The sequence below is a fragment of the Hemiscyllium ocellatum genome, chromosome 37, assembly GCF_020745735.1.
Source record: "Hemiscyllium ocellatum isolate sHemOce1 chromosome 37, sHemOce1.pat.X.cur, whole genome shotgun sequence".
Classification (NCBI taxonomy): Eukaryota; Metazoa; Chordata; class Chondrichthyes; order Orectolobiformes; family Hemiscylliidae; genus Hemiscyllium; species Hemiscyllium ocellatum.
In genome coordinates this window covers 33,938,613-34,082,791 of record NC_083437.1, presented here as the reverse complement: position 1 = coordinate 34,082,791, position 144,179 = coordinate 33,938,613, and the positions used below count along the sequence as shown (strand labels likewise).

General features: G+C 40.8%; 1 protein-coding gene across 1 annotated transcript; it reads right to left on the bottom strand.

Moving 5' to 3' along the window:
• Window positions 1-35,709: 35,709 nt before the first annotated feature.
• ttc34 (tetratricopeptide repeat domain 34) lies at window positions 35,710-115,228 on the bottom strand. The gene is made up of 8 exons (XM_060851954.1): window positions 115,089-115,228; window positions 99,408-101,036; window positions 84,799-85,024; window positions 76,575-76,767; window positions 59,596-59,762; window positions 48,455-48,725; window positions 46,188-46,402; window positions 35,710-36,231 (listed from the first exon to the last, which is right to left on the bottom strand). Exons 1-8 carry the CDS (start codon window positions 115,226-115,228, stop codon window positions 35,710-35,712), a joined length of 3,363 nt encoding a protein of 1,120 aa, XP_060707937.1.
• Between the last annotated feature and the right edge of the window lie 28,951 nt (window positions 115,229-144,179).

Genomic DNA, 144,179 nt, shown 5'->3' with positions numbered 1-144,179 from the left:
GGGAGCTGTTCCTTCCCAGAGTGTGGGCAGTGATGGGAGCTATTCCCTCCCGGAGTGTGGGCAGCGATGGGAGCTGTTCCTTCCCAGAGTTTTGGCACGATGGGAGCTGTTCCTTCCCAGAGTGTCGGCTGTGATGGGAGCTGTTCCTTCCTGAGGTGTTGGCAATGGAGAGAGCTGTTCTGTCCCAAAGCGTGGGCAGCGATGGGAGCAGTTCCTTCCTGGAATGTTGGCAGCGATGGGAGCTTTTCCTTCCCGGAGTATTGGCAGTAGAGGGAGTTTTTCCATCCCGGAGTGTCAGCAACGATTGGAGCTGTTCCTTCCCGGAGTGTCCGCGGTGGAGTGAGCTGTTCCTTCCCACAGTGTTGGCAGCGGTGGGAGGTGTTCGTTCCTGGATTGTTGGCTAGTTCCTGTGCTGGAATGGCCGTTTCGGGAGGAGGCAGTGGCAGTAGCAGCAGCAGCAACGTAAATCAGAACAAGGCATTGGCTGCTTCAGTGTGATGGGCCCGGCTTTGAGTCTGAGGCCAGTTCGGGTCCTGGCAGCTCCAGCAGCAGCTGCATTGCTGAGATCAGCCTGACGCGGACTCATGGCAGTGACAAGATCGGTGATGACGGAATGGCGCTGAAGAATGATGACACACTTCCAGCGATGGTGGCATGTCTTCAGGTTATGGCTGGGCCCAGAGTGCCTGATGGTAGAGATGCTGGCGTTCCTGCTGCAGTAGTGTGTGGGAACGCGGTGCACCTCAGTGCTCACAGACTGAGGGATGGACTTTATGGCTTTGTTTTTCTGGCGGCGAGGACTCATGCTGGAGGCAAGGGTGTGATCGAACATGTACTTTCCTTTTGGCTGTCTCTTTTATTTCTGCTTCGGTTTTTAATCCTGTCTCTAGTGAAATAAGATGGCACTGAGAATGGTGACTTTGTACACTTTTCCTTGTTCCCCTGTACTCGAGTACACCTGACAGTAAAATCTAAATCTCAAGTGAATAATTCACCTTGACCTCCTGAAACCTCAGCATCACAGATGTCAGTCTTCAGTCAATTCAATTCACTTCACCTGATATCAAGAAATGGATGAAGGCATTGGATACTGCAAAAGGCATTGGATACTATGGGCCCTGACAACATTCCTGCAACAGGCCTGAAGACCTAGTCTCCAGAACCTGCTATGACACTGCTCAGGCGGTTCCCATACAACTACTGTACTGGCATCTACCCAAAAATGTGGAAAATTACCTATGTACATCCTGTGAAAAAGTAGAACCAACCCAAAGTTGCCCATCTCTACCATTATCAGTCAACCCCTCCATCATCAGTGAAGTGTCGGAAGGGCACATCAATTGTGCTGGTAAGTAGCTTTTAGCAATGGAATAACCTGCTCATTAAAGCTCAGTTTGGGTTCTGCCAGGGCCACTCAGCTCCTGACCTCAACACAGACTTGGCCCAAACGTGGACAAAAGAGATGAACTCCAGTGAGGAGGTGAATGTGACTGTCCTTGACATCAAGGCCACATTGGATCAATTAGAGCATCAAAGAGCCCTGGCAAACTGGAGTCAATGGAAATCAGGGAGAAAACTCTGCTCTGGTTGGAGTCATACTGAGTACACCATCCAAGTCAAAGCAGCCCTCTTGATTGACAGTCCACCTACCACCTTCAATGTTCACTCCCATCACCGGTGGTGCACAATGGGAGCAGGGTATACCATGTACAAAATGTGCTGAAATTATTCACCAAGATATCTCACAGAGCACCTTCCAAACCCACTACCTCTATCATCAAGAAGGACAAGGGCAGTAGATGCATGTAAGCACTGTGACCTGCAAGCTCCCCTCCAAGGTATACGCCATCCTGGTTTGGAAACATCTCACCATTCCTTCATTGTCACAGGGCCAAATTGTGAAATTCCCTTTCTAACTGCTCTATGGATGTATTTATACCCCGAGGACGGTGGAGGTGCAACAAGGTAGTTCACTGCCACTTTCTCAAGACAATTAGGGATTCGCAATAAATTGCAGTGTACCATTGATGACAAGAGCCTGTGAACAAAATTTTAAAAAGGAATGTTCCTGGTGAAATCCAAATTCAGTGTCAGTATGAAGGTTGTTGCTGTGTATGTGCCTCTTGATATCAGTGTTGATACCTCCCTAACTTTGCTGATATTGAAACTGGACTGTTGGAGGACTTAATTGTTGGTTTGAATTTGTCTTGCTTTTTGTGCATGGGACACAGCTTGGTAATTTTCCAGGTTACCAAGTATATGCCAGTGTTGCAGTTGTGTTAAAACTAAGGGCTACAGCCAGGATGTTGTCCTGCTGTATTCAGTATCTTCAGATATATTTTTAAAGATTGCTTAGAGTGGTTTGAATTGACTAGGAATCAGTGATGCTGGAGATCTCAGGAGGAAGCTGAGACAGATCATTCAACCGGCCTGTCTCAAAAAGTGTTCTCTTGTGGGATGTGGGCATCGTTAGCTGACTGGCCAGTATTTATTGCCTATGCTAGTTGCCCTTGAGAAGGTGGTGGATAAAATAACTCCACGGAGGCCAATATCCCATCACCAAGTCCCCCTTTATTTACACATGGAGAGTCCTTGACGCTGATCCAGCTCCCTCAGAGCTGGCTCTTAGAGTGAACAGGATGTCAGACCCTCCTATTTAGGCTTCAGCCAGGGCTCCCTGTTTGGACCAGATTAACAGCCTCAAACGGGGTACTCATATGCTATGAGGTTGACCTGGTTAACCTTGTTACAATCAGTACAGAGGTGACCTGCCTGCTTGAGCTGCTGCTGCAGTCTATATTCCATGGCTAGACCCATAATGTTGGCACTGGCTGAGGATCCTTTAGCTCAGCTTTATTTCTGGCACCAAGATGTTGGACTCTACACCACCCTTCGGGATGTTTTTAGTATTTTCTCCTCTGCTTAGCTGTTCGATTGTCCACTACTATTCACAATTGATTGTGGCAGTAATGCAATACATCCATCTATGGTTATCTTAAAATGCGTAAATAAAACAAACATTGGGAAACTGGTTTGATTAAAGTGGGTTTATAAATGAACGGGAAATATTTCCATTGTGTAAGAAGCTTCTTAGGTCTAAAACAATTGCTTCGATTTTAAAGTTATATTAATTTTGATTTCAGGTACAAACACAATTAGTTCATATTGGGTTCATATGAGAAATCTGAACATTTTGTCTGTGTCATGTAATGACCCAGGGCCTGAGGAGTGCAGACACAGTTCAAAATAGTGTCATTGTTAAAGTATGGTTGCTGAGAGATGTTTGTGTTTTGAATTAGGTTGCCTCCATTAATGCTCCATATTCACAAAACTTAGAAGCAAATCTGGGATTGTGGAAATTGACCAGCGTCATCTGAACCAGCTGATCAGAATTTGTGGTTTGCTTTTCATCTAGTCTTAAAGGTAAGCACTTTGTAGCTGAACTAAATGGTCCTGGCTAGATACTTTCTGAGTAACCTGCTCAGCCTGTGTTATTACGCATCTCTGGAACAGATAGGACACAAAGCCAGGTCTATTGGTTCAGAAACACAAGCTCTACCACTGCACCACAAGAACACCTAAAATCCTTCCACTTCACCAAGGTCAAAATCGATCCAGCTGGGATTCCATTCCCTGATTACGATTCCGTGAGTTCTGCAGAAAAAGCAGATTTGTGAGTATTTTTGCTGAGAACACAACTGGACAGATTACAATGCCCCTTGCAGTTCAATAACCTGCCAATAGCCTGAGAAACAGCCAATGGATGAACAACTGGAACTGTGTCAGCAGCTGTGGAGCACTAATAAAAAGGCAGTACCTTTAGCAGAAGAGAAATGAAATTGGTTAAAAGGATGGTTTTAAAGTACAAATTGAACCAATTTTCTTTTAAAAGGCATTTTATTGTAACAAATAACTCTCAATCTCCTAGACTTTAGAGATCAAGTGGTCCAGAAAACTCCTCCAAAGTTCTTACAAAGCTTACTCGCCAAGCTTATTAAAGAGATGTACAGAACATAAATTGGTTTTCAAGGTACCATGATCTTGTCCTGTGAAAGACATCATGCTGTAATTTAGAAAAGTCATTAATGGAAATCAACTGTAGTGAGATGAAAATTTACTGCAGTTTCAGACTTTATTTTGTAAATTAACTCGAAAGCTTTCAAAGATTTTAACCAGTTAGGAGTCTTCATAAATGTGTTTTTAGCAGAACGGAAAATAATGAGCCTGTTTGTGCGATAAGGCTGGGCCTGAAGTGAAGTTGAAATGTTATGAGGGTCTCCTGCAGTGCAGTGAGAGTGTCCCTACCTCTGAACCAGGAGATCTGCCTTTGAGTGTGTCATAATATTTGAACTCACGACTCGCTGAGTAAAGTCGTGAGTTCATGGAATGCCATGCCAGTAGCAGTGGTGGACTCTTCCTCTTTATGGGCATTTAAATGGACAATGGATAGGCATATGGAGGATAGTGGGCTAGTGTAGGTTAGGTGGGCTTGGATCAGCGCAACATCAAGGGCCAAAGGGCCTGTACTGCACTGTACTTTTCTATGTTCTATAACATTTCTGAACAGGTTGATTTAAATGACACAGAAGTAATGCATTTTGTCAATAGATGGCCAACACAGTTGCAGTTTCATCACTGATAGAATAACTGAATCGTCAGGTTTAGTTGACGTGTTTTTTATTCTTGGCATTTCTGAGTAGAGCTTTGTCTTTCTTGAGGTGCTTTCACACGTTAGAAGACAAACTGGATGGATTCATAGCTGCCACCCTTCATTTACCTTTGTGCATCTCTTTTGTATATGTGTCAGTTGCACACCTCTGGGTAGCATACACACTTCAGAGAAAGAAGTTTTTTTTTCACTCTAGACATTTGAGCGTATGAGCAAGGCTGAGAATCTGGTGAGGAGTGAAGGTGTTTCATTGCCAGAGGTACAGTCTTTCACATGAAATGTTAACCAGAGGCCTGTCTGCCCTCTCAATTGGATGTAAGTGATTTAAAGGTTCCAGTGAAGGAAAAAATCTGTACAATTCTTCTCAATGGCCTGGCCCTATCCCTCAACCAGTGTTGGTAAAACAGATGATTTGGTTCATTTGTAGGATCTTGTTGTGACAATTTGTTTCTTGTCCTTTCTACACTGCAGCAGCGACTTCACTTCAGATGTGTTTAATTGACTCTGAAACCCTTTGGGACACCCTGAAGTTGTGAAAGGTGCTTTATGAATGTGAGATACTAGATAATGCTTCTCTGTTATTTTTAATACTGTTTCAGGAATTGATGTGTGGTGCTATTTGAATGTGCTGTTTGGGTAAGTTCACTAGTTTCTGTAGATAATTTCCTAATCAACCTGTTCATATGTTATAACACATCTCTGGAACAAGTGGGACTTGAACAAAGGCTCAGAGTAGGGACCCTAACACTGCTCCATAAGAGACCTCCCACCAGTTTTTTTAGATTAGATTCCTTACAGTGTGGAAACAGGCCCTTCAGCCCAACCAGTCCACACCGACCCTCTAAAGAGTAACCCACCCAGACCCATTTCCCTCTGACTAATGAACATAACACTATAGGAAATTAAGCATTGCCAATTCACCTGACCAGCACATCTTTGGACTGTGGGAGGAAACCAGAGCACCCGGAGAAAATCCACGCAGACACAGGGAGAATGTGCAAACTCCACACAGACAGTCGCAGGAGGCTAGATTCGAACCTGGGACCCTGGTGCAGTGAGACAGCAGTGCTAACCACTGAGCCACCGTGCCACAAACAAGGGGAATCAGTTCCATATGTTTGTACCTAAGATAAACCTAACCATATCACAGATAAACCTAACATACAAGCTGCATTTTGCACAGAAGAGGAAAATGGGTAGTCCATTTACGAAACTACTGCCGCAGACCCTGTGAAATAAAAGCATCAACAAATCTGTAAATAATCAATATTACATAATTGATTCTCAAAATACTTTGTCCATTCATTGTACTCTTCTTTTTTTTTATTGATAGGAGCAGTCACAAAAACATTGGAGTGGGAGGGTAGAAAATGAGAACAGTGGACTTCTGTCATTAAACATATTGTCTTTTGTTTAGCTGCTGAGGATTTGTTTCTTAATCCCAAAGGCTGCTCAGTCTAATGAGAATGGTTTTACAGGATCTGCCCCTGTGACAGTGCTGGAGGTACTGACAGCATGTGGGGTTGCAGTTTATGGTTGATTGCTTATTTTGTTCTGGCTCATGAGCAGTTTAGTGGTTTTGTACTTGCAACTTCATGGGAGTCTTGACCTGCCTCTGGGCAGGGCATGACAGTGAGTTCCTTCATGCACTGCATTCTTAAAACAACTAAGCATAATTGTGTTTGTTCTTTATCCATCTTTTCTTTTGTATGGCTGCAGTAGGATCGAACACAAAATAGCAAGAGGCCGTGGTACGGATGACACAGCTCCCCGACAAACTTGACCAATTGAGTGCTGCCTCTTGAAGGCTTAAAATATAGCAGCGTGCCAGCTCCCGTGGTCCCTGCATTGCTCCCAAAAAATGCTTTCAGGCCCTTGGACAAAAGAAAACTATTTCAAAGAAGAGTTTACGTGGAGGCTCTGACACATAAAGGCTTTATGCCAAAGACTGATCAAAAATTAATTAAAGCACAGGGTAATGTTGGGAGGCTCTTGACTTTCTGCCGCAAATGTTCCAATCCTGCAGTCTAAGGTCACCCCTGACCACGTAACAGGAGAGCGTTACTTCCATTTCAGCTGTCAAGCTTCTGGCTGGATTGGACGCTGTAGGATGTCCTGTGAAAGGGAACTTCTTGATTTATTCGTCATTACCAGGGCAAAAAATGAGGTCTGCAGATGCTGGAGATCACAGCTGCAAATGTGTTGCTGGTCAAAGCACAGCAGGCCAGGCAGCATCTCAGGAATAGAGAATTCAGTAGAGCATTCAAAACCCTTCTTAGAGTTCAGTGAATATGGAATGTTTAGCTTTGCTGCCCCAAGTTTAATAATTAGGAATCCTAGCATTTATTTAGGTTCCTTCCTAAAGCCAACCCAGTAAGTGTGCAATGTTGTTTATTTCTTGGCAGTCCATGTAACATCATAATTTGGAATATTACTTGCCATTTTGATCACAACTCTTTTACGAAACTTATAATTCAGGAAATTTTAGTCTGCTTCTTACGGAGTTTAAGCAATGAATATCACAGAGTTTTCATTCGGGATCTTTTCTAGAGTCTGGTAATGGAGAATTTCATTAGTTCTTTGGTCATTTTTAGATGGAGCCGACAAAGAACGTTGCCTCAAGAAGGACAACATTTAATCACATATTCATGCTTAATAACCCCTCATTATTACAAGTGGAGTTCATTAAGAGCACAGCCTCTTCCATGATGAGCTCCTTAATCGACTAGAAAGCTTGCAGTGGGAGGCCGCTGTAATTCAATTTTATTATTGTGCATTAAGATGAGAAGTAAATAATTGCATTTATATAGTGACTTCCAAGACCTCAGAATGCCCCAAAACACTTCACAGTAAATGAAGTACAACTGAATTGTAGTCACAGCTGTATGTAGGAAACACAGAAATCAATTATACAAACTGCAACTGAGGAACAGCAATTTGTTAATGACCAGACAACTTTGCTAGATTACAAGATTAGCAAGAACACCCAGGAAAATTTCTCTTCTCTTGTTTCAAGATATGGGATTTTTTCCATTTACCTGAGAGTGCACACAGACCTTGGGCGAACATCTAACCTGAAACATGACACCTCTTACAGTGATGTAGCCCCTCTGTTTTACACTGGAGTCAGCCTAGGGTTTTTGTGCTGTCTGGATGAATACTCTGATTGATGGCTTTTATCACATCCGCATCACTATCTGGAATTGCGGGAAGAGGTAGAAATCTGCATAACATTTAAGAAGTATACCGATGTGCATTTGCAGTGCCAAACCATGCAAGGCTATGGAACACGTGCTGGAATATGGCATTAGAATAGTTAGGAGGTTGTTTTTAACCAGTACAGACTCAGTGGGCCAAAGTGTCTTCAGGTGCTGTAGACGTTGATGACTCTATGTCCCTTGATATCCTGATTTAACATAAAATATGTTCAATGAAACAGAGCATGCTGCAACACAACACATTATGGCAGCATCAATAAAGAAAAACAGGCCGAGCTGCTAGGCTGTGTCTGCAGCAAGTGGTCAGGAAACTAACAAGAAGGAAAGAATTCTCAAGAGAAAATAAATAAGCTCTTCAGTTCTGAAGAAGGGTCACTCAAAGTATTAACTGTTTTCTTGCTGATGTTGCTCGACCTCTGAGTTTCTCCACCAATTTCTGTTGTTGTTTCAGATTTTCAGCATCCGCAGGTCTTTGTTTTATTGAAGTATTTGCATCCAACTTCAGGCAGGAGTGTCAAGTACTTGATCCATCTTGGCCTCCTCTTGAGGTTTTCCTCATACGGATGCCAATCTTGAACCATTCTGCCATGATAACAAGAGATGGGCAGCGATACCAGATTCTGAAAAGGTTAAAGGCCCTGACACATTTTCTCTGGTTGTGTGCTCCAGAACGAGCCAAGCTGTTCCAGGATTTTTTTTTTATTCATTCATGGGATGTTGCTATCATAGGCCTGCCATCCCTAACTACCCATAGAGCAGTCATGAGTCAATCATGTTGCGGTGGTTCTGAAGTCCTATATAGACCAGACCAGGTATGGATGGCAGTTTTAATTCCCTTAAGAGCTTTAGTGAACCAGATTGTTTTTAATAACAATCAGCAATGGTTATGTGGTTACCATTGCTTAGCTTTCTTTTAAATTCCAGAATTTAATCGAATTCAAATTTCATTGACTGCCACAATGGAATTATAACCATGTTCTCAGAACACAACCCCAACACCAAGGAGAGGTAAGCCCATAACACACTAAGAAATGATAAGAACATAATCACACTACCAGCAGACAAAGGCAGAATGACGGTCATCCTGGACAAAGCAGAGTACATCCAGAAAGCGCAACAACTACTTGCAGATACCAACACCTACCAAATGAGGGAGTTTGACCCCACCACACAGCTCACCAATAGGATAAACAACACACTGAGGAACCTGCAAAAAAAACGGACAGATAACCCCAGGTTTGACCTACAAAGAATGAAACCTGAAAGCAACACCACCCGCAGATCTTATGGGCTACCTAAAGTGCACAAACCAGACATCCCACTCAGACCCATCGAATTGCTACCAGGGACACAAACTGGCTAAAAAACAACAGAAATTGAAACACCTGGTCAGTGGATCCAGACACTCTATACAGCCAAGTAAAAAGTGAGGTCTGCAGATGCTGGAGATCAGAGCTGAAAATGTGTTGCTGGTTAAAGCACAGCAGGTTAGGCAGCATCCAAGGAACAGGAAATTCGACGTTTTGGGCCAGAGCCCTTCATCAGGAATGATTCCTGATGAAGGGCTCTGGCCCGAAACGTCGAATTTCCTGTTCCTTGGATGCTGCCTAACCTGCTGTGCTTTAACCAGCAACACATTTTCAACTCTATACAGCCAACACAGGAATTCTTGGACATCAGAAATATACATATAGACAACGAAGAAACTACGGTCTCATTCGATGTAACGGCAGTGTTCACCTCTACCGACAAAACCCTAGCCAGAGAAATAATAGCCAACCTGCTGGACATACAGAACAGACAACAGGACTTTGAATCTATCAATAAAGACGGCATACTGAAACTACTGGACCTGTGCCTCACAACACACTTCACATTCAACAACCACATTCAACGAACAAATCAATGGCACACCCATGGGCTCACCCATCTCTGGACTCATATCAGAAGCAGTAGTGCAAAGATTAGAACAAATAGTCTTACCGCAAATTCAACCCAAACTCTGGGTCAGATATGTGGATGACACCTTTGTAATCATTAAAAACACAAATAGAAAACACACAACGGATCATCAATGCCAGACTCACAGGAATCCGATTCACTAGAGAGGAAGAAAAGGACAACCAACTCCCACAAAGATATACAGGAAAGCCACACACACAGACCTAGTCTTGAACTACGAAAGCAACCACCCCAACACACACAAAATAAGTTGCATCAAGACACTGTTCAAAAGGGCCACAACACACTGCAGTACACCAGAACTGCAAAAAAGAGGAAGAAGAACACCTATACAATGTATTCACCAAAAACGGATACCCCCACAATTTCTTCAACAGATGCCCAAGGGAAAGACAACCGAATGAGGACATGCCACAACCCAAAGGACTAGCCACATTACCATACATCAAGAACATTTCTGAACTGACAGCCAGACTACTACAACCACTAGGACTCATAACAGCACACAAACCAACAGCCACTCTCAGACAACAACTCACCAGGACAAGGGATCCAACACCCAGCATGAGCAAAACCAATGTCGCGTACAAAATCCCATGCAAGGATTGCACAAAGCACTACATTGGACAAACAGGAAGACAGCTAATGATCCGTATCCATGAACACCAACCAGCCACGAAACAACACGACCAGCTATCCTTAGTAGCCACACACGCGGATGACAAGCAATATGATTTTGACTGGGACAACACTACTATTATAGGACAAGCCAAACAGAGAACAGCCAAGGAATTCCTAGAGGCATGGCACTCATCCACAGATTCCATCCACAAACACATCGACCTGGACCCAATATACCGGCCACTGCAGCGGACAGCTGGAACTGACAACCGGAAGCGGCAGAGACAAACCACTATAAATGCAAGAGGATACATCACAGAAGTGCTTCACAGGAGGCTCCCAAACACTGAGGATGTCCCCTAGACAGAGGATGGAACGTCTGCAACACAAATTCCCAGCTCAGTGAACAGAACCACAACAATGAGCACCCGAGCTACAAATCTTCTCACAAACTTTGAACATTAGCCTTAGTTTCTGGTTTACTAGCCCAGTAACATTACCACTACATCAACACCCATCCCTGCAATATCTACAATACTGACACCTACCTGACAATGTGGAAAATTGACTGGGTATGCCCTATGGCCAGAAAGCAGGATTAATTACCACCCCATTAGTCTACTCTCCATTATCAGCAACATGAAGGAAATGGTCATCAATAGAGCTATCAAGTGACATCTGTCAAAAGAATAAACTGCTCACTGAAACATTAACAGCTATTCACCCTCCAGCCAGATTTAAAAATCAGGTTATAGTCCAACAGGTTTAATTGGAAGCAGGGTGGCACAGTGGCACAGTGGTTAGCACTGCTGCTTCACAGCGCCTGAGACCCGGATTCAATTCCCGATTCAGGCGATTGACTGTGTGGAGTTTGCACGTTCTCCCCGTATCTGCGTGGGTTTCCTTTGGGTGCTCCGGTTTCCTCCCACAGTCCAAAGATGTGCGGGTCAGGTGAATTGGCCGTGCTAAATTGCCCGTAGTGTTAGGTAAGGGGTAAATGTAGGGGTATGGGTGGGTTGTGCGTCCGTGTGGACTTGTTGGGTCGAAGGGCCTGTTTCCACACTGTAAGTAATCTAATCACACTAGCTTTCGGAGAGTCGCTCCTTCATCAGGTGATGGTGGAGGGCTCAATTCTAACACACAGAATTTATAGCAAAAATTTACAGTGAGATGTAACTGAAATTATGCATTGATAATTGATTGTCTGTTAAGTCTTTCATCTGTTTGAATGCCATGATTGTTTCACTTCTTTCATGTGTAAATCACAAAACCTTTTTAAGAAGTTGCTTTCTCAGGTTAGCTGTTAACAATGGGTGATAGCTAGACAATATGTTGAAGGTAAAAACAATGACTGCAGATGCTGGAAACCAGATTCTGGATTAGTGGTTTCATCCAAGGAGCAGCAAAATCGACGTTTCGGGCAAAAGCCCTTCACTAGGAATAAAGGCAGTGAGCCTGAAGCGTGGAGAGATAAGCTAGAGGAGGGTGGAGGTGGGGAGAAAGTAGCATAGAATACAATAGGTGAGTGGGGGAGGGGATGAAGATGATAGGTCAGGGAGGAGTGGATAGGTGGAAAAGGAGCTAGGCAGGTCGGACAATTCCGGGCAAGTCATGGGGACAGTGCTGAGCTGGAAGTTTGGAACTAGGGTGAGGTGGGGGAAGAGGAAATGAGGAAACTGTTGAAGTCCACATTGATGCCCTGGGGTTGTAGTGTTCCAAGGTGGAAGATGAGGCGTTCTTCCTCCAGGTGTCTGGTGGTGAGGGAGCGGCGGTGAAGGAGGCCCAGGACCTCCATGTCCTCGGCAGAGTGAGAGGGGGAGTTGAAATGTTGGGCAATGGGGGGGTGTGGTTGATTGGTGCGGGTGTCCCGGAGATGTTCCCTAAAACGCTCTGCAAGGAGGCACCCAGTCTCCCCAATGTGGAGGAGACCGCATCGGGAGCAACAGATACAATAAATGACATTAGTGGAGGTGCAGGTAAAACTTTGATGGATGTGGAAGGCTCCTTTAGGGCCTTGGATAGAGGTGAGGGAGGAGGTGTGGGCGCAGGTTTTACAGTTCCTGCGGTGGCAGGGGAAAGTGCCAGGATGGGAGGGTGGGTGTAGGGCGGTGTGGACCTGACCAGGTAGTCACGGAGGGAACGGTCTTTGCAGAAGGTTGAAAGGGGTGGGGAGGGAAATATATCCCTGGTGGTGGGTCTTTTTGGAGGTGGCGGAAATGTCGGCAGATGATTTGGTTTATGCAAAGGTTTGTAGGGTGGAAGGTGAGCACCAGGGGTGTTCTGTCCTTGTTACGGTCGGAGGGGTGGGGTCTGAGGGCGGAGGTGTGGGACGTGGACGAGATGAGTTGGAGGGCATCTTTAACCACGTGGGAAGGGAAATTGCAGTCTCTAAAGAAGGAGGCCATCTGGTGTGTTCTGTGGTAGAACTGGTTCTCCTGGGAGCAGATTCGATGGAGACGGAGGAATTGGGAATCTGGGATGGCATTTTTGCATGAGGTAGGGTGGGAAGAGGTGTAATCCAGGTAGCTGTGGGAGTTGGTGGGTTTGTAAAAAGTGTCAGTGTCAAGTCAGTCATCATTAATGGAGATAGAGAGGTCCAGGAAGGGGAGGGAGGTGTCAGAGGTGGTCCAGGTAAATTTAAGGTCAGGGTGGAATGTGTTGGTGAAATTGATGAATTATACAACTTACTCGCGGGAGCATGAGGTGGCGCCAATGCAGTCATCAATGTAGCGGAGGAGGAGGTGGGGAGTGGTGCCGGTGTAATTACGGAAGATCAACTGTTCTATGTAGCCAACAAAGAGACAGGCATAGCTGGGGCACATACGTGTGCCCATGGCTACCTCTTTGGTCTGGAGGAAGTGGGAGGATTCAAAGGAGAAACTGTTAAGGGTGAGGATCAGTTCGGCCAAACGAATGAGAGTGTCGGTGGAGTGGTACAGTTGGGGACGTCAGGAGAGGGAAAAACGGAGGGCTTGGAGGCCCTGGTCATGGAGGATGGAGGTGTAGAGGGATTGGATATCCATGGTGAAGATGAGGCATTGGGGGCCAGGGAAACGGAAGTCTTGGAGGATGTAGAGGGCATGGGTGGTGTCTCGAACGTATGTGGGGAGTTCCTGGACTAGGGGGGATAGGACAGTGTCGAAGTAGGTAGAGATGAGTTCAGTGGGGCAGGAGCATGCTGAGACAATGGGTCGGCCAAGGTGGTCAGGCTTGTGGATCTTGGGAAGGAGGTAGAACCGGGCAGTGCGGGGTTCCCGGACTCTGAGGTTGGAAACTGTGGGTGGAAGATCTCCTGACATGATGAGGTTCTGTATGGTCTAGGAGATGATAGTTTGGCGATGGGGTTGGGGTCATTAGCCCCCTGTGTTCTCTGTCTATGTTATGTTGTTCAGATTGATCTAAATATCATAGCACAGACAGAGAACACAGGGGGCTAACACCTTCAACATATTGTCTAGCTATCACCCATTGTTAACAGCTAACCTGAGAATGCAACTTTTTAAAAAAGGTTGTGATTTACATATGAAAGAAGTGAAACAATCATGGTATTCAAACAGATGAAAGACTTAACAGGCAATCAATTTTTCAATGTATAATTTCAGTTATATCACACTGTAAATGTTTGCTATAAATTCTGTGCGTTAGGATTGAGCCCTCCACTGTCACCTGATGAAGGAGTGACACCCCAAAAGCTAGTGTCCTTCCAATTAAACCTGTTGGACTATAACCTGGTGTTGTGTGATTTTTAACTTTGTACACCCCAATCCAACATCGGTATCTCCAAATCCAGCCAGATCGGTATCGACTCCGTTGTCTGTCCAACTCTTCTTCTCTTTCTTTGGACTCTATCATGAAATATGGTTTACTCCTTATGCCCTCCCCCACCCAATCTTCTGCTTACAAATCAGCATTTTCCCAGCTATTGTCAGTTCTGAGGAAGGGTCACCGGATCCACAACATTAACTTTGCTTTCTCTTCACAGAGAAATTTCTGTTTTTATCACTGAAGCTTAGTTTGGATTCTACCAGGGCCTTTTGGCTTTGGACAAAAGAACTGAACTGCAGACATGTGGTGAGAGCAACTGCCCTTGACACTAGGGTAGCATTTCACTTGAGTATAGTAATAAGGGGCCCTAGCAAGACAAGTCAATGGGAATCAAGGAAAGGTGTATCCACTGGTTGGAGTCATTCTTGGCAAAATGGATGATGGTTGTGGTTGTTGAAGGTTAATGATCTCAGGTCTAGAACATCTCTGCAGGAGTTCCTCAGTGTAGTGTCTTAGGTCCAACCATGTTCACTTGCTTCATCAATAACCTTCTTTCCATTATGTGGAGGTGCTGGTGTTGGTCTGGGGTGGACAAAGTTAAAAATCACACAACACCAGGTTTATTTTGAAGTATAAGCATTCAGAGCACTGCTCCTTCATCAGGAAGCTAGTATCAAGATACAGAATTTATAGTAGAAGATCAAAGTGTCATACAACTGATGCAATGTATTGAACAAACCTAGATTGCTGTTAACTCTTTAATCGTTTAGAATGGGGATGTAGGTTTCAATGTATTAATATGTAAATCCCAGAACTTCTTTCAAGTCGCATTCCCAAGATAAGTTAAGGTTTTATAAAAAAAAATGACATCTCAGCTCAGACAATGCTTGTACTTGGAAATAAACCTGTTGGACTATAATCAGGTGTTATATGATTTTTAACCTGTCCCTTCATCATAAGGGCAGAAGTGGGGATCTTCACTAGTTATTGCACAATGTTCAGTGCCATTCATGACTCCTCGGATACTGAATCAGTCTATGTTCATATGCAGCCAGACCTGGACAGAATTCAGAATTGGGCTCATAAGTAGCTGCAGTGGTTCAAGGAAGCAACTCACCATCACCTTCTCCACCAAAATAAATGCTGACTTAACCAGTGACACCTATCGTCCATGAAAAACTTCCAATAAAAGGCAGGGAGTTGATTCTCACAGGCACTACCCGCCCTTCCTAACATACGATCCTTTAATTGTGTACTGAGTGCCATTAAAAAGGGTCCCAGAGATAAGAAAGATTTCAATGTGCCACTCACTGTGGCTGGCATTCATTGAAACTCTTAGGTGGTCATTAAAGGGGCACTGAAGGGGCTTGATTGGTGCTGGGATGGCAAGATGTCCGTGGCAGAGATGGCAAAGCAGTGGGTTTCAAGTATGACACCATCCCACCTAATCACATGCCCTTCCTGCCTCCAGATTTACCACCAGTGGAAGCAGAAGATTATACCCTTTGTTTCAGGTTGATGACCTTTCGTCATATGTAGGAAACGTAAACAATACAACAGGTTTGAGAAAGGGATGATTGGGATGAGGACAAATCTGTAAAATAAAAATAAGTATATTGATCTCAGGCTTAAGATATTAGCCCAAATTCCTGACTGTTCAGGTGGATGACAACTTTGGTGGATAGAGAAATTTCCTGCCCGATGCATTTACTGAACTAATATCACTAAAAACAAATGAATTGGTCATCTCCTTCAGTTCTGCTGGTGGAATATGCCTTGTTGATAAATGGCCACCACATTGTTTTTTTTCTACCCATATTGTGTGTGTGCAGGCGACCACATTGTTTTATTCTTTAAAATTTTTTAAAAAATTTTTAAATTTTTTTTTGTCTGACACTCCTGTTCTTTTTTTATTATTAACCCCCACACTACAGCCTAACTGCGGTAGTGCTTATTTTTCCCCAGCACCCATGGTATGTGTGTGCAGGTGTGAGACATAGTGAGAGACACAAAGTGCACAAATATTTATTCAATTTCCACCACCAGGAAGATAGGAAACACCCGGGTGGCCAGTGACAAGCAGTGCCCTTCACATCAAAGGGTAATGTTGTGTGATCATTCAGGGGATGAGACATTATTGGCTAAGCCATAATGTATTGTCCATCCATCGTTACCCTTGAGAAGGTGGTGGTGAACTCCCTTCTTGTGGTGTGCATACGCCTACAATGCTGTTAGAGGTAGGTGGTCGTTCCAGGGTTTTGACCCAGCAATGTTGAAAGAACAGCAAGACGTTTCCAAGTTAGGTTGGCACATAACTTGGAGAGGGGATTACAAGCGTTGGTGTTACAATGCATCTACTGTCCTTGTCCTTCTAGTAGGTTTGGAATGTGTCGTATAAGAAACCTTGGTAAGTCACTGTGGTGCATGTTTTAGATGGGAAGGTGCATTAGCTTGAAGGGAGTAAATATTTAAGGCATTAGATGGGGTGCCAATCAAGTGAGCTGCTTTATCTTGGATGATGTTAGATATTTTGAGTGTTGTTAGAGCTACACTCATCCAGGCAAGTGGAGAGGTTTTCATCACACACCTGCCTTGCAGATTAATGGATGGGCTTTAAGGAGTCAGGAGACAAGTTACTCGCTACAGAATTCCCAACTTCATACCTGCTCTTTTGACTACAGTATTTATATGGTGGGTTCAGCTCTATTTCAGGTCAATGGTAACCACATTGTCGCTAATAGTGGGGTACTCAGTGAGGGCAATGCCATTGAATGTTGATGGTTGGATACTTTCTTGTTGATGATGGTCATTGACAGGCATTTGTGTGATGTAAATATTACTTGCCACCTATTAGCCCAAACCTAAATGTTGTCCAGGTTTTGCTGCATTTGGATGTGGACTGCTTCAATGTTTGAGCAGTCATGAATGGGGCTGGACATTGGGTGATCTTAAGTGGACATTGCTACCTTCGACTTTATGGTGGAGAGAAGATCATTGAAGAAGTAGCTGTCTGAGATGATCCAAGGCTGCACATGGTTAGAGAAAGGCTATCACACTATGTCCTAAAGTTGCTAAATTCCAATAACTGCTACTTATATTTTGCAGCGGAGGTCTGTGGATTTTAACTCATAAGATGCCTGTTTGGTAATTGCTATCTCCATAGGCAAGAATCATTGAGGCCAATTGTACTATTCCATGTGCTGTCACAGAAAACTCAACCGAGACTAGGAATTGAAGGTAGTACCTTTAGTTAGTTGTGGCTCAGTATCAAACTGAATTTTGTATCCTGCATTTTGTCTGTACAACAGAACTAAAAATAATGACATCAGTTGCACAGAAATCTAACCACTGACTCTTAATGTGTGAAAGTATTGGGTTCTTTATTAATTTTGCAAAGTATAGATTTGGCCATTAGGAGCATTACAGCAAGTTTATGTATTCCCCAAATATCTCTTCCTCGCCCTCCTCCTTTGCAGCTTTCACAAAAGCTATTTCCTTGGCCCAGGTTTTGGTTGCAGAAAATATTACTTTCTGTGTCTTGTGAGAGGCACTATGTAAAGGAGAATTGTTGTTACTTTCAGTAACCATTTTAATTTTTCTCTTTCGTGTTTGAACGCATATTCCCATTAAGACAAAACTAATTAGGCAGAATGGTGGCTCAGTGGTTAGCACTGTTGCCTTATATTGCCAGGGATCTGGGTTCAATTCCAGCCTCTGGTGACTGTGTAGGTTTCATGTCACAGTCCAAAGATATGCTGATTAGGTGGATTGTCCATAGACTCCTGGGATGTGTAAAATAGATGGATCAGCCATGGGAAATATAGGGTTACAGGGTAAAGGGGTGAGTCTGGATGGAATGATCTTTGGAGAGTTAGTGTGGACATGTTGGGTTGAATGGCCTTTTTCCACACTGTAAGGATTCCATGATTATATTTTCTAAATGGGGAGAAAAATTCAGAAGTCTGAAGTGCAAAGACTCTTGGAAATTCTAGTCCAAGATTCTCTGAAGGTAAACTTGCAAGTTGAGTCAGCAGTTACAAAGGCAATTGCAATGATGGCATTTATTTTAAGAGGACTTGAATATAAAAGTAGGGATGTACTTCTAAGGCTCTAAAAGGCTCTGATCAGACCACATTTGGAGTATTGTGTGCAGTTTTGAGCCACATATCTCAGGAAGGATGTACTGGCCCTGGAGTGTGTTCAGAGGAGGTTCATGAGAATGGTCGCAGGAATGAAAAGCTTAACAAATGAGGAACATTTGAGGACTGAGTTTATATTCCATGGAATTTAGAAGGATGAGGGGAGATCTACTTGAAACTCTCAGAATACTGAATGGCCTGGACAAAGTGGATGTTGGGAAGATGTTTCCTTGATAGGATAGACTAGGACCGAGGGCACAGCCTAAGAGTAAAGGGACAACCTTTTAGAATGGAGATAAGAAGAAACGTCTTCAGCCAGAGAGTGGTGAATCTATGGAACTCATTGCTACAGAAGGCTGTGGAAGTCAGGTCATTGAGTATATTTAAGACTGAGATAGATAAGTTCTTGATTATCAAGGGGATCAAGGGATATGGGGAGAAAGTGGGAGTTGGGAGTTGAGAATTTTATCAGCCATGATTGAATGGTAGAGCAGACTCAATGGGCTGAATGGCCTAATTTCTGCTGCTATGTCTTATGGTCTCATGGTCTAAATTGCAAAGCGTTCAAGTCTGTAATATCTCAGAAAAGCCCTACTTAATTGTGAATCGATGTGAGCCAGTATCTAAGCTGCCTTGCACTTTTCTTGAGAATTCTCTTATCCATTAGTCAGTGTACTTCACCTTTTAATCTGTAAAATCCCTTGCTATGCTCCCATAGACAATTCAGTAAAGCCACTGTCCTGATGGCACTGAGTTCTACTGATCAATTCCTTGACTAGTACTAAGTCAGCTGATCTCAGATCAGGATAATCAGTATTAGAGGGGTAACTTGATGAACTCAACAGGGAGCATTTGTCTGGGAAAGTATCCTGGATACGGAATTAAAAATCACACAACACCGTTATAGTCCAACAGGTTTAATTGGAAGCACTAGCTTTCAGAGCACCGCTCCTTCATCAGGTAGTTGTGTGATTTTTAACTTTATACACCCCAGTCCAACACCAGCATCTCCAAGTCAAATCCTGGATACAGACAGACGGAGTGCCAGTAGTTTTCCAAGATTAGATTAGATTACTTACAGTGTGGAAACAGGCCCTTCGGCCCAACAAGTCCACACCGACCCGCCGAAGCGCAACCCACCCATACCCCTACATTTACCCCTTATCTAACACTACGGGCAATTTAGCATGGCCAATTCACCTGACCTGCACATCTTTGGACTGTGGGAGGAAACCGGAGCACCCAGAGGAAACCCATGCTCTACTCCCTCTTTCGTTCTTGTTCATTTTCAGGAGTACTGACTGAAATAAAGAAGCAAATCTGAAAAAGAAAGTGTGCCCTTTGCGAGCACCTTCCACAACCTCAGATATCCCAGCTGATAGTACTACTGGACTAGTAAGATCCCAGAATGAAACCTGGATTGATTGATCAGATGTTTAACTATTCCAATTATTTAAAATGGTGATTAGTCACTGAAACAAATAGACAAAAAGCAGCAGTTCTTTCACAACAGAACATAAAACTTTATTACACAAAAGAGCAAGTGATGCAGATATAGGAGAACATTCAGAAAGATCTGAGCACAAGCAGCAGAATTTCAACCTATTACCCAACAGTAACCATTACAGAGGCTCAAGTCCAGTGAAATTATACCCCTATGTGAAATCGTTAAGCTTCCACTAACTGACTCTTTCCAGTTTCTTTTCTGTGGACGACAAAAACAAGTTTATGATTCTTTTCGGAGTCTGTGATTATGAACCTTTCACAAATCTGATGACCTAAACTTTCTCAGTTCAAACAGCTTGAAGACTTCAATACAAGTGCTGCACTCTTGGAAACCCTACAGACTGGAAACTCTTCTATTGAGGGTGACTGGTTCCCCTGAATTGGACGGTATATTTCCTTCTCCTGAACAAAACTGAAAATGTTAATTTTTCTTCTCTCGGGGTCAAAACAATACTAACGGCTTTGTTTTAATGACACTATTAAAAAAAACCCTACACATTAACACAACAAAATTTATCCCCAGATATTTGTTGGAACTATAAGCTTTCTTTAGCAATAATGTATTCAGGTCACTGTTCAAGAATGGTTTTCTGATCTTGTGAAAAAAAAATTCACAGAACTGACCAATTTCCTTGGCCATTAACTTAGAATCCAAATTTCCAAAATATTACTTATGTAATTAGCACATTTTTTCACATATGTTGTGGAGGAAATGCATCAGCCAACTGTGCACAGCATGATTCCATAAATAGCAATGTTATAGTAAACAAATAATTTGCTTAAAATGAAGTTGGTTGAGTGATAAATACTGACTAGAGAAAGCTCTGTATCTTTTCTTCATATAATACAGTAAGATCTAATACAGTCATTAGGAAGGGCAAAAGTGGCCTCATCCAACATCTCATTTGAAAGAGGGCTCCTCTGACAGGTTGGATTTTGTACTGAAGTCTCTGTAGAGAGAGCTGACAATCTCTGACTTGTAGAGCAGAGTACTATGAGATGAGACCACCAGGACGAAAGAATTACTTTTTAAAAGCTGCTACATTCATCTTCAATGTCTGTGGGCTGGGATAGAGTGAAATTAGTCAAGGTTTCCTGGTGTGTTTTGGTCTCAGTGGTTCCCGCAGTAATTGTAATTGTGTAGACCGAGTGCAGTAAATGAAAAATAAATCAATGCCTGAGAAAATGTCCCTGCTCTGTTGAACCCTGTATCCATGGAGCACTTTAATTCCTCTGCGCTGACTTAAAATTACAGCCTTTTTTGCAGCCATTTGCAGTTGTGACAGATAAGAAATTGCATAACATGACAGACTACCTTATAATATTTGTGTTAAGTTATACTTTTGTTGACCATAAAATATTGTAGCTTTATTCCTGTAACTATCAGAGTAACAGTACTGCAAAACGATGGGTGCTATCATCAGCCAGATTTCTGCTATTGCTCCTGTCTAATGCATTTTTGCTTCTTTTTATTGATAACATTTTCTATATTTAAAGATCTCTCAAGGACATCTATACAATGGCGCCAATTTCTCTGCACAGCTTCTAGGATTTACTAATCCATCTTTCAAGTTCATTCCACACAGAGAGTTAGCTTATACATTCTTCATCTGAGAAAAAACTACACAAGAATGTACATATTTGCTATTCAATGCAATCTGGGAAACAAGGCACAGACAGTTCACATTTATAGCAAAACCTGGGGAAAAGGAAGCAGTGGGTAACAGGGAAAAAGTGGATAGTCGAAAAGGGAGGAAAACTTATCTTTTGTACTCACACAGGTTGCCTTTGTGTTACCTGTAGGAATCGTCTGCAGGTGAGGAGAGTGGCTTGTCTTCCAGCACAACGTTATCTGAGTGTTTGGTACAACAGCCCAGTTTCTCTTTGATGCTGCACTCAGCCAATGATGAATTAGGCACAAGTCTTGTAAATCCCCTAACAACCTTGCCTGAGCAAGTGGCACTGTTGGGGTGGGGCAAGAAGAGAGGGAAATTACCAGCTCCAGTCAGGTGGATCAGAATGCCAAGTGACTACCCTGGGCTCAGCTGATGGGCTGAAGTGGTATGCACACATGGTAATAAGTACTGGTAATAACCACACATGGTTTACACAGTCTGTCAGACTTGCCCGTACATACTGAGAGCTTTATTACTAAACTTTCAAATGCATCTAGCCCTTTTGTATTAAAATACACAAATAAACATATTTTATAGCGTATTGTTCAGAGACTTTCTTTTCGCTTTTTACACCTTCTATCCATGTTTACCTCATGAAACTGGGATTTAGCTGAGCTGGAGTGAGCAATCCCTGCCAAACTAGCCATTCTTCATGCACAAATCCAGACAATGACTGTATGTTTATGCAACATGGAGTAAGGTTTGAATCATACCTGACTCTGCCCTCACCTAACGTCCACATATGTACTCTTTCCAACAGGAGTTGTAGGGTGATGATGAACAGTGGAAATCCAGGTTAATATTTTGCATAGTCCCCTGGCCTGGAGACATTGAGAATCTTAACATGGCCACAGCTCAATTGTGTAATTAAACAAACACGTGAGGGATTGAATATGAGAGAGTTCCTTGGTCTGTCACAGTATTAAACAGTTAACAGATTGATACACAAATTATTTCAATGTGTTACATATTTTAATAAAAGAAAATAAAATAATTAAATATTAAGTAGAAATGGTATCTTTATCTCTGCTAGCATTTCTTAAAAAACAATTTTAATTGATCAAAACAGTTATGCTGTATGACAGTGTTTAAAAGACTTATACTGCAGATGATTGTGAGGTCAATACTTGTTTAGAGAATGAACACTGATTTACTCAAGTTATACTTGTTGTACTAACTCTGAATAACAGATCAGACCTGCTAACATAAAAAAACAAACAAAAAACTGTGGATGTGGGGAATCTGAAATAAAAACAGAAATTTAAAATCGGTGTGGCAGCATCTATGGAGAGAAAGCAGGAATCACAGAATCCCTACCAATCAGAAAGAGGCAGTTCAGCCCATCATGTCTGCACTGGACAGCATCCCAGTCTATCCCCATACTTACCACGTTTACCCACCTAGCCTGCACATCTTTGAACACTATGAGCAATTTAGCATGGCTAATCCACCTAACCTGCACATCTGCGTGTGGGAGGGAACCAGAGACATGGGGAGAATGTGCAAACTCCACACACACAGTCGCCCGAGGCTGGGATTGAACCTGGATCGCTGACGTTGCGAAGCAGCAGTGCTGATCATTAAACCACCAAAGCTAACATTTTGGATCCAGTGACCCTTCTTCAGAGAGTTTGTTTTTGCTTTTGGTTCAGGTATGCTCACACATATGTTTACATCAGCAAATAGCCAATTAGAAAATTAACTCCCTGCTTTCATTGAAATGGTTAAAGATGGGATGTAAAAGTAGACTCCTCAGAATCTTTTTTATACTTTTTCACATAGATGGGAGCTTATACTGTTTAAAAAAAAGCAATGTAACTTTATCTCCCTTGTAGATGTCAGACCAGGAACGCTTGGGCTTTGTATTGGTGCTCTGTAATGAATAAGTAATCAATCGGCACGCGTTGACCCATACCTAGAGAACAGCTGATGTACCAGACTGATGCTGATGCAGTACCAAAAACCCTGGAGAAGAAATGAAAAATATACAGTATTTCCAATGATCTGTTTATAATTTTATTCTGGCTCTTGCTCAGCCTTGTTCATGATCAGCCAGATGATAGTTAATAACAGTAAGTATTTATTTATTTTGTAAATGAAATTGTTTTAAAGTTAATCTGTCCCTTTAAGACCTCTAAGCCTTATTGTAGTAAATATATGCCAGCACCAATTTGATGTTAATTGCTGTTGACGAGGGAAAATTGGCAGCTCAGCAGAGGCTCATCAATTCCTGGCCCTAAATAAGAAGACGCCAACATAAATGACTGATTTTCTCTTTTTCTCTTGCTCTTGACACTTTGAAATATGAGTAACACAAGCTGGGTTGAAATGTTTTACACCACACAATTGATAAACATTCTCCCATGCTGCTCTACCCTCTGATATCAGTGGCTGAAGGACACAAAATATTATTGGCAAACATGTAATTGTTAACTATACGAGCAGCTGTCCATGGCTGCTTGAATATCTGGCTTTGGATAAAATCAGTGGCACGTTTAAACTGATAAAATAGAATGTGATTATCAAATTAACCCCTCAAGTGCAGGACTGAAATACTTCAAATCTGCTTTCATTGACTCCATTAAGAATCAACGCATAATCCCTCTTTCCTTATAAACCATTGATCTAACTTTGACCTCACTTTCCACTTCAACGTTCTTGAAGAGTGCTGTTGGCTTCCCAAATTCCTGGAAGCCCTTGTGTGAATCCTTCTGATTAGGTTTCCATCTCTGCCACAATACTGAAATAAGCTTTAAGTCACAAATGTCCATTGTAAACCATCCCTTCATTCTCTTCTTCACAGGCCCGCAGTCTTTGACATGACGCACGCTATCCTTTATCAACATCTTTTCTCCATTATCCAGTAAGGTAGGACTTGCCTGATTAAATTCTTACTAATCCTGTCATAGCCAGAGATTCAGCTGCAAAAGCGTTTCTCCCTGCTCCTGTGCCTCTCTTGACAAGTCGAGGGGTATAATTCTGGCTCCTTTCTCAGCTTCATGCTGTTCTTTGGTGGTATCACCCACCTTTCTTGACCTGTCCCTCTACCTCTAAGTTGCCAGACTGACTGACTGACTGACTGACTGACAGTATTGCACAGATAGAAATTCATTTCATTTAAATGGAGGTTGATAAGGTCAGTGCTGGGGGCAGCTCAAATGAACCTGGTTCTATGCAAGAGGATAAATAATCTCAGGTATGGACTATTGTCTGCTCAATATTTCATGGTTCTAGTGCTGCAAGTAAGAATTCTAAGGTTGCCAATGCACAATGCATTGGATCTCCATCTTATCACACTTGTGTAACAATGCCTGCCACTTCATTGCAGCTTCCATTGTATTACTGGGTCTCTTACAATTATCAAGGTTCACACTTGTGGTAACTCAGGAAGCCTGACAAGAAAGGAACCTCATTTATTGTTGAACACCAAAATAGAACCACTACTCATGGCATACATAGATTAGTTAGAGCCTGGGACAGACAGTCCAGCACTCCCATCCAGAGGCCAGTTTCACATTTTCTAATCAACTTGTTCAAACACCTCTGGAGCAGGTAAAACTTGAACCTGGATCTCCTGCCTCAGAAGTAGGACATTAGTGCTGTGCTGGAAAAGCATAACAAGTCAGGCAGCATCTGAGGAGCAGGAAAATCGACATTTCGAGCAAAAGCCCTTCATCAAGAATTACTGCGATGCGACAAGGCCCATATCCCAGATCTGCTGTAATGATTTTTTTTTCCCCTCATCAACCAGCTCAGAGATGTTTATACACACCTCTTGGAGCAGGTGGGTTTTGAACCCAGGTCTCCTGGTTCAGAGATAGGTACCCTCCACTGTGCCACAAGAGGCCTCCTCGTTCTGTTGTAGTGTCATCTTATCAAGATGTTCTGAAATATTATAACACACCTATGAAGCAGGTAGGACTTAAACCTTGGTATCTTGTTCCAGAGGTAGGGACACTACCATTGTGCTACAAGACCATTCTCTGGGTCTGTTTTTTTTAATATCCTGAGATGTTACCACACACAACATAAGATCTTTCCCAGTATCAAATCAATGTGACTCTTCTTTCATTTATTTAATGATTAACTACCACCACCAGTAATCACCCGTGTCACCAATTGTAAAGGCACCGTAGTCCTACTAGACCATAGGACTGTTCTCTCATAAGAGAGGGACTAATGGTGGCAGTTTAACCTGAGGGCTATTACACTTCAGGTGAGGGGAGAGACTTTCAGTGCGAGGATTGAACCAATGCTGTCAGCATCATTCTGCATTACAAATCAGCCATCCAGCCAACTGAGCAGAGAAGTCTGCCTAGGTTCTGTCTGATGCTATGCTTCAGCATGCAAGTGAATGGCTCCATCCACTGATTAGATGGTAACCACTGTGGAAAGTCATGTTCAGCTAGAGTCAATGTCTGCTAGAAGTATGCAAGATCCCTGACTGGATGAGAGGAGCATTTGAAGATCATGATTTTACTTTGGGTACTCATCCTTCATGAGATGAATGGGTGCCATTTCAAACCAACAGGGTGGAGGGGTAATAGCAAAGCACCAAGGGATTATCGTCTCTGGTCATGCCAGAGGTTCCCTGTTGCACCATGTCCCCTCTACCGGAGACCCAAATGCCTCAACAGATCTGGCAGCCCCGTGGAGCGAGAAACAAAGTTAATGTTTCGAGTCAGTATGACTTCTTCAGAACTGAAAAGAGTTGGAAAAAAATTGCTGTGGGAAGAGAGGAATGAGGAGCAAGTGGAACAGGTGGTGAGGATGCCCAGAGCAAAAGAGAAAAGGGGTGATAATGATGTTAAAGGAGAGATAGAGATGGAAAACTTCTGCAAATTACATTGTGAAAAGGAGAAAATGAGTAAGCTCTGCTGGGGGCAAAGTCAACAAGACACAACCGGAGAAGCATGGAGATTTAAGGAAAACGGAGGACAGCTGTCATAGTCTGACAATGAATCTTGAATCAGAGAGAATATAAAATGCCTAAGCGGGAAATGAAAAGTTGCTCCTTGTACTTACAATGAGCTTTCTTGGAACACTGTAGTTGGTGATTCTTTGGTGCCCATCTTGTTAAATGTGAAGATGATGATGTTTGGAGCTGCAAGAGTTTAATTTAGATTTATTCTGCAGGGAGTGTTTCCCTTCAGTGCAAAGCTCTTAGCCGAGTGCTCAAACAATAGTATTGTTCAGTTTCTGTTTTGATTTCCTCAGTTGGGTGTTTCTGTGCTGGGCAGGAACATAAGCAAACTGATCTGGGTCCTCTCCAATTTGCACAGTGGGTTCTCTGACAGTCCTTATTTTGAAAACCAATTTAGAGAAAAATTGTGTTTGAAATGTTTCCTGTGACTTTTTCAACCTCTATCCTTCTCCTCCAGGATTTTCACCCATAACTGTAGATACCCTGTTCCTTTTCTCCTGTGTCTGGTCTGACCTTTTCTAATTCCTCTTCCTCTGACTATTAACACTTTAACCACTTGTCATGGTTGTAGGCACGTCCGCTGAGCTGGAAGGTGATTTGTAAATGTTTTGTCCCCTGTCTAGGTGACATCTTCAGTGCTTTGGAGCAAGAGGTTGTAAAAGATCATTACCAGGGTGCAATGGGTCTTTGATGATATCGACAGCCTTTCAGTGGCAGCAAGCCACGCAAATGGGAGTCAACAGATGGAAAGCTGGTTTCCGTGAGGGACTGGGCTGTGCACACCATGTTCTGAAGTTTCTTACTGTCCTCGGCAGAGAATTTGCCCTACCAGTCTGTTATGCACCCAGACAGTATGGTGCATCTGTAGAAGTTGAAGTAGGTAAGGGTCTCAATGGACATGCCAAATTTCCTGAGCCACCCGAGGAAGAACAGGCATAGCTGTGCTTTCTTAAGTGTTGCACTTACATGGGAAGTCCAGGACAGGGTGTCAATTATCATCACTCCGAGGAACTTAACGTTCTTCACCCTCTCAACCTCAGTTCCACTGAAGTAGATGGGGAAGGATGTTTTCCTCCTTTCTTTTTGAAGTCAATGAGCAGTTCTTTAATTTTGCCGACATTGAAAGACAGGTCATTCTCATCGCACCACATCACCAAGCCCTCTACCTCCCCTCTGCATTTTGATTTGTCGTTGTAGATAAGATATCTAACAATGGTACATTATTGCTGTTGCTTATTGAATCATCAATTTGTTTCCCTTGATAGGTGAAGAACTTATTGAACTGTTCAAAATAGAAGACATAACTTAATACATGATTAGTGGCCCCTTAGTGGGCAGGTTTGTGTCCACGTGATTTGAAAAAAACATTTCAACCACTCACTGGAGTTTTACTCCACTTGGGATCATGCTGAACTGGTGCAAGATGGTGTTTCTGAGGGTACTACTACCTTGCATAGCATCAGTAAATCCTACAGCAATCAGAACAGAACCTTGGACTCACCTGAAAATGCTCCATCTTCAAACTGGCAGTAAGATTGCACTTTTTGCAAATTCATTTTAGGCAAACATGTCTCTTTCTCGGTCAGTTTTACAAACAATGACATTACAGAACATCAGCACACATACGGTCTGTGGTATGACTGATTTGTCCTTTTTCCTGCATGTGGTGAGACTGTAAAACTCATTAGCCCCATTTACTACACACTGTAATTAAATTGCAATACTAAGGCTCCACATCTGCCTGCAAGATGCTGAGAAGGTCAATTAAAGATCAGTACTTGGTAAAAATGACTAATACTGCTTTAAATAATAAACACATATAAATATGCATAAAGTATGCACAAACAAACATACACATGCATATAGTAGGCGGTGTATCTACACCACAGATGCAGGCCATTCAGCCCAGCTGATTGATGCCAGTACTTATGCTCCTTACAAACCTTCTTCTAACTCTGTTCACCCAACCCTATCAAAATGCATTTCTTTTCTGACTTGTGTTTTTGATATTTTTCATAGCTACTTCTTATTGAATTATTCTTGACTACTCTTGGGTAAGACGATTTTTCCTGAATTCCTTCTTGAACTTATGATCGCATATCTTTGGCCATTAGTTTTGTTATTTCCCACAAATGAAAACAACTTCAATATTTCTACATTATCAAGACCCTTTATGATTTTAAAGATCTTTAGTTGGCTATCCTTCTATTTTTGGAGAGGATATAACCAGCCTGCTTTGTATTTCCTAGTAGGTATTGCCTCTCAGCATTGGTAAAGGGGGCATAGTAGCATAATGATATTTTCTCTGACAGTAATCCAGAGACCCAAGCTAATGGTCATGAGAATATGGGTTTAGATTCCACTATGGCAAGTGAAATTTGAATTAAAAAGCTGGCCTGATGTTAATCTTAATACCACTGTCAACTGCTGTAAAAGACCATCTGGTTCACTGAACAAATGCAAGTTATTTTGCTCTACCCACTACACTTCTCTCAACTAACAAATGCCATATAAGAAGTTGCTGCCTGTACATTCTGTTTCTAGAAGTTTGCTGTGTTTACCTCAGCTGCCATATTTGACTGCTAAACCCCTGAGCTGTGATTCATACATAATTCATTAAATGTGACATGTTTTTGGACATCATGAGACACAGCTACAGACTTGAGTAATTTAGCAATTCCTCATATTCCCATGGCTCTTCTAATGTCTTGACTGGTAAAGAATTGTGAAAATAGCCAGAAAGGTCACAGTTTCAATTCCCTATTATACCATAAATAATTTCAGCCTATCTGGAATCTTATACTTGGCCTCAAAAAACATCGGCTAAACAAAGGAAACATTAGACTTACAGTGTGGAAACAGGCCCTTCGGCCCAACAAGTCCACACCGACCCGCCGAAGCGAAACCCACCCATACCCCTACATTACCCCTTACCTAACACTACAGGCAATTTAGCATGGCCAATTCACCTAACCCGCACATCTTTGGACTGTGGGAGGAAACCGGAGCACCCGGAGGAAACCCACGCAGACACGGGGAGAACGTGCAAACTCCACACAGTCAGTCGCCTGAGTCAGGAATTGAACCCGGGTCTTCAGGCGCTGTTAATCGAGGTTTTTTTCCTGATCAGTATTTAGTGACTCCTATTGTTTTTCTGTGAATGCAGTATCACCTCTGTTATGGTAACTCATGACAGAATCAGAACTTAGGACCTTCTCTTTCTCTAAAACAAAACTTAGCAATAAATAGGAAAACCATCCTGAATCCAACTCTCTTTGAAACTTGGAGCCACCATCTTAAATTGTTGCATCTGTCTATTTCAGCACCAGCAGCTCTTGAATTTTACCATGGGTTTGGGTATGTTGTCAGAGAAGGCTTCAACAGTTATTGCAGTGCACCCTGTAGGTAGTACATGCTCTTTTCCACCAAACACCAATGATAGATGGTTGGTTTGCAACTCAGAAAGGAAAGAAATAAATGGATGTTGCTAGGTTTCAAACTCTAGCAAAGAATTGTGCAATATTTTTGTTGGAGCAGTAATCCAAGGTGGAGATACTGATGGTGTTGTACAATAAATCTTTAAAAGAAGCCATGAATTGAGGGAGAGAGACATTTTGACATTCTTCCGGGTTCTTCTTGCCAATGATTTAGAAATCCCAGTGCTGAGAACTAGGAACTGCCATGTTAGTGATAATGACCTAATAATCAATTGCTTGTGAGGAACTGATTCACTATGTAAAGGAGCAAAACAGATAATAACGTTACAAAGCAGATATTACAGAAGACCAGTTTGGGGGTGGAGGCTGGGGGGTGAGTGGTGTCTGTGTATTTGTGAGGAGTTTGCAAACCCAGTGGACTAATTGCCAGACAGAGTCCTAATATTGTATACACACAGCACATGGAGTCCTTAAAAGATGAACTCTCAAAAGGAAAGGAACTTAGACAATTATATATCTAGCTCCTGTTGGAAAGGAGCCACACTGTTGAGGGAATAGATTGGGGATTTGTTCAAAAGAATTCAGTAAGAGCTAAGTGGAAAACCCTTCAAAAGACACAATGCTGAAAAAGCACAATGTATAAGTAAAATAAGCTTGCACATTGCAACCCTGAAAAGCAAAGAAAACCAATCAAACTCTGCAGGGAAAGAGAAGCAGGTGATTGGTCAAATACAGGTAACATGGTTAGAAAAGATGGTAGTGGCAGCAAAGTTAAACTCGAAATTGTCAAATGTCAAGATTATTTGACAGGAATGACTTTGATTTCAGCATTCTTTGAATAAAGATTTGAGGAAAACTTTCAGAAAACCCTTAAATTATTTCAATACTTTAGAAATTGTGAAAAGGTTAGAGAAACTGGGATTATTCTCCTCAGAATAGAAATAGTTAACAGATTTGATAGAACAAGGAACTGCAGCTGAAGATCTGAAACAAAAACAGAAATTGCTGCAGAAACTCAGCATGTCTGGCAAAAGAGAAAACAGAGTTAACGTTTTGAATCCAGTGGCTCTTTTTCAGAGCTGAATTCAGACCTGCTGAGTTTCTGCAGCAATTTCTATTTGTGAATCAGATTTAATACCAAATTCTTCAAAAGGGAATTGCATATATACCTGAAAAGCAGAAATTTGTAATGTTAACAGCAAGTGCAGAGGAATAGCCCTAACTAAATAGTTCTCTCAAAGAGAACAAAAAATAATATAGAACAGGAACAGGCCCTTTGGCCCTCCAATCCTGTACCAACACACTAGCCATAGGCAAGTGCTATATGGCCACTTTCTAAATATAATTCTATACAATCAAAATTCCTGTTATCTTTGCTACATTTAAAAAAAAACAAAAATTAGTTTACAGAATGCAGTTGTGTATTATTGTGAAGCCAAGCACTAACAAAAAAACAACATTGCCAATCTTGTTTTTGATTGTGTTTTAAGACTACATCAACTAAAATTAGATGCTATTTCTCTAAAGTAATTTCCATCAAATAGGCTGTAATGAAGAGCCTGGATGAATTTGATCTTATTCTCAAATGATTATTTATTGTAATAAATATATGTTGTACCACTGACAACATAATTGCTTAAGCATTTTACATAATATACAATTACAATCTTTGTTAGTTTACTGTCTAGTCAAAACAGTCTACTATGCATAGTATTAACAACACAAAGGAAAAGGCATCTCACAATGTAGTGAGAGAGATTTGCAGCATAGAAACAGACCCTTCATTCCAACTTGTTTATGCTGACCAGTTATCTTAAATTAATCTAGTCCCATTTGCCAGCATTTGGCCCATTTCCCTCTAAGCCCTTCCTTTTCATATACCTGTCCAGACACCTTTTTAAAAGTTGAAATTGTGCCAGCTTCCACCACTTCCTCTGGCAGCTTGTTCCATACACACACCATCATTGGCATGAAATTGTTGTCCCTCAGGTTCTTTTTATCTTCCCCTCTCACTTTAAGCCTATGCTCTTTAGTTTTGAACTCCCCTACCCTGGGGGAAAAAACCTTGGCTGTTCACCCTATCCATGCCCTGATGACTTTATAAGCTCTACAAGATTAACCCTCAGCCTCTAATGCTTCAGGGAAAATAGCTCCAGTCTATTCATCCTCTCCCTATTCTTCAAATCCTCCAACCCTGGCAACATCCTTGTAAATCTTTTCTGAACCCTTTCATGTTTCACAACATCCACCCTATAACTGGGAGACCAGAATTGACCACAAAATTCAAAAAAATGGCCTAACCGACAGGCTGTACAGCCGCAACATGTCCTCCCAACTGCTGTACTCAAGACAACAAAGCAATTGAGAATTCAAGAGAAAGCAGCAGACTCAGCAACAGAGAACTCTGGCAAGTTGACTAAATTAAAAACCATAAATTTAGATTCTGAGAAGGTTATTAAATTTTAAGTGTGAAATACCTTTTGGGGAGAGTTCAACATTGAAACTGAGAAAACTAAGGAATGTGATGAGGGTGAAAAGTACAGAAGGGGTTCTGATCAGGTTGCCCTTGTAGGCACTATGTCAGGGATCTATCTTCTCTAGATGGTAGATGGACCAGAAGAGGAAGACAACCCAGGGAAGAGTACCCTAATATTTCACAGCCTGTGCCAACAGCCTGTCTTCCATCTGGTATCTGTAAACTATTCTCAACTGCTGTAGTTCTATACTTTCCTGTATAATCAACTAGTGTATCATATGTAAATTGCTGCTTCTTAAAACTCAAACCATTCGAAAATTGTCTACAACTGGTTAGCGGCTTATATTAGGCAACTCCAAATCACCAGGCAAGATTGAGTAGCAGTTGAAAATGTGTTGCTGGTTAAAGCACAGCAGGTCAGGCAGCATCCAAGGAATAGGAAATTCGACGTTTCGGGCATAAGCCCTTCATCAGGAATGAGGAGAGGGTGCCAGGCAGGCTAAGATAAAAGGTAGGGAGGAGGGACTTGGGGGAGGGGCGATGGAGATGTGATAGGTGGAAGGAGGTCAAGGTGAGGGTGATAGGCGGAGTGGGATGGGGGCGGAGAGGTCAGGAAGAAGATTGCAGGTTAGGAGGGCGGTGCTGAGTTGAGGGGACCGACTGAACCAACCCAACCACCCCGTGGCTCAACACTTTAACTCTCCCTCCCACTCCACCGAGGACATGCAGGTCCTTGGACTCCTCCACCGGCAAAACATAACAACACGACGGTTGGAGGAAGAGTGCCTTATCTTCCGCCTGGGAACCCTCCACCACAAGGGATGAACTCAGATTTCTCCAGTTTCCTCATTTCCCCTCCCCCCATCTTGTCTCAGTCGGTTCCCTCAACTCAGCACCGCCTTCCTAACCTGCAATCTTCTTCCTGACCTCTCCGCCCCCACCCCACTCCGGCCTATCACCCTCACCTTGACCTCCTTCCACCTATCACATCTCCATCGCCCCTCCCCCAAGTCCCTCCTCCCTACCTTTTATCTTAGCCTGCCTGGCACCCTCTCCTCATTCCTGATGAAGGGCTTATGCCCAAAATGTCGAATTTCCTATTCCTTGGATGCTGCCTGACCTGCTGTGCTTTAACCAGCAACACATTTTCAACTGTGATCTCCAGCATCTGCAGACCTCATTTTTTACCCGAAGATTGAGTAGCAGGCAAGTTAGAAGTTTATATAGGGAGGTATTTGAAAGGCTGATAAGAAGGATGCTGAAGAAGCTGGGTTTAAAGTAGAGTGATAACAATAGGCTGTATATATTTAAATTCTAGGCTGACAGTAAGGAAACAAGAGTAAATCTATCATGCCACAAAGCAAGTTATTGACATTTACATTGCTAACAGCCAAAGGAATTTCCAAAGTTTCCCACTACCAGTGGGATTTAGGAAAGTAATCAACCCAACTAGCCTTGTTCCAGAGCAACAGACACCCACTTTTCCTTGGGTTTTGAAGTTACGGAGTAAACTTCTGGCCAGCATCTAGTGAACGGCTCGGTGGAAAAGTAAATCAGCAGTTTTGGATAAAAGCTGTACTCCCAAAACCCTTTGTGAAACTCGCTGGAAATAGTTGTAGGAAATGCCAATCTAAATGAAGATCTTTACTTCTGCTCACCATTTACTGCACACATTCTCAACATGGATTCAATCGTATTTATTTGGATCTCAAGATCTGGAAACAAATTGGAGATAAATATTTCAAGTTAAGGTACTGAGAAATTCTCCATGCTGCAGATAGTCAGTTGGATAACTAACAGATTGCCGATGACCCCTCTGGAAAGTACATGGAGGTGTAAATCTTGGTGGACTTGGTCAGGAAGAAAGTCCTGCTGATGCCAGAACTTTTGCATGCACGAGAAGAGTGACCACGTGCAGTGCTTCATTCAGTGTAGTTGGTACTGTGGCGTTCACCCTCAGAGTTCTGAGCACTGAAGGGAGCAAGGAGGGAAACTAAAGGAAGGATAATGCAAAATAACTTGGGAGCTTCTGATAACTCAATTTTCATATTTAAACATTCAACACATAATTAAAGTCCATCCTCAATTTTATCTCAAATCACTAACTTCCTGTAGCTTGATTGTCAGACATTAAATTAATACTTGTCAAATTACATGTGTTAGTTTCAGTGAATGTCAGAATCCAATTATGAATTCTATACACATTATAATTTAATACAAAATAAATACCAATATTAAATACATAATTTAAGATAAAATGAACTTTCATTTACACAATAGTAATACGCACAATCTTATTTTCCTCCTGAAAAAATAGGCTGGTCAGGGCTATGTTGGACTTCCATTAAGTCTTCCACATTACAAAATGGTAGTTATCACTTAGGAAGAAAACACTTACGAGATCCATTCAAATGAAGTATTACTCATTAACTTATAGTCATGGTGTAATCCCAAGTATTCACTGTAAAGACTACATATCCATTCTCTGATTTCAATCATACCAATAAAATCCTGGCATTGAACACAGAAATAATTAAAAATGACAAAACCTAATAAAACTTTCAAAAGAACCTTCCATCTACTCTATAAAGGCTCGAGTAACTCGGTGTGTTTATGGCATTCTTTTGCTTTGCAGAATAAAGGAGACAAAGGAGAATAGCTATGGATCTCAATTTGTCAGGTATCTAACAAAGGCTGCGAACAGCAGCCTAAAAGGCATACGACACAATAGGACCACGAAGAGACATCAAAATGTCCTTGGGCTATTCAGAGCACAAACAGAATTATTGACTTCAAAATAAACCACTTGATTGTTGACCAAGATAGAAAACATTTTGAAGCTGAACTGTTTGCACTTTGTCATTGTTGTAACATTTTAAATTTTTATCATGGACCTCCATTGCCATAATTAGCAGAAATTCAATTCAGACATAGCAGCAGTATTGCAATAGTGCAATAGTTTAAAGGAGAATCTAGGTAGTTACCAAATAATTTGTTAGACAATTTATAAAATACGCTAATCTGAAAGCAAAACACTGTAGCTGTTGTTTTGAACAATGATCAACACCTGAAACATTAACTCTTTCTCCCACCACTGATGCTGATAGACTTGCTGAGTGCTTTCAGTATTTGAGACTCTTATTTCAGAGGCACTGTCCCTTTAAGTAGTTGCTCTTTTCCTCAGTCCACATTACTGTTCAAGTCACTCTACTCCTGGCAGCCCTAGATCACTTAGACTATTTTTCTGAACCTCACTCTTCACAGGTAGATTTTCCACATCATTACTTTGGCAAATTCTTAACAGTGACATAGAGTACTAATGAATAACACACCCTGATGTCTCTCGTTTGATCCTAGCTCTCAGTTTCTTTAATTCAGTATTGCTTTCATCAATTATTAATCCATATTCTGTTAAATTCCATGCTTCTTCATAATGTTGCTGCTTGAAATAATCACGAGCATTTTGGTGGAAGTGTTGAGCCAAGTTGAGTCGTCCTGGTCTACTGGAGATATTGGTTAATGCCACAGACTGATCTAACTGTAGGGCTTTTATATAATTTTTGCATGCCTCCTCTTCCTTTCGGATAAGGAGTTGGACATGCCCAGCAGAACAGTAATCTTGTACTAGATCTGGGGAATTGCTGGAGGTACTTCTCTTAATGATCCCCTGTAGGTCCTTTAGTGCCCTCTCGTATTGCTTTGATTGGGTCAGACACCTTGCACGTTGGCGAATGTACTTAGGTTTATTTTTACTTGAAAGGACAGCCAGTGTGTAGTAACTCATTGCCTTCTCCAGCTGATTCCCTTTTGTCAAAATATCAGCTTCCTGCGAGGCCACCTGTAAAAGAGAACAGCCAAAAAGGTGCCATTAGAGTTCCATGAATTATAAATATTGTCAAGTGGGAGGTGAAAAAAGGATGGTACGTGTTATCTGTATCTCAAGGTTCCATGTCTAATTATCCCAAACAAACAGATGAAGCTTGCCCACCAATTGGAGGCTAAGACTTCCAAAATAGGCACTATTTTACTGCTAGTCTCACTACATTTTTGGTTAAAAATCATACAACACCAGGTTATAGTCCAACAGGTTTAATTGGAAGCACACTAGCTTTCGGAGCAACGCTCCTTCACCAGGTGATGAAGGAGCATTGCTCCGAAAGCTAGTGTGCTTCCAATTAAACCTGTTGGACTATAACCTGGTGTTGTGTGATTTTTAACTTTGTATACCCCAGTCCAACACCGGCATCTCCAAATCATGACTACTTTTTTGGTATGGATGTTCCTGGCAGTTTTTGCTCATTACAGTGCAGTATCATAAAGGCCTTGTCCATGATTAAGTTTGGTTAGAAAGTAAGTTGAAATAAAATTGGTGATCTAGATTGCAATTTCCTTCAATTTGAATCCCATGTAAAAAGCTGGTATTCTTTGTCAGATTTCTAAAGCAACTGGGATATCAGAATAGTTCTGCTCTACTCTGGAAGCTAGCAAATTCTGATTGGAAGCAGTGATTAATCAAGCAGTGGATCTTCATAGATGTTTACTGCTCTACTGTAGAACATGCAAGAAAGATATTAGACAAAACCAAGAATCTGTCAACTCTACCTTGTTGACAGATGGAAAATGGCTACATGTGTGACATATACAAATGCAGCTATCAGTACCAAATTATGAATATGCCTTATATCGTAATCAACAAATTTATAAATATTTCAAAAATCACAGATGGTGCTCTACTTCAATATTTATAAAAAAAAAGTCACAGTGGCCCACAGTCCATTACTGCATCACAAATTGAACAACATTAATTACTGCTTAGGGAGCAATTAATCCAATAGACTTACATATTCCTGACCAAAGATTCCATTCTGTTTAAAAATTAAAGAAAATAAGCATGACATTTCTCCAAAAAAGGGGAAAGCTTCATAACTCCTCCAGTGCAGCTTACTTTCTTTATAGCTCTGAGAAATAACCTACCCTTTTGTCTCTTTTAACTACGTGTAAATGAATGGTGTCTCTGCATTTGTTTTAAGAGGAGCATGAATAAAAATGAAATGGCAATAAGACGGTAATGAGAAGTTAGGATAACAAAACGCCATTTTAAAAAAATGTCAAGGGATAACATTCCTGAGTCAAAAGTTATCCAATTAGTCTCTCTGCTTTTTTCCTATAATTCTGTATTTATTTTTCCCAATGAATTTTAAACCAATTTTTAAAAGTTCCTATGAAATCTCGATCCATCACCCTCTTCAGTAGTGCATTTCAACCACACCTTCTCCCGTCTCTGTAAAAGAGAGATTTGTCAGCCTATGAGTGTGAAGGCATAGCTTCAGCTCCACTGAATTAAAAAGAATAATAAAAGTCTTCACTCAAAGTCAAAGTCAATTATAGAAATGCAACAAGGAGAAAGAGCCAGCTTAGCCTGTAGCCACTGATCAACAAATTGCATATGTAGGTGTTCAGTATAAAACACGGGAATTCAGGTGATCTACACTGCATATTTTAATAGCCAGCTCACTATCACAGCTTCCTGCACACAAAGAATAGTAATTTGACATAACTGCTGAGTATCCATGAAACCTAGCCTTAGGAAGGAATGACATCTGAAAGGGAAGTAAATGTGGAGGAAACACAAATGCATGCATGCAAAAGTTTACTACAAAATAACCTGTCTGGCAAACACTTTAACATGAAATAGGAGATTAAAGGTATTCATGAAAATTATCTGCGGTTTGTGTTTCTCTATGAAAAGGCTTATTCATCGCATCAAATAAGATAGAAAAATTTGCTCCTATAATTTTCTGAAGTGTGTTTATTGTTTGGAATGTGACTGAAATGAGGATGATGTAATACTGGTAGCAGACTAAAACCACTATATCACAATTTCAAATGTAGTTTGAGTGTAATTTAGTAAAATGTTTCTGTGGTCACCCAATCAATTGAATGTCTGCTATAAAAGAATAGATGGTGAAAGTGGGGCAGGGTGGGGCAAATGGGAAATGCCAGTCTGCCAGATGTGTTTATAATATATCAGGTCGCATTAAGGAGGCGGGGAGGTTGCAGAAGGATTTGGACAGGTTAGAAGAGGAAGTGGCAGATGGAGTACAATGCAGGAAAGTGTGAGGTCATGCATCTTGGTAAAAAGAATGGAGGTCAGGAGTACTTTCTCAACGGGGAGAAAATTCAGAAGTCTGAAGTGCAAAGAAACTTGGGAGTTCTAACCTAGGATTCTCTGAAGGTAAACTTGCAGTTTGAGTCAGCAGTTAGGAAGACAAATGCAATGATTGCATTTATTTTGATAGGACTAGAATATAAAAGCAGGGATTTACTTCTGAGGCTCTAAAAGGCTCTGGTCAGACCCCATTTGGTGTATTGCGTGCAATTTTCGCCCCCATATCTCAGGGAAGATGTACTGGCCCTTGAGCGTGTTCAGAGGAGACTCATGAGAATGGTCCCAGAAATGAAAAGCTTAACAAATGAGGAATGTTTGAAGACTGATGGAGTTTAGAAGGATGAGGGAAGATCTAAATGAAACTTACAGAATACTGAATGTCCTTGACACAGTAGATGTTGGGAAGATGTTTCCATTGGTAGGAGTGACTAATACTCAAGGGCATAGCCTTAGAGCAAAGGAAAGACCTTTTCAAAAGAAGGTAAGGAGAAACTTCTTCAGCCAGAGTTCATTGCCACCGAGACTATGGAGGCCAGGTCATTGAGTATATTTAAGACTGAGACAAGACAAGTTCTTCAGTATCAAGGGGATCAAGTGTTATGATGAGAAAATGGGGTCGAGAAACTAATCAGCCATGACTGAATGGCAAAGCAGACTCGATGGGCTGAATGGCCCAATTTCTGCTTCTGTCTTATGATCTAATACCAAGTTCTCTCTTCCAAATGCCCTGAACACATCATGCAAATGGGGACGGATTCACCTGTTCTTGTTTGAGGCAGGTTGAACTGTCCTTAGACTCTTCAAAAGTAACAGTGATGCAGGCTGGTTTACTGGTTGCAAGAGGCTGGGGCAAGAAACTTGGGTAAATCCAAAAATAACTGATACAGTCTAGGACAATTGCCATTGCTGGAATTCAACTATTCATTGCACTGATTATTTACCAGAAGGTTTGGTGAAAAACACCCTCCACAAGAAGTCAACACCATGTCTTTTATGTTTTGTTATTTGTATCAATCTTACTGGGACTAAAAAAAGTAAACATTACATTAAATGTTAAAGTCCTGGAACAAATGAAAAGCTCACATGATTTGGGCAGATTATCACAGATGATTAGAGATGCAAATGTAAGATTGGGGAGAATTCGACAGCAGCTTTGACAGAATGAAGTTGGAGTTTAATATCAAAGAAAATGAATTATAATCTTAGGAAATGAATGCTGATGTGTTGCATGTTGTCATTTATGTTATGTGCCTCAGAGGTATGGATTATAAATAAATTTGATTGATAACCTGAATGTATTTCAGAAATGGGCCTCGAGAACCATGTTCCACAAATCTTACATAGACACAAAACTTAAAAGTTCCAGAAATAACTGGAGAGAATAAAAAATTAATGCATAAGCTCAAAGAGAGAAAAATAGAATATTTTGATCACATTAGAGTAAATGGTAGAGTTAATGAAAGGAAAGATTGATGAAAAATGTGAAAAGGAGAGAGAAAGAAGAGAAAATGAATACAGATGGAATTGGCCTGTGAAATATGTAAGGGTTGCAGAGGACAGATAGAGAGAAACGATGGTCAACCTTCCGGGAAGAAGAGCTTTAGGACCTTTAAACCAAGGAATACGGTTATTGCCATAAAACAGAGGCATGATTTCAGTGTTCATCCACTCTGTTGCTACCTGGAAGGATTGTGTGACTAGATCACTTCCGCTTGGAAGGTGCCTATCTCAGATGTTCATCTAGAAAGCTCCTCTAACGATAAGTAGGCAACCTAGATCAAAGAGATTGGCGATAATATCTCATCCGTTTTCATAACTTAGCACTGAGAAACCAATCTTAATTGAAATGTAGTAAGATACATTGTTGGCTGCAATCAGAAGCTTAGGTGGCAATTCCAATGCACAACCATCCAGCACTTAAACACAAGACATTTCTAAATGACAATGGTAAGGGTTAGGTGACATAGGGATCTATTTAAAAAATTTACTACTTATGCTTCCAAATTATTCATTTCAGTTAAATAAATAGCATTAAACTCCACTAGTCAAATATGAAACATGTTAACTTGCACATGACTCATGCAATTCTTGAGGTATAAGAGTTTACAAATATACATCTTTCTTTTGATTAACTGCATAGTCATTTGACCTCACAGTTACTGCTATGTCAACAAAGTACAAAAGGTTATGAGATGCGTTTTTGGAAGCAGATCAGTTCAATAAAACTAACATAACTCAGTTAATTTCAACCAGTAGTGGCTGAATTGCTGTCATCTGATTATGGAATACAGCTCTTAAAGAGTTACTGCAGTTATGGAAATCAAATCTGCGCCAGCTTTTCTATTAATGTGCTTAGCCACTGTGCAAGATAATGCACTTTTCATTATTTCTGTTTATTGCAAGCTGTTGACGAAAGTCCCTGAGATGAGAGAGAATACAAAAGCATAATGGTTGAAGGCTAACATATACGAGTTTGAAACATACACAAAACAAGATATGCATTCTGCAGTATAGTGAAACTTTTTTTGTAGATTACTGACTTAAAAGATCATACACTACATAAAGCTCCTATCCAAACAATTCAACACAAAGGCCTGATAAACAGAAGGAAATGTTTACCAGAAGAAAAGAATTGCTGGGATACATTTACAAAAGGCAACGTAGCAACATCTTCATTATAAAATCTCGTTTAGAACTGACTAAGCCATTTCCATTTAACAAAGAAGAAATCGAAACTGAAAACAACGGTGTATCTTTTGGAATGGCAATCAGATGTACTGGATTGGCCTGTAATTAAATACAATGAGTCTCAATTTTCCTTACATCTGCAATGTATGCAGAGAGTAGCAAGAAAGCACCCTTGCTAGCTAAGAAATTGTTAGCAGCTGAATACCTAGTTCAAAAGGGTGCAAGATGTGTAGAAATCCGATTAAAAAGATTTGTATAATGGAACAGGGCAATCACTAGTTCATTCACTTCACTGGCATAATACGTTACTAAAGAAGGAATACAACATTTGAAGCCCTTATATGTTGGCCCTAACCATATGAGTAGCACATTGTATTGTAGATGTTTGGCTATCCCAAGTGCTTGGGTCAAAACTTGGAGTATGTGGGGAACTGATTCACAAAACAAACTCCATTGCACCAAATAAAAATTAAAGTCATTATTAGAAATAAGAGCTCTGTATGATCAAAACCTGGAGCTCAATTTCCAGTGTACTCTTATTAGATTGTGACAATGGATTCACCATTGTTTGGGCAAGCCTTCTCAGGATTTCTGGCATACCTGCCTGACACACCAGTGTTTCTTTCTGCAGATTGTGGCTGGGTACAGATGCACATCATCTACATTGGTCTGTTCTTCAGCAGTCCTCCAAGTGCCAGGAAGTTAGCAGTTTCTTTCTCCACAGAGGACAGACAAGTTTGTAGCGATGTCACTGGACTATGTCTTAGTGTCCTCTTGTTTAGGTACCCACTAAGGTCTCTGCACTGGTGAGAGTGAAGGGGAGTGTCTTGCCTTACCAATGCACCTTTGAAGGATTCACAGATCTTCCTCATCAGGGGCAGTGCTGGTGCAGAAGGGCGCAGACAGTGGCTACTTTTGTTGTGCAGGATCATGTGTTGTACTAGCGTGTACAGAAGAATGAACTAATTTGGAATGAAGAACAAGTTATGCAGAATAAGGTGTTTACCTTCCTGCAAATCTAAGAAGATCAGAACACAATGCTATGCTCCTATGACTGGGAGGTAGTAAAAAGGTGGTGGCGCCATTTACTTTTGCAGAATATAGGAGATCATTGACGTTTATTACTGTGCACCTTTTCAGTACTCTGCAATGATCTTGTTCCAGGCTGGACAACTCTAATGAGATGGAATCCTGGCACAGTCACCTGGAAAGAGTCACCTCTGACAGTGACTCTGTCCAGCAGTGTCATGTGGGCTTCACTGACAAACCTGAGAGCTCACCTGAACTTCTGAGAATTGAAGGGTGACCACTACAGACCAAGGGGTGATCTTGGCTTGCAGCAAGTGAAGTGGTGTGCAGCTGGTCTGTAAGTAAGTCACCAGAAACTTTAACCCGGAAGATCCCATCAGTGGCCTGCCATCTCAATATTGGATCCTTTGAATAATGCTCACAACATTTCACTTGCACAGATAATAAGCTGAAAAACTTATGAGATATTTTAAACAGGTATTAGTTGATATGATACTAACTAACATGCTCAATGCCATACTTTAACTTCAAAATCCCAGCTTTGATTTCTGCACATCTTGCACCCATTCTTCCATTCTCTGTATCTATGCTTTTTCACTTTTTATCTTGTTTTCCTTGTAAGCTTTTCTCTTGGGAATTCCAATTTGTTATAGGGTCTGATATAGAGGTGCTCATCAAATACAGTACCATGGCCAAAGACCAATACCCAGATATAAAATTTTACAAAGACTATTGGATGAGTGGTGCACAAGGGCACAGGGGCTACTAAAACATCATCTTTAAGGCTGTCCTAATTCACACTGTTTCCAGCAGGAGCAGCCAATATAATGATTTGGAATCTTGCTGATGTCTTTTGTTACGAAGATGTGGGTATACCTTTAAGAGAATTAAAAGCAGCAGAACTACTGGACCCAGCACCAAGTGTCCTCAAAAGTGGTAACAATGTAACATTGGGTCAAAACACTCAATTAGTTCATTGCTTGGAGACAAAAACAAATTCAAGTTCAGCCAATCATTTTAAATTATACCAGAAAATAACATACTCCAATCAAGTTTTAACTGAGTATATTGACAACCTTAAAAGCCAATGAAACAATTAGATGCTCTGCAGTATAAGACTGGGGAAAATTGAACAGTTGAGGGGAGAACTGCCATGACCCAGCATGTAAACAGACTGCTTGAAAATAGCTCTCTCTTAAAAGTACTGTTTCGATCAATAACCTGTGACGCAGAAATTCCTAACAAGGAGAAAAGACGACACAGTAAGATCCAAAGACAAGAATCCACAGCTGCCTGGTTTTGAGATAAGAAGTGTTGTTTTGTAAATTTCAATTGGGAGTTTTATCGGACTAGTATATACAGAAAGAAAGGTAAATTATAGAGAATGAAATTGAAAACAGTGGTTAGTTAATTATGCTTTATTATTCTTTAAGAAATAAAGTTAATTTTTACTTTACATAGTTCTTGGCCACTCAAATTTTTCCCTATTACAGCAATGTCATAACACTTTCTCCTAATCCACCAATATCCTACTGTTATGCACTGCAGTTCTGACTGAGATCATCCAGCTCAGTATAGATTGGAGATTAACTGATTTTAATAACTTTAAAAATTTAAATTTGTCCATACTAAAACTTTTTATTCTATAGCCTGCTGCGGAATTTTTACCATATTTTTGCAGAGTATAATTTTTAACTCACTTTCATTCGTGAGGCCCAGTGAGTTATCTTGTGTTATTCTTCAAGCTTGGCTCATTAACTCCCTATCATGCCCCATTGACTTTGCATCCAATGCTACCACATATTCTCCCACTGATGTTAGCTGATGTATTTGCCTCTCCTGGGATATTTTGGGATCCTGAGCACCAGTGTCACCTTTTTAAAAAAAATGTACCGTCAAGCATGGTCAGCCCAGAGCTGCCTTACATGGTTCATAATTTTTGCCATAACCTTGGCAGATAAGGGGGAAATTGGAGCCTCATTTAGGGACTATGATCTGGAAGTCCTACTGGACAGGGTGGTGGAGAGGAGGAAAGCATTCTTTCCAAAGCACCTGCAGCGAGGGTCAGAACACCAAACAATGCCAACTTAGTCTGAGGTTGCTACAAGTGTTACTGATTAGGAGAAAGGGAGGACTGCAGATGCTGGAGAGTCAGAATCAAAAAGTGTGGCCCTGGAAAAGCACAGCAGGTCAGGCAGCATCTGAGGAGCAGGAAAGCAGACATTTCAGGCATAAACCTTTCATCAGGAATTCCTTTTTTTCTGTCTTTCCAGCCTTAGGTAAACCTAACCATCAAACAATAATCGATCAATTCAGAGGGAAAACCAAATCATAGGTGGGTAACATTCCAAACAGTGGGCTTCTGGCCCCATTTCAGCCTGAAGTTTTGTTTTCAGGAGAGGGTTCATGATGGTCATAGGAAAATCCTATCCTTCAACTTAATGTATTTTTCAATTCAGTAGCAAGGATATACTCATTGTTTAGGTGTCACCTTTCTGTTAAGGCATCAAAATGTAGGCAAAAACTCCTACAACTTTTGCTCAGTGTTTTTATCTAAAATTCTTCAACCATCTCTTACTAAAATGAGCCTAATTATTTGCCTGATCACTGTATAAAAATTGATGGCTGCACAGACTATATAATAAGTGTAGCAACAATTCCATTCTAATGGATCAAAAATATCAAAAAAAAAATTCTCAAACCTGCTCCAACAAGATCATACCAACCATTTTTAATCAACTCCACTTTCCCACTTCATTTCCATATGCCTCAACTCCCTTCAAATGTCCAAAAATCAAATACATTAAATCTTAAATATACTTAATGAGTGAGCACCAATGCTCTCTGGGAGTACAGAATTTCAAGGATTCACTATTGTCAGTGAAGGAATTACTCATGGCAGTGGAGAAATGGCCAACCCTCTGTCCTGTTATTATAAACCCTAGTTCAACACTCTTCAAACTAGGGAAACAGCCTCTCACCACCTATCCCATTAAGCCCCTCAAAAAGGAGAAAAAACATTTATACATTTCACCTAAACAAAGACCATAAGACATAGGACCAGAAATTAGGCCATTCAACCCATCGAATCTGCTCCACCATTCAATCATGGCTGATAAGTTTCTCAACCACGTCTCCCTGTAACCCATGACCCCCTTGACAATGAATAACCAATTTATCTCAGTGTTAAATATACTCAATGACCTTCGCAGCCTTCTTTGGCAATGAATTTCATAGATTCACCACGGTCTGGCTGATGAAATTTCTCCTTAACTCTGTTCTATTGGGTCTTCCCTACACTCCAAGGATGTGGTCTCGAAGCCTAGTCTCCACTGGTTAGAGAGACATCTTCCATTCTGTTCGGGCCATTCAGTATGCTGTAAGGTTCAATTAGATCCCTCCTCCATCATCCTTCTAAACACCAAGTATAGACCAGAGTCCTCAAATATTCTTCATTCTTCTGACCTCCAGAAAACTTAGGTCCTTTCTAAATCTTTGCTCACAAGACTGCCCTGCCATCCTAATAACCAATTTCGTGCAATCTTTGTTGCACTTAAGGCAAATACATTATTCCTTAGGTAATGAGCCCAAAAGACTGCAGATGTTTTACATTCCCTCAACTTTTTTTCTGTTGCTCCGTAAATCTCCAATGTCTGTGCACTATAATGGCCCCTGGAATTGAAAATCAATGCATTTTCACACATGTTAGCATGCTCCAATTCTAAGCAGTGTGGGCAGCTTAGAGGTAACATTGCACAGATCTCTGCAGAACCCTTAATAGCAAGATATCCTTGTTTTCACAGTGCAATTTTTTTTTATACAATTCATTGCATGACCAGTATTCAATGCGCTTCCCCACATGCTCCAGAGCAGGTGATGGTCTGGTGTCTTGAATCATAAAATATTACCTGAGCCATATGGTAACGTGATTTGTTATCCAGGAACAGCAAGAGAAACTGCAAGTCTTTGTTGTCCTTTTCAGCAAGAATGCTCAGATTCTGCACAGCATGCTGGACATTCTCTCTCTTCATTTGAATGAGCCCGTACCTGGCCAAGGCAGCAGCATCATTAGGAACGGGTCCAAAATTCTCCTGCAGATGTTTTAAGGCATCATCATACATTTCTGCAGAAAGAATACATTTATGAGACGTTGTTTCTGAAATCTGGGATTACAGCTCATGTCAAAATGAGGGCATTTTAAATGCAACATCTTGGACAGGTTTCATGGCTACAAATTTGCTTGTTCTGAAACCCAATTTCAGAAATATTATAAAAGGTCCAAGGAACATATGTGGTACATTAGATTTAGTCTAAATTTGTATATCATTGTATTAGTGCTATGATTAAAGCAAACATTCTCAACAAAGGAAAATTTATGCTCATCAGATAAGAGAATTCTTTCAAGAATATGGAGGAAAAAACATCCAAGATATTCTCTATCCTTTTGATCTCCTGTCCGTTTATATTCTCTTTAGATAAACCACAGAATCATAGAAAAGTTATAACATAGAAAGAGGTCACATAAGCATATCGTGCCTGCGCTGGCTGAATAAAGGAGTCACATAGTCACATAGTCAAATCCCATTCTTCCTGTTTGGGAAAGTAGGCCTTTACTGTTGACTCTATCCAAGTCACTCAATTAATTCACCCCTCAGCCAATTCTATTCCAAGAAAAACAAGCCTGGCCTATTGAATTTTTTCTTACCTGTAATATTTAAGCTTTGGCAACTTTATTGTAAATGTTCTCTGTACTCTCTCTGCAGCAAATCAGAGAATTGTGGAATTGGTACAACGTAGGAAGGCGCCATTCAGTGCACCTGCTCTGAACATGTTGACTTGGAAAAAATATGAGTTTGTCACCAGCACATGTTTCTATTTAACTAATCATCCAATGTCCCCTTGAATGCTTTGACTGAACCTGCTTCCAATACACTTCTAGGCAGTACATTCGAAGCCCAGACATCCCATTTAGCAAAAAAAAGTGTTTCTCACCTCGCACTTGCATCTCCTCTAATGTGGTGACCACACCTGAAAACAAACCTCCATCTGTGATCTAATCAGTGTCTGAAATAGTTCTCAAATTACATCTGTTTCCGAATACCTCACCTAATGAAGGAAAGGATTCCAAAAGCTGCATGTACTTTCTTATTTAATTGTTATGTAACTTTATGGATCTGTGGACATGTGCTGCAAGGTCTCTCAATTTTTCTACCTTTTATCATTTCCTCCCAGTTAGCTTGCATTTCGTTGCCCTCCCCAAATGCATAAAACCGCACCTTCCCAGACTGAATGTCTGGAAAAGTGGCAAATGGAATTCAATCATACCATTGATATAATCCTGCAGTCAGGGGAAAGTGAGGATTGCAGGTGCTGGAGATTACAATCAAGATCAGAGTGGTGCTGGAAAAGCACAGCAGGTCAGGCAGAATCCGAGGAGCAGGAAAATGGACATTTTGGGCAGGAGCTCCTGCCCATAATCATGGGGTCAGCAACCATCCTTTTCATTGTTGACTACTTGCCTCATTTTTGTGCCGTCTGCAAATTCCCTAATCATATGCCCTACATGTGTATCTAAATTATTACTACATACCACAAACAGCAGATGACTCAACACATAGCTTTGCACTCAAAGACATTTGTCAACCATTATTCTTTGTTTCCTGATCCTGAGCCATTTCTAATGCTCCACATCCTCGGTCTTCCATGGGTTTTAACTTTTTCTGACCAGTCTATATGGGGCATTGTTAAAAGCCTTACTAAAATCCATCTCACTAAATTACCCTCATCGATCCTGCTTGTAATTACTCAAAAAAAATCAATTTAATTAGCAACACAAACGTCCATGCCTTTCCAAGTAAAGGCCACTTCTATCTCTGAATATTGATTCCAGTAATTTATAGAGTCATCTTGGTCATTATGGAGGTCAACATAACTAGCCCAAAATTATTTGGCCTATCCCGCACATCCTTTTTGAATAATGATACATTCACCTTCATGGAGGTCATTCCCTGCAGTGATGTCCTTCTCAGGATGCTTGCTTAATCTAATATTTCACATTCCTCCCCTTTAACTACAATATATGCACTTTTTTTTTGGTTTGTGAAGATGTAGGACTGTAAAAAGAACAAAAACAAAACAAGTATCATCTTAAGCGTAATAAGCTTGTGAGCTTTACCTTCTGCAATCAATATATCAATATACAGGATGTGCCTGGTTGAATTTCTCCCATTTATCTGGAGTAGAGATTGGCCAATTGCAGGAAGATTAACAAGTTCTTCACTGGAGACTTTTGCCTTTGCTTGTGCCATTCTGGTTAGAATGCTAATACAGTGATCATGCAGCCAGCAGCTAATTAGATTTTGAGCTTCAAGCTTCAGAGATGAGATTTCTTCAATTGCCAACTTCTGATCCATCTGCAGAGCTAACACAATGTCCTGTACTGCTTCCTGTTCAGAAAAACAGTGGAAACAGAGTGAAAGGTCTAACAATTTCAGAAACTTTGAAATGTAAACTGTAAAGTTAGATGTAGAATTCTTAAAATTAGTCACTCTGTTACTGTTGAAAAGTGTGGCGCTGGTACAGCACAACAGGTCAGGCAGCATCCCAGGAGCATGAGGGTCAATGTTTCACGCGTAAGCCCTTCATCAGGAATAATTAATTTTGTGCAATCTTATTGTACTCAAGGCAAATACATTATTCCTTAGGCAATGAGTCCAAAAGACTGCATATGTTCTACATTCACTCGACTTTTTGTGGATCTCCAATGTTTGTGTGCTGTAATGACCTCTGGAATTGAAAGTCCATGCATTTTCACACATATCAGCATGCTTCAATACTGAGCATTGTGGGCAGATTAGAGGTAACATTGCACAAGTCTTGACAGAACTATAAGTAGCAAACTATCCTTGTGTGCGGTTAGTGTTACTAACACTACAATAAACTGTATTTGCACATTTAATGCAGTACAGTATCCCAAGGGATTTCACAAGAACATTAAATAATTTGACACAAAGCTATGTAAGAAGATAATGGTGTAGATGACCAAAACCCATAACAGGTCTTAATGAGCATCTTATGAGCCAGGGATTTAAGGAGCAAATTCCAAAGCTCATGGCTGGGGCAGACTGCAGGAAGTTATAAAGAGAGACAATATAAAGTTATAAAGAGGCTGTGGTGTGATTTGAAGTCAAGGATGATTCGAGGCTTGGCCAGACTGGGAGCTAATATTGATGAATATAAGTTAGGAAATGGACATCAGACATTATAGATGTGCTGAAGTTTATGTGAGCAAGAGCAGGAGATTATTGAAATGGTCAAGTCTAGGTGAAACAACAGGCAGGTTTTAGCATCAGCAGAGTTAGATAATATTGGGGAGCTCGAAGTAGGATGACTGCACAAAAGCTCAACTACCATATCCATTTAGCCTTGTCTTAAGACTCCTGGATGAGAGAAAAAAAAATGGAATAAAAGGGTTTTTACTAATGCATTTCATTCATGTATCTACCCTAGTCATTCAATTTGATCCACGGTATTATTGTTCAGGCACAATATATTAGCCACTAAACACTGAATATATTTGTCAAGTTACTTACCCAATTCGAAAACTGATTGTAGACTGGTTACATTTTGCAAAAACAACAGATAAATGAATTTTATATGAACTGACCCAAAAAAAAGCCAAAAAGAAAATAAACAACAATATGCATGTGGCACAACCAAAGCTTTAGAACTATTTTCAGTCCTGGTAAAAATATTCAGAAACAGCATGGTGTTTTCCCACAGACTAGACATTTTCTAATTAACCTGTTCAGTGATGATATCATGCATCCATCCTTCTTCAGAGGTAAGGACACTATCACAAGAGCCTTTTTTCCACAGTCTATGCTTAAGCAGTTTTCAATGTCTAAATTCAGCTTGCCGAACTGTCTTACAATCAGTGTGTGGTGGAAATGTACTGATCATCATCAGTAATGAGCAGAAATTAATGAAACTTGGCAGTTTAGCATCAATGGCATCAGTATTTAAATTACGGGTTGAATTTGTATTGCGGCTATTAGATCGGTGACCTGGCGCTTAAGTTTAAATATCAGCCAATCAATCAGAGATATGTTTAAACTTAAACTTGTGTGTTTCTGTCCTGAAAGAGAGGATCTGATCAGTTAAATACTTACATTGCAGAAAAGGCACAATGTCTGTTTTATAAACATGACAATTGTGGACAGATACATTTAAAAAATTGCCAGGAGTATTAATAAACTTGCCTGGAGTATTCTGTAAATCTCTTTTTATACAAAACACTAATTTCTACTCCACATAATGTTAATGGGGTTGGTAGTTTAAGTTTTGTTCTGGTGTTTGGTAGAGTGCCAACTCCAGATTTATTCAGCTAATCTATAATGTCTGGTATGAAGTTAATTTTGAATCAGTTCAAAGCAATATTTGTAATAGAAATCCATTAGGATTTATCCATTTGGGAGAGTGGTCCAGGAAATGGCTGATGGAATTCAATGTGAGCAAATGCGAGGTCTTGCACTTTGGGAAAAAAAGAGTACAAGCATGGATTACTTTCTAAAAGGTGAGAAAATTCGTAAAGCCAAAGTACAAAGGGATCTGGGAGTGTTAGTTGAAGATTCTCTAAAGGTAAACATGCAGGTTGAGTCTGTGATTAAGAAAATGAATGCAATGTTGTCATTTATCTCAAGAGAGTTGGAATATAAAAGCACCGTTGTGCTACTGAGACTTTATAAAGCTCTGGTTAGGCCCCATTTGGAGTACTGTGTCCAGTTTTGGTCCCCACATCTCAGGAAGGACATACTGGCACTGGAGCGTGTCCAGCGGAGATTCACATGGATAATCCCTGGAATGGTAGGTCTAACATACGAGGAACGGCTGAGGATCCTGGGATTGTATTCATTGGAGTTTAGAAGATTTAGGGGAGACTTAATAGAAACTTACAAGATAATACATGGCTTGGAAAGGGTGGACACTAGGAAATTGTTTCCATTAGGCAAGGAGACTAGGACCCGTGGACACAGCCTTAGAATTAGAGAGGGTAAATTCAGAACAGAAATGCGGAGACATTTCTTCAGCCAGAGAGTGGTGGGTCTGTGGAATTCATTGCCGCAGAGTGCAGTGGAGGCCGGGACGCTAAATGTCTTCAAGGCAGAGATTGATAAAGTCTTGATGTCTCAAGAAAGTAAGGGCTACGAGGAGAATGCTGGTAAGTGGAGTTGAAATGCTCATCAGCCATGTTTGAATGGCAGAGTGGACTCGATGGGCCGAATGGCCTTACTTCCACTCCTGTGTGTTATGGTCTTATGGTCTTAGTGTAAACACTGCATCATGTATGACTTGCACCTGAACCTGGAATACTATCATATCATTTATATTAAAAACAAAATGGAATGCCTATTCAAAAAGAAAATACACTGAGTTAACCAAAATCAGACTGATTAGATTAGATGAGATTACTTAGTTTGGAAACAGGCTCTTCGACCCTCCGAAGAGCACCCATTCCCCTACATTTACCCCTTCATCTAACACTATGGGCAATTTAGCATGGCCAATTCACCTAACCTGCATATTTTAGGACTGTGGGAGGAAACGGGAGCACCCGGAGGAAACCCACGCAGACACGGGGAGAACGTGCAAACTCCACACAGTCAGTCGCCTGAGGCGGGAATTGAACCCGGGTCTCTGGCGCTGTGAGGCAGCAGTGCTAACCTGTCAATCTCAAAAGAAAATGACTGCTCAAGACTAAATTTACTGGTGGATTTGCAAGCATTCATAGATAAAAAATGTACAGAGAAAGTCAAACAAACATTGCCAAATTTCAAATAGTTAACAATTTGAACAGGCAGCAACTTTACAAAACCCCGATCACTGACATAACTCCATCAATATACTTTTACAAAGCAGTTATATAATAGTACATGATATGCAAATCTAATTGCCAATTCTTTGCAAAGTATTTTGGGTAGGAAAAGGCTATCAATGAAATGGTTGGGTATCTCAAGTCGAGCCAGCCAATTTAAATGTTAGCTGAGCAGGATTTTCTCATTCATGTTCTCACATTGACATTCAGTAAGTTTAACATAAATTGTTATTTCCAAAACACACTTTATTTAATTTATAATTTCCTCTATTAGGATACCACTTTTGAAAATTAAAAAATGCATGAAATAGATCTCAAAATATCAATCCCAATTTATTACATTGCACTTGAGTCAATGTGCTCAATTAGGTATCCACCAGCTTATTTATCTGTAACCCAGCAATTTTATGGCAATACTTATGCAATTATTAACCAACATATGTCAACACTTTGAAACAGAAATAATTTGTTAAAATTCCTCATGTTTTTTAGCCTAAGTTGCAATGTCTAGCTGTTAAGATCAACTGATTCATTTGAATCAGCTGAATTAAAGCATCCAACCAGACAGTGTTTCTTTGATTTGGACACAAGATGGTACTCAAAGTCATCACTTAAAAGATCCTTAACAACTCAAGTTCTCCTCTTCTACAGTAATTTAGTGTGTTATTTGCTTTCATTTCAAATCTCTGTAACTTACTTTCAGCAATACAGGCTCTAAAAAGCAAGAAGCACACAATTAGATCCCAGAGAAAGTGAAGTGAGGACAAGAAAGTGTTAAGTGACATGACTTATGAAGTTGGACATTTTCTTGCTGTTTAAAAATAGCAAATGTTGCCTCAAGTACACATTTTACTTTTAAGTCTGAAAATTAATATGCAAACATTATACTGACAGAATGCTTACTAATGTTTTCTTTGATTTAGGATATGGTTGTTTTCTGATAACTCAAATGTTGAGTGACCTTTGGTGGTGTAGTTCTGAGCTGTATAATGTATACAGGTCCATGTTTGAAACCTAGTGTGCTGAATTAGCTGACTGCTCCTATCAGATGTTATAACTGACTTCATTTGGAACTGTGTTAGAGGAATAAGTCTCTGAGCCAGTATGTCAATTTGTTAAAGCATCTTAAATCAAATATTTTTAAAAGTAATATTGGCATGTGATGATGAATTTATTACATTTGAGATGGCTTCATATTTGTATCCTGATTGTAGGTATGAACACTATATTGAGGCAGCCATCTAATCTAAAGTTATTGAGGATATTTCAGGCTTTGTGGGAAACTATTGGACGAAGTTACCTGGAGACTTGACACACATTCATTTACAATCATCCACGTGCCTATTCAACGGGGGTGGCACGGTGGCACCATGGTTAGTACTGCTGTCTCACAGCACCAGAGACCCGGGTTCAATTCCTGCCTCAGGCAGCTGTTTGTGTGGAGTTTGCACATTCTCCCCGTGTCTACGTGGGTTTCCTCCGGGTACTTCGGTTTTCTCTCACAGTCCAAAGATGTGCAGGTTAGGTGAATTGGCCACATTAAATTGCCCGTAGTGTTAGGTGAAGGGGTAAATATAGGGGAATGCATCTGGGTGGGTTGCTCTTCGGAGGGGCGGTGTGGACTTGTTGGGCCGAAGGGCCTGTTTCCACACTGTAGGGAATCTAATCTAAAACTGTCGCTTAAATCTCCTTAATGTATCTGACTCTACTACCACTGCTGGCAGTGCATTCCATGCACCCATCACGCTGTGTAGAGAACCTACCTCTGACATCTCCCCTAAACTTTCCTCCAATCACCTTAAAATTATATCCCCTTGTGATAGCCATTCCCATCCTGGGAAAAAGTCTCTGGCTATCCACTCTATCTTTGCCTGTCATCATCTTGTACACCTCTATCAAGTCACCTCTCATCCTTCTTTACTCAACTGAGAAAAGCCCTAGCTCCCTCAACCTTTCTTCATAAGACCTACCCTCCAGTCCAGGCAGCATCCTGGTAAATTTCCTCAGTACCTTTTCTAGAGCTTCCACATCCTTTCTATATTGAGGCGACCAGAATGGAACACAATATTCCGAGTGTAGTCCAACAAGGGCATTATAGGGCTGTGGCATAACCTCGCGGCTTTTAAACTCAATCCCCCGCTAATGAAAGCCAACACACTATACGCCTTCTCAACAACCCTATCAGGTTGGGTGGAAAGGTTCAAATTCACATCTTAGTTGCTTAACCTACAATAATCTCCTTCTTACAGCTGGGTGGGTAAATAGGGGACAAAGATAATTTCTGTGCCTTTGGGGTCAAAATATCTCTAATGCTTCAATGATGTAAAGTTAGAACAAAAACGTCACATTTATCGCATATGCTGCAACCTAACATGAACTGGGCAGTGCATGGTACTAGGTAGTAATGTTTCAGATATTTTTAATTAACATGGATGAAATGGACTTGAACCCAGCTGGGTCCTATGCCTCAAGTTAAAGACACTACCACTATGCCACAAGAGCTCTTAAATTATTATTAAATATTGTTGAATCATTAATGGGTCATTAGGGGAGATCCAAGATAGCGGCGACTCAGCAAGTCAGAGTCTATAGTGCTCCTCCCAAGACCTAGGCGAAGTGGGCCACCCTCCTCCACCACACTCACCAAATCAATTAATAATAGTTTTTACTTAATGTAATTAGTGGTTCAGTACTAAATTTAAACAGTTCAGTCTCCTGTAAAAATGACTAGGGGGAAAGGAGCCCGCAGTTCTCAGCAGGCAGGAGCCCCTCCCCCACCCTCCCCAGCTGCAGCAGAGGCGTTCACAGCTCCCTGGGGGACTTACCTACGGTGGCAAGTCTCGCGGAACTAATCTCCAAACTCGATGCGAAGATTGATGCTTTCATTGAAGAGTCCTGAAGTCGATGGAATTCACTCTCGGCTGCGCTACAAAAGCACGGCCGAGACATCGAAGAAATTGAATGCCGAGTCGGAGGGGCGGAGCTAAAGGCCATTGCAGAATCGGCTGTGGATCGGGTCCGGACTCTCGAGCAGCAAGTCCGGACCTTAGACAATCACATTGATGACCTTGAGAATCGAGATCGTCGAAAAAATATTCGTTTGCTGGGCCTTCCCAAACGGGAAGAAGGCGGCCAGCTTACAAAGTTCCTTGAACAGTGGCTTCTGCAGTTATTGAATCTGAAGACTGGATCAGGCCAGGTAAGGGTAGATGGGCCTACTGGGTTGCATTACGCGAGCCCGGCTCGAACCAGTGCCCCCGCCCGGTCCTGTTCCGGCTGCAGAGCTATAAGAGGAGACAAATGCTCTTGGACGCCTCCAGAAATCTTGGGAAAGATCCCCAAGCCATGACTTATAAAGGATCCAAGATTAATGTATTTCAGGACTTTTCCCCAGCTTTGGTCTGAAAGCGGAAGGTGATTGATGAAGCAAAGAAGCGTTTAAGGGATTTAAACATTCAATACCCCTTGCGCTACCCAGCTATATGATGCTTCAGCCATGAAGGGTCCGTGTATAACTTCGGATCACCGGAGAAGGCCAAGGAACCTTTGGACTTTCTTAGACAAATGGAAGTTAATTGATGTTGTTTTGCCCTACCCCTACCCCAGTTTACCCCCTTTTTTTTCCCTTTCATTACCTTACTGTTTAATATTATCTCTGGGGGGTGGGGAGAAGGGTTTATTTATTCATCCTTTAGATAGCGATTTTCTTCACCCCTTTTATATATAGGCCATGGGATCTAGTTAAATGAAGATGGGGGGGGGGGGGGCGGGGAAGGTGGCTACCTTATCTTATTTTATCTTTGTCCTTGGGAGCAGAGTTGTTTTCCCCTGTTATTTTGTATTAATAAATTTAATTATTATTTGCTGACACTGTAATTTTATAGTCATATATAGTATTAACATTAGCAAATATACCCAGGCGTTGGTGGTGGTGGGGGGGGGGGGGGGGGGGGGGGGGAGAGGTGGGTAGGGAAGATAGGGTACTCACTGTTAGTTCTAGTTCAGCAGTATACTTGAATTTTCTTTATCCTATCGTGGGCTGCCTGGGTCAAGGGTGGGGCACTGGTTGGGAGAGGTTATGATGGGTTTTTTGGAAAGGAAACGATGTCCCCTGGGAATAAGGGGGAAGATCGCCATTTAAATATATTTTATACTTTTTTTTACTATTTAGAAATAGTTTTTTTAATTATATTGATCTGAATGTACTAAAGAGCTTTTATTTTTGTGAATTTTATATGCTCTATACTCAGGATGTTTTGGATAAATACGGGTTTTGTTGTGATCTGACGTTAACACATTCCGAGCATGTATATCACTGCTCAATTTATGTGTTATCTGTTGGGTTTTGTTTTTCTCTTGAATAATGTAAGAATTTTAATGATACACTCTGGTTAGTTGTAAGTTAGACGGGTAGTTAGTTGAGTTTTGTCTTTTTTTTCTCTTGGTATTTCTGTTTTCTTGTTTGACAGATTTTGGTTATCATTTATTTAAGATTTAACTGTAGATTAATGTTTATACTTGTTTTGTTTAGTTTTCTTTTGTAAACTTGTAAAAATGTTAAATTTTCAATAAAAATATCTATTTAAAAAAATAAAATGCGTCATCAGGACTAAATACTTCTCATTCTGTTTCAGCTAATTCTTTGAACCAATGTCCTAACAAATTGGCTAGTATCAACTCGACAAGTAATGACAATGTTCTCCTTTGCTGATAAACTGCATGATTTTAGTTGGTTGAACACTATAAATTTCAATACACTATGTATTTATACTTGTTCGTTAGTAAGCCATGAGTATTTGTAATTTGTGCCTAAATTCTCTGGGCTAAGTGTACTTCTGAGGATGGAGTGGGGCTTTGGGCAATGAAATCTTCAATATCAGTCAAACCAAAACTTGAATTAGATATCTCAAATTACTCTGTTTGGGAATTCTTCAGGACTGTTAAAAGTGTCAGTACACTTCAGACACCCAGCTGACCAACGTATATCAAAGAAAAGCAAAGCATTAGTATCATCTATCTGTAAAACTGCACCCCACACGCAAGGAAGTTATAGATGGGGAAAGGATGGCATGAAGGTCAAAATAAAGCATTTATTTTCATCAACAGGGAACAAATTGTGCAGGTCTTCATGCCCTTCTCAGTTCTTTACCAATGAAATGAAAATTAAGAAGAACTTGGTTTATAAATGTGGATTAAATGAGCCATCAAGGTGTCAGTTCTATTATTTTGCCTGAATGGTTAATCAATGCCTTTAGCAATAGGGTCATTTCTTTCTTTTTTGTTCCAGCTGTTGGCTGTATTTTGAAACATTTATCAAGGCAACTATAGATATCTGTATCTCAAAGGTTTGAAGCATTGAAGAATAAATTAGTAACTGAAGCAGATATCAGTTGAGAATGGATGTGCCCAAACTTAAATTATACTGAAATTTGAAGTCTGAAGAAAAAGCCTGATGACATGTTATACTGTCGAAGGTTCTGTCAAAATATGCAGGCTTACAATAGTATAAATCTTTCCTATTCATCCTAATTGTATGTGTCAAAATCACATTTGTGGTCATTTGATTTTTGTTACAAAACAAATCAATAAATGCTGGTCTCATCAGCCACACCTACATCCCATGAGCAATTTTTAAAAGTTATACAAATATGCAAGGTACCCACGATGCGTTTTGTCTGTGGGACTTGTGTACTAAATGTTATTTCGCTCACCAGAATGGGAGTAGTGTATGTGGAAGAGTGCAGGGACATGATTTTCAAATGTCACATTCAAAACAAATCTCTGATGTGTACACGCATTTAGTACACAAGTCCCACAGACAAAACGCATCATGGGTACCTTGCATATTTGTATAACTAGTCCAGTGACACTACATTATATGCTGTCACACAATAATAGTCATTGTTAAGTCAATCCACTGTGATGAAAGCCTCTATTTGTATCCTTTTATGTACTGAGCAAGTCAGCAATTTATTATTGATAATATGATAGGACGGGCAGAGTGGCTAGCACTGCTGCCTTATGGCGCCAGGAACCCACGTTCAATTCCACCCTAAGGCTGGTGTGGAGTTTGCACATTCTCCCCACGTCAGTATGGTTTCCTCCCACTGTCCAAAGATGTGCAAGTGAGGTGGATTGGCCATGGTAAATTGTTCACCTGTGTCCAGTGATGTGCAGGCTATATGGGTTAGCCATGGGAAATGCAGGGTACGTCACAAGGATAGGGTTGGGGTTAGGATTGGATGCTCCTCGGAAGATCGGTGTGGATTCAACTGGCTGAATGGCCTGCTTCCCTACTGAATGGGATTCTATGATTTATAGACAGCACCATTCCAAGAGATTCTGATTGGTAATATTCAATTCTGCTCAGTAATAGGGGAGGAGCCAGTTGCAAAATGTTCATTAGATTACTTGTGAGAATTCCGGGGATACCGAAGAGGAGTTCTAAGGGAACAGAGTGAGTCTCAGTCGATTGAAATCTCGTAACTGTTGTCTTCTCCATGTTAGGGAATGCTGTTAACTGATAACTTTTGGGCCAGGCTGCTAGGGTCTAGTGTCAACATCTCCTCTACCAGACCTTCAGGAATTTTGTCTTAAAGTGAAATAAGATCCATCAAGCAGGTTTCTTTACAGTCTAAGATAGAGAAAAATACCATTGGTCGTATTGGTATTTGGTAAAGGAACTAATTTTTTTTTGTGATTCATAGCGTAATGGAATTAGATAAAGACAGTGTACCGCTCACATCTCAGTGAGAACACAGATCAAAAGGTGAGAAAACTAAGAGTTCAAAACACCTCTTTTTTCCTTTCATAAAAAGAAAGCTTAAGTAGTTGTATTGAAATTAGATGCATAGAAGGATTACAAATGTAGTATTTAGAATTCAATCACTGTCCTTGATGTTATGTGTACACTGTTAGAGCACAGGCCAGAACAAATCTCTAAAGAGGCTCATTCTGAAGCGTGGTATGCAGTTTTGCTCACCCTGAGCCAAAAAGGATGCAAATGCAGCAGACAGGGCCGGAGAAGGAAAAAAATAATTATAAGTTTTGGAAACCGGTTAAGAAGAAAAATTCAAGCAACTAAACCTATTTTCAAAGAAAATAGACTGACAAAATGATCCAGATTTTTAATATTAAAAATATATTAATGAAGTAAAAAGAAGTCAATTTACCTGAACAATTCGGCTAGTATTGAAACAAAGAACATAATTTATATTATTTAAAAACCTGTAGTTAAAATAAATCACCCTGTTCTAAAAAAAATGGAAAAACTTGGGTGTAAGTGGTTGCTTGGAGCAGATAAGGCTAGTTAACTCTATACCTCAATTCAAGATTTCAGTTTCATATTGGATGTTACCAACTGTGGCAATAATAAAAAAAATGAATTATTTCAATTGGGTGAAATTATTCTCAAAGTTTGTGATAACATCGGCAGCAATTACCTCTTTTTTATTAAGGATCACATACATGAAGGCTCGTCCACATCGTGCTTGTACATGGTTTGGGTTTGCCTTTAGAATTGTGCCAAAATCAAAGATCGCAGTTTTCTTCTGGTTAAGATGTGCATAACATCGTGCCCTGGTGAGGAGTGAAGCTTCATCAGTGCCTCCTAGAACAAAAATAAATATGCAATAAAATACTTAAAACAGCTTTACAACATGAATTAAATATTAAACTGTTATAGGGTCATAGAGATGTACAGCATGGAAACAGATCCTTCGGTCCAACCCATCCTTGCCAGCCAGATATCCCAACCCAAACTAGTCCCACTTGCCAGCACCCGGCCCATATCCCTCCAAACCCTTCCTATTCATATACCCATCCAAATGCCTTTTAAATGTTGCAATTGTACCAGCCTCCACCACAGCCTTTGGCAGCTCACTCCATACACGTACCACCCTCTGCTTCAAACTACTCATAAGTCATGATTTCTTTGAAATGTTACATCAATCCCTGAATAATTTTCCCCAATTCCCCAGATGTGAAATCACAAATCATTAAGCTCCTGGGGCAGGGGCACTTTTCCCCCAGACCACATTAATCTATGTTTAAAAAGGAGCCAATTTAACCAGACTTCCTTGAATCAACAAGTACAAGTTTATTAGTCACTAAAGACATGAGAACACATGACAATGCAATGAACATACACACAGATAAAATCAAAAGTGAATACAAAAATGTTTACAAATTACAGACGAGCCTTTGATTTCTTTGAAGATTAGACAGTCATAGAGATGTATAGCATAGAAACAGACCCTTCGGTCGGACTCGTCTACGCTGACCAAATATCCTCAATTAATCTAGTCCCATTTGCCAGCATTTGGCCCATATCCCTCTAAGCCCTTCCTATTCATCAACCCATCCAGATGTCTTTTAAAAGGTTGTACTTGTTCCAGCTTCCACCACTTCCTCTGGCAGCTCATAATAGAATGCTGCACTCATTACAGTGTATATTGCCAGTGGTGCTGACATTGGTAGGAGAATAGTTGATTGAGAAACACTTAGGTGTGCAGGTCAATTGAAATTCTTTTGGCTTGGTTCCTTTTCAGAATGGCTGGCTAACACCACTCAGTGACGGCATGGTTTTTCCCTTTTTAAGTCTGTCTCTGAAGTACATTAGTATACACTCCAGGACAGAAGGCCACATACAGCCTAGAGCTGAAGCTGGTTTCTAACCCGGATTTTGTATATCCTTGGAAAGATTAAAACACAGATGTGTCTGCAGGAGATGGATCACTGCTGATAGAAGATTGGGCAGTCAGCCTTTTCTCTCGTTGCTTTCATTTTTGTCTTTCCAATTGAAGTTCCCTTGATGCTACACATGTGAGGCATACTATGGGTCCATTCTACCAGATAATCACTGAACTTATGTATGCAGTCAGTCCTCGTTTAAAAATGTCATATTTGACTTTAAAGTGGAAAATGTCCGTTGATGATCCCATGTAAAGAAAGTACAATACACACATAGTGGGAGTCTTTTAGAACGCATATGTTGAAAATGAAAAAGTGATACTGGCAGAGTTGAACTTTGTTCATAAGAAATGTAATTTTTTCAAATTTTTAATTGGCAATGTGAAGATTTAAACAAAAGAAAAACTTACTACATCAAAACCAGTATAAGTGAATTCAGAATTCCATTAAACCTCTTCATAGATTTCCATGGTAGTTCTATACAACACGATCAATTCAAGAGACCCACACTGGATTCAGCAAAACATATTACAATGCAGCAAGTGTTCAGATAATCTAGGTTTTATGTCATATCCTGCAGAACACATTAATGGCATCATATGGAACCTGTGATTCCTTGTATTATTTTGGTTCATGGCTAAAACAAAACCAACATTCTACTGAAACTTTCCATCTTGTACTCATCAGGATAATAATTCGCAAGAAATATCAATGTAAAGTGAAACCAGTATTTCACTGTGTAAGAGACAAAAAAGTACTGATTGGTTGGCAAGTGGGCTCTCACTGGGAGAAGAATTGCTCAGAAATCACAGAATTGGTAAGATATGGAAGTTTTTTTGGACCATTATGTCTATATCAACTTTTCAAATGACCACAGCTCCGTACTATTTTCTTGTACGCTCCCTATAATCATGCATATTATTTCTATCTTGAAAAAAAATCAATTAGTGCCCTCTTGAATGTCTCTACCGTATGCAAAACTGTTGTGCACAGGTGGTGCTTTCTCACATTCATTTTCATCTTTTGCAAATTATTTTAGATGTACTCTTTCATTCTTGACCCTTTCACAAACAGGAACAGTTCCTCTGTTTACTCTGTACAGACCCCTCACAATTTGGAAGACCTCATTCCTGATGAAGGGCTTGTGCCCGAAACATCGATTCTCCTGCTCCCCAGATGCTGCCTGACCTGCTGTGCTTTTCCAGCAGCACACTCTCAACTCTGACTCTCCAGTGTCTGCAGTCCTCACTTTCTCCTTGGAAAACCTCATTCAAATCTCCTTTCAGTCTTTTCTTCTCAGAGGGCGGCAATAATTACAAGCACTGGCAGTTAAGAATGTAATTTGCTTTCCATAATGTCACTTCTGTTGTATTCTAATCATTTCTTTTGTTTTAAGTTCAACCAGCAAATTATAGCCCAGCCACTATGCACTGGGTGACTTATTGCTCTAGCACAGAACTGATTATTGCATTGAGTTGCTTATTTGACTACTAGTGATTGTTTGACTAGCCTCCCATTTCCAACCCTACATAAACTGGAGTTCACCACAAATTATGCTCCCACAACTTGCAACAAGTTCATTTCAGTAAACAACATTGTTTGCCGAATAGCACTCATTCTCTTTCCACTAGTGCTTCAATTTTTAAACAGTTATCTTGTTGTTCAGAACCTTCCATTGCCTCACACCCCACCTGCACTGTACTTAACCTCCTCTTAACCCCTAAAATTTCTGAGATGCATATCTTCAGAACCCAATTTTTAAAAAATATTCTTTTCAGGAATATGCACATGTCTGACAAAGTCAGCACTTACTATCTGGCTCTAACTATCCTCAAGAAAGTCAATATGAGCTGCCTTTTTGAACTGCTGTAATCTATCTAGAGTAGTTAATCTCATAGTATTGTTAGTGAGTAAAGACTTATTACCTGACAACAGAAAAGAAACAATGATATGGTTCCAAGTCAGGATGATGTTTTAGGAGGAGGCTTGGCAGATTTCTGCAGTGCATTTGGTATGTTGTACACACTTCTGTCACTGTCTCTCATTTGTGGATACAGTAAATGCAAGATCATGATTGGGGTGACAATCACACAGTTTGGTTTGTCCTGGATGGGTTTGCACTTGGTTCTCTCTTGTTGGAGATGGTCCTTATTTGGCAAGAACGATTCATGTCACAATGACCCCAAGCACGAATGTTGCCCACGTATTGCGCTATTTGGACACATCATCAGTAAACAAGAAATCCTCAACAATAAATCTTATGAAATCAGCACATATCCCAATTATTGTAGAGGCAAGGTCACTGATGAAGCAGTGTTGGGCCTGGGATGCTATCTCAAGGAGCCCTGCACTGCATTATCCTGTGATTGAGTGATTGACCTCCAACAACTGCAACAGTCTTTCCTTGTACTCTGTATAAATCAAACCAGCAGAGAGTTTCTCACCTGAATTTCACTAGCTCCAACTTTACTATGGCTGCTTGATACTACACTCAGTCAAAGGCATCCATCTTATCCTTCCCGTGAATTTAGCCCTTTTGTCCATGTTTAGATCAAGGCTGTAATGAGGCCAGGAACTGAGAGGGGCCTGGTGGAACCCAAACTGTATGTCATTGAGCAGGTTGACTCAATGCCACGTGATGGTACATCACTAATAAGGTCCATCACTTCTGATGATTGAGAGTGGAATGATGCCTCTAATTGGCTGGATTGGATATGTCCGATTTTTTTTTTAGTGAAGGGGAGGGCAGGGTGGAGTGAACTTTATTTTTTTTTTCTTTTTTTTATTAACCCCCACACTACCGCCTAACTGCGGTAGTGCTTATTTTTTCCCCTGCACCCATGGTGTGTGTGTGTGCAGGTGTGAGACGCAGTGAGAGACAAAAGTGCATAAATCTTTATTCAATTTCCACCACCAGCAAAATAGTAAAACACCCGAGTGGCCAGTGACAAGCAGTGCCCTTCACATCAAAGAGGGCAATGCTGTGTGATCAAACAGTGAAGGGGAGGGCAGGGACTAAATCAAAATAGAGTTGGAGGGGGAAATGATGCACTCCACTCCCTGCACAACTCCAGGGTGTTGGTGGACACTGCATTCTCCTTCTCCAAGGACACCCGGGCCCTAATATAACCGCAGAAGAGGGGCAGGCAGTCGGCCCTAACAACCCCCTCCACGGCCCGCTGCCTGGACCTATTTATGACCAGTTTGGCCAGGCCCAGGAGCAGACCCACGAGGAGGTCTTCAGACCTGCCCTCCCTCCTCCGTACCGGGTGCCCGAAGATCAGGAGCGTGGGACTGAAGTGCAACGAAAAGCAGAGAAGGTTTTTGAGGAAATCAAAAAGGGAGTGCAAATGCCCACACCCAATATACACATCGTCCACGGACTCCACAGCACCACAGAACAAGCAGTTGGGCTGGGATTGCAGTGAACCACCACAATCTGCGGTTGCAGGGGACTGCTGCATGCAGCACCCTCCACCCCAGATCCCCGAGAGAAAGGGGGAGGACTCCCGCGTAGAGGGCCCTTCACTGGGGACCGTCCACCTCTTCTCCCTCATCCACCGCCCGGTGGCAAATGGGCATGCCAGGGCATGTCCGGGCGGTGGATGAGGGAGAAGAGGTGGACGGTGTGCAGCAGCAGTCTATGTCCAAGTTTTTAAATGAACAGGACACATTTAGGCAATTTTCCAAATTGTTAACTAGATGCCAGTATTGTAATTGTACTGGAACACTTGATTAGAGGCACAGCTGATAATTGTTCCAAGTCTTTGATCTGCTTTAGTAACATAGCATTTATGCAGCTGATTCAATTGCAGTCATCTAGGCTCCACAAAGAAAAATCTATTGTCTGATTTCCTTTCCCTCCCTTTCTACTGCAAATGGTCAGAAGTGAAGCAAGCAAAAGCCTCGTCCACCCAGTACTAGGCTCGTTTAAAGCCCTACACAGATTTAGAATTGTGCCCAATTCTCAGCATATAACTTGCAAACAGAAGGAACAGAGAGAAATGTTAGCCCCATTGGATGGGAGTTGTTATATATTGCTGTGTTGTCTGAAAAGAGTTAGGAATTAGATAGGAACCAAAATGTAGGGAAAGTGTGCCAGTGGAGCTACATGCACAATTACACTCGAATGTCAAGTTTGTGTGTGTAATATGGCACTAGCTTGTAGGCATGTTTTCAACCAAGGCAACTGGAAAATTAGAATTAATCAAAGAGCTCTCATCTTTCCAAGATCTGAGAACCAGAAGATTAAAAAAAACACTCACAACACGGACATACAAAAACAATGTGGTTGAAAGACAAACAGACCGATCAATGTACACACATATTTATGGCACTGAGCAAGATTAATGCAGAAATGAGAGTATCTTTATGGAAGGTTTACCTTTTGCAAAACAGAATTTCCGACAACTTGCCTTTGTTGGAATAGAACACTAGCAGCAACACTACCAGCAGTGGTAAAAATACCTTCAGTGCAAACTGTATAAAGTAGGCAGCTCGGGAACCATTTAATCAAGCTTCACATAATTAGGTAACTTAGAACTCATTATTTTCTCTTTGATATCCTTTCCAATTTCTAATTTTAAAACATTGGCTTGATTTATGTAGCCCAATTTTAAAGAGAAAACATATAAACCTGCATTCTTGCTCCTGACAAGAATTTAAACTTAATGAGTAAATGTGGAATCTCATCAATTTAGCACAATCAATTCCTGTTAAACATGGGGACTTGTTTAACAAAAAAGTAAAAGCTATTCTTTTGACACAAAAAAAAACTAATATGGTTGATGATTTTGCTGTCGTAACAACATTTGGGAAACGTAATGAGAATTGGCAAATCACTGAGGTTATGAATGGATAATTCCTTTGAAACTTCAGATATTTTAAGTTCCTAACAGGGTAGATGTGGAGATGTTGTTTCCCCTTGTAGTAGAGTCAAGGGCCAGACAGCATTATTTACATCCTCTGCAAGACTGCACAAAAAAATGTGGATTAGTATTTTAAGCAGAGGAAAATCAGGGCAATAGAATAGCTATCATCCTTCATAAAACTGCTGGTATAGATGATTCTGGGTAAAAATACCTAATATAGCCCTTCAAACCTGCATCTATATGTCAATTCAGCTCAGTTCTCATCCTTTAATTGCTAGAAACCTATACTTCTAAACTAACTGTCTAGTTCTCTTTCAAACACCTCAACTGATTGAGATCGTACTTGGAGGGAATGTGTTCAACATTCTTGAGCTTTGGTGTAAAATACAGCTAACAACAAAAAAAGGACTCTAATCAATATCTTTGCAATCTCTTACCTAGCCTTGTATGGTTATGTAAATAAAGATAGATAAAAGGATATTTTTCCTTTAATAACATCATTTCAAATCCTTAGATGCTTTCACTGTGCTGCCTACCTCCAACATTGAGGACGCCAGTTTTCATCTTCACTGATCCATTTAGAGTTCATTTATTGCCTTTATATTTATAAGCATATCGACTAGAAGGGCATTAAATTAGACTGACAATCTTTCGCATCAAACAGGTCAACCAGAACAACACAGCTATTTTGCAAAGATATGATTGGGTAAACAGTATAAATCAGCAATAACTTTCAACTAGCTGGGAGCTTGCACAAATCAGTATTAACAGTTGTGGAAATCACAACTAAGAAACATTCACAGTTAAGTAAATTCAACTTGGTAAATTCACCACAATACAACCATCTTAAGGAGGTTTGAGATTTGCCTTTGGGTAATTTCTTAACAGAAGGTAGGGCATAATGTTAAAAGCTCAATTAGTGTCAGGCCCATAGAATGGGGTTAAAAAAAATCTGCTGGCAGTTGCCATCTAGGCTCACGCATCAACCTAGTGATGTCTCAGTTAGTTCCTCATACTATGGAATAGCACGTTGAAAAGAGGGATAATACACTGGAGAGACAGAAAAACAGTATACAACAACAATGCAAAATTTCAAATTGGAGTTAAGAGTGCAAGAGCCTACTTTCAGGCTAATTAATCAACTTGTTATGAAACATGAGGTCAGGTTGACAAATACCAATATGAATTCCTGTAAAAAGAAAAATTCAGTGCCAGAGCAACTCATGGCTTGAGACAGATGGGGAATTTATTATATGTGCAATGTTTATAATTTAAACATAGAATTTAATGACATTCAGTTCTGTGAAGATTAGTGGCAGATTGGAACTTTTCAGAATCCAGCAAAGAGTGACGTTTATGAATAAAAGATAATGCCAAAAGAATTGCCCAAGAAATTGAAGGTTCTGCTGGGTAACTCCCAGAACACAAAACTCTCAAAATTTCCATTTAAAATCAGAAAATATGAAGGGTTCTACTAAGTTAATGGTTTTCTTTCATATTCTAGTTCCTGGATAGTGATTAAAAGTGACCCTCAAGCTTATACTACACACGACTCAACATCTCCCACCCACCCCAACTTACCTTAAAAACACTCAATCATCTACCTGGCACCCTTACCACCTTGGATGCTACTCATTTGGCAGCCGACGCACACAATTAGCTTATGTAAGCTCCCTTTGCACTACAGCTATCAAAACAGCTGTGATGCTGGTCTTTTATGTTTCAGAAAATGGAAACTGACTGCTGTGCCAAAGGGGTATGATTCGCATTCCCCCCAACTGTTCTATGCTATGTGGGACTTGTCAGAATGGAAGTACGGTTCTGCATTTCAAAAGTGACTCTGATTGGAATCTCTGATCAGAAATGCAGAGCTTCTCTTTATAAAAAGGAGTGTACTCGCAATCTGTGAGAGATTGCCGTTCCCTGGAAAATCTGGATCAGAGTTTCTACAAGCATATGAAAAGGAAGAGTAGCTGAAATAAGTGGTAACTCCTATAGGGATGGTACTGGGGAACTAGTAATGGGAAACAAGTCAGTGTTGAACAGATATTTTGAATGATTCGTTACTGTAGAAGGCACAAAAGGTATCCCAGAAATATATTTAAAAAACCAAGAGGGAAAAGGCAGAGAGGAAATTTAAAACAAATCACTGTCACAAGGCAAAAAAAAAATATGACAAACTACTGGGCTAAAGATTAACAAGTTTCTTGTATCCTTGTATCCATGGGTCTTCTTAGAAATAATTGCAGAGATACCATTAACATTGGTTATCTTCCAAAATTCTTTAGTTTCTGGAAAGTTGAGTAGATTGGAAAGCAACAAATATAAACACCAATTAAGGAAGGAGGCGGGGGATCCCAGATGGCGGCGCCCTGTTAGGATCACATTTGCTGGGCCCCGCGCTGCAACACCAACCCAACAGAGCCAGAACCCATCCCAAACACATAGGGAGTAAAGACACAGTAAAGGGGCTAGAAACCTAAAAAAAAAATGACTTACCTTTGCCTTACAGCTAGGGAACGCTGAAAATAAAAAGAGGAAGCTCGCCTGGCTCAGCGTTCTGAAGCAGAGGGCTTGCTTACTCACCAGACCCTGGTTGAGGAGCTGGCCAAATCTCATGAGGTCCTGGGGACGCAGATCCAGGGAGGAAAAAAGAATAAAAATAAAACTGAGGAGAAGCTGGCTCCTGTATCTGCTACGCTGCAAAACTTGGGAACAAGGACCGGATGAGCTTGAGCACCAGGCTGCAGGGGTAGAGGCAGAGCCTGACTCCTCCAAGAGCTGGATTGAAGCCCTGGAAACACAGATCTATGGTCTGTTAGGTCTGGAGGACAATCTCAAAAACAGGAGCAGAAGAAAGAATTTGCGCGTTGTTGGCATACCAGAGGGGACAGAAGGTGAGCAGCCATTGCAGTTCTTTGTGACGTGGTTCCTGGAATTCCTTGGTTTGGAGGTTGAGAAGGGAAGGATAACAATTGAAAGAGCTCACCAGATCGTGGCACGAAAGCCAGGTGCAGATCAGCGTCTGTGCACTATCCTGGTAAGCTTCTATCGTTACAAAGACAAGCAGAAGGTCATGGAAGCCTCTACAGCCCAGGAGAGGGATTCAAGAACATTGGTATATGGCGGCTCAAGGGTCATGTGTTTTCAAGACTTCTCGGTGGTGGTAGTGGTTCAGAAAAGGAAGTCCTACAATGGCAACAAGGGGAGATTGAGCGTGCTTGGGATCCAGTATTCTTTAAGGTATCCAGCAGTGCTTCAGATCAATCATAATGCATCCATACATTTGTTCGACTTGCCAGAGAAAGCGAAGAACTTTCCTGACACATTGACTTAAGTTGAACAGCCGAAGAGGCATAGAGGACAGAGCCGTTTGGGTTTGTTTTTCTTTAAAAAGGATTTGGTGGAGTCTTCTTTCTGGCAATAGGTTGTGTGAAATGATGCCTGAGATGGATAGAGTATTTATCTTTAAATCTCTAAGTTATGTTAAAAGGGATGGGTTACATAGATCAGGTTCTTCCTCTCTGGAGTCTAAATGGTCCTATAGAAGGTTGTGGCTCAGGATGTGTTTAAGTGGTGCACCTGGAATATTACATTAGATTAGATTAGATTACTTAGTGTGGAAACAGATCCTTCGGCCCAACAAGTTCACACTGACCTGCTGAAGCGCAACCCACCCAGACCCATTCCCCTACATTTACCCCTATACCTAACACTACGGGCAATTTAGTATGGCCAATTCACCTAACCTGCACATTTTTGGACTGTGGGAGGAAACCCACACAGACACAGGGAGAATGTGCGTGGAGTAATTCTCTTGTCAAGAGGAAGATGGCACTTTCCAGGCTTAAAAAGGATAGGGTGGATGTTGCCTTATTACAAGAAACACACTTGGATATTGTAGACCATTGAGGCTGCAACAGAATGGGTATGACTGGGTTTATTTTTCATCTTTCAATACGAGGAGTAGAGGGGGTGGCAATTTTAGTTAGAAAGAATTTCCCATTTAAGTTATTAGAGTGCATTAAAAACACACAGAAGTCTTGTAATCCTTTAAGCTTTGATATACGGGGAAGAATACAGGATCTTAAGAGTTTACTGTCCCCCGGCCCACCCCCTTAAATTTTTGACAGAAGCATTTACTAGAATGGTTAACCTTGCATCTCAACATATTATCATAGGAGGGGATTTTGATTGCCTCAAAAATCTCACAGTAGACAGATTGCCCAAAGGCCCGCCAATATCTTCCTTGCAATCTAAACAATTAAGGGATTTGTGTGTTGAATTGGGGTTGGCAGATGTTTGGAGGCACCCTCACCCTACTGGCAGGGTCATCACATTCTTTTTGAATCCACATAAATGCCATACAAGGATTGATCTTTTTCTGCAGCACATCTGGGCTTAGTGGCATCATGTACAATTGGCAATATTTATTTCTGATCACACCCCACTGTATTTAATGGTTAAGTGTAAGGATACCATGGTAGGCTCATGGCACTGGCAACTGGACCCCTTCATCCTCAAGGATAGCAAGTTTATTGCATTCTTTTCTACTGAGTTCAGGGCTTTTTTAGATATTAATTTAGGCTCGACCCGTAGCCCATCCATTTTTTGGGAAACAGCTAAAGTCTATGCTAGGTGGTTGGTTATTTCTTAATCTATCACTTCTTACTGGCTGAAGAGCGAGCAGCAACATTAGCTTGAAACGCATCTGAAAGTAGATGAAAAGGCATACTTTGACAGGCCCTTGCTTGTTAAATTGCAGAGGATCACGGTGCTTTGGTCTGCACTGAACTCCATGCTCATACGGACAGCCAACAGAGAGCTTACATTTGTTTGAGTATGGGGATAAGCCGGGCAAGTACCTAGCGTACTTTGCTAGGAAAAGGAGTGCTCCCCAAGCCATTACTTCGATCAGAGAGGACACTGGAAATTTGACCTACAATTCTAAAAGATTAATGCAGCACTCCAGACATTTTACACTGAATTACACCAATCTGAAAGCTGTGAGAATGGGCGGGTTAGGATGGAATCTTAAGAATTTGGACCTTCTGGGAGTGACCCCTGAACAAGAGTCTCTCCTCAATGCCCCATTGTCATAGCAAGAGCTGAAGGGGACTGTGAGGCAGCTCCAGAGTGGCAAGGTGCCAGGTCCTGACAGGCTCCCCAGTGAGTTCTACAGGAATTTATAAGTATATTGTCAGGGCCGATGCTTAGATTGTTTAATGACTCTCGGAGATGGTGGGAGGAGGCCACGACTAAGAGAGGCAAACATCTCTCATTCTTAAAAAAGGGAAGGCTCCGGAAGGCTGTGCTACCTATAGACTCATTTCACTCCTGGAGTTGACTTCAAAATCCTAACACTCTGGCATTAAGGCTCGAAGCTGTACTGCCCTCAACCATTGAGGAGGATCAGACAGGGTTCATAAAAGGTTGCAGATCAACAGACAATGTCAAGAAATTACTTAATATGATCCAAGTATGTCAACAGTGATCGGTACAGAGATTAGTGATCTTAAATGTAGAAAAGGCACTTGACAGGAGCGAGTGGGCATATCTTTTTCATACTTTGAAGTGATTTGCCCTGGGAGAGACCTTCATCAGGCAGGTGGAGGTTTTGTATAGTGAACCTCTTGCCATGGTCCCCACTAATGGTGTACAGTCAAGCAATTTTAATTTTGTTGACAAAATGAGCATTTTGCCCCACCTGTTGTGTCCCATGTGAATGCTTCCTCTGCTTTTTGCTAGTTCGGCTGGTTCAGTTCTTTTATCTTGTATTGCAAGCGGCCCTGAATTAAATTGACGAAATTGCACTTATCTTACAGACTGGGAGGAGTGAGCCTCCCAAATATCAAAACTACCAGGTAAGCTCGTTGCTATCTTACATGAATGGTTGGGCCCAGGGTGGGGGTCGGGTGGAGGGGGGCCCTCACTCACTTTGGTTAGACATCAAAACACCTCAGGCAAGATGCCCCCTTATTAGCCTGTTGTTCTTAGACAAAATGAGAATAATTAAGAAATATTGCCGTAGCCCAATAATTTGCAAAATTGTCAAGGCGTGGAGGGCAATGCATCAGGGTGAAGGTAATATTGCCAAAACATCATTTTTGGCACCCATAGTTGGAATGCCGGGCTTTCAGCCAGGGATGAGGGACTCTGGGTTTAAACTGTGGGCAGCGTGTCTTGCCTGGGTGATTTATTCAAAGGGGACACATTGATGTCCTTTGACCAGGTGGCTCAAAATACTGAATGCCCAGTAGGGACCGCATTCATTTATTTTATGTTATAAATTTCATACAAAAAAAAGAGACCACACTTCTAATGGATCCTTCTAGGTCTGACATGGAGAAGAGCCTGTTGAATGCTGAGGGTACATTATCTGTAAGCAACACTTATCATCTACTGGGGGAGGCTCCCTCGGATGAAACCGAATGGCTCTGTAAAGGTTTGGAGAGGGAGTTGGATGTTGAGATCTCTTCTGAAATATGGGAAGTTATCTGGGAAAATGCAAGAAGGATCTTGATTTGCAACAGGACCCACACCTTGCAATTGTAGATTCTCCACAGGGTTCATGAAGGATCTCCAACGTGTCCTAAAAGTAAAGTCAGTCTTTGCTCCTGCCACAGACTGTGGGCATACTGGAGCGCTGTGATAGGTGAAATCGAGAAGGCTTTGAGGACGGAGGCAGAGGGGGACCCTGTATCTCTTCTTCTTTGCTTTGTTAAAGCACTTTCATTAGATACACACACACACACACACACAAAAAAAGGCTTTTCAGTATCCTCACTTTTTGTGCAAGAAAGAACGTTCTATTAGGGTGAGTGTTGGAAAATCTCCCTGGTTGCTGGCGGGCTGACATAAGCTAGTCATGGAGCACATCCCCTTGGACTTTCCTACAAGTATGGTACACCATAAAACTGAGAATTTCTATAAGACGTGGTGGCCTTTTTTGGATTAGCTGGGTACAGATTTGTCCACCATACTAATAAGAGCCTTTATACAGCCATGGCAATTCTATGTAATGAATCTGGTATCCAGAGGGGAGGAACTACGAGCATACGAATATATACAAACTAATGTGCTCGATGATCGAGGGCTATTGCTTTGTTTTGCTAAGCTATGTTATGGTTATTATCATTATTATTATTGTTAAGATTTTCCTTTTGTTAACTTAGTTATTAGTTGTTATTTATGTAATTAGTGGATTTGTTTTTTAATATTGGTTTGAATTGTACGGTTTTGCATTTGTTGTAATATTCCAAAGAAAAAATTATTTTCTAAAAATAAAAATATACTTAAAAAAAGTAAAGGAGGCAGATAGAAATCAGGAAACATTATGCTAGTTCGTCCAACCTAACATGGGAAAAATCCTAGGATCAATTATTCAGGAAGTAAAAGCAGGACATTTAACAAAAGTATATGACTAGGCAGAAACAACATGATTCTGTAAAAAGGAAACTGGTCAATTAATTGGGAAAATAACAAGCAGGACAGATAATGGGGAACAAGTGAGTTGTGCATTTACTGAAGATGTAAGGCATCACCTTACATCTTGGAAGACTGCTGCCGTTCTTCTAGCTCTTCAGCATCCATCATATTCCCTCTTTGATTGCTCCTGTTGTGCAGGGCACAGCATGAAAGGATTATGCAGTACACTACATTCAGATGTTACTACAAGGCATCCCGAGACCAATACAAGCACTGGAACCTCATCTTCAGAAGGACTATCATCTGCTCCATGATAGTTTTCATTAAAGATCGGGCAGCACAGTATCTATCCTCTGCCTCAGTCAGGAGATCGTACAAAGGAGTCAAATCATGGTTTCAGACGTTAGCCCTTGCACCCCAGTAACCATCCTTGTAAGGCATTTGACGTTTCAAAATTAAACAGCATGACATTTCTCCAGGATACGAGCATCATGGCAGCTTCCAAGGTACCCATTGCAAACTCAGATGTCTACTGAAGATCACACTTAACTTGTGCACTGATAAATCCTTTTTCTTTTGAAAAAGTTATTTGCATTACAATATGGTGTTTTCAACACAATGTACAGTTTACAGCACCCTGTATCTGGGTAAGTCAGCTATGTTGGCAAAGCCTACTGCCTAGGCTATCATGACCTCGTTATGGGGAAACAAGATAAAACCCTGTGATATAACAATCTTGATACATTTGAGGATCAAGAGATTCTTCACAGATACCCAGCGCATCCTTAGAAGCATCCAGCTACTCAAAAAAATGAGTACAACTGCCACCTTGACAACCACTGGGATAGGATGACCATCCACCCTTCAGGTCTCAAATCCTGCTTTAGACGGATAGTTCTGTGAAGTGTCCAGAGACATTCCAGTCTGCAACTACAATGTAACCTCTTCCATCTGGAGAAAATGGCAGTGAGGGCAATAGGCTCTGGATTTCTGTAATTTCCTTCACATCCTGAAGGGACCTTCAGCTACAACTTCCTCATGTGGAGACTGTTCATCAGTCTCTGGAGATTATTGCTGGTCCTGGGCTGGCTAGAATTTGTTCCTCATCAACTTCTCCATGTCTAGTTTCACAGAGATGATAACTTGTGCTGTGGCTAGATCTAATGAACCTCTGTGAGGAATTTCAGAAATAAAATATATTCTTCATATTCTGAGCAATCACATTCACCTCACACACTGATGACAATTCCCAGCATAGTCCTCCATACGATGAGGCATGGAGGACTTGGACAAGGAGGGCCATGGAATGCCTCTCCATGGACATTGTTCCAACACGCACAGCACATGCCAAGTTGGGAAAATACTGCAGGAGATTGTAATTGCGGCAGGACTACTGAAACACAAACTCTGTCATTTAAATTCCAGATTTGTCCTATCTTCTGTTTACTCTCCTCAATCTTTGTAAGACGTGATCCTAAATGACCTCAGCTCTTCACCTCCGTTTCTTCAAAAACAAAAATTCTGTCAGCTTAAGTTTACACATACTCACACTCGCAGAACGTGAGAGGGCGAGAGGTCATGTACTTTGGTAGAAAGAATAGAGGCATGGACTATTTTCAAAATGGAGAGAAAATTCAGAAGTCTGAAGTGCAAAGAAACTTGGGAATCTAGTCGAGGATTATCTCAAGGTAAACTTGCAGGTTGAGTCAGTAGTTAGGAAGACAAATGCAATGATGGCATTTATTTTGTGAGGACTTGAATATAAAAGCAAGGATGTACTTCGGAGGCTCTGGCCACACACCATTTGCAGTATTGTGTGCAGTTTTGAGCCACATATCTCAGAAAGGTAGTACTGGCCCTGGAGAGTGTTCAGAGGAATGGTCCCAGGAATGAGAAGCTTAACAAACGAGGAATGTTTGAGGACTCTGTTTATAACCAATGAAGTTTAGAAGGATGAGGAGAGATCTAAGTGAAACTTACAGAATATTGAATGGCCTGGACAGAGTAGATGTTGGGAAGATGTTTCCATTGGTAGGAGTACCAGGATCAGAGGGCATAGCCTTAGAGTAAAAAGGGTAGACCTTTAGAATGGAGATAAGGAGCAACGTCTTCAGCTAGAGAGTGGTGAATCTATGGAATTCATTGCTACAGATGGCTTGGAGGCCAGGTCAGAGTATATTTAAGATCGAGACAGACATGTTCTTGATTATCAAGGAATCAAGGGTTAGGGGTAAAAGTGGGAGAATGGGGCTTGAGAAACTTATCACCATTCAAACATGGCGGAGCACACTCAAATGGACTGAATAGCCTAATTTCTGCTCCTATGTCTTATGGTGTTATTGAGATTCAGGCAGTGTAGTTGGAAACAACTATTACCACTCCTATAAGGGGCTAGAACCAGGGGACACTTTAAAAAAGGTGATTGGTAAAAGAACCAGACACGTGAAGAAAAACATTCATATGCAACGTGCAATTACAATTTGGGAGATACTGCCTAAAAGGTTGGTGGAGGCAGACTCAATTCTGGCTTCTGAACAGGAATTAGACAAGCAGAAATACTACAAGGAAACAAAAGGGAGTGAAAATAGCCGAATTTCGCTTGCACATTTTGGGACAAATGGCCTTATTTGGGATCGTAACCATTGTATGATTACAAAACAAAGGGATTATTTTTACATCCTCGCGCAAAATATAGATAGAATTGACTGTTTCTGCTCAGGATGCAGCTTTGAAATAGATTTGAAAATGAGCACAAGCTAATGAGGGATGTGGAAGCTCCAGTGGAAGTAGAGAAGAATGGGAATACTGAACAAGCCGCATCATATACAGCAGAGGTCATTTTGAGTCAAGCGTTTCTGTAGGGTGGAACTTGGATTTAGAATGAAAGCAGGCTGGACGTCACGAAGACATTCATGAAAAAATTCCTTCGCAAAGGGTTAAGGATAACAATGCTTCACTGATGAAAGATGACGAATTGGTGGACTGGAAATCAAAAGCTGTTCTACCCCAACCTCAAAGGCAGTAAATACTAGGATAATTGGAACCTTCTAAAAGGAAAGTGAAAGTTATATTGGCTGACAGTGTCAGACAAATTGAGTGGAGGTTCAAATCAGCCACACTCCAAGCCAATGCCAATTCAAGCTCAAATGGCGAATGATCTCTGACTATTTCTTGTTCTTAATCAACTTAGTGCTCAAAATCTAATGATAAGAATAAAATTCTGTATGATAATAAATGTGGATAAGTTTGTCACAGCAGCCTCAGTGTTTATGAATTGTGTGCAAGCCCTGAGATTTCCAGTCTTCCTGATTCACTGAGTGTTTAAGTGTCATCATTCCCCCCCATGTCATTCTTAGGATATTAATATAATCCTGATCCAAGTTTCATCCCACTGATCGCATCTAGTCTAACGAACAACTTCCGCCACTAACCTGATAAAATTATAGCCAGAGAGAGATAGGCCACTGCTTCCTTTACATAGGTGTCACCTTCCTTATTGTGTAGGATTGACATCGCACTGGAATGGCAATGTTTCTGCATTAGGTCTCGATCTTCTGACTTGAAAATGTCCATTATGGGCAGGAGGCAGGAAGTATCACCGATCTCAATGACTTTCTTTATTAGCTTTAAAAAAGAAGACATGTTTGGTGAGACCTCAAAAATTGGAGGCCCTTTAAATTACTGACCCTTCCTCAGCAATTAATTACTGGAAAATACGGTATCTGGAAAGACAAGACTCTTTAGTCAGCCCCAGTAACAATTTTAATCACAAAGTCCCTTATAAGCTTCTCTGAAATCTTTCTTTTGCAAACTTGTCTCATTTTGGTGAGTTTGCTGTGCCCAGAGTTGGTATTTGATTGTAATGTCCTTTCCACAATATATCCACATCTGAAAGTCATAATACACAGCTGGCTAAATAGTGTAAAGTGGTGATTTACAGTATAACTTACAAACCTAAGATCATGAATTCAAATCCTGCCCCATTGAGTTACAGAATAAAATTTGCAACAGTGAAAATTAAACCAATTCACTCAATGTTCAAAAGGAATGAAAGGAAATCTGCCACACTTGCCTACATGCAACTCAGAGTCCACACATAACGTGAGACCAAAGTGCCTGCCAAGATATATAAATTGTTGTGACTGTAATGAAGTCAGCCCGTTGGACTCAGAGAATGAGTTCCCCGATTGGGGCTGTTAAACTGGTCCAGTCAGGGAACCCTGGCTGACAGATATAAACAGGAGTGTCAGAAATTTTGTTCATTCTAACAGCTGTCTCAGAGGAAGTCTGACCAATGCCAAGCACTATGCACAGGTAAATAAAGGGCAAGTTGGATGATGAGATACTGGCCTCTGTAGTTGCTTTAGTGGAGACAAGAGAAAACAATATATACTCCTGAAGAAATTAACTTGTGAACAGTCATCTTTGAGTTGGGGGTGAATATTTCTGGCATGTAGTTGGGAAACTTAACTTGTTTCATCCTACCGAAGTCTGGGCTCATGTATGAAATAATGCATTTTCCACTTCCCCTTACAAAAGACATTGAGGCAGATGAAAAACAGAGTAATTCTCCTGACAGCTTGTGGACCTGCAGCTTTTTCAGTTATTAAGCACCGGAGAATAAAACATTTCAAGAGTTGAAGGATATAGTTAAGGAATATTATGACCCTAAGCCTTTTCTAACTAATGAGATTACTCAGCTGTTTGAGAATTAGGGGAATCAGTGTTGTGAGTTTTGACGAGGTTAAGGCATGTGACTTTGGTTTAACCCTTACTGAGAGGCTGGGACACCATTTGGTATGTGGGATTAATGATATAATCATGCTAAAGTACCTACTAACTGAAGCCCAAGTGGACTTCAAACAAGCATTGCAGCCGGGTTTAATTATTAAAAAATACTGCAAAATGAATTAGAAGATATGCTGATGATAGTGGACACCCTTGCCAGGCTAACTGAGCTTGGGAAACACCATCACAAGAGAAGACAATTGCATAGCCTCACTCAGGACATATCCTTTAATGGAGGGTCTCTCGGCCAGCGATCAGTAAAACCCCAAAACAAAACCCATGCCTCAGCCAAATGAAGATGGAAGCAGGCTGGAGGTCACAAAGGCATTCATGAGAAAGTTCCTTGGGGTGTGGCTGAAACAAAAAGGGTCATCACAACTAGAACAGAAACCTTTCTGGACACAATGAGACCAGATCACCATAGTGGACAGCTTTTTATTAAGGGGAGCAAGAGTGTTTGTCCCGATAAAGCTCACTGTCAGATACTGGCTGAACTCCACTAGGATCATCCAATAGTGTCCAGAATGAAGAAGTTGGCAAGACGTTGTATGGTGGCCCGGACTGGATGCAGATATAACCATGTTGGTGGGGCTGTGCCCAGATTGCCAACAAGGACAAAAATTAATGACAGCAACTCTCCCATCTTCGTGGAAATAGTTGGGGAAACCCTGGACTCAGTTACTTGTCGACTATGCCAACCCTTTCATTGTTCAATGTTCTTAATCTTTGTAGACGCTCACTCAAATTGATCGGACATGCAGAGTTACTTCATCAAACACTGGGACAACAACAGAGAAGCCGCAAACATCTTTTGCAATATACGGATTCCCAGAGGTGTTGGTCACAGACTATCAATTACCAGCAAGGAATTTGAGTATTTCCTGAAGTTGAATGGCATTCAGGACAGCTCCATACAATCTACTGTCCAATGTCTCGTGGAAAGAACAGCCTAAACTTTAAAGGCAACCTTAAAAAAAAAAGCCTACAGCTTCACGTGATACCAAACTGTCATGGTTCCTATTTGATCATTGGACCATCCCTCATATAATCACGGGGATTGCTCCAGCAGAATTGTGAATGGGGAGAAGATTCTGCATCAGGATAAATCTTATCTTTTTAGATCTGGGGGCCAGGGGTGTGGTGGTAGTGAGACGAGATTCTGCTACTCGAGTGAAAGAGTTTACTTCAGGGGACAAATATGGTGCCAAAATGACTGAATCTTCCCTGTACGGGTACAGGCATGGTCGATGAGGGGTCAGGTCCCATGATGTACAAAGTTCGGGTAGATGAAGTGAACCTGAACTCGTGTGTAGGTCAAAAAAGCTGCAAACAGGGCAGGAGCAATATGTACCCAGTTCCTCAGAACAGCTAGAAAGGCTGTTGGTTCTCCCCCTTTGTCATCTTCGAAGAAATTTCACAGTCTGGGATTAACATGGCAGGCATTGCCACTTCAAAGCATTTATTCCTTGAAGTGGAGAATGAATTTCTTCTATGATGCTCTGGGTATAAAATGTAGCTGCTGAGCAGTACACACCGCCCGTATCTGAGGCAGAGTCCGCAGGATCCAGATCTGGTGCAAAAACACCCCAGGAATGGCTACAAGAAAAAGAGCAGCCGACGTGCCCAGACTTGGTGGGGTGGGGGCTGTGTGCGCAGATGCAATTACTGTAGCAAGATCAGCCAGGTGGACCTCATAGAATGAGTTCCCTGATTGGACCAGGTTAACAGCCCCAATCAGGGAGCCCTGGCTGACATTTATAAACAGGATTGAAGTTCTGTTCACTCAGTGGCCGAGGAAGCTGGGCCCGTGACAAGTACTGTGCATGTGTAAATAAAGGCCGACTTGGTGACAGGACACGGACGTCTGTGGAGTTATTTCGTACATATTAAATCTTTGCGTTGAGAGTTTAGATAAGGTTGTAATGACTCTCCTAATGAATTTCCTGACTGCCGATTAAACCAAACTTGTTAACACAATATTTATACACTTTTGTACAGTACAATAGGCAAAATAAAACCATAGTCATCTGTTTATTACAAATCCAATCTTTTTTGTTTTTGATGTAAATTCCCCAAAAAGGGTGAATGACCACAAGCCAAATTACTCCCCCTTCAAAAATCTGGATTTTTTTCCTCATTTCCAAAAGACATAAAACTATCAATTTAATACCATGTCGTTGTGTTTGAAAGGTGACCTTCCCATGGTCCTAGCAGGACTGGAGCCAGTAAGCCTCTATGTTCATTCCTATTGTCATATAAAGCCCATAATTTAGGTTTATTAGATTAGATTCCCTACAGTGTGAGAACAGACCCTTCGGCCCAACAAGTCCACACCGACCTTCGAAGAGCAACCCACCCAGACCTATTCCCCTACCCTACATATTTTTCTAACCTCTGATTAATGCATTATGGGCAATTTAGCATGGCCAGTTCACCTAACCTGCACATCTTTGGATTGTGGGAGGAAACCGGAGCACCTGGAGGAATCCCACGCAGACATTGGAGAGAACGTGTAAACTCGACACAGACATTGCCCGAGGCGGGAATTGAACCAGGTCCCTGGTGCTGTGAGGCAGCAGTGCTAGCCACTGAGCCACGTTGTTTCAGATGAGGCACTAAGTTATGACCTAATATCCCGTTCACTAGATAAACCAGTTATTTATATCATTGCCTTGCATAAATGAGATTATTAAGGTCCAAACTGATTGCAAATAAAAACACATTAGGAAAGCCCAAAGGTTGAAAGACTGAAGACAAACAACTTTTCTTCGGAGGTTTCAATCTCTAGAAGAGACCTATTTAGTTTGCCCTTCCTTTGATGAATGCAAAATGTACTTTCAGTTCATTCCAAAAGTTAGTTAATGCTCCTTTTTCAAAAGGAATCAGTCATTTACTGAAGAAAATGTGCTGCTTTGTAAAAAGAGCAGCACAGGGTGAGGAATCTACCACAATAATTCCAATTTAATTTTTAAAAAATGGGGAAAGAATCAATTGGTTGAAGAGTTAAAGAAATTTCAAAAGAAGAGCAAAAGTACATTAAAATGGGAGGAAGGAAAATTTTAAGTAATGGCTATCTACGACTAAATGCCCACATCCTTGTACAATATCTACAATTCTAGTGCAAGGATAAAAAAAAATAAAATAAAAGTGTTTCAAATAGGAAAGAGAAGACAGAACAGCTGATGACTGGGGTTGTTACAAAGCATGCAATGAGGTGGTATTAAAATGGGAGTAGCAGTACTGGTAACAATAATGCAGACTCAGTATGGGTTTTGCATTTCAATGGCGATGATCCTTCGGATTAGATACAGTTGAGCTGTTGACAACTTACCGTCAGTTGTTTTTAGAGAGAGAAAAAAATCAATGATTTGGCACAAAAGTGAACTAATGGAGTATTTGTACTTCATGCATACGAGGAATCAACATGGTGTGAAGGAAGGAGAGAGAGTAAGAATCTGTAGATGAGATCATCATTAACGGGGGAAGAAAGTTAAAAGGCAGATAAACAAAGTAACAGAGCTGGTGGAAGATGAAGAAGATGTGGGGTAGGAAGAATGCATTAACATCAAGGAGAATAGAGAACTTGTACATCATTTGGTACACAGTCTGAGCAGTCAATTGGACAGCTTAATGTTTCTGATCCAGTGATGTAGAAAATTTGGTGCTACAGTCTGACCAAAATGGAAAGTCTGGAGTTGGTGGCCTGAGCTGCACACTCCTACATTCTTGGGCTGGAAGTTCAGCAGAAAAGCACTATTAGCACTCTAGTGCCAGAAGACCGGAGGTTGGCTAACATAATGCCACGATTTAAGAAAGGTGGTAAGGACAAGCCAGGGAACTATAGACCGGTGAGCCTGACCTCGGTGGTGGGCACATTGTTGGAGGGAATCCTGAGGGACAGGATGCACATGTATTTGGAAAGGCAAGGACTGATTAGGGATAGTCAACATGCTTTATGTGTGGGAAATCATGTCTTGCAAACTTGCCTGGGTTTTCTATAGATGTAACAAAGAGGATTGATGAGGGCAGAGCTATAGATGTGATCTATATGGACTTCAGTAAGGCGTTCGACAAGGTTCCCCATGGGAGATTGGTGAGCAAGATTAGATCTCATGGAATACAGGAAGAACTAGCCATTTGGATACAGAACTGCCTCAAAAGGTTGAAGGTGGTGGTGGAGGGTTGTTTTTCAGACTGGAGACCTGTGACCATTGGAGTGCTACAAGGATTGCTGCTGGGTCCACTACTTTTCATCATTTATATAAATGATTTGGATGTGAGCGTAAGAGGTATAGTTAGAAAGTTTGCATATGACACCAAGACTGGTGGTGTAGTGGACAGTGAAGGTTACCACAGGTTACAATGGGATCTTGATCAGATGGGCCAATGGCAGATAGAGTTTAATTAAGATAAATGCGAGGTGCTGTATTTTGGGAAAGTAAATCTTAGCAGGACTGATACACTTAATGGTAAAGGTCCTAGGGACTGTTGCTGAACAAAGAGACCTTGGAGCGTAGATAGGATAGTGAAGGCGGCATTTGGTATGCTTTAGTTTATTGGTCAGAGCATTGAGTACAGGAGTTGGGAGGTTAAGTTGTGGCAGTACAGGACATTGGTTAGGCTACTTTTGGAATATTGCATGCAATTCTGGTCTCCTTCCTATTGGAAGGATGTTAGGAAACTTGAAAGGGTTCAGAAAAGATTTATAAGGATGTTGCCAGGGTTGGAGGATTTGAGCTATAGGGAGAGGCTGAACCGGCTGGCGCTGTTTTCCCTGGAGCATCGGAAGCTGAGAAGTGACCTATAGAGGTTTATAAAATCATGGAGGGGCATGGATAGGATAAATAGACAAAGTCTTGTCCCTGGGGAGCGGGAGCCCAGAACGAGGGCATAGGTTCAGGGTGAGAGGGGAAAGATGAGAGACCTAAGGGTCAACCTTTTCACAAAGAGAGTGGTATGTGTATGGAAGCCAGAGGAAGTGGTGGAGGCTGGTACAATTTAAAAGGCATCTGGGATGTGTATATGAATAGGAAGGGTTTGGAAGGATATGGGCCAGGGGCTGACAGGTGGGACTGGATTGGATGGGGATATCTGGTCGGCATAGACGAGTTGGGCCAAATGGTCTGTTTCCGTGTTGTACATCGTTTTGACTCTATGACCCACCCCCTCCTGCCTCTCAGATTGATTTCCTGCTGTAATAGGCAATATGCCATTCATCCTGCAGAGACATTCCCACAGGTAACCATACTCATTTTACACACCTCCTCAGTAAAATTCTAATCATGCCCATACAAGTTTCAACACTTCAAACATTTCACTGTCTAGAAAATATTCAGAAGTTGTGAATGGCAGTTATAAATACAAGTCTTTCTGTTCTCATAGTTCTGTAGCATGACCATTTCTCAGTACAATGCCAAATTACCTCCTATGTAGTGTTCTCACCTTAGTGCCATACTTTCACACAGAGCGTCAGCTACTTTGCAGATTATTTGAACAAAATCTCCAATCTATATCCATTTCACTGTTCGGCTTTCTCTCTAGTTAGCTTAAATCTGTCCCAAATGGTTTAAGATTTAAATTGTAACTCTCTACAGCATAATTTCATAATCAAATTCTGTCAAAGACCATTTGAAATGTTCCATTGAAGCAATTTGAGAAAAAAAATTTTTGGCTGACTGTAGAAATTCTGTAATCTGTGGTTTTGGTGCCATCTTGTGGTTAAAAAAAAGATTTAGGTTGAGAAGCTATGGAATTTTCTCTACTTAGCAAATGTTGCACCAAGATTTTTTTTACATTTCAAATTTTGAATATGAGAAATTTCCTCAAAAATAATCTAACTAGCAACCTTGGTAAAGGTAAAAATCAGAGAACCAGAAAAGGAAGGACCTTTAAAATGTTCATAGACAAAACCCCACATCGTTTCTTTTCTTCTGATGTCAATCAACCCTTTGTTTCTCTACAAAGATGTCTCAGTGACTCTGATCACTTTTATACTATCTGCTTTGATAGGCCAGGTTTTGATAATCCTTTTGATGAAGAAATAACCCACTGCCACCCACCCTCAATTGTTATGCAAAATTTAAGTTGTGTGTTCCCATGATTAAAACATCTCATTCAAATTGGAGAATGAGAAAAGGGATTGGGAAACCACATTACAATTCATTAAGGCATGCAAGTTATGCAGTGAAAGGCAGAGAACATAGTTAAAAGGACAAATAAATATTGAAACAGAGGAAGACATTGTACCATAGGGAGAGTGAGGGAGTGAGTGCAATTATCTTCATGATTTGGAGATGCCGGTGTTGGACTGGGGTGTATAAGAGTTTTTTTTAAAAATCACAACATCGGGTTATAATCCAACAGGTTTAATTGGAAGCACTAGCTTTTGGAGCGCTGCTCCTTCAACAGGTGATTGTGGCCAAACCACTATCACCTGATGAAGGAGCGGCGCTCCGAAAGCTAGTGCTTCCAATTGAACCTGTTGGACTATAACCTGGTGTTGTGAGATTTTTAACAATTATCTTCAGATTGAGCAACATATCAACACTGATGTAAACTGCAGTGGCTCAAGGCAGCAGCTCACTACCACCTTCTCAGAAGCAAAGTAGGGATGAGCAAAAATTGCTGACACTGCCAACCATACTCAAATCTCAGCATAATCTTTTTTAAATATGAAGCAGTAAATAATCACTTTGTTGCTGTACGTATCTACAGATCTGTTCATCAACAATTTGCTTTAAAACTCAATTTTTGATCATGTCAGAATCATTTTTCTCTTTCACAACAACAAATCACAATACCAAATGTAACAAAGCTGGGGAATACCTCACAATAACCATCTGAATTCCAGCTTCCTGATTATCATACCTGATTGGCGTCATACAGAAAGCCTTTCTTCAGTTGAAGCAGAGCAAGCCGAGCCAAGATTGAAGAATGCTGAGGGTTCTTGCCAAGAGAACCCAGCAAAGACTTCTGAGTTTCTTCCACAGAACCAAGCTGGTAGAGAGCATCTGCAGACAGAATTTGGGAAATCTCATCGGATGGCTCCAGCTCAAGCAGCAATAAAGCCAAATAATGAACACCCATTGCATCTCTAGGAGTAAAGAAACATACGGGGATTGAATTAGAAAGACTATTACCTTTAAAAATCAAATTTCAAATTAGAAGTTATCATTTTGTCAAGAATAAAAGTCAAATATTTGTAACAGTGTGTGGAAGCAATGGCCGAGCAATATTATCACTGGACTATTAATACAGAAACTCAGCTAATGTTCTAGGGACCTGAGCTGAAATCCATTTTTGGCAGACAGTGATGAATTGGATTTCAATTTTTAAAAATCTGGAATTAAGAATCTATCAATGACTAAAAAAAACCATTGCTGATTATCAGAAAAAAAACATTGGCTCAATAATGTCCTTCAGGGAAGGAAACCTGCCATACTCACCTGGTCTGACCTATATGTGATTCCACAACTTGACAGAGTCTCAACTGCTCTGTGAAATGGCCCAGTATTAATTTCTACCAAGTCTCACCAAAGCCCAAAAGGGAATTATGGATCTTATGGATCAACCTCTTAGAATTGAATGGTTCAAGAAGGCAGTTCACCACCACCTTCTCAAGGGCAACTAGGGATGGGCTGCTTTTAAAAAAAGATTGTTCACAGAATGTGGGCTTTGCTGACTAGGCCAGCATTTCTTCTCCATCTACAGGGCATAAAGAGTCAACCACATTGGATCTGGAGTCACATGTAGGCCAGACCAGGTAGGGATGGCAGAATACCTTCCCTAAAGGGCATCAGTGAACCAGATAGACTTTTCAGATAATGAATTTATGGTCAACATTAGCATCTTAATTCAATGTAGCAGCATTTGAACCAGGTGTCCAGAACACCTAGGTCTCTGGATTAATAGTCAAGATTAGAGTGGTGCTGGAAAAGCACAGCAGGTCAGGCAGCATCCGAGGAGCAGGAAAATTGACATTTTGGGCCAAAGCCCTTCATCAGGAATGAGGTTGGGAGCCTCCAAGGTGGAGGGATAAATGGGGGGGGGGGGGGCTCTGGGGAAGGTAGCTGAATGTGCAATAGGTGGGTGGAGGTGAAGGCGATAGGTCGGAGAGGAGGGAGAACAGATAGGTGGGAAGGACGATTGATAGATGGACAGGTCATGAGGACTGTGCTGAGCTGGAAGGTTAGAACTGGGGTAAGGTGGGGGGGGGGGGGGGGTTGGAGGGGGGAAATGAGGAAACTGGTGAAGTCCACATTGATGCCAATGGGTTGAAGGATCCGGAGGCAGCAGATGAGGTGTTCTTCCTCCGCATTGGGTGGTAAGGGCGGTGGGGTTGATAGGTGCAGGTGTCCCAGAGATGTTCTCTGAAGCACTCTGAGTAGGCGTCCAGCTCCCCCCCCCCCCCTTCCCCCAAGCGTAGGGGAGACCGCGTCTCCCTATAGGTATAGGTCCACCTGGCAGAACATTAGGAAGTTTGAAAACACGTATGAACAGATTTAAGAACAGCTTCTTCTCCACTGTTATCAGATTTTTGAACGGACCTCTCAAAATGTTAATTTTGATCGCTCACTCTAACTGCAGTCTGCAAGCTGTTCTGCTACCCTGACACACTTTGTATGTTATGATCTACCTGTATAGCATATAAAACACCACTTTTCACTGTAACTCAGTACATGTGACAACACTAAAATCAATCCCTACTGCTGGACCGAGACACTAGATTCAAGTCCACCTGCTCCAAAGCTGTATAATATCTCTGAAAAGGTTGATTAGGAAAGTATTAGAAAGTGAGGACTGCAGCTGCTCGAGATCAAAGGCCTTTTCCAGCACCACACATCCGATTATAAAAGTATATTAAATTTAAAAAAAACATTTTTTTGAAAGGTCTTGAACCCATGAGCGAAATCAGAGGCAAGTGTGCTACCAATTGAACCATTGATCACATAATGAGAAGACAAAGTAGAGTTCTGGCCTTGATCCTCAAAAATACACTGTTATAATTTATTGACACACATTTTTTCAGTTATGTGTCACAAAGTTTCATTTATTGTTCTGAGGGAAGTAAGAAAGAGTTGACCAATGCAAAGCGAGACATGAGTCACATGTAGTTCAGGCCACATTGGAATAGTTTGCCTTCCTGAATGGCTTTAGTGAACAAGTTGGTATGTCATAGTGGGTCTGATTTTTATCTGTGACAGTGTTCAAGTTACCAGCTCTACATCAAATCCAAGTTCTCAAATTGTCACAGTGCAACTGACCTCGAACTCTGGCTCATTTAGTTCATAAATCACTAGGCTACCGTGGCATATTGGTGCAGAATTGCTGAAACATTCTAGAGGTAACTAAATAATTTAGGTGAAGCATGTGGAAATATTTCCACTGGATGGTGTACAGTAAAGGTGATGTCACTAAAAAGCACAGTTATTTTGCAATTGATACACTTTGATCTTTGAAAACTAAAATGACCAGTTACACACTATTATGGTCCCATCTGATATTATTACTGGATATGTCAGATCGCAGACTGAGGTACGGCATGATCTTTTTCATTAGCTTTAACAAAGTGGTACCTCAACAAAAGGTAAGCATGCAAGGTTACAGATTTGGGTTTAACAAAAAAAAAATATTTTGCTCAGTAAAGTTAACAGGTAAAATAGACTAAACCAGATTACTTAATAGAACAAACAATTGAAAACAAATGATAACATGCAATCCCGTGAGATTAGATTACTTACAGTGTGGAAACAGGCCCTTCGGCCCAGCAAGTCCACACTGACCCGCCGAAGCGAAACCCACCCATACCCCTACATTTGCCCCTTACCTAATACTACGGGCAATTTAGCATAGCCAATTCACCTGACCTGCACATCTTTGGACTGTGGGAGGAAACCGGAGCACCCGGAGGAAACCCACGCAGACACGGGGAGAACGTGCAAACTCCACACAGTCAGTCGCCTGAGGCGGGATTTAATTTCATACATCTGTACTGTACCCAAAAGCCCCCTCAATAAAATACTTAAAACAGACAAAGTTCCATTTCTTAACATCTTATTAAATTTAATCTAACTGTGACTTCAACACCCAGGCTGGAAAATCTGATAAACCTTTCCCTGGGGTATTTGTATATTGGAGTTTCAACTTCAAATAACACAAGGTTTTATCCAAACACTCCTAGTCTGGAGCTACTACTAAACTCCTGATTGAAGGCAATCCATTTTTCTATCTACACCATCTCTTCGGAGCACTTCTTTACTCATTCACCTTCACCCGAATATTTCTGAACTGCCAGAAACAAAACAGCCTTTTCTCCCCCCAGATTTGCCCAAGTTTAAAAAACCCAAAATAAAGAATTATCTGACTGAAATCAGAATGCACAATTATTTATCTTCCTTGTGGTAAACTCCTAATGTAAGCAAAAACTCCTTGAGGTTACTTATCTATCAACTTGTTTTAAAACAAATCACAATAGCACAGAAATATTTACAAGTTAATCATTAACCCCTTCAGATGCACAAAACCTAAATATCAATAATACAAACTTATATAAATCACATTGTACACAATACCTATTATATTCCAGGATTATACCTTAAGCACAAATATTCAAGCCCTGTGACAGAGTAAATTCAAATTAACCTTAAACTCTCCAAAAATCAGAATAACTGAATTCTTGTAGCGATGTAAATATTCAAAGTTACAATAAGTGTGCAGGAATAGCTACATATTTTTGCATTAGCTTCAAGTACATTTATGTGAAAGCCTGAGCCAAAAGAGTTATACTGAAACCAGTACAATCCAACCTAAGTGCAACAGACTCCAGGACACTTCACAAACTTTAATTAGCATTATTGCAAAGCAGAGGTTGCTAATTCAAAATTAATTAGTCACTAGTGGAGCTCTGTTGTTCTTTGTATCTGTAGTTCCATTTCAGCTTACAATCACACAGTTTAGAAGTATTTGGACAACCAACCAATGTACCCCATTGCAGTCCAAGTTATACTAAAGTCTACTAAGATTGGTCTTCAAAGATGGAAGAAAGACCAAGATCCCTGTAAAGCAGTGGTCTCCATGATCATTTAAGCACATGATCATTTTTTAAATTTAAGTGCAACACAGGATCTACTTTTAAGGAAACAAAGTTTATTTGCAGTGCTTTATCATTCTAAAACTGAGGGCATATATTCAAGTTGTGCTCTATTCACCAAATCAGTGCACTTACAAGTGTTGCACGTTATTTGCCTTTGTCTGGAGGTCTGCATTATAGTTGGAGACTGCTAGTCATATGCAGTTCAAATGACTGTGAAGCGCTACATTGCTTGGATTTGATTATCTTCATTTTGAAGAATGCTGTCTCTTGGAGGTATGTGGAGGCAAAGCAAACTTTTCCTCAGTCTGACGCTCTGATTGCAATTTCAGTTCAATATTGTTTTTGCATAGTAATTATCTCATATCAACTCTACTGCTTTGCAAATCCAACTCCTGATGGATTTTGGTAGCTAACCCAACAATATTTACTTGAAGGAATGGATTGGAGTCAAACATCAGTTTGTTCCAGTCCATCAAATTCTTGAAATCACCCTTTGAACTCCCCTGCTAACCTTAAATGTGCAAACAGATTTTCTAGATGGAACCATTTTATATCTTGTTTGAGTTTTTCAAGTATTTTATCTAGACTCTGAAAGTGTTGTAGTGTTTTTGTTTAAATTGGGAGGACTATCATCTCAGTTTCAATTTAAATGTATTGAGAACTGTGAGTATATTAGTGACTCTGAGTGGCCATTACAAAGGAGAAAGTACTTGATAAGTTAAAGGTCTAAAACCTGATAAATCGCCTGGCCCAGACGGGCTACATCCTACAGCTCTGAGGGAGGTAGCTGAAGAAATAGCAGAGGTGTTGGTTGTAATCTTTTAGAAATCACTGGAGTCAGGGAAAGTTCCAGATGATTGGAAAATCGCTGTTGTATCCCCTTTGTTCAAGAAAGGATCAAGACAAAGGATGGAAAATTATAGGCTGATTAGCCTAACCTCAGTTGTAGATAAAATTCTAGAATCCATTGTCAAGGATGAGATTTCTAAATTCTTGGAAGTGCAGATTGAATTAGAACGAGTCAGCATGAATTGAGTAAGGAGAGTCGTGCCTGACAAACCTGTTAGAATTCTTCGATGAGGTAATGAGTAGGTTAGACCAGGGAAACCCAGTAGATGTTATCTACATAGACTTCCAAAAGGCCTTTGATAAAATGCCTCATGGTAGGCTGCTGAGTAAAATTAGGGCCCATGGTGTTTGAGGTGAGCTACTGGCATGGATTGAAGATTGGCTGTCTGACAAAAGGCAGACAGTTGGGATAAAAGGTTCTTTTTCAAAATGGCAGCTAGTGATAAGTGGTGTCCCACAGGGTTTAGTGTTGATGCCCCAGCTGTTCACTTTTATATATAAATGATCTGGATGAAGAGACTGGGGGCATTCTGGCAAAGTTCACCAATGATATAAAGTTAGGTGGACTGGCAGGTAGTTCTGAGGAGGTGTGGAGGCTACAGAAAGATTTAGACAGTTTAGGAGAATAGTCCAAGAAACAGCTGATGAAATTCAATGTGAGCAAATGTGAAGTCTTGCACTTTGGTAAAAAAGAACAGGTAAGGACTATTTTATAAACGATGAGAAAATTCATAAAGACAAAGTACAAAGGGATCCAGGAGTGCTAGGACAAGATTCTCTAAAGGTTGACTTGCAGGCTGAGTCCGTGGTTAAGCAAGCAAATGTAATGTCATTTATTTCAAGATGGTTGGAATGTAAAAGCAGTGAGGTGCTACTGAGACTTTATAAAGCTCTGGTTAGGCCCCATTTAGAATACTGTGTCCAGTTTTGGGTCTTACACATCAGGAAGGGTATACTGGCACTGGAGCGTGGCCAACGGAGATTCACACGGATGATCCCTGGAATGGTTGGCCCAGCATATGATAAAGAGTGAGGATCTTGGGATTGTATTCGTTAGGAGTTCAGAAGGTTGAGCAGAGATCTAATAGAAACTTACAAGATAATGCAAGGCTTAGAAAGGGTGGGCACAAATTGTTTCCATGAGGCTGGGATACTAGGACTCATGGACACAACTTCAGAATTAGAGGGGGTCAATTTAGAATGATTTGGAGATGCAGGTGTTGGACTGGGGTGTACAAAGTTAAAAATCACAAAACACCAGGTTATAGTCCAACAGGTTTAATTGGAAGCACACTAGCTTTCGGAACGATGCTCCTTCATCAGGTGACCTGATGAAGGAGCATCGCTCCGAAAGCTAGTGTGCTTCCAATTAAACCTGTTGGACTATAACCTGGTGTTTTGTGATTTTTATCAATTTAGAATGGAAGTGAGGAGAAATTTCTTCAGCCAGAGAGTGGTGGACCCGTGGAATTCACTGCCACGGAGCATGGAGGAGGCTGGATGTTAAATGTCTTCAAGGCAGAGATTGATAAATTCTTAATAATGCAAGGAATTAAGTGCAGGTAAGTGGCATTGAAATGCCCATTAGCCATTAGTGAATGGAGTGTACTCGATGGGCCAAATGGCCTTACTTCCACTCCGATTTCTTATGATCCTTCAGCCTGTTCAGTTTTGATGTTGGTCTGCAAGGAACCAGAAACTGAGCAACCATACATTGTCTGACAGCTCAATGCACACTTCATTCCTTTACTTAAGTACCAATTTTAGGCATCAGATCTAATAAAGATTTGCAGGACCTTTCCTTGACTTAACTAATTCCAATTAATATGGAGGAATAGTTATCTAAAGGTAGCACTGAAATAAGGACTTAAATAGTGTTGAAAGACTCTTGCTCGAATTGAATTTACAATCATAATAGCAATTTTCACTACATGAGCAAAGTCCAATGCTCATGGTGGATTATCCAATGGTAATTGACAAGTGGGAAAATCAGGTTCATTTCCGATAAATTAATCAAAGCCCCTATTTACACCAATTATAGCTGGAGCACCATCACTCATGGTGAAAGCCAGTATCTTGATCATGAAGTTTTTCCTCAAGCACATACATTTTGATTTCAATGCGAATATCTTCACCTCGTGTTCTCTCCTTAAGGAGAGATGTGCAAGATGATTTTTTTTGTTGTTGTACAACGTTAAAAATCACACAACGTTTGGAAGCACTAGCTTTTGAAGTGCTCCTCTTTCATCAGGCACAACCACCTGATGAAGGAGCAGCTCTCCAAGAGCTAGTGCTTCCAAATAAACCTATCCGACTATAATCTGGTGTTGTGTGATTTTTAATTTTGTACATCTCAGTCCAACACCGGCACCTCCAAATCATGATTTTTTTGTTGTGTTCTTAAAGATTATATGCACAAACATAAAACAAACAGACAGCTTGTCATGTTGATGGATTCACTGAACTGCAGCAAGAAACAATCATAGCCCTTCAGATCCTTCTAGTGCTGCTGTAAGGCCTCTGGGCAGAGATTCCATTCAGCGTGCCACTGTGGAAACAATAAGCGACTTGCTGTGGTTGCCATTATTACTACTTCTTTGTTCTTAAGTCATCATTGTTCTTAAGTCATACAGTCATAGAGATGTACAGCATGGAAACAGGCCCTTCGGTCTAACCCGTCCATGCCAACCAGATATCCCAACCCAATCTAGTCCCACCTGCCAGCACCCGGCCCATATTCCTCCAAACTCTTCCTATTCATATACCCATCCAGATGCGTCTTAAATGTTGCAATTGTACCAGCCTCCACCACTTCCTCTGGCAGCTCATTCCATACACGTACCACCCTCTGTGTGAAAAAGTTACTCCATAGGTCTCTTTTATATCTTTCCGCTCTCACCCTAAACCTATGCCCTCTAGTTCTGGACTCCCCAACCCCAGGGAAAAGACTTTGCCTATTTACCCTATCCATGCCCCTCATAATTTTGTAAACCTCTATAAGGTCAAATAAAGAATCAGTGATCACAGTCATTGCTTCTCTAATTATTTCGCCATCTGTGAAGGATTTCTCATGCTTAGCCAGGATATGGTAAATGTGAAATTGTGCTTCAGTGCAGGCCTTTCCTTTTGTTGCCACATTTATAAAGAGAATTCCTGTTGGGTATTTGTATGTTGAAGGAGGGAAAATGATCTTTGAATTTAGGTACATTGCTGTGATATAATATTATGACAAATTCCTCCTTTTATCGATGTACTCAGGTGACATATATAGCATATAATCTTAACTTGTACAGTTGTGAATAGAGATTCATTTTCCCCCATTCTGCATAGAAATTCTACATTTCTGTTTTTTTTAATACATGATTCAGGTTCATCATTCTTCACCTAGTAGAACATAGAACAATACAGCACAGAACAGGCCCTTCGGCCCACGATGTTGTGCCGAACATCTATCCTAGATTAAGCACCCATCCATGTACCTATACAATTGCCGCTTAAAGGTCGCCAATGATTCTGACTCTACCACTCCCACGGGCAGCGCATTCCATGTCCCCACCACTCTCTGGGTAAAGAACCCACCCCTGACATCTCCCCTATACCTTCCACCCTTCACCTTAAATTTATGTCCCCTTGTAACACTCTGTTGTACCCGGGGAAAAAAGTTTCTGACTGTCTACTCTATCTATTCCTCTGATCATCTTATAAACCTCTATCAAGTCACCCCTCATCCTTCGCCGTTCCAACGAGAAAAGGCCAAGAACTCTCAACCTATCCTCGTATGACCTATTCTCCATTCCAGGCAACATCCTGGTAAATCTTCTCTGCACCCTCTCCAAAGCTTCCACATCTTTCCTAAAGTGAGGCGACCAGAACTGCACAGTACTTCAAATGTGGTCTAACCAAAGTCCTGTACAGCTGCAACATCACTTCACGACTCTTGAATTCAATCTCTCTGCTAATGAACGCTAATACACCATAGGCCTTCTTACAAGCTCTATCCACCTGAGTGGCAACTTTCAAAGATCTATGTACATAGACCCCAAGATCCCTCTGTTCCTCCACCTGACTAAGAATCCTACCGTTAACCCTGTATTCCGCATTGGACAACCTCACACTTGGCAGGGTTGAACTCCATCTGCCACTCCTCAGCCCAGCTCTGCATCATATCTAAGTCTCTTTGCAGCCGACAACAGCCCTCCTTACTGTCCACAACTCCACCAATCTTCATATCATCTGCAAATTTACTGACCCACCCTTTGACTCCCTCATCCAAGTCATTAATAAAAATTACAAACAGCAGAGGACCCAGAACTGATCCCTGCGGAACTCCACTTGTAACTGGGCTCCAGGCTGAATATTTACCATCTACCACCACTCTCTGACTTTGACCGGTTAGCCAGTTTTCTATCCAATTGGCCAACTTTCCCTCTATCCCATGCCTCCTGACTTTCTGCATAAGCCTACCATGGGGAACCTTATCAAATGCCTTATTAAAATCCATGTACACTACATCCACTGCTCTACCCTCATCCACATGCTTGGTCACCTCCTCAAAGAATTCAATAAGACTTGTAAGGCAAGACCTACCCTTCACAAATCTGTGCTGGCTGTCCCTAATCAAGCAGTGTCTTTCCAGATACTCATAAATCCTATCCCTCAGTACCCTTTCCATTACTTTGCCTACCACAGAAGTAAGACTAACTGGCCTGTAATTCCCGGGGTTATCCCTATTCCCTTTTTTGAACAGGGGCACAACATTCGCTACTCTCCAGTCCCCTGGTACCACCCCCGTTGACAGTGAAGACGAAAAGATCATTGCCAATGGTACTGCAATTTCCTTTCTTGCTTCCCACATAATCCTAGGATATATCCCATCAGGCCCAGGGGACTTGTCTATCCTCAAGTTGTTCAAAATGTTCAACACATCTTCCTTCCTAACAAGTACCTCTTCTAGCTTACCAGTCCGTTTCACACTCTCCTCTTCAATAATATGGTCCCTCTCATTCGTAAATACTGAAGAAAAGTACTCATTCAAGACCTCTCCTATCTCTTCCGACTCAATACACAATCTCCCACTACTGTCCTTGATCGGACCTACCCTCGTTCTAGTCATTCTCATATTTCTCACATACGCATAAAATGCCTTGGGGTTATCCTTGATCCTATCCGTCAAGGATTTTTCATGCCCTCTCTTAGCTCTCCTAATCCCTTTCTTCAGGTCCCTTCTGGCTATCCTGTATCCCTCCACTGCTCTGTCTGAACCCTGTTTCCTCAACCTTATGTAAGCCTACTTCTTCCTCTAGACATTCAACCTCCCTCGTCAACCAAGGCTCCCACACACGACCATTTCTTTCCTGCCTGATAGGTACATACATATCAAGGACACGTCGTATCTGTTCCTTGAAAAAGTTCCACATTTCCACCACATCCTTCCCTGACAGCCTATGCTCCCAACTTATGCTCCTCAAATCCTGTCTTACAGCATCGTAATTTCCCTTCCCCCAAATTGTAAAATCTACCCTGTTGTGCGCACCTATCTCTCTCCAAAACCAAGGTTTTTTTTTTAGATTAGATTAGATTTACAGTGTGGAAACAGGCCCTTCGGCCCAACAAGTCCACACCGACCCGCCGAAGCGAAACCCACCCATACCCCTACATTACCCCTTACCTAACACTACGGGCAATTTAGCATGGCCAATTCACCTGACCCGCACATCTTTGGACTGTGGGAGGAAACCGGAGCACCCGGAGGAAACCCACGCAGACACGGGGAGAACGTGCAAACTCCACACAGTCAGTCGCCTGAGTCGGGAATTGAACCCGGGTCTTCAGGCGCTGTGAGGCAACAGTGCTAACCACTGTGCCACCCGTGCCGCCCACTAAAGTCACAGAATCGTGGTCACCATCACCAAAATGTTCACCCACTAACAAGCCCATCACTTGTCCCGGTTCATTACCGAGTACCAAATCCAATATGGCCTCCCCTCTGGTTGGACAATCTACGTACCGAGTTAGAAAAGCTTCCTGGACACACTGCACAAACACCGCTCCATCCAATCTACTTGATCTAAAGAGCTTCCAATCAATATTTGGGAAGTTGAAGTCGCCCATGACTACGACCCTGTGGCTTCTGCACCTTTCCAAAATCTGTTTCCCAATCTGTTTCTCCACATCTCTGCTGCTATTGGGGGGCCTATAGTAAACACCCAACAAGGTGACTGCACCTTTCCTATTTCTGACTTCAGTCCATACTACCTTCAAAGGCAGATCCCCCTCAAACTTCCTTTCTGCAGCCGTTATACCATTTCTAATTAGCAATGCCACTCCCCCTCCTTTTTTACCACCCTCCCTAATCTTACTGAAACATCTGTAACCAGGAACCTCCAACAACCATTCCTGTCCCTCATCTATCCACGTTTCCGTGATGGCCACAACATCGTAGTCCCAGGTACCGATCCACACCTTAAGTTCACCCACCTTATTTCTGATACTCCTTGCGTTGAAGTATACGCACTTGAGCCCATCTCTGTGTCCGCAAGTATTCCCTGTCAGTGCTACCTTCTCCACAGCCTCCCTACATTCTTGGACATCCTGACAAACATCTAGCTTACTTGCTGGACTACAAGTCCGGATCCCATCCCCCTGCCAAATTAGTTTAAACCCCCCTGAAGAGTGCTAGCAAACCTACCCCCCAGGATATTGGTGCCCTTCTGGTTCAGGTGCAACCCGTCCTGTTTGTACAGGTCCCACCTTCCCCAGAATGCAGTCCAATTGTCCAAATACCTGAAGCCCTCCCTCCTACACCATCCTTGCAGCCACGTGTTCAACTGCACTCTCTCCCTATTCCTTGCCTCACTGTCACGTGGCACCGGCAACAACCCAGAGATGACGACTCTGTCTGTCCTAGCTTTTAGCTTCCAGCCTAACTCCCTGAGCTCTTGAATGACCTCCCCACCCCTCTTCCTACCTATGTCATTGGTGCCAATGTGTACCAAGACTTCTGGCTGCACACCCTCCCCCTTAAGGATTCTGAAGTTCCTGTCCACCATTTACAAACTACAAGTCAGAAGCATGTGATGCCTGGATGAGTGCAGCTCCAATAACATTCAAGTAGTTTAACATCATTCAGGACAAAAAGTAGCCTAACTGATTAGCACCACAATTTACAAACATTCATTCCCTCTACTACCAACAGTCAGCAGCAGCAGTTTGTTACCATCTACCCGATGCACTGCTGAAATTCACTAAAGATCCTTAGATAGCACCCTCTAAACTCTCAACCACTGTCATCTTGAACGATCAGGGCAGCAGATACATAGTAAACACCAACAGCTGCAAACTTCCCTCCAAGCCACTAACCATTCCAAATGGATCATCATTCCTTTGAATGTCTTCAAGACAAAATTCTGGAATTCCTCCCTAACTATACTGGACAACATCAGTTCAAGACAGAGCTCACCACCATTTTCTCAAAGACAACTAGGAACAGGCAATAAATGCTGGCCAGCCAGCAATGCCCATATCCCACAAATGAATTAAAAATTAATCTTGTAATTTGCGACATCCCTCTGTCATTAGTCACAATGCAGGTAGGCCTCTGGATCCTTGCTTCTGGAACATCCAGAACATAACTGGCTGCTTTCAAGAGTGGGGACATGGGAAGTCATTTTTGTGGTCTCTATTTGCTTTCCGGGCTCTTGGTCAGCTTGCTTTGCTAGGACATAGGAAGTGCAGTAGTGTTCCCCTTAATTTCTCTTCACCCTATATAGACCCATTAGACAACCAGCTGAAGAATTGAAGAATAGACTGGAGTTGCTCTGCAGAGAATCTGCATGGACACAGCAAACTAGATAACCTCTGGTATTTCTAGTACTGTAACATCCAGGCTTCACACATGGATTCCTTTTGTTTGCATTGCCATCACAAAAATAATTACTTTATGCTTCAACGAATGCATGCCAGCTTGTTGCATCATATTTTTCTCTAGTTGTGCAGTGTCAAGAAGTAGATGTCATGCATGGCATGACAATCAACATGTACAAAGCAAAAGGAACACGCGAGTGATAAGATCAATTGACAGAAAATCAGTGATCAACCAGTCAATCACGATCTACATGTTGGAGACCACAGATCTGACACATCCCCCATCTAATCATCCTTTAGTACAATAAGAGATGCTGACTATGCTCCTGGCCCTGGCCAAACTGGTCCAGGCAGTGGACTGTGGAGGGAGTCGTTAAGGCTGATTGCCTGCCCCTCTTCCATGGTCACGTTCAAGTCCAGGTGCCTTTGGAGAAAGAGCATGTGGTGTCCACCAACACCCTTGAGCTGCTCGGGGATAGGCGGACACCACAGGGAGTGGAGTATATTATTTCTCCCTCCAATTTTTTTGATCAAATCCCTACCCTTCACTTCACTGTCTGATCACACAACATTACCCTCACTGACTACTCGGCTGTTTCCTTCCTTCCTGGTGGTGGAAATTGAATAAAGATTTGTACACCTGTTATCTTTCACTGTGTGAACAAGCTGCTGACTAGTCAAATTTCTATGAATTAATTTACAACAGAGGAGAAAGTGAGGTCTGCAGATGCTGGAGATCAGAGCTGAAAATGTGTTGCTGGAAAAGCGCAGGTCAGGCAGCATCCAAGGAACAAAACATTCGACATTTTGGGCATAAGCCCTTCTTCAGGATTCCCGAAACATCGAATTTCCTGTTCCTTGGATGCTGCCTGACCTGCTGCGCTTTTCCAGCGACACATTTTCAGCTAATTTACAACAGACCCAGACAAAAGAAACTGGAGCTGCAGACCATTTGGCCCATTCTTTTCTAATAAGGCTGCTCTTGGGGGGGGGGGCGTTCGACCCCACTCTCCTACCTGCTTCCTCAATCCCTCCCTTGGATTTGCTGGAAATTAAAAAAAAAGTCAATCCAGCTGTGGATGTGTTTGAAGATGAATCGATAACTTCCAAAAAAGGTACAAACCCTTATGGAGTGAAGTAGATTAGATTAGATTACTTGCAGTGTGGAAACAGGCCCTTTGGCCCAATAAGTCCACACCGACCAGCTGAAGCACAACCCCTTCACCTAACACTACGAGCAATTCAACATGGCCAATTCACCTGACTTGCACATCTTTGGACTGTGGGAGGAAACCGGAGCACCCGGAGGAAACCCACGCAGACACGGGGAGAACGTGCAAACTCCACACAGACAGACATTCGCCTGAGGCAGGAATTGAACCCGGGTCTTTGGCGCTATGAGGCAGCAGCACTAATCACTGTGCCACCATGCCGCCCAAAGGAATTTCTTTCCTAAACAATGAGTTATTTTATTGGGAAGACTATGGCCCCATGTTTTAGATTCTTTGATTGGAATCACACAGCATGAAAGAAATGGGCATCTCTCTTCAGAGCCATGTGTGTATTCCACAGCAGAAGTCCTACGTATATGTAGACACACCAACAAGAAAGAAATATAACTTGATGGTACAATGTTAGAGACAGTATTCTTTTGACTAAGAGACAGCAGTACCCTTCTTTGAAAGGGTAGCCTTGGCTTCCATGCTCCCCACATCTCTTTTTCCTTACAACAGCAGTGGCCCCCAAGGGGCTGGAGGATTTCTTCTGAAGGATTTTCTGCGCTTCTTCCTGCAGCACCTTATAGAGGAGGCCGCGCTGGTTCCAGGGCACGTAGGACTTCACGAGGAAGGCCACTTCGTCCAGCCGCAGCCTGCTGGCGGTGATATAGTCCAAGGCCGTCAGGTAAGGGCTGCCGGATAACATCCGCACCAGGCCTCGGCCGCACATGGCCTTGACACAGCTCCCAGGATGCGGCAGGCCGTGCCCCAGGGTGGACTGGAAGTCCTCGAGGGCCTGCGCCAAGTCCCCGCCGTGTAGGTGGCAGAACCCACGGAGGACGAGGAGGGTGCTGTGGTAGTTGGTTGGGTCGGCCACGATCAGGCGCTGGCACAGCCGCAGCGCACCCTGCACGTCCCCACAGAGGAGCATGCAGTCGGCCAGCCGTATCTCCGACTCCCGCCTGGCCTCCGGCTCCATGCCGACCAACAGCCGGAGCACTCGGAGGGCGGGACGCAGGAGCTCGGCTCCGCCGTCGGATCGCAGGTCAGGGCGGCGGCGCACCACCTGCCTGTACTCTGAGAAGCGGGCCTCGACAAAACGCTTGGCCAGCTCCAGCACGCCGTGTGGTGCCCGGGGCTGACGTGAGGCTCCGCTGCTGAGGGCCGACATCAAATCGTGAACCAGTTCCCAGTCTGGGTCGCCCCTGGCGGTGAGGGCCTCCTTCTCCTCTTTGGGCATCATCCTGTCAACGGTCGCGGGTGGCGCAAGCTCCGGGATTCCCGCGCTTTCCTCCAACCGCTGCTTTTCGAAGGGGCACGCGCCAACTTCACGAGGTGCCACGAGCTCGAGGAAACGGCGGCAATCGGCGAGCAGCTCGGCACCGCGGCCATCTTGCTGCTGCTGAGGCCTTCCTTCATGCAGTGAGAGGTAACGGGCGAAGGCGCGAACGATCTGCGGCAAGTCTCGCTTCTGGCGGTGGACGACGAACGCCACGGTCTCTTCCCGCCGCTTGCCGAATGCCTGCATGTAGTCCATCACACCGTTGGCCGAGTGCCGCTCAGACAGGACCCAGGCCAGGGCCCTGGTCAGCAGCAACGCCAGCGAGTGGCTCGGGTGGGCATTGAGCAGGGCATTACAGTGGCTCACCGCCTCCTGATGCCGCCCGCTCCTCAGCAGCATGTCCATCTTCAGCACCGACGCCGTCAGGTTGCCCGGGCTCAGCGCTGACAGGAAGATGGCGGCCACTCCGGCACTGACGGGGGCTTCGACTGCAGGCTCGCTGCCGGCGCCACCTCCTCCTCCTCCACCCTGGCTTGGCACCCAGCTCTGGCTGGCACACCAGCTTTCCAACACTGTCAACAGGTTACCTAGGCCCGGTTCCCCCAAGGACTTGACATGCTGCACGGTTGTCTCGGCGCTCAGGGTGAAAGCGGAGGTGTAACAGGCGGCAGCATCGGACAGGGAGCCACTGGCCAGGTACTGGTCCCCTTTGGTGCAGAGCCAGGCAGGCAGCTCCTCTTCAGACATCACCAACACCAAACCAGCATGCCAGAGATTTACATACGTGCAGATGAAACCAAACCTAGGAAAAATGAGAAATGAAAAATTTGTGGATTAGACTGACGAAGAACCATCACGACAAAGCAATTTTAACCTGATGGGGACCGGATATGACACAAGTTTTACCACCTGACTCACCATCAAACTCTTTAGGTTTGAAGTATAAAACAGACTTCCCACACGATCCTGTCAGTTTCCTGGCCCACACATGAGCTGACCATTTGTATAAGCCCATAGTGCATCACACTAAGTCAAGAATACCAGAAACCCAACGACGGAACGAGTTGGCTGACTTATCTTTTCTATGATGTGTGTGTGCGGATGTGATACACAGTGAAACACAACAGGTGAACAAATTTTTAATCGCTTTCCATCATCAGGAAGGAAAGAAAAGTCGATTTAAAAGAAGATTGCACAGGTGTTGGATATCGGACAAAGAAGGGAACATTTGAAGTGAACATTTGATTTCAAAATTTGTGAGGAGGAAGTAATTCAAGGCAGTTCTGACAATTAGAGCACTTTGGGAATGAGAAACTGGACATTTGGTGATGATTTTTAGAAGGGCAACCTTAGCTATTCAATGAAAGTGCAAAAAGTAGATGCTCAAAAGTTAGAATTTACATCAGATCCCATCCAGATCTGGGGACTTGTCCATCTTAATGCCTTTTAGAATATCCACACTTGCTCCCTCCTTATGCTGACTTTACCTAAAGTAATCAACCATCGATCTGTAACCTCAACATCCGTCATGTCCCTCTCCTCATGAAATATCAAAGCAAAGTACTGAAGGATCTCATCCATTTTCTCTGACTCCACGCATTAATTCCCTACTTTGTCCTTGAGTGGGCCAATCCTTTCTCTAGTTACCCTCTTGGTTAAGGGTTAAGGATTGTCCTTAAACCTGTTTGCGAAAGATATTTCATCATCCCTTGGAGCCCTCTTAATTAGTTTGATTAGTCCTACTTTTCCAATATTTTTCCAAAGCTTTGTCTGTTTTCAGTCATCTAAATCTTATGTATTCTTCCTTTTTCCTCTTACTTATGTCATAATTTTACCTAACATCCACAGTTTCCTAATCTTGGCATTTCTAACCCCCATTTTCACAGAGACAGGTCTGTCCTGGACGCCAGTGAATCTCTCTTTCAAAGCCTCCCACATATCAAATGTGGATTTACCCTCAAACAGCTGCTCCCAATCCACAGCCCACAGTTTCTGCCAAATTTTGCTCTCATTGACCTAATTCAATTTAGCAATTTTTCTTTAGGACCACACTCATCTTTGTCCACGAGTATTCTAAAACTTCCAAATTGTGGTCACTATTCCCAGAGTATTTCCCTAATGAAACTTCAGCCATTTGGTTGGGTTTATTCCCTAACACCAGGTCTGGTATGGTCCCTTCTTGAATTAGACTATTTACATATTATTCTATAAAACCCGCCTGGATGCTCCTTATAAATTCTGCTCCATCTAAACCTCTAACACTAAGTGAATCCGAGTCAATGTTGGGAAAATTAAAATCTCTCACCACCACCATCCTGTTGCTCCGATATCTTTTCATAACCTGTCTACAAAATTGCACCTCTGTTTTGGGAGACTTGGAGTACAGCCCCAGCATTGTTACCACACCGTTCCTATTTCTGAACTCTGTACATATTGCCTTACTGCTTGAGTCCTCCATAGTGCCCTCCTTAAGGATAGCTGTGATATCCTGTCTGACCAGTAATGCAACTCCGCCACCTCTTTCACCTTCCTCTCTATCCCACCTGAAGCATCTATATCCTGGGATATTTAGTTGCCAATCTTGCCTTTCCCTCAGCCAAGTCTCAGCAATAGCAATAACATCACACTCCAAGGTACTAATCCAAGCCCTAAGTTCATCTGCCTTACCTACTACCCATTAAAACAAGCACACCTCAGACCACCGTTGAGAAAGTCTATAGCCTTAAAACTTGTCTTTAAACATTTAGACTAAACTGTAATGCTGAATAATAAAACACACTTAGGCAGGAAGGCTCAGAAAAAGGGGGAAACTTAAGGAATGCAGAAGATTGGGACACCTGGGCTCACTAAGTGATAACGGGATGCCTTAGCATCGGTGAATCTGTGTGAACAGGACACCAAGTGATAACATTCACAGCCATTCCCTTATGAAATCAATGCCTGTTTGATTCTGACCTGGAAACAAAATTCGGTACTATCAAAAACTTTGTAATTAATAGTCAAATGCTGTTAATTATAATGGATTCTTTTTACCCCTTGCAAGCGGGGCAGACACAAAAAAATCTTTGCTGTTACAAAACCCTGACTTGAGGGTTCAAATGGACATTAGAGAGAGAGAGAGAGAGAGAGAGAGAGAGAGAGACCATTTTAGTGTCGAGGCTGTAGAAAATTAACTCTTAGTGCTTAGCTGCTATGGATTGAATTTAATTGCATTATGAGACTTTATGATGATATTGAGTAGCCATTACCAGTTATTAAATACAAACTCTGTTAAAAGGTAATATTGATGAAGCCTTAACTTACTTGCTGTTCTTGCAGCAGACTCTACAGACCGTCCCACTGTCAACTCTAACTCGTCAGATCTTATGTCTTATTTAAATTTGAAACATAAAATTGAAATTAAGAAGTTTAATTTGAGACTAATTAATCATTTTAAATACAACCTTGCAGTAACATTTCAGCCTCAGGTACAGAATGATTCTGTGCTTCAGATAAAAAGCAAGAATCTGCTCCCAGCTTAAAATTATTCTAAACCTAACATTGAAGAGATTCTGACACAATCTGTCAGGAAGCCATTTTATGGTTAAAAGTTTGCCCCTTGCTAAGAAGCCATTTTGTAAAACAATGATATCAGAAATGCGAGCTGTGGAAAGCTACCTTATGACACCTCCCACTTAATTTCAACTGGTACTTCTTTATAGGAAATTATGTCACCAGCAGATGCCTAACTCAGCCGGATTTGTTTCTCCCACCTGATGGATAGTTCAAGGCCTGTAGGAGTGATCAGTCGAGCTCACACAGATGTGCCAATCAACTTTTCTTCCTTAAAAATTATCTTTCAATAATTATCTGTCTAATTAAGAACATGCAATGTTTTTGTAAACTTTTGTGTAAAGGAAGCCACTTTATATCAGTTCATTGGAGTAGCCTGCTGGGGCACTTGAACAGCTGGTACCCTACTCTCCTAAGTTATTAGAACCTAGTTAGTTTAACCTATAGGTATCAGTGTTATGTTGTAATAGTGATACTATTAGTGCATAAAAGGGGATGACTAAAACTAAAGTGTCTAAACTAAAAACCCCAAAGAGGGTTTTATTCCACATTTCCAAAGTGTACAATCTCTGACACGAACCAAGAGAAAGAGGCTTACAGGTCTGAGTCCACAAGGGATCCCCTGGGCTTTCTCAAATCTCCACTTTAACACTCGCTGCGTTCATTTTCTGCTCCCTGCCTACTCTTCCCCTTAGTCACTGACTTCATTGTCTAGCTCCTTACAGGCTTTAGTTATTGCCTCTTTACTGTCCACTCACCACCTCATTTGGTTCCCATCCCTCTGCCACATTAGTTATAGCCTCCCCAATAGCATTAGCAAAAGCACGCCCAAGGACATTGGTTCCAGTCCTGCCCAGGTATCGACCATCCGATTTGTAATAGTCCCACCTCTGCTCAATTAGCACCCCATGCATATACAATAGTGGTAGTGCATATCATATGCAAGACAACTTGCTTGGGTCCCTGCAATATCCAAATCATGATGTGTACTGCCTAGAAAGTGGAGGACAATGCAAGCACCATTACCACCACCTTCAAGTCGCACTCCAACTTAACTTCAAACATGATGGTATTCCTTTATGGTTGCCGGGTCAAACTTTCCCCAGTTTTGTAGGTTTAACTACACCACGTGGATTGCAGACATTTAAGAGTGTGGCTCACAAGAAGATCTGAAGGACAATTAGACATAAGCAAAATTTTGTTTTGCTCGTGATTCATCCACATCAGTCCCCTCCTTTGAAAAGATAAAAATGTTCTCCAATAAAAGACAAGATATCCTGGTGAAAGTAACACTATGATTCATTAATATGTAGAGTATTAATATACTATCACTGACATTTGTAGCCATGGTAGTGAAGCAATACAATTTGGAAAAATCTTCACGAGTAAGAAATGAGCCAGATGCTTCAAATCATTAAAAAAAAAGTCACACTGACATTATAATATTTGCTCATTTAAAGAAATGAATGTGCAACTATATTTATGAAAAATGTCATTTAATGAGTTCAGCAAGAAATAGCCAAAAAAAAAAATAGGTGCTCACAATGTCAGCATCTTAGATTTTGTCATAAACTGAGTGTTGCAGAAAGAATGTAAGTTCTTGCTGTTAGGCTGAAGCTTACACAGATCTCTTCCACTTATTTTCTACCTCCAATTAAAATGCTAGCATACCAAATGTTTTGTAAAGACAGTGCCCCTGCTAATGTATTTATTATATTTGAAGACCCAAAGAGAACCTAGCTAATGATGTAGTTCAAAAGAACCTTAACTCCCTGGTGGCCAGCTAGTTTAAAAATCTGTTTAAACATTTTCTTTTCCCAATAGCATGCCCTCAGGACCTGAAGAATGGTCTTACATTCAGCAGGTCTCCAAAAAGTTGCTCAATGATTGCTAATTATAGAAGAGATAAAAAAGTGAATATCCTAATCTATTCAACTGCGGAACATCTTGAGGTGTATTGGGTAGTATCCTGACTTAAGCCAGAAAATCTCTGTTCAGGTTCCAGCCAGGACTCAATGGCCACTGGAGGATGCATTTATAATGTGGTCAGGCACATTAAATTCTAAAATTGCAACTTATTCCAACTTATTAGTGATAAGACTGGGAACAATTCCAGATCAGTTGTGTCATAGAGTCATACATTGAAAGAACATTTGGGTTGTTACCATCACCATCACAAAATAACTGGAATGAACATCATTTTGACGAGTCAATGAACCCTTTTTGGGGGTAGGGAGTGCATATAACAAGGTATATTTATTTGCTTGATGCTTTCCTTGACTATAACCCAGCGAACTTGTTCTTCAAAAATAGCATTGGATAAACATCTCCATAAACCAGTGGATCGGGTATCGTTTAATGTAATTTGGCAAACTACACTTCTTATGTGGTATTAACAATTTCAGACTCATACAGGGTCAGAAGCTCCACTCATTATGATGAGGTGATATGAGCAGAACATTGTTATCAAAATGAGTGAGACCAAATATCTAGTTTTTCTTCAAAATGTTTAATAACATCAATATCACCTGTAACTTGTTATTGATACTTAGAACTGGATTTAACATCAGAAATAACGTTGACAAGACAATTTCAGAAATGGGCCAAATAAGACAGAATTGGACATTGTAGGGAGAAAAAAAAATTGAGATCTGGAACAGCTACTAAATTATAAAGATAAATCAGAAGCAGAACAAATAAATTCACTGCTATACACAGTTGGGAGTCTTGGTGAGGTATGACATCAACAAGAATTAAAAACAGGTACCTATGAAGAGTCACAAAAAGCCTTTGACAATTATTTCAATCTATGAACTAAAATAAAATGCTGGAAAGAGCAAATATTTTATACAAGAATTCAGGATTCAGTGGAATTGAAGGGTGTTGTCATTAAAAATCTTTACAGATAAATGGAGAACTGTAACTATGGTGACTAAGATTATGTTCATAGAGGAAATTGTTTAGGAGTTGCTGATGATTCTGTCAAATTTATCATAGTCCACTCCAAAGAAGACTTGACTAAAGAAAGTCATTCAGATGGTCAATAATAGTTCCATGAAATAGAGTCGCAGGTAGATAGGATAGTGAAGGTGGTGTTTGGTATGCTTCTTTTATTGGTCAGAGAATTGAGTATAGGAGTTGGGAGGTCATATTGCAGCTGTACAGGACACTGGTTAGGCCACTTTTGGAATATTGCATGCAATTCTGGTCCAATTCCTATCAGAAGGATGTTGTGAAACTTGAAGAAGTTCAGAAATTATTTACAACGATATTGCCAGGGTCGGAGAACTTGAGCTATAGGGAGAGGTTAAATAGGCTGTGGCTGTTTTCCCTGGAGTATTGGAAGCTGGCCTTATAGACATCTATAAAATCATGGATAGGACAAATAGACAAGGTCTATTCCCCAGAATGGGAGAGTCTAGAACTAGAGGGCATAGGTTTAGTGTGAGAGGAGAAAGATATAAAAGGGGCTTAAGGGACAATGTTTTCACAGAGGGTGGTACGTATATGGTCACGGGTAAAATTACAGCATTTAAAAAGCATTTGGATGGGTATATGAATAGGAAAAGTTTAGAGGGATATAGACCAAGTGCTGGGAAATGGGACCAGATTAGGTTAGGATATTTGGTCGGCATGGACAAGTTGGACCGGTGTCCGTGTTGCACATCTCAATGACTCTAAAGACAATCCCAAGAGAAGAACGACCATGATGTAGGAGATCAGCAAATTCCACTTGATTGTTAAGATAAAAATCACAAATGACACAGGAAAAACCAATAAAGTGACTTGGACAGGCATCAGGCACTGTCAGCAATTTAAAAAGTGAATTATTTTTCACAATAGGGCTTTCAAAAAAATGGGCAGAAATGGAACATTGCTTGAGAAAAGCAAGAAAGCAAATAGCTACCAACACAGAGGTTAATAAGGTAGAACAGTCTGAAACAGAAGAAAACGGAAAATTATCTTTTCAAAATTAGAGGATCCAGGTCTTGCATTTTGGCAAGTGGATAAATGGTGAGTGAGTCAAGTCAGATTGCGAGCAACAGTTAAGAAAACACTGCTTACAATCAAAATGCAACTACATAATACTCAAGATTAAATGATATGCTACAAGCAACTCTCCAGTGGATATCAAATGGGAGAGAACTTATAAATACTTCATAATCAAGAATTCTTATTTGAGTAGGAAACATACCTTGCCCTTAATCATCAAATAACGCAAGTTAAAAAATGTAAAGTTATGGAACAGCCAATCAAGAAATGGTCATAGGACAGCTGGCAGACTATTACATAAATCTTCCTAGACACATCATGTAACCTAAACAAAACGTTGGCACAAGAAATGAGGTGGGAACTTGTGACTTTACTGGATTGGGAGTGGGAAATGTTGGTAGCATCAACAGTGTAGAGTACTCAGACTGCAAGAGCCAGTAAGGTTTTCAATACAATAGTCAATGAACAGCATACTCCATTTGACAAATCTATAACTGAAGAAACGGAGTGTAACACAGCTTTGTGAACAAATGGCTATGACATTTGAATCTGATGTCAGATGTGATTCAAATAGGACATGTTCAAGCAAATTATTTGATTGTTTTCCCAGAAAGAATATGCAGTAACCGAGAGAGATCATGCCAAGCTGCAAGAAGTCCTTAAAATAGCAGAGTTGAAAAAGCAAACATGTTGGTTTCACCAATAATGCAAATTACTGAATGGAAAGAGAATCTAAGCCAATCAACATGTTGAAGTAGAAAGTTTATAAGCACACTGAGAAAGAAAAATATTGCTGACAGATTCAAGATGATGTGTGCACAATTCTAAATAAGTTGTCACTGAAAAGGGATGACCAATGCTCAATGTTTCAAGAGACCGCATGGTAGAAATTGACAGTTTCAGAGAATCAGGCACTGAAAGAGGCAGGATGAGTGTCTTCCTTGAAGGATTTCCAAGAGATTAAATATCCTCCAGCTCAAAGTGAATTGTATGTCTTAGACACCATTAAGAACAATATCAGAGGCAATAGTCTTTCACCAAACCTCAGATCTCAAATCTGAAGATAACTCTGTATTCCTTGAATTTGTAAAATAAGAAGTTTTCATAGGAAACTGATGGAAATGTGATATTGGTAAATTTAATTATTATACAACTGTGTAAATAATGAGGGAATGTATATAATGAAAAAAATATCAATGTCAGTCAGAAGTACCACCTAAGATGAGGTCATTGGACTGGTGGGCTGAATAACTTGGAATCTTGACCAAACAAACTGGTCTTCAAAGTCTCTCACATATCTATCACTAGCACAATGCTTGTAACATTGCAGGGAACTATATTTGTTAACTTACAAGAATCCTTTTTGATTAGACCAATAAATGGCTTTCCTCAACCACACGAGGCCCTGTAGTTTCCTACACTTGTTTTTTAAAGAGGGGAAATAACGACAGTAACTTCATGCTGAGCATCAGCTCAGTGCACTGAATGGACATACCATATGACATATCTGACATCAAAATGGTTGGGCACTATTTTGTAACCACCCCAACCCCACAGAAAATATCAAGCTAGGCATGTAATATGCAGTCCTTTGGAAAAATAAGGAAACTAAAACAATGCAATGTTTATCATGGTGATGCACTTCATGTCCCCATTGCATTAATACAATTCTCAGTAGCGTGGTTTTCAAAAGAAAATGGTAATTGCCATGCAGGTTTCACCTCTAGTTTCATAGACTGAGGTCTTCACTATTTCCAGAATGCTTTGCTGTGGTTTACTGCTTTCCATCCTTCAGGCTGATCAATAAAGAACATTAAAATTGGAGTAGTCCATGCAGCCCTTTGAACCTGCTCTGCCATGATCATGGTCTTTCTCCCCAGACCCTTTGATCCCTTTAGCCCCAAGAACTATATCTCCTTGAAAACATCAGATGTTTTGGCTTCAACCACTTTGTGTTGTGGTTGTGTTCGCCGAGCTGGGAATTTATGTTGCAGACGTTTTGTCCCCTGTCTAGGTGACATCCTCAGTGCTTGGGAGCCTCCGTGAAATGCTTCTGTGACCTTTTCTCTGGCATTTATAGTGGTTTGAATCTGTCGCTTCCGGTTGTCAGTTCCAGCTGTCCGCTGCAGTGGCCGGTATATTGGGTCCAGGTCGATGTGTTTGTTGATTGAATCAGTGGATGAGTGCCATAAACAAGCACATCAACCTGGACCCAATATACCGGCCACTGCAGCGGACAGCTGGAACTGACAACCGGAAGCGACAGATTCAAACCACTATAAATGCTGGAGAAAAGATCACAGAAGCGCTTCACAGGAGGCTCCCAAGCACGAAGGATGTCACCTAGACAGGGGATGAAACATCTGCAACACAAATTCCCAGCTCGACGAACAGAACCACAATAACGAGCACCCGAGCTACAAATCTTCTCACAAACTTTGATCAATCACTTTGTGACAGAGAATTTCACAGGCTCAGCCTCGGTGAAGAAACTTCTCTTCAACTGTTCTAAACGACTCCCCAGTATCCTTAAATTGTGACTCCTGGTTTTACCATGTCTAATCGCGCTGTAATATTATAGGTTTCTATGAAATACCCCTACATTCTTCTAAACTCTACTGAATATATTCTTAATCATATTTCAGTCCTTCCATCCCAGGAATCAGTCCAGTAGAGTCATAAAGATGTACAGCATGGAAACAGATCCTTCGGTCCAACCCATCCATGCTGACCAGATATCCCAACCCAATCTAGTCCTACCTGCCAGCAGTCGGCCCATATCCCTCCAAACCCTTCCTATTGATACACCCATCCAAATGCCTCTTAAATGTTGCAATTGTACCAGCCTCCACCACATCCTCTGGCAGCTCATTCCATACACATACCACCCTCTGCGTGAAAAAGTTGCCCCTTAGGTCTCTCTTATATCTTTCCCCTCTCACCCTAAACCTATTCCCTCTTGTTCTGGACTCCCCAACTCCAGGGAAAAGACTTTGTCTATTTATCCTATCCATGCCCCTCATAAGTTTGTAAACCTCTATAAGATCACCCCTCAGCCTCCAATGCTCCAGGGAAAACAGTCCCAGCCTGTTCAGCCTCTCCCTGTAGCTCAGCTCCTCCAACCCTGTCAAAATCCTTGTAAATCTTTTCTGAATCCTTTCAAGTTTCACAACATCTTTCCGATAGGAAGGAGACCAGAACTGCACGCAATATTCTAACAGTGGCCTAACCAATGTCCTGTACAGCTGCAACATGACCTCCCAACTCCTGTACTCAATACTCTGACCAATAAAGGATTGCATACCAAATGCCTTCTTCACTATCCTATCTACCTGTGACCCCACTTTCAAGGAGCTATGAACATGTACTCCAAGGTCTCTTTGTTCAGCAACACGCCCTAAGACCTTACCATTAAGTTTATAAGTCCTGCTCAGAATTGCTTTCCCAAAATGCAGCACCTCGCATTTATCTGAATTAAACTCCATCTGCCACTTCTCAGCCCATTGGCCCATCTGGTCAAGATCCTGTTGTAATCTGAGGTAACCCTCTTCGCTGTCCATTACACCTTCAATTTTGGTGTCATCTGCAAACTTACTAACTGTAACTCTTATGCTCGCATCCAAATCATTTATGTAAATGACAAAAAGTATAGGGGCCCAGTACCGATCCTTGTGGCACTCCACTGGTCACAGGCCTCCAGTCTGAAAAACAACCCTCCACCACCACCCTCTGTCTTCTACCTTCAAGCCAGTTCCGTATCCAAATGGCTAGTTCTCCCTTCTTGAGATCTAACCTTGCTAATCAGTCTCCCATGGGGAACCTTGTCGAAAGCCTTACTGAAGTCCATATAGATCACATCTACTGCTCTGCCCTCATCAATCTTCTTTGTTACTTCTTCAAAAAACTCAATCAAGTTTGTGAGACATGATTTCCCACACACAAAGCCACGTTGACTATCCCGAATCAGTCCTTGCCTGTACAGTTAGTGCACTCCCTATATAACTAGAACACTCTTCTTCAGATAAGGAGACCAAAACTGCACACAGTACTCCAGGTGTGATCTCACGAAGGCTATATACAATTGCAGCAAGACATTCCTGCCATTGTATTCAAATTCTCTCATTTTGAAGGTCAACATACCATTTGACTTCTTTACCTTCTGCTGCACCTGTATGCTTTCTTGCAGCAAATGACGTACAAGAATGAACAGGTCTCTTTGTACCTCCCTTTCCCAATCCATCACCATTCAGATGATAATCTGCCTGTTTTTGCTACTATAGTAGATAATTCATTTATCCACATTACACTTCCTCTTCCAATGCATTTTTTACCACTCACTCAACTCGTCCAAATTATACTAAAGCATCTCTGCATCCACATCACTGTTCACCCTCCCATCCAGATTTGTGTCAGCTACAAACTTGGAGAAATTACATTTTGTTCCCTCATCTAGATCATTAATATATATTGTGAATAGTTAGGCTTCTGGCACTGATCTGTGTGATATCCCACTTCACTGTCTTCCACCCTGAAAAAGATCCACTTACTTCTACTGTTTCCTGTCTGCCAACCAGTTCTCTGTCCATGTCAATATATTACCCCCAATCTCATGTGCTTCACCAAAGCCTTTCTGAAAGCCCAGGCAAGCCACATCTACTGGCTTACCATCAACTCTGCTAATTATATCCTTGAAAAGTTCGAGATTTGTCAAGTATCAAATTTCCTTTTTCTAAATCCATGCTGTCTCTGTTTGATTCTGTCACGGTTTTCCAAGAGCTATGACTTTTTGTAAAATAACAGCCTCTAGCGTTTTGCCCCACTACCAAAATCAGGCTAATTACTCTATAATTCCCTTTCTTCTCTCTAACTCCTTCAAAATAAGAGGTTACATTAGTTACCTTCCAGTACATTGGAACTGTTCCAGAGCTGACCATCATTGTATCAATTATTTCTAGGGCCATTTCCTTAAGTACTTTGGGATGTATACTCTCAGACTGAGGATTTATTTGCCTTTAATCTCAACAATTTCTCCAATACCATTTCCTTACTAATATTAATTTCATTCAGTTCCCCCCTTTCAGAGCCTGAACTGGAACCCTAAATAATATATAACAAGCCAGTTTTCATCACCATTTAACTACTTTCTAACTTTGTGCCTTACACTGGGAGTTGATCAGAGGTCAAACATTTAACTGCATAAAATAATATGTCGAAGTAACAACTTGAGCATTAAAGCTTATGACTCCCCCACTCGTAAAACAGGTGAATTAATATCTTCAGATTCAGACAATTGAACGCAAATCTTAGTACTTGAATAGTGTATTCTAAAATTCGACCCCCAGGTGTATGCAACGCTAATTCAGTTACTGTTCACACCATCTATCCGCATTTTGTTTCTTCGCTCTTTTCTGCGTAATACACCCATGTTGTGTAAAGGTACACATCCCTTCAGTACCAGAAACTCATCCAAGCCGTCGCCACAGTATTCAATTTCTGCAAGAGACAGGTGGTTTGTTGAACAAATAGCCCATATTATTTCTCGTCTGCAAAATTAAATGAGTTGTGGGGATACTTTCAAAACTTGTTATTTGATGGAGATTTTTTTTGCATTGGCAGTGAGCTCCCCCATTGGAATCAGAAATTCAAAATCGCTGTCACCTTCGGCCCTACCTCAAGTAAATATAACACGTTCCCGCAGAAAGCTTTTTAAATCAGCAATTTTTTTTTTAAAAAAAGAGGGCATGTCAAAGATTCACTACAGAATCGCCCTCACTTCAGTTTAGAGAAGCAGATTCGCGAGAACGAACTCAACTGCCCCAACAGTATGAAATAAAAATTCATTCTTGTTCAGTTTACAGCGACCCTTGAAAAATCAGCAGTCTGAAAGATGGTGAACAAAAAGCTCGGCGAAGATCGGACAGGAGGGTTTGTTTGGAAAGGAGCGGTGTAAGGAGGAGAATAGCTCTGAAGAAATAATTAATTGAAAGAATTTGGGGACTGGTTATTTTTGTATGCATAACAAATCAAGACCTTCATCAAATCTCCTTTCATCCTCATCTGTGCATCTGTCCATTTTCTAATTTAGGACAGAATGTCTTTGATATAATTCAATAGTTTACATTAAAGTTGAGCACAGTACACTCTTTATAAGCCGCCTTGGCCCTTGTGTGGTAGAAGTACCTAACCGGGCTAATTAAATAGGCCCAATTCACACTAATAGGAGAGATTCCAATTTGGCTCCAAGTCATAAGCCACTTTGCAGTTCATCCATTTTAATGAGTATTTACAAAAAAGCAGCACGCAACGGAATAACAAAATCCCTTTATAACCACCGAATGGTTGTCATATGATTGGCAAATCTTTTAAACTGTTACACAAATTACAGCAGCAGCATTCATGCTTTTAACTGCATCAATACAGGAGACCGGCTCTCAGCCCGGGGGCGAGAAACCAGAGTTGCTGCTTTGACCTCCCATTATGTTGCTTTTGGGCAAAGTTTATAAAATATTTACCAAATTAGACATGCTTAAATATTTGCATTTAGTTAATAAATGCCCTGCTAGCTTTTCTAACCTTGTAGAACAGTCAGATACTTAAGCACAGGGCAACTTAAAGCGCACTATTACTCTCAAGATGTGTCTAAGTAGAACCTCATCAGTTTAAAGGGACAAGTCGGATTTTTCAAAGTTCCAACTCAATGACCAATAAAACAGCCACTATCCATAAAGCAGGATTTTTTAAAAAACTGTTCAGAAATGTTATAATACACTTCTGGATCACGTGGGACTTAAAGCTGGGCCTCCTTGATATTACCACTACCCTGACAATAAGGAATACATTCATTAAATTACAATGAACACCAACAGTGTTATATCCTGCCTGTTATCCTATTGCTCCCTCGTCTACACTGCAAGCCTCCTCTACCATTTAATTTCGTTAGGTCAGGTAACGGGTTTCCTTTAAAGTTTTGATTAGTAAATAGTGTGACAAATGCAAGTTGAGGAATAAAAGCATTGTTTAATTTGAAGTCACCTTCCTTTGAACGGTGTATTTTGTGCAGTCCAATTGCTGCTGATATTTTTTTCGCTTAATAAACACTCACCTTTCTAGAGCAGATCGACTGAAACTGTTTCCTCAAACTCGAATAGAATAGGCTCCGCCTTTGTCTTTCAGACTTGTAGCAGTGTAATGTGCAACTTTACTTTTTTTTAAATGCAATCTTATGCCTTGATTGCGAATCTAATCCGATGTAAGCTGTTTTCCTCTCGGGGTTTCCCCTGTCTTGTTGTAACCCCTTTCGTTCCGATACATAATTGCAACAAGCCAGCTGATCGATTTCAGGATCACGTGCCTCCCGTTGCCACGGTTGCAGATAAACACAACGCGGCGCTGGCTCTCCTGATTGCCCAGTTCAGAGTCTGTCATCAGATCCAAATGGGGCAAGATCATACCCTCGATATCAATAATAACAAACCATTTCCTCGACTGTTATTGTTGGTAAAGGAAAAAATGCATGAATATAGCACCTTTCACAATGTTCAGATACCCAAAGCACTTTGCAATCAATGGAATTCTGTTGAAATGTAGTTACAATCTAGGAACATGGCAGCCACTTGGTATATTTTAAAATCTTATAAACAATGACGACCAAGTAATTTGTTTCAGTGATGTTGATTGAGGGATTCATTTTGGCCAGGTCACAGGAAGGAGTTTTCCTTCACTTCTCACAATATTGTAGGACATTTAAATCCTTATAAGAGTTGGATGGTTGATTTGTGAAGCAGTGTGGTGCCAATAGAGTGGACCCAATTCCCATCATTGGCTGAGGTTACCACGAAGGATTCTCCTTCTCAACCTGTTCCCCCACAGGAGGTATGATGACTCACAGGTTAAAGCACCACCAGTCATCTCTCTCTTTAATGAGAAAGATGACTGGTAAGACTATGACAACTCAATTGATTGGGCTTTAATTTCCATCCAATCCAAATGTTGGTGCCTCCTGATAGTATAGCACTCTCTCAGTACTGCACTGGAGTGTCAGATGGTTTTCTGAAGGGCAAATCATGTTTAACCAATTTACTGATATTCTTTGAAGAATTATGAATAAAGGCATAAATGGATGAAAGGAGTATACTGAACTTGGATTTCCAGATAGTATTTGTTGAGGTATCACATCAAAGGTTATTTCAAAGTGTAGAAGCTAATGGCATAGGGGATGACATTTTGGCATGGAAAATAGATTGGCTAGAATCAGAAAACCAAGTAATGATAAATGGGTCAATTTCTGATTGCCAACATGTAGCATGTTACACAACAAGGATCAGTACTGGGGTCCAACAACCATCTTCCTATGTGTAGCTATGATTTCAACTAGTGGAGAAGATTTCCCTTGATACTCTTTGACTCCAGTTTTGCTAGGTCTCCTTGATGCCACACTCAGTCGAGGACAGTCTTTCTCTCATGTCTGGAGTTCAAAACTTTTGTCTATGTTGGAACTAAAGCTGTGATGAAGCCAGGCGCTGGAAGAACCTAAACAGTGTCAATAAGATGGTCATTGCTAAACCAGTATTGTTTGATAGCATCATTGATGACCTCTTCAATCACATTGCTGATGATTGACAGCAGATCGATGGGGCTTTAATTGGCCCAGGTGAGCTTTTCCTGTGCAAATTACTGCTTAGATGCCAGTGCCATGGTGCACTGGAACAGCTTAATTGGCAGCACGGCAAGTCTAGGAGCATATGTCTTCAGTACTATTGCCAGAACATTGTCAGGACCCACACATGAAGTCTGGGCAGTTGGAAAAGGATGAACTGCAAGTACCAGTAGGACTGTAAGAAACATAACTCCTTGGGGAAGTTTGGGGATGTAGGAAGAGGAATACAAAACATGTTTTTTAAAAAAATACCTCCACAAGTATTGACATAAGTGTTGACACCAGTGTTTTCATATATCACTTGACAGATTTTATTATCATGGTATCTATGCTTATCTGGAATCCACTACACATGATTTCAAGATCAGCTTTATGTAGGTGACAATGAAATAAAGCAGTTTTTTTTATTCTAAAATATTCAAAAAGCAAATAAAAGTCTAAAGCTTACAATGTAATGGCTTACATTACATTAAACTGTCAGGAAAACATTAAGTTCTGGCCAAAGATCACAAAAGATCATATGAACTTTGTTTTCCTGTTCATAGAAGATGGCTAACCTGTTAAATATTTCTACCATGTTTTTGTTTTTGTTTTTATTTCGCACTTCCAACATCCACAGAATTTTGTTTACAACGTTAAAGAGGAAGAATAACAGATCATTAAAAGAAAAGTATTTTTGTGAAATGAGAGGTAAGATCCTCAATCACTTTATAACATTGGTGTTGCAAGATCAAGCCCTCATTGATGAATTAGTATCACTGTGGCACAAAAGATTACTTACATCTTCACATTATACTCTTTCCCCAAATAGTTTTTTTTTTAACTCCAGCCAACAACCGAAACAGGAACTTGGTGCTGTTAACTTCATCATTATGCTCCTGCACAGCAACCCAAAGTTGGAACTTGAACTAGAAAAGACCAGTCTTGTTGCTACCTCTCCTTCACCACCCGTTTCCCCGTTCCTTGTCGATTCCATTTTTCAATCCTTTTGCTGCCCGTTCTCCACTTTCCTCTTGCTTCATTTGATGGCCATGGTGTGTACAAATTCCAGCACAGCTCCTGCAGCTAAACTTTGTAATTCCTACACCTTTAATATTACTTACACATCTGTACATTTTAAAGGGTGAAGAATGTGGGCAGATTGATAGTCTCAATGTCTTTAGCAGTGCAAAAGGTTAGGGAAAAAATAAACTGTATTTATGTCCAAAATATATTTTATTCATAAAAAAAGTCTTTTTGTATATAATCATCCAAATGGTCATTGGATAAACAGATGGAGGAAAATGGAACAGTGTAGGATAGATGGGCTTCAGATTGGTTTCACAGGTCAGAGTAACATTGAGGGCCAAAGGGTCTGTACTGCACTGTAATGTTCTAAGATCATTGTTCTATGTATATACATAGTCACAAATGCAGTTTGGTTCTGTAGTAGCATATCAAGGAAACAAACAACATTTGAATTTGACTCTTATCCAAACAAACCAAAGATATCTCTTACACATAAGCGCCAAGACATCACTTGGCTGGTGGTGAGAAGGGTATTGCCTGTGAAATCCTTCATGTTCTGTCTGCCCTCAAAGCAGCTGCAGGGTGTTTGGTGGGGAGAAATGGTTTGAGACTGTCGCAGATCTCTTTCTGGAATCTGTCTTTGCAAAGAAAGTCTGGAGAGAGATGCAATGATTTTTGTCAAGGTTTGTCCCGACACAGGACTCTATGCTCTTGGGTCTGTTCCTGGGGCACACACTGAGCCAAATGTCGACTATGTATATTAGATTAGATTATATTCCCTACAGTGTGGAAATAGGCCCTTCGGCCCAACACGGCCACACTGACTCTCTGAAGAGTAACCCACCCAGACCCATTTCCCTCTGACTAATGCACCTAACACTATGGGCAATTTAGCATGGCCAATTCACCTGACCTGCACATGTTTGGACTGTGTGAGGAAACCGGAGCACCCGGAGGAAACCCACGCAGACACAGGGAGAATGTGCAAACTCCACACAGATAGTTGCTTGAAGTCAGAATCAAACCTGGGACCCTGGTGCTGTGAGGCAGCAGTGCTAACCACTGAGCCACTGTGGCCATCAACTCAGTGAACAATCATTGTGTTCCACAAGTTGTTAATCCAACATTTCTGATGGAATGCTGTGATATCACGAACTGGAACTGCACATTTGGTGAATGCACCCTTACAGTTGAGTTGACAGTAATCATAGTCCAAAATAAATTTTGCTAAATATGTTTGAATGAAGAAAATGCTCCTTTAAATTTCAGCACTCCATGCATCACTGTAAAAAGTTGCACTGTGACAGCTGACAACAGAGTTTCGCTTGGTTTTGATTTTGAAAGCCTACCCATAAACACTGTTTAAACTCATGAGAAGAATGGCTTATTTATTTGAGGTATGGCAGAGTAACTAATTCCAGTGCATGTATAACCAAAATGAACTAATGTCTTTAAAAAATGAATACCAAGAAACTGAGAAGACTGCAAAATATTTATTGGAAAAAATGATTGGCTTTACAATTATGTAATTGAATTATTGGTTTAAAAACCCTGAAAGAATGACATGAAATCTACTTTCTAAACACAAAATGTTACTTTAAGGATATTTAATATTCTACCCAGAGAGTGAGGTGAAATCAAAATAATAATGGAAAACCACTTTTATAATTTGAACAACTTCTTAGCTGTAATCATGCAGATTCAGCACTGCAGGGAGTCACAGTCTGCCAGCAGCAGTTTTCTATGGTTACAGTTCGGTGGGATTCTTTCACTACTACAGGAGGTCTCCTAAGAGGTTCTCACAGACTCTGCCATACTTCTGTCACTCTGAACCAAACTAACTGTCACTTGCTTGGAGTGATTTGCAAAGCAGAAGAGTCTGTTTTGGAGTGATTTGAAAAGCAGAAGATTCTGCTGGAGGCAGAGACAAAGCCAAGCATACAGAGGCTCCTTTCGCTAAGAGACCAGCAGGGATAGAAAGATCAGCGTTCTCCCAGGCTGTGTCACTATGGACATTTGGTCTTCAGTTGCTTTGCTGCTTAAAATCCTGAAGTTGAAACAAAGTTTTGTTCACTATCTTTGTCTGGTTGAAGATAAAACTTTTCATTTTGAACTGTATGATTCAATCTACTTATTGAAAACTGTTTTCATATTAAAATGTAACGAAAAATGAATAATTGTAGGTGACAGATAATGAAGTTTGAATTCAACTTAATGGCAACTTTTGTCAATTATCACAAAAACATGTCTGGTTCACTAATGTCCTACAGGATTGGAAATCTGACATCCTAACCCAGTTTGGTCTATGTGTCTTCAGATCCACAGCAATGCAGTTGACTCTTATCTGCCCACTAGGCAAGGACAATAAATGTTGGCTTAGCCAGCAATATCCACATTCAATGAATAAGTAAAAAAGAATTGAAGTGAAAATGAAAAAAATCATTTAATAAAATGATCCAATTGACCTTTCTTCTGATTGTATCCCTCAATTCTCTATTGCCATTTACATTGCCTACTTCTATAGCTGGGAGGTGTCAGAGTATTAATATGATGAGAAAATTTTAATGTCTTCCCATTGCTGTTGTATATTATCAGTAGCGGGAACTTCAGCAGCATAGCTGTGCACTGGATAGCGAAATGCCTCATTTGAATGTCTAATTAAGAGTCAAGGTTTGGGAGTGGCTGTAGCAGCTTTGGAAGTCTGACAGGTTAAATCTCCCAGTAAATTCCCGGGGTAGCATTTCTCCATGAAGGCTGCTCATTCAAAATGAAACAGTGCCAGTAGCTGCTTCCATGATTATGATCCCACTGCGGTTATGTGCTTTACACTCCTGATCACAGCTTGTTCAACAGAACAAACCTCATCTTGAAGGACAATTCAATATTGAGGGACATTCTCCTTCAATCATGACAGGCTGCAGTGTGCTGAGCTGCAAACTTGGCCAGTTCTCTTAGTGGTGGTCTGTTAACTGTCTGCTGTTTAGAAAATGCTGCCCTGGGATTCTACCACTCATGGCATACGTTAGGCTCTCACTTTCAGTTCTGATGGCAGAGTTTTTTCACTGGTAACTGAATTCAGTCCCATTTTCGCTTTCCTTTGTGATTTATTCTACTGGCAATTGTTAAAGGAGAAAGCTGTACCAGTGGTAGGATGGAAAAGGCACTAGAGTCTGAACATTTTGATGGTATTAGGCAAGAACTTTCAAAAGCTGATTGGGGGGGGGCAGATGTTCACAGGTAAAGGGACACTGGAAAATGGGAAGCCTTCAGGAACGAGATAACGAGAATCCAGAGAAAGTATATTCCTGATCGGGTGAAAGGAAAGGCTAGTAGGTATGGGGAACCGGAAGAGTTTGGAGGGATATGGGCCGGGTGCTGGCAGGTGGGACTAGATTGGGTTGGGATATCTGGTCGGCATGGACGGGTTGGACCGAAGGGTCTGTTTCCATGCTGTACATCTTTATGACTCTATGAGTAAGAACTGTGTAATAAATTTGGAAGAGTTGCAATGGACTTGTAAATAAACTATAATGATATATTAGACTTATGAGAAATTGCTAAATATTCAGAAGAATTGAGGATTAATTTCTTTAAAACAATTATCTGTCTTATTGACCATCATTTTAGTATAATTTCCTGTCCACTCTTTTTATTAGTATCATTACTAGCTACACTTACTTCTTTTATCACCTTGACTTCTCTTGGCAATTCTTCCTATCAGCTGCTACCATTGCTAACTGTACCCCCATTTCTGTTTAGTTTAGCTGTTTGGTTATATTTTATGCTACAAATTGTTATGGTTGAAGTTCTTTCATTTGCAATTTTAAAATTATTTTGAGAAATTGTATCTCAAGGTCTAAGTACATCAACAACAGTGAGAGGAGTGAAGGAAATGAAAGGATAAATGGTCACTGAGTGATTGTTATCTCATTTTTGAATTAAAAGCCAAAGGTTTAGAGATGATAAACTCCTGGAATTTAGTGTTTCCACCAATTTAAGAGGCTAGCAAAGAGTAACTGGTGCTATCACGAAACAAAATGAGTATGTAGTGAGGGTAATTCCTGCATCCGTGATCATAGTTAAAAGTACTTAATTGGTTGTTTTGGGATGGCTTGCAACCATGAATGTTGCTATATAAATGCACATTTTGTCTTAAGTAATATCTTCAAAAGAGATATTTGCAGAAGTAGGGTAGTGGAAGATACTATATTTGCAGATTAGGAGGAACAATGAAGGAAATTCAGAAAACAATTGACAGCCAATATTAATAAAATAGTGAATGCAAGGCTGGTGGAGAGCAGGGAGGGTTGGGAAAGTTTAATTGGTGATCCGTACAGCTGAATGTATATTGGTATATATGTATATCAAGAGTATTTCAATTGTATTGAAGAAACTCTGAGTGGAACATTCTCTATGGAGAAAAGCTTAATTCTATTCTACTTCCTGTAATTTTAAATTTGTAATGTTTTGCAGTGAATGTTTCATGAATAAAGAACATTTTTATGAAGAAAAATCTTTTACTTGCATCCTGTATTGTGAGATAGATGTTAGAAACACTTTACCACATATGGATGAAGTATTAAGATTTGGATTTAATTTCTTCCAATTAAGTGTGGAAAGACTGGAGTCAATATTTTCGATTTCACTTTGAACTATGTTCCTTGTTACCAATTCTATTTCTGACAAAAATTTGATATTAAGACATTTTGTTCACAATCTTAATCTTACATTTTATTCCAAGATGAGCTTCCAAGCATATGTTTGTGTCATCACTAAACTCCTCTATTTCATTTCCAACTTTGTACATGCCACAGCTCCTCTACAATTGAAACCCTCATTCATGCATTTGTTCCTCCAGAATCTCCTATTTCAATGGATTTCTGGCTGGTTTTCTATATTCTAACCTCTGTAACCTGGAAGCCATTCAAAATTCTGATACCTGTGCCATAACTCACAGCAGTTCTTCGATCACTTCTGTCTTCATTGACCTATATTTGCTCAAACAAATCTTGCTTTTAAAATGTTCGTCTTTGTTTAACTCTCTACATAGACTTGCTCTGTATTCTTCTCCAGCTTTGCAACCCTCTGGGGAGTCTGCATTCCCCTAATTTTGGCCTCTTGTGCACTCCTGACATTAATCACTCCACACACACTGGGTGTGTCTTTGGTTGCCTATCCTTCAAGCTGTGGAATAAATCCTCTGCTGCCCTCTGCTTCTCAAGGTCATGTTTCCACTTTTGGCAAACCTTAACATCTACTTCTTTAAACAAATATTACTTTTCTTTATATGGCTCGGAATCAGAGTTTGATTTATAATTCTCCCATGAAGTGCCTTGGGTCATTTCTGGATGCTATGTAAATAGATGATTTACAAAAAAAAAATTAAAGGATGTTGTGGGCAAAAAAAATGAAATTAGGCATTGCCAATGTAGAGGTGACCAAATGAGGCCAAAAAAATCAATAACTGGTTAAGTGTGATTAAAAGTGGAACCATCAAAGATAATATGGTGTTTGAATAATTAGTTTTGTAAGAGGTGCAAAAAAAAACACTGGGGTTGATTTTCAACTTGCCATTTTGATGTGAACTGACAAGATGAATTGGCTGGCTATTATGGAACCTTACCAATTGTCATTTGCAATGAATGGAAATGGATAATTGCTATAATAGCCTCTGATCTGCAGTATCTGTTTCATGCCAAAGTGTTTAGAGAATTAAAAGAAGAATTTCATTGTTCATGGAATGGCATCAGTAGGATCAAATGTGGTGATTGAGTGAGTACATTGCAAGAGAATTTATGGTTATATCCACTAAAGGAATTCAATGTTAATGGATGAATCAATGGCACCTAATATCTTATTATACAAGGAGTGGTATTTTCAATCATTTATTTAAAAAAACATACAATTTTTTTTCATACATGTACACCACAAGCCAGTAAATATAGATGCACTCACCGTTTATTCATTAATAAAAGTTACTGTTGAGCTTGATTTGTCTGGCAGCCAAGGATTTGATATGGCACAGGTGAACCGAGTTCCCTCAGCCACTGAAACATGCAGGCCACTTCTGAAATCAAAATATCTATCTGACAACTTAATGACTGTTTTTGCACGAGAGGTGATGTCTTTGCCATTATCTGCTAACCAACTGATGTTTCCCAGAGGAAATCCTCCTTTAGCTGTGCAGATGAGGAACACGTTACGGAAGTTGGATGAATGTTGTCCGTATGTGATTATTGGTTCACTATAGGGAGCTGCCACTCGAAGTTCCAAAAGATCTTCATCTATTATCTTATCATTTCTTTTAACCCTACAAATATATTCTCCCATGTCTTCAATTGTAACATCTTTTATCTTCAAGTCTGGAGACCCATTCAAAAAATCTTCCCAGTACAGGAAAGCCCGGTCCACAAATCTTGGATCTTGACCAGCTAGATCTTCCTCTTCATTTATGAAAGCATATACCAAATGCTCCTTACTATTTGAATTCTTTTTGATCCAGTAGAAACCCAAATTAGCAATGGTGACTGGATCATTCTCTGGAATAGAAACATCACAAATCAGCTCAACACTACTTCCAGCTAGTCCTACCATGTTTTTATATGGTGTAGTAACTGTGACACCTGGCAAAGGCAATACCCAGTCCACCAGCAAATTCTCAATGTATTTATTCCAAATGCTGCAGATGTACTTTACTCCCTTCTTAACATTGACCACAAGAGAACTTTTTATGCCAAATGTTTTGTCGGGTAGTTTTTCCATGACAGTGATTGCCTCTTTTGTAATGTCATCATCTGCAGCAATCCACTGAACCAAGGGCTCGGGAAAGCCTTTCTTGGCAGCACAGTTTATTGACACTTTGCTTCCTTCCACTACTTCCTTCGGTTCATAGTCTACAAAAATATCCTTGAATGGTACACAAACAACGAGAGTGATAGTGAGACTTTTGAGACCATTGACAGAGCAAAAATATTTTCCACTATCTTCAAGTAATGTTGGATTAAGGCGCAAGATGGAAAAACTTGCATTGAGAAAGCTTTCACGCACTCTTGTTTTGACCTTTTCAGACAGATATTGGACTACTTCTTCATTAGGTGTGAGTGAGTGATGGAGTACTCTCTCCAAAGTATGGCCATTTGTGGTTCGTTCCCATTCAATATCAAAGGTACCTGATTCAGATACAATGTTGCTCAGTCTGCAGAATGCTGTAAATCGGTGACCTTCTTTCACTCCGACAACTGATTCATGCCTAACAATAATCAAATCCTTTAATCTTTCCATTCTTGTGTTTTGGAACTGCAACAATAGGTAGAAAATCAGAAGTAGTCTCATGATCCTGTTGATTGTTATAGCTTCAACGATTCTGTCCACCACCTTGATTTTACCTTCCCATATTTTCCACCATTCACCTGTGAATAAACATAGTTGTCATGGGAAAAATGTCCTTTTGTCACATATATTTGGTTTAAAGGGATTATAATAAGAACACTACCATATATAGAACAGCACAGAAAGGCTCATCAAAGTAATTCCGTGCACCACCCATCTAATCTCTGTAGAAATTCTTTATTAATAGTCCTTAGTCCTCAAAGGTACTGATCACATAGACTTAAGGTGAATACTTACTGAAAAATTTACACTGCCATTAAGATCCATTCACAAAATAATAATCAAAGCAAAATTAGTATAAGGTGAGCTGATCAGTACCACGACTGAAAGCCCTCACTGCTTGAAGGCCTACTTCCAGTTTGAGATCTTTCATTTTTTTTCTAAAGTCCTCCCCCCTTTAAATAATCTCCCTTCTCTATGTAGCTGTTCTGTTCCTCAAATATCCACAAGGCTGGATGACAAAGATCACAAGACTGCTTGTACACAGCACTTGCTGAGCATTTAGATTTTAGATGAATGTTTATTGAACAGTTTACACTGTCATTAAAAGCCAATCAGAAAAGAATGATAAAGAACAGAAGTTGTATTTAGATACATCTTTCATTTCCAAAACACTGGCAAGAACACTTTAAGCAACAAAGTATTTTGAGCTTGAGCTATAGAAGTATTCTAGTGGAGGAAATCGCAATAAACTCTCAAAACCACCAATATGACAATGATTGTGCGATCATCTAATTTAGTGATGGCAATTTGGGGACAGTTATTGGCCACAAAGGATAATTCCCTACTCTTCTTCCATGTATCATGTCATCTCTTATATCAACCTGGGAGAGGACAAGAGTGCCTTGGTTTAAGGTCCCATAAAAAATACCTCCAACAATATTGCCCAGGAGTCTCAAATTTTGAGCTTAAGGCCTTGAGTAAGACTTGGGGCAGGGGTTTTTTGGAAGTGTTTACAAATTGTGGGTGGAATTGATTCCGAGAATTCTCCCCACCTCCAATGCTACCAGAATTTGTTGGGTTGGAGTAAGGATTCAGGCTCACTAAACCCTATTGAGCATTTTTAAAAATTCACTCATAGGATATGGGCATCTACGGCTGGGTCAGTGTTTATTGCTCATCTCTAGTTGCCCTCGAGAAGGTAGTAGTGAGGTACCATTATTCCAAGTCAGAATTGTGAGTGACTTGGAGGGGAATTTACGGTGGTGGTGTTTTCATGTGTCTCCTGCCCCTCGCCTTCTTAGTGGGAGTTTTCATGGTGTTGGATGGTGTGGTCTAAGGAGTCTTGGTGAACTTCTGCAGTCCATCTTGTGGATGATACACACTATTCTCACTGACTGTGGGTGGTGGATGGAGTTAATGTTGGTGGAGATGATGGCAATCAAGTGTCTGCTTTGTCCTGGATGGTGTCAAATCCATTGAGTGCTGTTGGAGCTTCACTCAGCTAGGCAAGTGGGGAGTATTTCATCACTCTTCCGATTTGTGCCTTGTAGTTGGTGGAGAGGCTTAGGGGAATCAAGAGATGATTTAGTCCCCGCAGAACTCTCAGCCTCTGCTCTGCTTTTGTAGCTACAGTATTTTTATGGCTAGTTCAGTTTAGTTTCCTGTCAATGTTCACCACCAGGATGTTGATAGTGAGTATTCAGTGATGTTAACGCTTTTGAATGGCAAGAGACAATAATTAGATTATCTCTAGTTGGAGATGGTCATTTCCTGGCATTTGCGTGGTGCAAATGTTATTTGTCACTTTTCAGCCTGTAGAGTAATAGGGTAGGGGAAAAATCTGGGTGGGATACTCTTTGGAGGGTTGGTGTGGATTTGTTGGGCCAAAATAGCCTGTTTCCGCACTGTAGGTATTCTGAAGAAAAAACCTGGTTATTGACCAGGTCTTCATGCATTTGGACTGCTTCCATATTTGAGGAGTCACAAATGATACTGGACATTGTGCAATTATTGGTGAACATCCCTACTTCTGACTTTATCATGGAGGGAAGGACATTGATGAAGTGACTGAAGATTATTGGGTCTGGGATACTACCCTGAGGAGCTCCTGGAGAGATGTCCTGGAACTGAGATGACTGATGTCCAATAACCACAGCTATCTTCCTTTGAGTTTGGCATGCCTCCAACTAGCAGACAGTTCCCCCCTCCCCCCATCCCCCAATTCCCATTCATTCTAGTTTTGCTAGGGCTCATTGATGCCACACTCAGTCAAATGTGGCTTTGATGACAAGGGCTGTCACTCTCACCTCACCTTTGGAATTTAGCTCTTTTGTCCATATTTGAACCAAGGCTATAATGAGGTCAGGAGCTGAGTGGCCCTGGCGGAACCCAAACTGAGTGTCCGTCAGCAAGTTATTGCTGAGCAGGTGCTGCATGACAGCACTATTGATGTTACCTTCCATCATATCACAGATGATTGAGAGTTGACTGATGATGGCTAATTGGCCAGCCTGGGGTTTTGCACACCAGACACACCAGTGCAATTTTCTACATTAGTAAATAGACAGCAGTGTTGTAGCTATATTGGAACAGCTTGGCTATGGGGCAGCAAATTCAGGGATACACCATTTAAGTACTATTGCCAGAATACTGTCAGAGCCCATAGCCTTAACAGTATCCAATTCCTCTAACAACTTCTTAATATCACATGGAATGAATCATGTGGGCTCAAGAGACAGTGGTGATGGTGTGGACCTCTGGGGGAGGCTGAGCTCGATCATTCACTTAGCTCTTCTGGCTGAAGGGCATCATGAATGCTTCAGCCTTACCGTTTGCACTGACATGTTGGACTTCACTCATTATTGAAGATGAGGACATTTGTGAGTTGTTTAATTGTTTGCCATGATTCATGATTGGATATAGCAGGAGTGCAGGGCTTAGTTCTAATCTGATGGTTGTAGAATCACTTAGCTTTGTCTATCACTTGCTGCTTATACCATATGCCATGCAAGTAGTTACAATCAACTAATGATTCTTGAACCTCAGTCAAGCTTTCATAACGATGCAATGTGGGAACTGTGTTAATTGAAACAGATGGCTAGATATCCTGATGTCCCCAAATGTCCTCTTTATGAATGCATGGCTGAACTCCAAGACTAACTAATGTATTAACTCTGCTGACATTTATTTTCACAGGCTGAAAATAAGCATGTACTTTTATTTAATGAGGCTATAATATGTCATCCATTCTTTGATCTGTGTGAAGTGGGGTAAAGCTTCTGTTCCTGAAAATATGAATGAGTGTCTGATTGACAGGATTATAATGTCATGAAGGTAGTAGCCTTTTCAAAGCAAATTCTGATCTTTATTCCATATCTATACTTGACATTGTTATTATATGGTTCATTGGTACTGTACATATTACATACCTGGGGTGGGTAAACTTGGAAGTGACATGGGGCATGGCTGTGGCATTGGGGACAGTGAGGAAACGTGGGGAATGGTTGGGCATTAACCAGTTGGCGAGGTGAGGGCTAAAAGCTTTTCATATAACTGAAAAGTGGCATGTCTTTTTATCTGGCAATATCCATATTGCTTTCCACCTCTACATTCTTCTGGCTTGAAAATAATGCTTCCTGGGCCATTTATATGGAGACTGATACATGACTGGGAGATTTTCATTGACATGTTTTTGCTGATATTTGCATGAGAACAGTTAATATTAGAAAAAAGCAAAATTAACAACTAACTTTGAAATGAACCAACTGACATCATTCAGGGCTATGGCTGTCATACTATTCTAACAGTGGACTAATTAAGTGAAGAGGAAAAATCAGTCAGGAATCTCACTTCTAAACAATGTGCAAAACATATTAGGGAAGTTGCTAGCACCTGTGAGTAACATTACTCTGCAGAAGAGTTCTTCTTTCTGCAGAAGAGAAAAAAAACTGAATTACAAGAAAAAAAACCACATAAAATTGACTTCAAACCCACATGGAATCTCAGAATGCAGAATGAGGATAAAATGGTCCATCACGCCTATGCCATTGGGATCTAATGAACAAATCACAAATACTGGGGATAACATTCCAACCTTACATTGTCAACAGAAACTTCACAAGTGCATACATATCAGAAAATCCAGTATACACTGCGTATGAGGTTGAAAGCATTGACTTTAATGCTAGGTTACCTGCCCAACTTTCTAATGTGATATAAATGTGCAGTCAAGAAGGTCTATTCCCTTATCCTTCAGCTACCCCATTCCCCAAACAATTTAATTTTTAAAAACTCACGAAATTGACTTGCAAGAAAGTTGCATAGATCGATAGGTAGATATTAATGACTAGAATATCTAATCACATCATGCCCATTGATAGACAAATGATGTTCAGGAGAATGAACTTCCTCGCTTTTTCTCGAATAGTGCCACAACCTCTTTTACATCGAGCTGAGGGGCAAATATCATTGGTTTAAAGGCTCATAAGAAAAACAGATAACTCCACTAAGAGTAAACCGAATAGCAACAGAAATGCATTACACCGAAGCATTTGTCTCTAAAAGGCAGTCTACAGTGAATGCATAGAATCTGAAAAGAGTGCTTCTGGTGTCCCATTAAATTAGAAGAGCCTCTGCAGTATGTTGTGCATAGATGAACCCTGATGTGCACTTTTTGAAGTCACTATGTAAAATGTTCTTGACCAGAACACTTGCGGGGAGGAAGCTAATTGATTTTGAAGCAGGAGTTCATGCAAGTGAACATCATCATGTTCATTCACATAGAACTCTCCTCAGTGATTTCTTCTATGGGACATTACAACATGACTAATCCTGGTTTTCTTTTGGGTTTAATACAGTCTACTCTTGTTACCAGTGCATTATTTCCTTTGTCTTCACCTTCAAATAAAGGAATAATACTTCAATGCATTGTAGAAAGTGTGCACAAAGCAGTTCTTTATGTTTCAGCATAAGCTCACCAATAATTATTATTTAGTTGAATATTTAGACACAACAATATACATAAATGAATACAAGTGAATGTATTCTTTCCTAACATTGTGCTTCCTTTGGGTATCTACAAGTGCCTTTCTTTCATTTATTCTAATTCTTACACCAGATTGCTTGTTTTGTATAGGAAGGCCAGGCCTCTTCCTGTGGTAGCTTGGCACTGGCAGTAGGATATTGTCATCAACATCTCTGGAACATGTTCATGACCTGCCTGATATTTCCTCTTGTGTTCTACTGGTGGTGTTTTAACGGTATCTGACATAAGGGCCCCAGGCATTACCACTCCTAGGTCCTCTAAGTATGTCTTCACTGAGCATTGCTAAAGCTGTTCTATCAGGAAACCATTAAGTACAAAGACCAGAGAACAGTGTAATGTTGAAAGACATGAAAGACTTTATGACTAGCACGTTTAGAATGATGATTGTTCTCTTGGCTATTCTACCAGTGCTGTGGATCTTTTCTTCAGTGGTGTTGCATGTACCAAAAGATCCTTGATCATTTCTCAGATTTGATCACCAACTTAGATTTCACTGAAGATTCTTTCGATGTCGGCATTGTTTTATAAATAAGCTGCCCAGGTGTTTCCCTGCATTGAATTTGTCCCAAATTGAAATTGTTGTTGTGCTTCCTCAGAGCAAATGATCTCAATGTGCCAAATGGCAGATTCTTGCAGTTATAAAGCACTGTTAAACTGTAAACTGTTCCAAGGTCTTTCAGTGGACATTACCAAATATTACTTAACATTGAACTAATTAAGGGGAAATTAGGAGAGTTACCTAAAGCTCAGTAAGAATTATTTTTTAATGAGACTCTGTGAGGATGAGAGAGAGGTTAAATGGTTTAGAAAATGATTTCTAGTAGATATGGCTTGGCAGTTGAAGACCTGTCCACCATTGGGATTCCCTCATTTAAGATTGTTCCACAAGTGTCAACATGAAATATCAAGTAGATCACAAATGTCTCACCTCTGTGCCAAATGTTTCAATTGCAGAAATGCCACAAATCTGAAGCTACATGAGAACTACTATCCTAGCCTTCACTTACAGGATGCACACACTGATCCATCTTCTACTCCCACCTCATACTCTGTGAATCTGTTTGATTACCACATACACTAAACACAACTACATTTGAGTTTGTTCATAGGAACAATGAAACATAGGATGCACAATAAAAATTTGAGAGGTTGAGGCAGAGGAACTTCAATGCAGGAGATTTGAAGGAAGTTATGGATTGACTTCAGTCCAAATTGTCCTTCTTCGCTTTCCTGTTCATTATCTTCCCCCTTGGCTTCCTGATAGTACACAAGGAGGTATTTGTGTCAATATTCACCTCTTTCTCCTCTGAATCATCATCATCCAGTATTAAGTTGTTCCTTATTTATCTCTTGCCCTCACCCCATCATTGTTGCACCAATTATTGGTCAGGACATTATTCATGGGGCCCATTATTTTGATTTGTGCTCCTGTTGTGTGATGTTCTGGACTGACAGTACAAAGTGGTAAAATTTGTTTGATAAGATTTCTTCATCAAAATTAAATTGTGTAGTTTTCTTGAGTGGTTAAAATGTGTACCATCTAAATAGAAACCTTCTCTAACCTCATGTTTATGACATGTAGTCTGAAGCATGTCGTAACATCACACAATTCCACATGATGTCATTGTAACCAAAAGGACCAATCGCTTTTCTTCGACGCCAAGCTGAAAAACCGGCCAAACTTTTATTTCAAGCCTTTTTTTAAAAAGGCAACTGACCTTTTAAATCATCTTATTACACTTTAAGTATTGATCTTACCTGGTGAAATGAATCCATATAGAATCATAGAATGGTTGCAACATAGGAGACTATTCAGCCCATCATGTCCTTACTGGCTCTCCACTGACCAACTGACTTACTCCCCACCCTTTCCCAAAATCCAATAATGATCACATTGAACTGGTGCATTAAAGCTGATTGCAGTGACTCACAACAAAAAATTCACAGCTGATATATGTTCATGATGTCGCTGTTTAAGATTGTTTCATCATTGGAACTAAATCCTTGTGCATGATGACATCATAGGCTTCTTTATGTGGTATCACAGAATTAGAGAAATCTAAAGTCAGCCAGTGACAGGAAGTCCTTGTCTTCATCATTATTTGTGGAACTCACTTATGCTGTGGGTTCTGATCAAAAGTAAATATTTAACATTTAATTAAGTAGATTCTAGGAAGCCCTTCCAATTGCTTAGTCAGTAAGCACAGTAAATAACCAAAGGTCTGGAGTTCAAACCCAAACGCTGTGTTAGTTGATGTCAGTTGGGTAGTTGGAGATGAAAATTTTCCTCAACTGCCACATTCCAGAAAGGAAGTAAACAATGCATCTGAGGCTATCCTGCAACAGTTGTGGCCATGTGGACCTCAGGTGAGGATAGGATTGGGCTCAGCAACATTGTACCCATCTACCCATCTAGGAGAGGCATACTGACACTGGAGAGTGTCCAGTGGAGTTTCACATGGATAATCCCTGAAATGGTAGGCCTAACATACGATGAATGGCTGGGGATTCTGGGATTGTATTCATTAGAGTTTAGAAGGTTGAGGGGAGACCTAATAGAAACTTATAAAATAATGCATGGCTTAGAAAGGGTGGACGCTGGGAATTTGTTTCCATCAGGTGGGGATTCTAGGACCCATGGGCCTTAAAATTAGAGGGGGTCAATTTAGAATGGAAATGAGGAGACATTCCTTCAGCCAGAGAATGGTGGGCCTATGGAATTCACTGCCACAGAGCGCAGTGAAGGCCAGGACGTTAAATATCTTCAAGGCAGAGATCGACAAATTCTTAATCTTGCAAGGAATTAAGGGATACGGGGACAGTACGGATAAGTGGTGTTGAAATGCCCATGATTGAATGGTGGAGTGGACTTGATGGGCTGAATGGCCTTACTTCCACTCTAAAGTCTTATGATCTTATGGCCCCCCATTCTTTTAATGTTAACTATTACCTTATTTCTTTACTTTCCTGTTTATGCTTAACTTTTGTTTATTTTACTACTTTGTACCAAAGATTTTTGTACCCAGGTACCTTTACCTAAGGTGACACCAGGCGTGGCAACATTATACAATGTTCACTGTACTCCTGTACTTGAGTACACATATCAATAAAGTCTAAATCTAAATCAAACTCCCCTTATGTATTAGCCACCTGGTATTTACTTTCTGAGTTCTAAATTCTGTGATATGAAGTTCTATAGTTATTTTGAAATAACTCATTACAATTCAGGAGTTTTTCTTTCTTTTGTTCAAATTCATATACAGGGAAATAAATGTTTAATTATGTCGGCTGTGGATTAGAAGTTTAGCCATGTTTGTCATCCTTAGTTTTCAGAATTAATGAGTAAATAAACAGTTTGTTTATATTCTAAATACTACAAGGACTCAAGAGAAAAAACAAGATACTTCAAAAAACGCTAAATTACAAGTCACAATTATTTACATAGTTAACCATGTCATTTTTATAGCGCTCATCATCAAACTCTCAACTTTCAGATAGTTTTCTTCTGCCTTTGTATGCTGGAGTGTTTAATTGCCTTTCATTCCAAATGTAGCTGTAATGTATTTAATCTCAATCAATCTGTGCCCCTTGGATGTTATCTGAAGCCCAATTATTATGCCACTGAGTCTATCATCATTGGATAAAGTAAATTGGACATCAAAATGTTTGATGTAACTTCATCATCTTAGCCACAAGCTATAAAAATTAAACTAAAAGAAGTTTTTTTTTCCCAAAATGTCATTTGGATAATTATCTGATTGCCCATTAAAACAAATGCCACCATTCATAATTGTGATGTTTTGGTATTCAGGCAATAATTAAATCAGTTTGCAGACTTTTGGGAGTGGAGGACCCCTGTGCCTTTGTTCCCCTGAGGTAATTTGCATGTTAATTATCATGGTGGCTGATGGCTTAGATCGAGAGAAACAAGTTATAAACAGCTTTAATTAGCAGCTTAATCATTTTTACAAGAAATTGCAAAGCACCATGATACATTAGTATGCATAAAATTAAGCCAGATCAGCATGGATGCTCATGTTAAATCTTCAACACTGTGCTGAGGTGACAAGATGGCTGACTATAAGCCTTCAACTCACAAAGCTTTTGCTGAAAAATCATTAAAATAATAATTCCAGAATCCTGTGACTTAGCAGATAATTAGAATTTTTATGCATTCACTACAGGCAAGGTGCCCATGTATCATCCTGGCGCAATTGTGCAGAGGAAATACTTACAGATCACTAAGTCTAAGGGTTAAATGAAACTAGTTCATTAAAGCAAACACTAAGTGCAGAAATCCTGATACATTTACTCCCCTTTCTTCAAGTCTCTGAATTCAAATGATTAAAGTTTTACCACTAAATTCTTAATACACTGTTTTATAAATATTGCTTAATTTAAGTAAGGTTTCATGCAGTAAATGGTCCAGATTTATCACAATTAGACACTGAAGTAGATTCTGAACTGAACAATTTGTATCTTGACTAAGCTGACCAAAACTTGTTTTGTTACAAAATATTAGACACTGATTTTGAGCAAAGTGCTGGATAACAACAGCCTATTTGTATGTTCAGGTGATTATAAAAGTTCCCACCATTTGAGGTTCTCCCAGTGACTTATGTAATGGCAGGTAATGGCATTTGAGGTTTACTCATCATTCATCTTGCTTGCTGTGTGACTGCTATGTTTGCTGGCTTAATAACAGTGACTAAATTTCAAAAGCAATTAATTCATTGATTGCTCAGTAATTGATATGTAAAAACATAACTGCCCTCTGAAATTGTTGCAGATGAGAGATTGATCTGGTTCACTTTGCTGTTGTTTTGGCATTTGTGACATTCTTTTCAAGGTATTTCCATTGACAAATTTCCTCTATTGTTTTAAGTTCTTCCCAAGTGCTGATATCTAAATTGGAAAGGGGAGAAATTTGTCTCAACCTGTGGCACAAAACCAGGGCCTGATATTCAGCTCTGCTGCTATCAATTGAATTTAATATCAACAATCAGAATTAAATACTAGTTGAATTTCTACTTTTAAATCCCTTATTTAATTTAGGTATACTCATGTGAAGTTGATTTTCCATACCATAAAGCAAAGTTTACCTCTTGCTCCATTCATTGTTTCCTGCACAGATTTGGTGCATGAAAAGGTGCCAATCCAATCTGACATTCTAAGCATGCAGTTTGTCAAAAGTATTTTAGCATTGTATTATCTGGGTTGTATTGCAATAGTAGCTCTATAATCTTTGAACCAATTCAAAGTACATGATAATACAATAATTAGTAAGTATTAATAATAGCGTGAAGTATTACTAATTACAGTATTAGTAATAGAATGAAACCTGTACTTATAAACATTTTCAAATCATCTTTACAAGTGCTTAAAAGGGCTTCAATCTATGAACTGAAGGCCTGTGCAAGGATTTTGGTAGTATCTGAGTTCAGTGTTCTTAATTATCTTTTCAATCTTTCTGAGAAATTGACTTATATTTGATTAACGAGAAAGTGAGGACCGCAGATGCTGGAGATCAGAGTCAAGAGTGTAGTGCTGGCAAAGCACAGCAGGTCAGGCAGCATCCGAGAAACAGGAGAATAGCCATTACAGGCATAAACCCTCCATCAGGAAATCCTGATGAAGGGCTTATGCCCGAAACAGTGATTCTCCTGGTCCTCAGATACTGCCTGACCTGCTGTGCTTTTCCAGCATCACACTCTTGACTTTTATATTTGGTTTAGCCTCCATACACTTAGTGACATGGATTGGAAACACATTGGTGTTCCTTTCGTTTCCATTGTTTGTGACTTGGGCTTGACTTTCAGTTAACAAGTCTGAATTTCTTCCCAAATTGTAAGGGGTGAAAAATTGTCACATCTTGTGACACAAAACCAGTGCCTAATATTCAGCTCCACTGCAATCAACAGAATTTAATATCAATAATCAGTGTTAAATATCAGATGAATCTCTACCCCTACTTCCTTTATTTCATTTATGTAAAAGGATGTTGCCTGGGTTGGAGGTTTTGAGCTATAGACTGAGGTTGAACAGGCTGGGGCTGTTTTCCCTGGAGTGTCGGAGGCTGAGGGGTGACCTTATAGACTTTTATAAAGTCATGAGGGGCATGGATAGGATAAATAGATAAAGACTCTTCTGAAGGAGAGTCCAGTACGAGAGGGCATAAGACCCTAAGGGGCAACTTTTTCACACAGAGGGTGGTATCATATGGAATGAGCCGCCAGAGGAAGTGGTGGAGGATAGTACAATTGCAACATTTAAAAGGTATCTGGGTGGGTATATGAATAGGATGGGTTTGGTGGGATATGGACCGGGTGCTGGCAGGTGGGACTAGATTGGGTTGGGATATCTGCTTGGTATGGACAGGTTGGACCGAAGAGTCTGTTTCTGTGCTGTACATCTCTATGACTCTATGATTCTATGTCTTCACAGTCTGTTAGGGAAGAGGGTTATATAAGCAGCAAAAGCACATGTTGATGATTTTTTTTTCCCCTTTGTAACTACATGAATACCAACAACTTGCAGTCATATGGTGATGTCAACATAATGAAATGTCCAAGGCTTAAACTAAACACAGAACCAAAGAAAAAACAGTTGACGAAATGACCAAAAGCTTGTTGAAAGTGGAAGGTAGAAGTGGAAAGTTTTAAGAAACAACTTAAAGGATGAAAACAGTGGACACAGAGAGGTTTAGGGAGGGAATTTAAGATCTTGGCCCAGTTGGTTAAAAGCTCCAGCCTGTAGTGGTGTGAATATGGGAATGCACAAGTGGTCAACATTGGAAGAACATAGATTGTGTGGGTGGCTGGAGGACTTTATAGAGATAAGGACTGTGAAGGCATAGGAACGTTTGAAAATGATTTGACAACTTTAAAACCAAGTGTTTGGTGGACCAGAAGTTATTATAGGTAGGTAAGTACAGAGGTGGTAGGAGAATGGGACTCAGTGTGAGTTAAGGCACTCCATCTTCAACTTATTCTGAACCAAGAGGTAGTACCAATTCCTTCCACTGATAATGCTATCCCCAAGCAGCTTGGTTTTCTCACTTTATGGAACTCATAATAACATCCCAAATAGAAGCAGGACTAGGCCATTTGGCACCTCACAGCCTGCCCTGCCAATCAGTGAGAACCTGGCTGATTTACTCCAGATCTCAAATCCTCTTTCATGCCAACTCATAATAACCTTCCAACACCCTGATATTTTAAAAATCTATCTACTGCCTCGTTAAATGATCTATCTTTCATCATCTCTCTGAGTCCCAGAATTCCTGACAATCACTACACTCTGGGAGAAGGAATTCTTTCACAACTCAGTTTTAAATAAAGGTCCTTTATTCTGTAATGATATTCTCTAGTTTGAGATTCCCCTAATAGTGGAAATATTTCCTTAACATGTACCATGTCAAGTCCTCTCAGAATCTTAAACAAAAAAAAACCTGAAAGAACTACAGATGCTAGAAATCAGAATCAAAAACAGAAAAACTCGGCAGGTCTGACAGCATCTGTGGAATGAGAGCAGAGTTAATGTTTCAAATCTAGTGACCTTCATCAGAACTGTTCTTAAATACAATGAGAAAAAACTGCAAACAGTATTCCAGATAAGAAGACGTATCTGTAACAAGACTTCCCTGTTTTTAAACTCTAATCCCCTGCTATAAAAGTCAAAATTTCATTTGCTTTCTTAATTACTTGCTGCACCTGCATGTTGACCTTTTGTATTTCATTTACAAAAACACCTAGCTCCTGCTATGCTGTGTGCTTTTGAAGTCTCTCTACATTATTTATTTATTTTTTAATTCTTCCCACTTTAATGCATGACCTCATCTTTTGCTATAGTAAACTCCATCTGTTATGTTTTTGCAGTTACTCAACTTATTTATATCCCTTTGCTGGCTTCCTGTGTACTCATCACAACATGTCCTCCCATGTATTTTCATATCATCAGAAAATTTGAACACATTAAACTCTACCCCCTACTCCATGTCATTAACATAGATAATATATAATTGAGGCCCTAGGACTTATCCTATTGCATGCCTTTAGTTCTGACTTTCCAACCTGAAAGAAGACCTGTTTATTCTGACTCTCTATCTTCTATGTGTTAGGTAATCCTCAATCCATGCCAATACATTAGCCCCAACACAGTGAACTTTTATCAGGTGCAATCAGCATTTATGTGCCACCTTATCAAATGACTTCTGGAAATCTAAATACACTATATTATTTCCCCTTACCAACTCTACTTGTACCTAAATACAAGCAAATTTACCAAGCATCATTTAATTTCCACAAAAACATGTTGATTCTGTTCGATTCTGTTCAGCTTTTCTAAACAAACTGCTATTTCTTCATCAACAATGGACTTGAACATTTTCCGAACAACAGATGTGAGATTGACTGACCGACAGTTTTATGCTGTCTGCCTCTGCTCTTTCTTAAACAAGGTGGGGTGGAGTCACATTAGCGGTTTTCCACTGCACTGAAACCCTGTTGGAATCTGGAATCTTTCAACCGATGCTTCCACTCTACAGCCTTTCCTTCCTCCTGTTGGAAGCAGGTCATCAGGTTCAAGCAACTTGTTTAGATGTAATCCTATTTGTTTATCAAATATTTTGTTCAATATGATAAAGACTGTCATAAGCCCTTTCCCTTCCATTTGCATGTTGTTTATCTGTTTTCTTTGAGATTTGTATGATACCCTCAACTGTGAAAATGGATGCAAAATGTTAGTTTAACTTATCTGCCATTTTCCTGTTCCTCAATATTAATATTCCCCAGTTGCATCTTCCAAAAGTCCCATACTTACCTTTACCTCATTCTTAACTTTTCAGTCAGCTGCTGCCGCTTCCTAAAAATATTCCAATCCTCTGCCTACCATTAGTTTTTGTGCTTAATGTACCTTAGTCTTTGATTAAATACCCTCCTTAACCACTTTTGTTAAACACAGGTCATTAATGTTTTGCACTAAGTATTTCGTTTTGACCTGAGTGTTTGAAATATCTGTGTAAATACCATTGCTCATCCACTGACCTTTCCCTTAGTCTATATTCTCAGTCTGCTTTCAGCAACTTAATACCACTGTAATTACCCTTATTTAAGTTGAGGACACTGGTTCCCTTCCTTAAACTGAAATTGAAATTCGACATGAAATTCTACCCTAGAGAAATATTAACTGGAGATCTCTTATTAATCCTTACAGGTTGCTAGTTCTAAAATAATTTGTTCCTGGGTATATTTTGCAATGTACTTCTATAAGAAATACACACTGGGTTGTTTTTCTGTTTTAAACTCATGTCATGGAGACCATAATCCAAGTTTCTCGATTAAAATAAAAATTCCATGCTGTATTTGACTTAATAGGTCTTAGTTCTGCTGAGTTTAACCATTTCTAATTGAATCCATTTCGGGCAGTTGGAGAGAATACATTGTATCTATTTTTTAAAGTAACCAATTTAGCAGTAGAAGGGCCAATGCCCAATATGTAAATTGGTATTGATCCAGCTGCTAGATTTGTGAGGCCAATTTTCATACAAGCTAGGTAGAGGCCTAAAGGAAATATGAGACCTCTTGGAGGTAGTTGGTACATGGTAGAAGATAGTCTTGCTAGTTGAAGAATCTTTTGGAGAAGCTTGGTATTGATGAGCAGGTCACATTCTGTGTGACCATCAACTAAGCATGAATTTAATGATGGTCAACATGTCAATTTACTCCATGGCCATAAGCCATTCTAACCTCATTTGTGGGAATTACCTGTGGTTTGTTGCTGATTCAACTGTGATGCATCTCTGGTGAATTGCCTTGAGGTGCACAAAGAGTATCTGTCGCTTGCCAGTCTAATTTAGACAAGGGCACTCAATTTTGTTCAGGCTTGCTTGATGCAGTGAAATTATGTGTTCTCAGTTTGGATCCACTGTTCCACTTCCACCTCAATGGCATTTAGGCAGCAGTGCCTACTCATGACTGGTTTTCTACATTACCAGAATATTCCTCTAGGAGCCAGTAAATAGCTTTAAGCAGTCCAGAATAGCCTCCCTTTTACCACAATGCAATCTTTTTGATAACATCACACCAATGTAGATTTTGCAGCAAGTTACTTATTTCAAATGCTGCTACAACTAAAATTAGTCTTTCCTCCATGTACCAAACAGGCAGTCTGTGTATCAGTAAGTATTTAATCATAATGAGTAACAGAAGGGACAGGATGCCTCCAGTTCTGAGTAAAATGGACAGGCTGTCTTTCAGGTTTGAGCAAGGCAATCTTGGCAGCAATCAAAGGGATATTATTCAGCCTAATTAAGGGAGCCAGCCTTTTTTATACAGTAAAAGGTAGATGTAAATACAATGGTTTTATTTGTTCAGAACTCACTGCTTTATAACATATCAAGCCACAAGCAGATCATGCAAAGTAAGCTCAGTTCCCTGCCAGCTCTATGCAATTGACCATAATGAAGGCTTTAAATAATTGGTTGCTCAAAGCTTCAATATCACTAAGCTTTAAAAGGAGTAAATTCTGGAGCAAATTCCCAGACTGCCCAAGAGCAAATTCCAAGCTAAATCACAATCATACAATAGATCTGATATCTCGGATGAGAGGTTAGGGGCCAGACACTTGGCAAAGACAGTTGTTACCCCCTCCCTCCCACATTATCACAAAATGTCATCAGAAAAGTTGTAATTACAGCTCACTGGGATTGAATTTAAAATAAGATAATGAATGCTTATGTGCTTTGATTTCCATGTTGAGTTGAAAAGCAAGTAGTTATGGTGGAAAGTAGTGGAAATTAATGGCAGTTGTTTAATATTTATGTTCCAATAAACACATTCAAAAATAACCCAACTTATTTTACTGCTTTGTGGAAATGAAGATTATGCATATGCAGAGAAATTAGTAAGGCAGAGAACAGAGATGCAGTTCTGAAAGAATCATATTTGAACCAAAGCCTTAAATTCTGTTTCTCTCTCCACAGATGCTGTCAGACCAGCTCAGTATTTCCCACACTTTCTGTTTCCATTTCAACATTTTCAGTATTTTCCTTTTATATTAAAACCGAATTAATTTAGATTAGGAATTTATTTAACAAAAAAAAAATCCACATATAGTTTAGTGTATCAGGGTAGAAATGGATTAAGTTGAAGATGGATCAGCACGGTGGTACAGTGGTTAGCACTGCTGCCTCATAACGCCTGAGACTCGGGTTCAATTCCCGACTCAGGCGACTGTGTGGAGTTTGCACGTTCTCCCCGTGTCTGCGTGGGTTTCCTCCGGGTACTCCGGTTTCCTCCCACAGTCCAAAGATGTGCGGGTCAGGTGAATTGGCCAAGCTAAATTGCCCCTAGTGTTAGGTAAGGGGTAAATATAGGGGTATGGGTGGGCTGCGCTTCGGCGGGTCGGTGTGGACTTGTTGGGCCGAAGGGCCTGTTTCCACACTGTAAGTAATCTAATCTAATAATGCGATGACCAGAATGTTGATCATTCAGTATATAGATAAGTCACTGAATTAACTTTCCCTGGAAACAGATTTGGGATCTCTGGCAGTCCAAATAGATGAGACTGAAAGCTTTGACTCTGTTTTTTGTTTATAAAATGACTTGGGGCAGTGATGTAACATGAGGCTGCCTTAAATTTGGTACAGATTTACGCAGAATTTTCATTTTCACTCTGAGATCATGACCACTCTGAGATCATGGGAAGTAGAGATGTTACGTTGTTGCAATGGGGAGCTCACTCCTGAAGATAAGAGACATATATTGCTGGATGCTCTTCTGCAAAACTAACCAGGGCTACTTTGCATTTGGAGGCTGTGATACTCAGCCTTGGTGTTTAGAGTGCAAATGTTTTTCATGTAACAGGAGGGACGTTGTTAATGGTGAATACAAAGAGAAAGCAAATAGACAATGAAGCCTAATTGCATATCTGGATGTGGGTATCACTGACTTGGCCACCATTTATTGCCTATTCCTAATTATCCAGGAGAGGATGGTGCTGGGCTGGTTTCTTGAACTGCTGTAAACCAGGTAGCATAGGTGCACAAGTTGCTCCAAGGAAGGGGATTCTAGGATTTTAAGTTAGTGGCGATGATGGAAAAGCAACATTTTTCAAAGTCAGGGAAGGGAAATTTGAAGGTGGTGATGTTCCTATGCATCTGTCCATCCTAAGTGGAAGTGGTCGTGGATTTGGAAGGTGTTGTTAGAAGAGGTTTTGGTCAGTTGCTACAGTGGTATGTATTTTGTGTTGGCGGTGGTTGGAATGAATGTTTAAGGTGGTGGAACAACTGCTATCTCTGCTTTGTCCTGGATGGTGCCAAGCTTCTTGAGTGTTGTTGCAGTTACACTCATGTGGACAAATGGGGAGTATTTCATCACACTCCTAGCTTGTGCTTTCTAGATGATGAACAGGCTTTGTAGAGTCAGGAGATGAGTTATTGCAAATTTCCCAGCATTTCACATGTTTCAGAAGTGATAGCATTTATATGATGGGTCTGGTTCAGTTTCAAATCAATTGTTAGCCCTCTAGATGTTAATAACAGCAAATTCTTACGATAATGTCATTGAATGCGAAAAGGGGTTCATTCTTGTCAGAGGCAGTCATTGTCTGGCATTTCTGTGGTAAGAAGGTTACTTTCCAGTTATCAGACCAAGCCTGAATGTTATCCAGGTCTTGCTGCTTATTGTCATGGACTTATTCAGTATCTGAGGAATAGAAAATGGTACTGAACACTGCAATTATCAATGGACATCACACTTTTGACAGAGGGAAGGTTATTGATGAAGCAGTTGAAGATAATTGGACCAAGGACACCAATCTGAAGAATTCTTACAATGATGTCATCTGACAGTGGAGTTTGACTTACATCAACCCAATAACCTTCCTTTGTGCTAGACAAGACCGGAAACAATTGGTATTTCCCCCTATTTCTGTTGTCTCTACTTCTGTCAGAGTTTCCTGGTGCCACTCTGTTAAATGCTGCCTTGATGTCAAGACCTGTCACTCTCACCTTACCTCTTACCTTAAGTTCTTTGGTCATGCTTTGGACTAAGGCTGTAATGAGGTCTTGAGCTGAGTGAGCTGAAAATGTCCTTCTTCAGACTTATGCCTGAAACGTCGAATCTCCTGTTCCTTGGATGCTGCCTGACCTGCTGCGCTTTTCCAGCAACACATTTTCAGCTCTGATCTCCAGCATCTGCAGTCCTCACTTTCTCCTTGAGCTGAGTGACTCTGCCAGATCCCAAGTTGATCGTAGTGAGCATGTTATTGCTGAGTAAGGGCCACTGTATTGCCAACAATCCCTCCTGTCATTTTGCTGATGATCGAGAGTATATTGATGATGCTTTTGGCTCAATTACACTTGGCCTGCTTTTTGTGGAGACAGTACTTGGCTGGGTCATTTTCAACATTGCTTGCAGATGCTCATCTTATAGGTATGCTGGAACAACTCGGGGCATGGGTAGATCTGGAACATGTTTACATGTGCTATAGCCAATATCATGTCAAGCTCACAAACTATGCAGTCTCAAATTCTTTCAGGCTTTTCTGGATATCATTGGAAGTGAATGGAATTGATTGAAGATTGGCATCTGTGTTCTTTTATTCTTTTGCTGGCATTGCTGTTGAGGCCATCATTAAATGCCCTTTTGGAATTGCAATGGAGAAGGTGATTGTGAGCAGAGTTTTAAACCACAACATTGTATGAGATATAAACACAGCCATAATGCTGTAAGGAAGGGAAATCCAGCATTGTGCCCAGGTGACGGTGAAGAAATGGCTATGTAATTCCTAGTCAGGGTAGTCTGCGGCTTATAGGACGACTTATAGATGGTGGTCCTCCCATGCTTTCCAGATGGTAATGGGTGCCCCTTTAAAAGGTACTGTCAAAGCAGCCTCAGTGAGGTGGGTGCGATGCTGAAGACTTCCAGTGAAGATCAAGGTGGACTAGCCACTCAATGCTTTTAGGTGAACACAGATGCAAATGTTTCAGCCTTTTGTTTACTGATCTGTTGTGTTTTCCCATCATTCAGGAGAGGGGCATTTATAATAATAATAATAATTTATAAGAATAAAAACTTATGGCATAGGGATAAACATCCTGTCATAGGTAGAAGATTGGCTGGCTACCAGAAAGTAGAGAATAGGAATAAACGGTTCTTTTTTGATATTGGCATGGTCAGTGCTGAGACCTCAACTGTTTGTAACTTACATAAATGACTAGAATGAAGGGATGGAAATTTGCTCATGACACATTGACACCTAGGGGAGTACATTGTGGAGATGGTACAAGGAGGTACTAAAGAACAAAAATAGGTTAAATGAATGGGCAAAGAACTGGCAAATGGAGTATAATTTGAGAA

Bases quoted from the DNA above. Each gene is read 5' to 3' on its own strand.
- ttc34 (XM_060851954.1), bottom strand. From the start codon at position 115,228: ATGATCTTGCCCCATTTGGATCTGATGACAGACTCTGAACTGGGCAAT. The intron at 76,768-84,798 runs GTATGATAATCA...TCTTTTTTAAAG, and splicing joins TTCTGTATGACGCCAATCAG to CTAATAAAGAAAGTCATTGA. The intron at 59,763-76,574 runs GTTAGTGGCGGA...TTTTTGTTCTAG, and splicing joins TCTGGCTATAATTTTATCAG to GAGGCACTGATGAAGCTTCA.